General features: G+C 42.3%; 1 protein-coding gene across 2 annotated transcripts; it reads left to right on the plus strand.

Annotated features, from left to right (window-relative positions):
* The first annotated feature begins 20,189 nt into the window (after positions 1 to 20,189).
* Positions 20,190 to 114,520, plus strand: LOC127433643 (leucine-rich repeat transmembrane neuronal protein 4-like). 2 transcript variants are annotated; one of them, XM_051685708.1, is made up of 3 exons: positions 20,190 to 20,681; positions 77,316 to 78,955; positions 114,391 to 114,520. In XM_051685708.1, exons 1-3 carry the CDS (start codon positions 20,678 to 20,680, stop codon positions 114,454 to 114,456), a joined length of 1,710 nt encoding a protein of 569 aa, XP_051541668.1. In that variant the 5' UTR covers positions 20,190 to 20,677; the 3' UTR covers positions 114,457 to 114,520. The 2 variants fall into 2 exon arrangements, with proteins under 2 accessions (XP_051541668.1, XP_051541669.1); XM_051685709.1 differs by lacking the exon at positions 114,391 to 114,520 and having other exon boundaries at positions 77,316 to 78,961.
* Positions 114,521 to 144,179: the final 29,659 nt, after the last annotated feature.

The following is a 144,179-nucleotide window of genomic DNA, read 5'->3' on the forward strand; positions in this document are numbered from 1 at the left end:
CAGCAAAATGTCTTGGTTACTGTCGTAACCTCTGTTCCCTGATGGAGCATATTTGCATGCCACTCCCCCGGACATACGGGTATAAAAGGAGCTGGCTCGCAACCACTCATTCAAGTTTTGTGTTGAGGAGCCTAGACAGGGTCCCGGACATTCCAGCGGGTAGTACAGCGTTGTGACAAGAGGGACACAACATCTCATTCCCTCCATCAGGGAATGGAGGTTATGACAGTAACCAAGACATTCCCCTTCTGTCACTCACTCGACGTTGTGTCGATGTAGTGACACTAGGGGTCCATATACCAAAACGCAACAACAGCTGAACTGTGTTACATGAACTGCCGATGCAAGCAAGCTGCTGCGTGCGTAATAGCAGGTGCATCAGTCAGCACGTAGCCTCCCCCAACGCCCCAAAAGATGTCATGAAGTTCCCCACACCTGAGGGGGGGAAGTGATGCAACTAGCATGGAAGCAGACCGCGCCAGCCATGGCCTTTTCTCTCTATGTTTTCTCTCCACAGAGTATTAGATTCAGCTGGGGCCATCTAATGCCATTACTTGCACTGGGGAAGGTGTTCTTTTCCTTTCCTATTCTTTCAGGGGGAAAAGACCCTGTGGAGACCACATCCTGCCCGACGGGGAGGTAACGTGGCAATACGTCACGTGGGCTCACCAGCCGCACATGGAAGAGGCGTGGTGGTAGGCTCAGGGGAATCTGCCAGGGAGGTGCTGTTGCGAGAAGTGCGTGGTCCGAGAACCAAGTCTGGGTGGGCCAATATGGGGCCACGAGGGTGACTTGTTCCTCATCATCCCTGACCTTGCACAGGGTCTGTGCAAGTAGGCTCACTGGGGGGAACGTGTATTTGCGCAGCCCCCGGGGCCAGCTGCGTACCAGCACATCTGTCCCGAGGGGGGCTCCTGTCAGGGAATACCAGAGCGGGCAGTGGGAGCATTCCCAGGAAGCAAACAGGTCCACCTGTGCTTTGCCAAACCGACTCTAAATCAGCTGGACCACCTGGGGGTGGAGTCTCCACTCTCCGCTGAGCATCACCTGCCATGACAGTGCATCCGCTGTGGCGTTGAGGTTGACCGGGATGTGAGTGGCCCACAGCGATCTCAGTCTCCAGAGGAGGAGATGGTGGGCGAGTTGCGACATGTGACGAGAACGTAAGCTGCCTTGGTGATTTATATATGCAACCATCACTGTGTTGTCTATGCGGACCAACACGTGCTTGCCCCGGATCAACAGCAATAGCCTCTGCAGGGCAAGTAGTACAGCCAGCAACTCGAGGCAGTTGATGTGCCAACACAGCCGTGGTCCTGTCCAGGAGCCAGCGACTGCGTGCCCATTGCACACAGCACCCCAGCCTAACTTGGAGGCACCTGTCATGACCACAACATGCCTAGATACTTACTGTAGGGAAACTCCTGCCCGCAAGAACACAAGGTCTGTCCAAGGGCTGAACAAGTTGTGGCAGACCAGTGTGATAGCCATGCGATGTGTGCCGCGGAGCCATGCCCATCTTGGGACTCGAGTCTGAAGCCAGTGCTGAAGCGGTCTCATATGCATCAACCCGAGCAGCATGACCGTCGCCGAGGATGCCATATGCCCCAGGAGCCTCTGAAAGTGTTTCAGTGGGACCACTGTCCTCCGCCTGAATGACTTCAGGCAGTTCAGCACCGACTGCGTGCGCTCGCTTGTGAGGCGTCCTATCATCGAGACTGAGTCTAACTCCATGCCGAGAAAAGAGATGCTCTGAACTGGGGAGAGCTTGCTCTTTTCCCAGTTGACCTGAAGCCCTAGACGGCTGAGGTGTGTAAGCACCAGGTCCCTGTGTGCACACAGCAACTCTCCAGAGTGTGCTAGAATCAGCCAGTCGTCAAGGTAGTTGAGTATGCGGACACCCACTTCCCTTAACGGGGCAAGAGATGCCTCTGCGACCTTCGTGAAGATGTGAGGGGACAGAGACAGGCCGAAGGGGAGGACCTTGTACTGATATGCCCGGCCGTCGAAAGCAAACCATAGGAAGGGTCTGTGTCGAGGTAAAACCAAGATGTGAAAGTACGCATCCTTCAGGTCTACCACCGCAAACCAATCCTGATGCCGGATGCACACCAGAATGCGCTTCTGCGTCAGCATCTTGAACGGGAACATGTGTAAGACCCGGTTCAGAACTTGCAGGTCCAATATTGGCCGCAACCCACCACTTTTCTTCGGTACGATGAAGTAAGGGTTGTAGAACCCTTTCCTCATCTCGGCTGGAGGGACAGGCTCTATCGCGCCCTTGCGCAGAAGGGTCGCGATCTCCGTACGTAGGGTGGCAGCATTCTCGCCCTTCACCGAGGTGAAGTGGACGCCGCTGAACCGGGGCGGGCGCCTGCGAACTGAATTGCATAGCCGAGTCGGATGGTCCTGGCCAGCCACCATGATGGGTTGGAAAGCGCTAACCAAGCATCCAAGCTCTGGGTGAGGGGCACTAAGGGGACAATCGCATCTAACATACCTGTGGATGGGGCCTCGCGGTAGGGGGGAGCAGAGGATGTCACGTCGAGGAGCCTTGCTTCATCTCGAACTCGTGGCTGCGCTGAGGGGGCCCTCAAAGCACTTACCTTGCTCCATGTATCCGGCATCGGGGGGGTCAGCGACAGGGGAGGAGGGACTCTTTGACCGTCCTTGTAGCTCGTCACAACCGCCTGGCCGTGGGTGTGAGTGTAGTACAGTTGGGTGCACAAAGGCGGGGGGCCTGCGTTCGCAGCGTCCAAGTCGCAGGTGCTCAGTGTCCGGTCGCCATGATGACAGCGGTCGTAAACACCGGCTGTGTGACCCAAGGAGTGAGGAAACCACTTTTATTTTTAAATGTGGGTACCGCAGCCCGTTTGGGGTGCAGCGAACACAAAACAAAAGGGAACATAAGATTTTCCTCCCAGCCCTCCACTGGGGGATGGAGTGGTCTGGATACCAGCTCCACGGTTACAAAGGACGTCTCCCTCCTGGGTTGTCCACCTCAGGGGCGCTTAGGAGCCTTCCGGGTCCTCGTGCCAGGTTGTGAGCCGAGGGGGTCAGCTTCCTGCGGGGGGCTCTACACTGGGGCCGAAGACTGGGCTCGGGCTATGGTGGAGCCACCTGGGCTTTCACCACGGCAGGGGGACACCCTCGGGGAGCAGACGGGGTACAAGATCTTGAGCCGCGTTGGGGCAAGATATGCTGTATTGCTTCCGTCTGCTTCTTCACCGCCAAGAACTGCTGGGCAAAGTTCTTGATGGTGTCGCTGAATAGGCCGATCTGGGAGATGGGCGCGTTAAGAAAGCGATCCTTACCTTGGCCTGGTAGACTTGCAGGAGGGCCACGGCATGCAGGGCGGAGGCGGCCAGTCCAGCGGCACTGTAGGCTTTGGTTGCCAGAGATGACGTAGTCCTACAGGCCCTGGAGAGGAGCGCCAGGGCGATCCCGTCAGGTGGTGGCATTTTGCAGGCACAGATGCACTGCAACCACCTTATCCATCTGAGGGATTTCCGTGTACCCGTGGGCCACCCCACCATTGAGGGTAGTGAGAGCGGATGTACTGGGAAGTTTGGTTCAGGCAGAAAAAGGTGTCCTCCATGACTTTGTCAGCTCGCCGTGCACTTCCGGGAAGAAAGGGACCGGGGGGGTGCCCCGAACAAAGGAACCAATCATCTAGTCACGAGGGCTCATGGGAGGGTGGAGGGTTCCAGTCCAACCCAACACTCATGGCAGCCCGTGCAAGCAAGGCGGTCAGCTCTGCATCGGACTCAGACTGGGAGACCCGAAGGTGGCAGCCCAGTCGAGTCCTTGGCATCTGACATCACCAGCGCGCTCTCCGATGCAGCGATTGAGGACAGATCCTGCTCATGAGCCCCAAAAGAGATGTTAAGCTGGCCTCGAGGCGAGCTGGTCTCATCTTGGAGCTCGACGGGGGCAAATGAGCGTGCTGCAGAACAGGAGGTCCGCGGGGACTTACCCAGCGAGACCGCACCCATTGGAATCCCCAAATTGCCTCCAGCACCAGCCGGGCCGGCCTCGTACCTGTAGGTAGAAGGCCCAGCGCGGGGGGCGGCTAGAGTGGCTTTCCACCAGAGGAACGCTGCCATGGTCATGTTCTCGCAATGAGAAATGTATGTTAGTGTAATGCAGACTCTGAAGAACAGAAGTTTAGATCCATGTGCGGTTTATTAGTAAAGGTGCAAATCATAAACAAACAGGCAGGGTAAATCTCCAGCAATGGAACAGCGTAGACAGATGAGAGACGTGGTTATAAACAGGCAAGGTTCAGGGCAGGCAGCAAACAATCAAAGTTTAGATCCAGGTAAACAGTCATAATCAAGAATCAAACGGTGGGTTTACAAACGAAACACCACTAAAATGAGAACAGTGGAGAAAGCAAGTTTTTGCCTTGCTTTGGATTCTATTGGAACTATTTTTGCTTGTAGAGAAGAAATGCACTAATTAAATGGCCATTTAAACAAATATATATTTTATATATTTTTTTTTATGTATTTTTTTAAATCTAAAACATAAGTAATTCAATATTATTTACTTGTCCGATGAACAATTACAAAAAAGCAATATCAGACTCTCAGTCGACCTGTTTATTCAGTCATTGGGCTGAAGGCACAAGGCTGCAGGCAATCACAGAACAACAGCACTCTTGCTTGTGTGATATTGCTAAATTCATTATAAACTCATTTATGAGCATTTAACATTTAAGTGTGTTATGCCTGTAAAACTAGCTTCAACAAACTAAATATAAAGAAAAAAAAATATTTGAATGATGAATGGTTGGATGAATAGTATTTAAAAAGATTCCCAAACACTTCCTCCATCTTCCATTGGTTGGCCAAACAGAAGTCCTGCCCCAAACTCACGTAGGCCATTTGTTGAGCTAATGTGGCTATGAGGTGATGCTTAAGGCAAGCAATGTATTGATAGCACCACAAAGTCACCGTTTAAACTGAATATATCAACCTACAAATGGACTGCTGTTAGTTGTCTCTGTATAATAAGTTGAAATAGAAAGCATTTCGACATGTATACAAATTCACACTTCAGTTTTAAAATAAACATGATAACTAGATTTTTAATATTATTAGAGATAAGTGAAACAAACTCATATTGACCTAAAATCTCTCCCAACATCTGTTTTTGTAAACAAATATTGTACCCATTTCAAAAGATCAGAAATCAACAAGCCAAGCCTTCTCAAAACATTACATCAAACAACACCTTAAATAGCACTTATAAATGGCAGTTCCAAGAGCTCTCTTTTATTTAAAAGCCACATACTGTACAGTCGATCAGAAATCATGTGTCAAGCACATTGCCACAGAAAACTGTAAAGTGGCTTTCAGGGTTTGTTGCAGTCAGGTTTTCTCTGACATAAATTTAAGGTGATAAAAATCCACCGGCTTTGACTTCTGTCCTCTGGAAGGTCACATGTTGGTCTCTCTTCATTTCCATATCAGTGTCTTTACATTTAATCACATAGACCTCATAAGAACAGCTCACTCCAGGGAATAGCCCTGCAGGAAGACAGTATTAGTGATGAAGCCTTCAACAGGGCCATGTACTGAGTGCTGTCTCTTTGCTCTCTTCTGCTTTGTTTTTTATCCTTATATCCCTTCTCCTATTATTTGACTAGCATCAGAGTTATTGGCCTTACAGTGTGGTGTAGGGGTGTTATGTCGGCTTGATCGATACATACAAGACAGCTACAGTGCAATGCAATTAATATCTTCCCTGCTTTCTGAGCAAGCTGTTGAGGGCTGTAAATATCCTCCTTTTCCCTCTGCCAAGTTTATTTACCCCTCACCACCTGTGATAATTTTTCTGTGCACCTGCACTTGTATGGTTGTATGTACACTTTATATAGTGCTTTATGCAATCTATATGTCATGGTCAGTGGCGATTGATTTAAGACTACACAGGAAGCATGGCTTCCTCAAAAATTTTATAAGAAATGCTGAAATGATGCGTTCAATACTGTCAGAAGTGCAAAAATGCAATGTATACATGGGGCAGCATGTAAAGGGGGCGCTGGCGGCTCACTAAAGGGGGCGCAATCGCCCCAAACCCCCCCCACCCCTTTCAACGCTCATAAGAGGACGGCACTCACCCCCCAAGGGGCGCGACAGTTAGTGTCGGATACATACTCGAAAATGGGTAGTTGTGCCCTTTAATACTGTAAATGTACAAATAATCTATATATATTACATATTACTTTGTGCATTTCTAAATTTTTTGTAGCGAATAAAAGTGTTATATGCCACACATCGCACTGCTCATTTAAGTAACGCAGTCCGCTTTTCTTTCCCACATGAAAATGGCCATAGAAATCAGAGGACACAGCCTATGGAGCCCCATTGAAGCCCAGATCAGGCATTCAGCTTTCAATTAATGTATTTTTCTCCTGCCTGGAAGCCCAGCTTCTCTATATGATGATTTGTCGAGCTCTTAAATGACTTTGCAACAAACGGACAATAATCGGAACAGTGAGGTACATGATTGACAGTGTATGAAATGTAAAAGCACCACTGTCAAGCCTAGTGTTTGGTGGCTTGGAGATACACGTGCAGTTATATGCTATCTGACATAACACATTTATTTAATCTTTCATAATTTGACATTTTGCCTATTTTTTATAAAAAAATATATTGCCTATAAAAAAAATAAATAAATAAAATAAATAAAATAAAAACTTTTGAGTTTAGTTCATTATTTTATTTAAGAAATGTCACTGTTTGAGTAGTAGTTTGAGCAGCTTTTGGGAGCAACATTGCTGATACCAAAAATCTGTGCTTCCCCACTTTTGAGAAGCACCAGCCACCATTGGCCATGGTGTAGGATCTGTAGTCGTAAAATGTTAGTAAAATTTATTGTCCCAAAAACCCTCCATTTTACATCTTCTCTCTGACCCTTGCAGCTTAAAACTGGCCCTTTTATGCTGATATGCCTTCAAGACTCTATGAAAACACCCTTTTTGCATTTGAAATAAGAAACAACGCTCACTCCAGAGTGGCGAGTGTGCTATCTAAAAGGTTTTTCATGACCACATCCTTTAATAACAAACTCCTTGCAAAGCCTGCATTGCATTGTGACTGGTTTACCAAAGAATGTGCCAATCAAACTGTTAAGATCGGCCTTCATGAGTTCATGGCTCAATCTTGCCCTATATATATATACACACCTGGAAACCGTTTTTCTAGGTTGTTCCAAGCTTCTTGGAGAACTTGCCACAGTTCTTCTATCTATTCTATCTATCTATAGCCTCAATTGCTTCTGTCTCTTCATGTAATCCCAGACTGACTCAATGATGTCAAGATACAGACTCTGTGGGGGCCATACCATCTGTTGTAGGGATCCATGTTCTTCTTCTGTTGAATTCTATTTGCAAAGGGAATGTTGAAATCTAACATAAATTATATTTCCTACTCAATCAGTGTGATTCATGCCATTAAGAAAACACAGTTTCACAATAAGACAGTAAGACACTCTATGCCTTTGGGCATCATACATTTTGTCGCAGCTAACTTGTAATACCAATTGACATTTTAAAAACACACCAATGAAACAACACTTAATGCTCAAGCAAGCCTAATTTTAACTGCAGCGTGACTGTTTTGTGAAATGAACGTCTCCCGAACAGACATTCAAAAATCATAATTTTTCATATGAATCTACCAAGGAGGTCTATAATACCTAGAAAATCTATCTAAAACTATTTGCGATTTAAATGTTGCTTGCAATAAATTTCATTTTGTCTGGGTACACGGTTATGCTGCATTCCATTCAACTTGATATCTCCGACCATAAATGCATTCCATTCCCGATATTCGGAAGATGACATTTAAAGAAACAAAACTTCAATGCTCCCATTAGCTTAGCAGGGGTTTGACTCTCATTAGAGATGTCTCCTAGCAACCCAACTGATAAACAATGCTGCAGCGCTAGCATTTGTGCTTCAGGTGTACAATTATCAAAAGAGATTATAAATTACCATGCAGGCATTTGTTAAACAGGCTTTAATATCATGTAATGTGGAAATGAACTCATTTATCAATATTACTTAATAAAGTGAATGTTTATCACTTACTTTGTATATCTCCGAGTGTCGACATGTTTGTGTGACATCATGCACCTGCATCTCGGAATTCTGTTGAGAAGTTGTAATTCTGACTTAAAGATGCATTCCATTACACTTTTCCTAATAGGAAGTTGTAAAATCCGACTTTCCGAGTTGAATGGAATGCAGCAATACTTTTCAAAACTTGATCTGACACTGTATGCTCAAGCAGCCTAATTTACACTTAGAAAACTCCTGATGTTGCTATAACAATGCAAAAAGCACTTACCAATTTACTTGAAGTGAAAATCAGTCCTCCTTTCCTGTTTAATAAATTAAGCAATCACACGGTCATGCAGAACATCTCGTGTTTTTAAATCCATAAGGATCTCTTTCTCAATGGCAATACCAGCAGTGATGACAGCTGACTCGTCAGACAGCTTGATCTTACGCTTTTCACTCTTGAATTACGTACATCACTTAAGGCGTGATTGCGTCACTCAAGGCCAGCTAGAAGGCCTCGACCGGGACATATCCTAAAGATAACACCCACCAAGAACAAATAAATCAGTCTGATTGGCTGATGAATCTGACAATCTGACTTTAGTTGCTCATTCATTTGCACTGTTGAGGGATTCTGAAGAAATTCTGAAGGCCTGAGGGGGTGGAGCTCAAACTCACACACTGCTTCAGGCATGCGATTTGTGAAACAGTTGTCACACTTTGCTTGTAAACATCAAGGAATAAATTCTGACTTCTGGAAAAACTTTTCGTTTTTCTCTATTTTTAGATTAATTAAGAGGGTTAAGCGATTAAAAATACATAGGAAAAAAGGTGATTGAGGATGAAAGGATGAAAAATATTTATTTATTTGGCATGTTAGGCCAGCAGAGAAGGCTTCTCTGACCCTGAGAATTCGCCACTGTATGTATATATATATATATATACACATGGCCATGCTGTCTGTGTGTTTTATGTCATGTTTATGTTAGATGGGGGGGTGTACTGTAGGCCAGTCCGGATGGCGCCCCGGCCTGAATCGGGCGGGGGAGCAGTGTGACGAGGAGGAAGGCATGGCCGTGCCATGAGGGTGCGTCAAGTAATCAATGGAAGAGAGAGATAAAGGGAAGCTGGAGACATCATTTCAAGAGAGAGAGAGAGCCACATGCGGCCGCTGTGTGTGTGTATTTATGTGTTTATGTTGGTTTAAGTTAATTTATGATATCACAATTATGTTGACTGTTCTGCCAGTTCCTGCCTCCTTTCCCATCCCTCACCCGTTACACTGGTGCCGAAACCCGGAAAGGAGGAGGGATGCACTGTCGCGGAGTCCTCGCCACTGCCATCCACCAGGGGGGGCTCTGCCGGCCGCCGAGGGTCAGAGGAACTGCTGTCGTCCGCCGAGAAAGGGGAGGAGCCATTCCATCTGCCAAGGGAGGAGCAGCTGTCGTACGCCAGAAGGCGGAGGAGTGGCTGAGGACCAGGCGACGGCGTATCCGGGGACCGGCAAGCGAGTTTTTCTCTCTCTCTCCTCTCTCTCTCTTTCTCTGTGTCCCTCCCATTCACCCTTTCCCTCTACCTCCCCTCGTCTCTCCCCAGGTTCCCGGGAGGCGGGGTGGACCATCGGCTGGCGGAACAGCCGGAAGGGCAGCGTATCCCCTCCAGAGATCCCGGCCACCGAGAGTCAGAGGAACTGCTGTCATCTGCCGAGAAAGGGGAGGAGCCGTTCCATCTGCCAGAGTTCGGAGGACTAGCTGCCGTCCACCAGGGGAGGAGCGAGTTGTCGTCTGCCAGAGGTCGGAGGAGTGGCTGAACGAGTACTCGTTCAACCCGTAAATACCATCATTCTGACATGACTTGAACGCTCCATTACTTGTAAACTAAGCAAATTTAAATGTTAGGCAAAGAGAGAGAGTACGCAAGTTGATTGGCTACCCGATTACACATCAGTGGACATATCAGCTTACACCATGTGAGCCAATTGGCTTGACAAATCACATGTGAGTGAGCTGATTAGCAAACAGATAACAAGTTTAAAGAACCTATTCAGCCATTCAGAGTTACATGCCTGAACTTACGGTGCATCTCAGTCAGCTCCCTATGTTATGAATCAGTATATTATGAACACTTATTCGGGTACTGGCGATGGTGTTCATCTACTGAATATTAGGACACTTATGACTCAACCACTTGCAACACAATTCTGAGCTTGCACATTAAAACACAGCTAGAATTAATCAACAACATCACTGTATAAATGACACTGTCGATATTGTAGATATGCATTATAGATATTCAAATGTACAGTGTTATTATGAAAAATAAAAGACAAAGAAATAAAAAATATAAAGGAGTGTATTTTTAACCTTATTCTAACTACTCTAATATTTAAAAGATATTTTATATATCATATTTTATGTATGAAACACATTACAAACAACATTTCTTTTAAAGAGAATATAAGGCTTTGACTTCATAGTTTTGCACTTCTGCTCGTCTTCTAAAGACTTGAAAGACTTCAGAAGACATGACAACGTTTCCGGTAGGGGAACATTGTGAGCAACAATGCTTCCTGCTTCCAGAGTTCATGGCAAATTTGCTGCAAACTTGCCGCAAATTCGCCGTTGATCATTTTCTCATGCAAATGAGCTTTGCTGCAAACTTGTGGCAAATTGTCTATTGTTGTTAAAGGTTTGATGCAGGTTGATCACTACTGGTGAGCAGGGGTGTAAAGTAATTGAGTAATTATACTTACAGTTGCAATTGAAATTATTCAACCCCCACAAGACAGTAAGGATTTACAGGATTTTCTGATGACCCAGAATTTTTAAATTTTACACCTGTATCAGCTGAGTGACACATTCAAAGTCATAGTGTGAATATATAACCTAATATTTGTAAATAGCAGGATTTTTTAAATACAGCCATGTCATAATTATTCAACCCCTATTGCATGTAGCTGTTTCTTAAATATGTAAGGCTACACAAGTAATTGTTTTAAAACAAAATTAATTAATCAATCTGCAATGGCACTTATTTAAGTTTTAAAATTTAAGTTTAGCGTTGTAAGCAAAAATGTATTTCTATGCAAAAAAATGCAATTAAAAATAAGCTGTCTCAAAAGCTAATAGAGGAGATTATTTCATTACACAAGAAAGGTCATGGCTAAAAGTACATTTCCAAGGGCACTTCAATTTTCAATAGGAAAAGCTGGCAGCACCATTCATAAATTTTTTAAATATGATACAACAGCAACCTTCTTGGGGTGTGGAATAAAGCAAAACTTCACCAACGGAAATGTTGACTTGAATATTCAATAAGTAATAGGAAAGAAGTAGGAAAGACCTGTGGAGTCCTGGAAGAAGGTTTTATAGATGTATGACACTAAACTGAAAATGAGTTTTAGACCCATGGGTCAGCAGTACATCAGGAGTAAGATGACAAGGTGATGACAAGAACGACACCACCCCCACAGTCAAGCATGGAGGTGGGACAGTCCTGTTATGGGGGTGTTTTGTGGCTGCAGGAAACGGCTGTCCTGACTATGTGACTGACACCATGGATTCTTTCAGGAATCAGGCCATTTTGGCATGAAAAAATGTGATGTCTGCAGTGTGTAAATTGAAGCTCGGTGATCACTGGACTTCCCAGCAAGACAATAACACCAAGGATACATCCAAGTTGTCCAAAATCTGGTTCAGGGATAGGTCGTTGAATGTCCTTAAATGGCCCTTTCAGTCCATCATTAAAATCCCATTGCAAACCTTTGTTGGGATTTCAAGGAAGCAGTGGCAGCACAGAAACCAAAGAATGTCAATGAGCTGGAAGCTTTTGCTCATGAGAAATGTGTAAAAATTCTAAAAGAGAGGTGTCCGAAACCTGAGACCACTTACCTGAAACATTTATTTGCTGTTATTAAGGATAAAGGATGCTCCACAAATGATTGACTTTGGGGATTGAATATTTTTGTCATGATATTTGTGGAGAGAATTAGTTATATTTTATTTTAAAATTTGGGTAACTGAACTCTTTGTTCTCAAAATCACTCAAATGTGTATTAAAATCTTACTTTGTTTACTGAGGTTTTAGTTGATATGTTTTAATTCACATTGCTGGTCAGGGGGGTTGAATAATTTTGATTGCAACTGTAAGTATTATTTTGGGGGATTTGTACTTTACTCGAGTGCAATTTAAACAGAATACCTGTACTACTTAACTACATTTCCAAAGAAATTTTTTTACTTTTTACTCCTTACAATTTTATTTAGAATTGAAAATTATTCGTTGCATTTTTGCAGATCATTTTCTTTAGTTTTACTCTACTGAAGCCGCTTTTTCATGCATCCAACAAGAAAGACAACAGAAAAGTCAGCCATTTCTAATTGAGTGTCACATGGAGTTCCAGACATCTGCAGAAGCAGAATTTCAGATCTGATTTGAGCACTGGATGCCTTAAAATATTTGTGTGACTAGACCGTATTTGACTGCTCAACCGGATGTAATGATATTCATTCAAAATCAAGAGCACGAAGTGAGAAATACTGACGTTTTTTTCCTAAACTTTATTCTGTAGTAAAAACTACTTTTACAGATTGGACGGTTATAAATGTAAGTCAGAAATGATTATTCACATTGCAAATACTGTATACACTATATATATATATATATATATATATATACAGTATACTGTATACAAAAACAAAAGACTTTTGTAATTAAATGTGTACGTGTCATTTTTTTTCTACACAAGCAAAACTTTCACATTTAAATCATGTCTATGAATTTCTACTCCCTATTTGTTAAAATAGTATTTTTGTTCTTGTTAGGCGATAATAACTATAAAAATAGTAATAATAATAATAATAATAATAATAAATTAATTTTATTGAATTAATCCATCTGCTCAACAAAATTGTACACAGTAATTTAATTCTGAGTTTTGGTAGCAAACTTCAGACAACAATTTGTAAAATCAGCGACAATACTAACTTTCTTGAAAGCTTCATTTAATTTTTTTTTTATCTCTGTATATGTCTCAAGGAACTGGGTGCACTAACATCGCAATTCATGAGTGCCTTCTCCCATGCAATGAAGACAATACATTTTGACAGTTCACCACAAAAGCCCAGCCTGATCTTATGAACATAATGTGACTGTGGCAACATTTTTGCTGAATGAATTTTTGTGGTTCATGACACATATTGCGTCAGTGAAATGTCCACTGTGTGGCATTAAAAGTGGGTGAAATGTTCTCCCAAAATGTTTTTAGGGTTAATGCTCTATCGAGTTTTAAATCAACCAAAACTACCTCCCTACCCTAAACCTTAAACCTAACCAATAGTGTCATAAAAAGCTAACGTGAGATGAAAAACACAATTGCTGGAGCAACCACATAATTTTGTGATGTCTCTATGACTCTTTTGGTTCACCTGTCAACTTGTGTGCTCTTCATGACTCATACTCTGAGTCCGGTCCATTGTATCGCATCTGCAACACTTAACAAACCAATCCAATTTAATTTAAATGTCACTTTTTCCGCCACAACATTCTCTCTCTTACAATCACCTCTCTTCATTTACTTATACATTAAGTTTAATACTTAAGTCCAATTTAATGTGAATACTTTTTTACTTTCACTCAATTATATTTTTGGCTAGATACTTGGACTTTTAATTGAGTCAAATTTTCACTCAGTATCAATCATTTCACTTACACTGATGGCCAAAAGTTTGGAATAATGTACATATTTTGCTCTTATGGAAAGAAATTGGTACTTTTATTCACCAAAGTAACATTCAACTGATCACAATGTACAGGTGCATCTCAATAAATTAGAATGTTGTGGAAAAGTTCATTTATTTCAGTAATTCAACTCAAATTGTGAAACTCGTGTATTAAATAAATTCAATGCACACAGACTGAAGTAGTTTAAGTCTTTGGTTCTTTTAATTGTGATGATTTTGGCTCACATTTAACAAAAACCCACCAATTCACTATCTCAAAAAATTAGAATACGGTGACATGCCAATCAGCTAATCAACTCAAAACACCTGCAAAGGTTTCCTGAGCCTTCAAAATGGTCTCTCAGTTTGGTTCACTAGGCTACACAATCATGGGGAAGACTGCTGATCTGACAGTTGTCCAGAAGACAATCATTGACACCCTTCACAAGGAGGGTAAGCCACAAACATTCATTGCCAAAGAAGCTGGCTGTTCACAGAGTGCTGTATCCAAGTATGTTAACAGAAAGTTGAGTGGAAGGAAAAAGTGTGGAAGAAAAAGATGCACAACCAACCAAGAGAACCGCAGCCTTATGAGGATTTTCAAGCAAAATCGATTCAAGAATTTGGGTGAACTTCACAAGGAATGGACTGAGGCTGGGGTCAAGGCATCAAGAGCCACCACACACAGACGTGTCAAGGAATTTGGCTACAGTTGTCGTATTCCTCTTGTTAAGCCACTCCTGAACCACAGACAACGTCAGAGGCGTCTTACCTGGGCTAAGGAGAAGAACTGGACTGTTGCCCAGTGGTCCAAAGTCCTCTTTTCAGATGAGAGCAAGTTTTATATTTCATTTGGAAACCAAGGTCCTAGAGTCTGGAGGAAGGGTGGAGAAGCTCATAGCCCAAGTTGCTTGAAGTCCAGTGTTAAGTTTCCACAGTCTGTGATGATTTGGGGTGCAATGTCATCTGCTGGTGTTGGTCCATTGTGTTTTTTGAAAACTAAAGTCACTGCACCCGTTTACCAAGAAATTTTGGAGCACTTCATGCTTCCTTCTGCTGACCAGCTTTTTAAAGATGCTGATTTCATTTTCCAGCAAGATTTGGCACCTGCCCACACTGCCAAAAGCACCAAAAGTTGGTTAAATGACCATGGTGTTGGTGTGCTTGACTGGCCAGCAAACTCACCAGACCTGAACCCCATAGAGAATCTATGGGGTATTGTCAAGAGGAAAATGAGAAACAAGAGACCAAAAAATGCAGATGAGCTGAAGGCCACTGTCAAAGAAACCTGGGCTTCCATACCACCTCAGCAGTGTCACAAACCGATCACCTCCATGCCACGCCGAATTGAGGCAGTAATTAAAGCAAAAGGAGCCCCTACCAAGTATTGAGTACATATACAGTAAATTAACATACTTTCCAGAAGGCCAACAATTCACTAAAAATGTTTTTTTTTATTGGTCTTATGATGTATTCTAATTTTTTGAGATAGTGAATTGGTGGGTTTTTGTTAAATGTGAGCCAAAATCATCACAATTAAAAGAACCAAAGACTTAAACTACTTCAGTCTGTGTGCATTGAATTTATTTAATACACAAGTTTCACAATTTGAGTTGAATTACTGAAATAAATGAACTTTTCCACGACATTCTAATTTATTGAGATGCACCTGTATAGTCAGGACATTAATAGCATGACATATTACTATTACAATTTAAAAAAAAAAAAAAAAAATGTTCAGAACTTAAACTACTTCAATGAGTTCTCATCAAAAAATCCTCCATGTGCAGTGATGACAGCTTTGCAGATCCTTGGCATTCTAGCTGTCAGTTTGTCCAGATACTCAGGTGACATTTCACCCAACTTCCTGTAGCACTTGCCATAGATGTGGCTGTCTTGTCATGCACTTCTCACACACCTTACAGTCTAGCTGATCCCACAAAAGCTCAATGGGATTAAGATCTATAACACTCTGTCCACTCTAACCTTTTCTTTTTTCTGTTTCAAAAGTGGCTTTTTCTTTGCAATTCTTCCCATAGAGCCTGCACCCCTGAGTCTTCTCTTTCCCGTTGTACATGAAACTGGTGTTGAGCAGGTAGAATTCAATGAAGCTGTCAGCTGAGGACATGTGAGGCGTCTATTTCTCAAACTAGAGACTCTGATGTACTTATCCTCTTGTTTAGTTGTACATCTGGCCTTCCACATCTCTTTCTGTCCTTGTTAGAGCCAGTTGTCCTTTGTCTTTGAAGACTGTAGTGTACACCTTTGTATGAAATCTTCGGTTTTTTGGCAATTTCAAGCATTGTATAGCCTTCATTCCTCAAAACAATTATTGACTGATGGGTTTCTAGAGAAAGCTGTTTCTTTTTTGCAATTTTTGACCTAATATTGACCTTAAGACATGCCAGTCTATTGCATACTGTGGCAACTCAAAAACAAACACAAAGACAATGTTAAGCTTCATTTAATGAACCAAATAGCTTTCAGCTGTGTTTGATATAATGGCAAGTGATTTTCTAGTAGCAGATTAGCAATTTAGCATGATTACTCAAGGATAAGGTGTTGGAGTGATGGCTGCTGGAAATGGGGTCTGTCTAGATTTGATCAAAAGTTACTTTTTTTTAAATAGTGATGGTGCTGTTTTTTTACATCAGTAATGTCCTGACTATACTTTGTGATAAGTTGAATGCCACTTTGTTGAATTAAAGTACCAATTTCCTTCCAAAACAGCAAAATCTGTACATTATTCCAAACCTTTGGCCGCCAGTGTAAGTATAATTTCTGAGTACTTTTTACACCTCTGCCGGTGAAGATCTGCAAATTCTGGCAAACATTTGTGGCGAATCACAAGCTCATTTGCATGTGAAAATAATGAGTTTGCAACTAGTTTGACAGAACTCTACATTTTTTGTAAGGGTGTTTTTTACAGTGCATTCTGGCAATTTTTAGGTAGCGAACATTTCAGTGTACTGGAAAAATTTTATGACTGGGACAGCCCTAGAAATGGCTGACTCACTGATCAGTGCCCTGACTACTGAACTTGGGAGATGACTGAGATGCACCGTTAGCCACTGAAGCTAATAGCATCACTTGTAAGGTTTGTTGAGGCACGCTGATTGCCCCATGCTGACGTGGCTCATAAAAAAACAGTAACCGGTACAAGTAAACCAAGCTTAAATTGCTCCAATAGTAGGAAAATACTTTAAGAACGGAATTTACATATGGGTCAAGAGGCATGATTATTTGCATTAATTTTCTGAATGCATTAATTTTTTATATAAATTATCACACTAAATTTACACTGTAAATTGAAAGCCCTAATAGATATAGATGTTGAAGATTAGTTAATTTATTAAGTGATGGGTTGTTTCCTGACAAAAGTTTATTCAGCATCCTAAGGCATTTCCTACATTGACTTCCATTCAAACCGAATAACCACTGTTGGGTGTTACACATTTTTAAGCTAACCTTGAAGGCTTGAATGTGTTAAAAGAAACAGAAAAAGATTTTAGTCATATGAAAGTTCTGAATCACTCCTATTGAGCAGACAGAACTGACCAGTTATGAAAATTTTCTTTATTACATTTAAAATGTCACATCCTTATTGAAGATACCCCAAAGGGAATGCATGTTATTTTCTCTAAACAAAGAAAATCACAGGCTAGAACTTTTTGCGAAGGCGCAGCAGCATGCTATTTAATGTGTGAACTTCAAATCAGAAGGCCTTTTATGGCGTGTTGTATTCGTGAAATATTCATGATGCCCTGGGAGAATTACAGAGAGGCCTGCAATTGGCTTATATCAGCACACCAGAAGCTTTCTGCTCTGTTTCAAGACAAACGGTTGACAATTGGTTTCTTGTCGAGGCTCAGTTTTCTACCACTGATTATCACATCTATCATTCACTCTCTCAACAGGCATATAGACACCAAACGCTGACATTATGCCTTTCATAAATCAGCAACCAGTCACCAGAACCAGTAAATGGCACCAGTAAATGAAAAAAGTGTTTAATGTGTGTTTTGTTATTGTCACAGACTCCTAAGCAATTGGTCTTAAGTTATATATTCAATAGACTATATGCATTTTATATAGGCTATTAATCCTTAACCTGTATTACATGATTCAGAAATAGTGTCATATCTCAAGCAGCACTTAAATTACAAATCTTACTTTTCAAAATCTTTCATCTGCATGGTTTCTTAAACTACATGTCTACCCTTACAAAAAAATAGAAACTAGCTGCAAACTTGCCGCAAATTTGCAGCAAATTTGCCACTTGCTATTTTCACATGCAAATTAGCTTTTAATTCACTGCAAATGTTTGCCAGAAGTTTGCAGCTCTTTGCTCTTTGGCAACAATGGACCATTTGCCGCAAGTTTGCCACAAATCTCATTTGCATGTGAAAATTATCAGTGGCAAATTTGCCACAAATTTGAACTCTCGATTATCATAATGGGGTAGGTGTTTGGGAATTTTCATACCTTGTTAATGTTAGTGCATTACAAATTGTCAGTGTTTCATAATCAACATCTCTTTTCTACACAGCTGTCTACACAATGCGAATAAAATAAGATATGCTACTAGCATTTGTGACCTTGTTTTGCCATTGTCCAACGCTTTGTCTCCGGCAACTTACTGTTTGTGCCTAACTGTACTTGCAGTGCTTAAACTGGATAATCCCCTGCTTAAATGTATTCCATCCTTTTAAATTATCTGCATGTCTCCAATGCGTTAAGATATAAAATACAGTCATAGCATCCATTATCCACTCATACAGACTGCCAATGTGCAAAAGTTCCAAGAATTTGCTTTTTATTGTGAAAATCTTGTCTGAGACAGGCAAGTATTGAAAAAATAATAGGAGCAAAAAATCAAATTCTTTTCACTTGTAGATAAACACCCAAAGACCTTACTGAAAACATCAAAAACCTTAGTTACAACTTGTTAACAAAGCCCATGACAAAAATAACTGACTTACAGAGCATAAAATTAGATGGATTCACATGTAAAGCCTGAAAAAAAAAAAATAATCAAAATGCATTTTATGAACACACCGGCTTCATGTCATTATAGCCCTAAGGTTAAAAAAATAATTTAAAAAAAATCCTAGGCTTAAAAAATATATTTCAACCATTAAATTCCTGTTAATTAAAGTATTTAGAATAAATTCATGGCAAGAACAGGTATTACTTTATGTGGCTTTTGATCTCTTCAGCAGTGCTTTGAATCATAAACATACTTGAATCAGAAGATGATTCAGAATAATTGATTTCTATAGCTCGTTAAAGAGCATGAGTGTTTTCATAGTTTATTTACTGTCTCTCCTTTTCTATACATTCAGTGAATATCCTTAACAAGGCCTGCAGGGATTATGCACTTGTGTCAGTGTTGGTATTTGTAAGAAGTACCCTGAGCATAGAAAAATTTCGACATTACAAAATATTATGTAACAAACAATTGCTGTTTTAATACATGCCCTTAAGAGTGCAGTCTGGTTCCAGAAGTAAAAGTCACATTGATTTTCTCCATATACGAATTGATTTTCAAAAATAACTTACAAACCTTTAAAGGTGAGGTTGTTTATCAATGGTACATGCCTTTGTTGAAGCCATCAGTCCAAGTTATTTCCACTTATTTATTTATTTTAAATTGTGTTTAATAGTGTAATTCCTTGTGAACAACTACACTACCCATGAGCCAGTATAGACAGATCTATATGCGTTGCATACCTTGCGTATATGGTTTTTGCGCCTCTGCGTATAATTTAGTGTGTATGCCTTTTTGTATTGTTAATGGAGAATAACAATAAAACTTGCCAGAAACTAAGACACATTTAGCTGGTTAATGCAGCGACAAGCGTTTACAAAAAAAACTACATTTCTCATCATATGTGGTCGCACTAAATGACAGGCTTGTTTACGGATAGTAAACCAGAAAGATAAGAGGGTGCCAGTCCATTTAAAGATTTAAAAACAAAAAGTAATATTTTAAAATCAATTCTATAACGGACTGGCAACCAGTGGAGATATATTATTATAGGAGTAATATGCTTACGTTTATGTACACCAGTTGAAAGTCTCGCAGCAGCGTTCTGGAGCATTTGGAGCCGTGCAATGGAAGATTAGCTTAATCCTATATATAAAGAGTTACAGTAGTCAAAAAGCAATGTTATTGACATTTATCGACATTCTTGACTTGACCAGGGCATTCGGGCAGGGGTTTGTGTTGGCATTCTGCGTACTGTCGTTTACTGCAGCAGGTTTGCCTCCAGGTCACCTTTATTTTATGACTGTGAAAGACCTGAGGGCGGGAGTGCGCAAACTGTGATATTTCTCAGGGACGCGGTTTAGCGGAGCTGCTCTCAGAGATTATACTGCGGCGGCGGGCACAGATTTCCTCTCACACAAAGCCCACAGATGTACACTTCAGACTCAGTCTATTTTGGCTCTGCTTACCACTGGTAGGCTACTTGGATGGCCGATAAGCGAAGCATGAATTAAACATTTCTTCTCCAATTATACGAACCAGAACAACTTTTGCTCTTTTCTGTTGACAGTTTTTGAAACTTGGATGCTTGCAGCGAATCAAATCACATTCCGATTGAAGGACGGCTATCATGTTTTTAAGTGCTTGTGGATGTATACCGGTTTGCCATTTTGTTGGATTAAACTGGGGAGGGGGCAAATAACACGTTTTCTGGGGTTTTGCGACATGGAGTCGAATCTGAACCGAAAATGATTTTAGTCCGGCTGCAATCCTGCTCCGACCAAAGGTAAACGTCTCTGTCCATCCTGGTGCCGTTGAGTGAATCCTGAAGCTGTGCAGTAATCACCCGCAGGGATTAGACGAGAGCGGAATTAAAAGAGCGTGGAAGATATGGGTGAGTTACTCCGCATCTAGGAATAAAGTTTATCGATAACTATTGATGAGTATTCTTGAAAATAGTGATGCATAGCGGATTTCTTTTAAATAAAAAAATGAAACGGTAGTCCATTTGCGTGTAATGAAGCTGGTGAACAATTATTCCCCCCAGATCTTTAACATTTTTAAATGAGTTGTAGCCTATATATTTGTTAGCCATTTTTCATGAGATTATAAAAATCGCAAACGTGTTTAACGTTGCCAAATCCACTTTTCTCACGTTTTCTCAAGGGAATTTTGCCGTGACACTCTTATCAAAATAGCACAGAATGATTTGCTGGTTTACGTTTCTTTTCTTTGTATTATCGGTGCACTTCTTATAGCTACTGTTGCCACCAAATGTAATAAAGCCAAAGAAAATCAATAGTTTGAGCTCACCACCGTTCCTAACAAGACGAATGCCTTGAATTTGGATCGTCCGTCACTGAGGCAGATTTGAGGTTGCTGTATAATTCCGCAGAGGAAGATCTGTGTATTCGTGTCAGATTCTCGCTGTCGGGTTAGAAAGTGAGGACTAAACTTTAAGCAACCTTTATTATAAAGACCCCAACTACTATGTTAGGCTTATGTTTAATTTTTCAACCTGTTATGGTGTTAATATTTGTACCTGAATTGTTCTATTCTCTCATAGAACAAATTTCTTGCCTCACAATGTAAACAATGAAAACGTGCAGTTGTGAACTGAAGAAGCTATTTCTTCTCTTCCTGAAAGTATTTTTCACTTGAATAAAATAAGTTAATTTAGATGTTGCCACGAGGTTGGCTACGTTTTATGTTACCTGATAAAACATTTCTACAGCATAATTTGAGACACATAGCCAAGCCTACTGTATACCCTACAACTTGTAATTTGTGTATGTTTATATGATATACTTTATGTTTTAAACATGTATGTTGTAAATCCTCCTAAGTTTTCTTTTTGAAACCTTCCCGTGCTCCATGTATTATTCTGACTCTAATTCTGTCTTGGATTCCACAGTCCTAACTACCAACCTTTCTAACACGTTTTCATATTTATTCCTGCTGAATGAAGAGCAGAGATGGGCCATGACAAATCAGGATGATGGATTGTTCTTAGAAATTGCCAGCTGTCACAAAATAGTCATGAATCAAATTTGTTCTAGAGGATATGAACTTGTGCAGTTTATAAACTCTTGAATGCTTGAAGAGCCAACCAGGAGAGTTTCACATTACAACTGCTTCATCATTACAATCTCTACCAATCGTCAGTATTTGACACACTACCTTACATTCCAAGAAAAACATTCAGGTTTAATCCAGGATAAAAAATCCAGGAATAATAATAATAATAATAATAATAATAATTCAGGCCATAGATTAAAGGAATAGTTCACCAAAAAATGAAAATTCTCTCATTATTCACTTACCCTGATGCCATCCCAGATGTGTATGAATGTCTTCAAATGAAGATTTTTTAGAAGAAAATAGAGCTCTGTCAGGTCCTTATAATGGATGTACTTGGGTGCCAGCACTTTGACAGTTCAAAAGTCACATTTAGGCAGCATTAAAGTAATCCATGCGTCTCCAGTCGATCAATGAATGTCTTCTGAAGCAAATCAGTATGTTTGTGTAAAAAATAAATTGATAATTAAATCAAGTCATACACATCTGGGATGGCATCAGGGTAAGTGAATAATGGGAGAATTAAATTTTTTTGGTGAACTAACCCTTTAAAGTAAGAAGCTAATCCTTACTAGATTAGTTTGACTGGATAGAAAGTTTCTAGGCCTGTAAATTTCACTCTGTTCTGTCAGAATACAAGTTTACTGTTTCTACTCTCAATTTACTAAATTTGATGTAATTAAGAAACTGTTACAGTCAAATTGCTTGTTCAAAGACAGTTAGCCTTGCAACTTCGGAAATCCAAGCATACTGTACAATTGCACTGTATAGGCTTTGTAAAGTGCCTCTTTGTTAAGGGATAGCTCTCCCAAAAATGAAAATTCTGTAATTTCTGCACCTTCATGCCATCCCAGATGTATGTGACTTTCTTTCTTCTGCTGAACAAAAACAAAGATTTTTAGAAGAGTATTTAAGCTCTACAGAGCTTAAATACTCTTCTAAAAATCTTTGTTTTTAGAAGATATATAAAAACAATTTTATATTGCATATAAGGCAGCATAAAAGTAATCTATACAACTCCAGTGGTTAAATCCATGTCTTTAGAAGTGATATGATATGTGTGGGTGAGAAACATATAACTATTTAAGTCATTTTGTACTATAAATCTGCACTTTCACTTCCACATTCTTCTTCTTTTGTTTTTGGCTATTCACATTCTTCGTGCATATCGTCACCTACTGGAAAGGGAGGAAATTTATTGTAAAAAAGGACTTAAAAATGTATATGTTTTTCACCCACACCTATCATATCACTTCTGAAGATATAGATTTAACCACGAGTTGTATGAATTACTTTTAAGAGCTGAGATGCTGTTCTAAAATGTTTTGTTTGTGTTCTGCAGAAGAAAGAAAGTCATACACATTTGGGATGGCATGAGGTTGATTTTTGGGTGAACTATCCCTTTAATATTTAATGAGGAAATCTAATTGGGCTCTGCATGCTTGTGTTTACTGTACAAGCTTCTGTTTTTTAAACTTCTGTGCCTATTTCATTCTAAAGAGAGGGTTTTGAAGATATTTGACTTATTTTCAGAGCAATCGCCTCAAAACTTTTACCATTCTTAATCATAAGTATCACTGTACAGCTTCAAATATATTTGACTAGCACTGGCAGCACTTCTTGTTGAGAGATCTTACTGCAACGCATCTACTTAGTTAATTTTAATGGATTAAGCTAATTTTACCATCACAATTGTGCCATAAATAATGCTTTTAGTAAAAATCAATCTGTGTCCTGCACTACACATCTGAGACACGGTTATGGCACTCTTCAATCTCAGAATTAGTGTGTGTAGAATAATGTGCTTTATATGTGCAAGAGGTCCTTCATTTCTTTATCACATCTTCAGTTTAACCGAGTAAATTATGTTCTCTGTGGTCTGCACAGATAAAATCCTACAACCCCAATTCCGAAAAAGTTGGGACAGTATGAAAAACAAAAAGGAGTGATTTGTAAATTATATTCACCCTTTGCTATATTGAAAGAAGTACAACTACACATTATATGATGTTTTCCTTGTGAGTTTCAATGTTTTTTTGAAAATGTACAGTAATTTCAAATCAGATGATTGCAACACGCTCCAAAAAAGTTTGGACAGAGGCAATTTAAGACTAATAACAATTTGACAAGTTGAAATAACAAGGCAATGTGAAACAGGAGATGTTAAACAGGTGAAGCAATCGTGTCATAGTATATAAGGAGCCTCCAAAAACAGCCTATTCCTTCAAGAGCAAGGATCATTCGAGACTTGTCAATTGCCAACAGATGCTTCAGCAAATAATCCAGCACTTTGAGAACAATGCTCCCCATAGACAAATTGTAAGGATTTTGGTCATTTCACTCTCTACATTGCACAATATAGTTAAAAGATTCAAGGAATCTGGTCAAATCTCGGTGCGTAAAGGGTAAGACGAAAACCATTTCTGAATGCACGTGATCTCTGATCCCTTAGACATCACTGTCTTAAAAAACATCATTCATCTGTAATGGATATTATGAACATGGGCTTGGGATAACTTTAGTAACATTTGTTAGGCAACACCACTCGCCACTGCATCCACAGATGCATGTTAAGACACTGTCCAGAAGCACTGCCGTCTTCTCTCGGCTCGGTCTCATCTTAGATAGAAAGTAGAACAGAGGAACTGTGTTTTTCAAAAAGTTTTTGACAAACAAAGCCGTCGTGTTATCCGGGCCAAAGAGGAAAAGGGCCATCCAAGCTGTTATCAGTGTCCGGTCCAAAAGCCAGTGTCTGTATGGGCCAGGGGTGTGTCAGTACTCATGGCATGGGTAACTTGCACATCTGTGAGAACACCATGAATGCAGACAGATATAAGTACACATTTTGGAGCAACATATACTGCCATTCAGCACCATCTTTTCCAGGGACTTCCCTGCATTTTCCAGCAGGACAACTTCAAACCACATATTGCCTGGATTTCAAGTGCATGGCTGTGTAAGCAGAGAGTTTTAAGGTTCATGAAACATGAAAGTCACACTTTTGGAGCAGTTGGCTTTTGGTGTTTCACATGTGCAAGTGAAAATAGCAGCGCTTAATAAACAAGAGTGGGGCAAGCATCTAACCTTTGATTAGATCTTTTGATTTGATTTGGTCCGACAGGGGGGAGGAGTTGCAGACTACTCGGCCGACCGGCCAAATAGTCCCGGTGCTCCCGATGACCAGTCCATCCCTGTTTGACTTAGCCAGCAATGATAGCTATCTGATAACATCTGTAAATGTAACGTTACTTATCTAGTGTTGGTGTATTGTTGGGCAAATCAGCTGTTCCCAGGGGTGGGTTTACAATTTTTGAGGCCCCAAGCATCCGTCCAAGCCGGGGCCCCATTTAAAAAATGTTTGCTTAAAAAATGACATAAAATCTTGTTAAAGATAATTAATGCATGTTTTCCAGTTTTTCCACAATGCAGTGATAAAAAAAATCAATATTTACCTACATATATTTTTACAAAAATATCTATATTTTTTTTCTTTCTTTTATTTATTTGATTATTTTTTTGTGTGCAAAACCTACTGCTTCACCCAGTAACATTTTGGAATTCAGTTGTTATTTATTAATATTATAACTCAACAATTATTTATTAGTTTGTCATTATAATATGTGTAACACAGACTCAGGCTGAGTGGGATCCATGTGCGGTTTATTAGAACACAAGTTCAAAGTACAAACAGGCGTAGGTAGGATAACCAGGGCAACCAAAAATATCAGAGACAGGGCAGTAAACGTAGTCAAACAGGCAGAGGATCGGGGCAGGCAGCAAAACAGCAATAGTTATAGTCCAGGCAAAACACAGTGATAGGCTGGCAGCATAGAATCGTAAAGGGTAATCCAAAGCAGAATCAAACACGGACAGATCAACACAGTAAATAATAACGCTCAGAAATGTAGCTGGGGCAAACAAGACTTTGCAATGAACGAACACACACATCGGGCTTAAATGAGTGATTTGAGACAGGTGTGGAGTAATCAGTCCAGGCATGTGGGCACTTGGGAAATGTAGTTCAATGTTAATATTCAGGTGAGTGAGACCTCCGGTGGTCGATTGAGGAATCTTCACCGGTGTTCGTGACAGAGCCCCCCCCCTGCGAGCGGCTCCTGATGCGAGAGCACATCCGACGTTGGGGTCTTCCTCGAGGTCGAGGGGCCGGTTTCTCTGGGTGAGTCCTATGGAATTCTGCGATGAGATTAGGGTCCAGGATATCATCCGCCTTGACTCAGGACCTCTCCTCCGGACCGTACCCCTCCCAGTCTACCAGATATTGGATCTGGCTTTCCCGACATCTGGAATCTAGCAGATCTCGCACTAGGAATGCCTCCTCACCATCCACGATCCTCCTCCACCCTCGGACCACCGGCAGGTTTCAGCAGAGGGACATGAAAAGTGGGAGAAATATGATAATTAGCAGGTAATTGAAGGCGATATGACACAGGATTGGTTTGTCTTAGAATTTTGAATGGACCCACATTCCTGGGACTGAGCTTCTTGCAAGGTAGATGGAGACGAAGGTCCTGAGCTGAAAGCCACACCCACTGTCCTGGAATGTAGTTGGGACTGGGACGATGATGGAGGTCAGCTTGTTCTTTTCCCCTGTTTATGGCACGCTGTAGATGGACATGAGCTTGATCCCACACAGCCTCACTATGTTGAAACCAGTCATTAAAAGCAGGAACATCAGGTGGTTCACCAGACCATGGAAATTGAGGGTTTTTTTGTTTCACCGGCGTTCATGACAAATTGTCAACGTTTGTCAGAGTCAACAAATTGTCGGAGTCAAATTGACGGGATAGTGAGTCGGCTTTGATGTTCTTTGATCCTGGATGATAAGTGATTCAAAAGTTAAAACGAGTGAAAAATAGTGTCCATCTGGCTTGTCTGGGGTTTAATCTTTTGGCTGAGCACAAGAATTCAAGGTTGCGATGATCGGTTAATACCAGAAATTAATGTCTGGCCCCCTCCAGCCAGTGTTGCCATTCTTCAAATGCTGCTTTCATGGCTAACAGTTCACGATTGCCCACATCATAATTCTGTTCAGCAGAGGAGAGTTTACGTGAGTAGTACGCACAAGGGAAAAGCTTAGGAGGATTACTTTGGCGTTGAGAGAGGATAGCACCAATACCAGTGTTTGATGTGTCTACTTCCACCACAAAAGGTACGTTGGGATCAGGATGATGCAGAATAGGAGCAGAAGTGAAGCGACTTTTCAATTCATTAAAGGCTTGGATGACGTCAGAATACCAGCGAAGCTTGGTATTACCTCCCTTTGTCATGGCGGTAAGTGGAGCGGCGACAGTGCTGAAGTTTCGAATGAATCTTCTGTAAAGATTTGCAAATCCTAAGAATCGTTGTAGTCCCTTTACAGTAGTGGGTTAAGGCCAGTTTAGAACCATTCGTACCTTGCCCTCATCCATAGACACCCCTTCTGGACTGATGATATAACTGAGGAAGGAAATTGAAGTTTGGTGGAATTCACATTTCTCTGATTGACATACAATTGGTGTTCCATGAGATGCTTCAGAACTGCCCGGACCTGCTTGATGTGTTCCTCCAGTGTGTCTGAATAAATCAGGATATCATCTATATATACAATTAATCCCTGGTTAATCATGTCTCTGAATACGTCATTTATGAAAGATTGGAACACAGATGGACTATTGGACGGTCCGAATGGCATAACGAGATATTCATAGTGCCCGCTGCTGGTAGAAAAGGCAGTTTTCCACTCATCCCCCTCTCAAATGCGAATGAGGTTGTACGCGCAGCGTAGATCAAGCTTAGTGTAAAACTTAGCAGTTCTTAGTTGTTCCAAAGCTACGGGAACCAGAGGTAAGGGATATCTGAATTTAACCGTTATATCATTTAGACCACGATAATCAATTCAAGGACGAAGGTCCCCATCCTTCTTTCCCACGAAGAAGAGTCCTGCTGCTGCCGGTGAAGTGGATGGATGAATGAAACCCTTGGCCAGTTCTTCTTCAATGTATGATTTCATGCCTTTAGCCTCAGGTTCTGACAGGGGAAAGATTCTGCCTCTAGGTGGTGAGGCACCAGGTAACAGATCAATGGCGCAGTCGCTAGATCGATGCGCTGGTAGCTGCGAGGCTTTGGTTTTACTGAAGGCTTCAAATAGATCAGCATACTCAGAAGGTATATGTGATGCTATGTTGAACTCGTTAGTCACCATAGTGGTATTCACAGACATAGGGATGATTAATTTTAGACACTTGGATGAGCAGCTGGAATCCCATCGCATAATCTGCTTTTCTCGCCATGAAATTTGTGGGTTATGGTCCTGCAGCCAGGGTAAACCAAGGATAACTGGGTTGTGTGGAGAGTGGATGACGTGTTGTTTCAGTGTGTAAAATACCAACTTGCAGAATGAGGTCAGTGGTGGTGTACAATACCTGGCCGGTCCCCAGGGGGCGCCCATGCAGCGCTGCCACTGCCAAAGGAGAGTCGCAAGGAATTAATGGTATCTTATGCTGTCAGGCTAAATTTTCATCAATAAAGTTGCCTGCTGCCCCCAAATCTAACAAGGCCTTAGTGATGATGGTGTCTGACAGGAACGTTAGTTTTACTGGCACTTCAATACAAGCAGCGGTTTGAATAGAGGAAACCGACACACTTACCCTGCAATTGTGTGTTTGAGGGGGTCGTGTCGAACAGTCAGCTCTCAAATGTCCTGCTTGACCGCAGTATAAACAGAGATGGTTCCTGATGCAGTGTTCACGCTCCTCTGTGGAGGGATGAGTTTGACCGACCTGCATAGGTTCAGCATCTTCACTGGGTTGAGTGAAAGTGCTGATAAATCGATTAGGTCTCCTGGAGCGAATGAGATTGTCAATACGAATAGCGAGGTCGATGAATTGGTCCAGGGTTCTGCCTTCATCACTGCAGGCCAGCTCAGATTGCATGTCAGTGTTTAATCCTTGACAAAACAGCAGTTTTAATGTGTCTTCCACCCACAGAGTTTGCGCAGCGAGAGTGCGAAAAGAAAGAGCGAATTCAGCTGCAGTATTTCTTCCTTGATGAAACACAAGCACACCTTCCTCCCTCGGAATGTTTGAATACCTCTCTCAGACGTTGAATAAATTCATTGAAATTGGTGCGGTTTAGTCCTTGATTGGCCCAGACAGCTGTTGCCAATTCCAACACCTTACCCATGAGCAGTGAACACACAAGAGAGATCTTGCTTTCATCGGTCGGGTATAACGAGGGTTGTTGAGCCAGGAACATAGAGCATTGCATGAGGAAGCCTTTACACCTGGGTGGGGTGCCGTCAAATTTTTCTGGAAAGGCTAAAGGTGAATTAGCAGTTACTGTACTGTGAGGTATTGAGACTGGTACCTGACTCGCTTGAGGCACTGGGGAAACTAATTCAGGTACGGGCTGATGGAGGCTCTGTACAGATTTCACTAACTCTTCTGTTAGTGTGGTGAGTCGGCATAGTTGTTGTTGGTGAGATGCCAGTAGGTTAGCTTGGGCAGAGAGTTTGCTGGACAGATGCATGAAGTTGTTGGATAGTTGGCGAAGTCTTCTGTAACACAGACTCAGGCTTAGTGGGATCCATGTGCGGTTTATTAGAACACATGTTCAAAGTACAAACAGGCATGGGTAGGATAACTAGGGCAACCAACAATATCAGAGACAGGGCAGTAAACATCGTCAAACAGGCAGAGGATCGGTGCAGGCAGCAAAACACATTGATAGGCAGGCAGCAGAGAATCGTGAAGGGTAATCCAAAGCAGAGTCAAACACGGGCAGATCAACACAGTAAAATAATAATGCTCAGAAATGTAGCCGGGGCAAACAAGACTTCGCATTGAACGAACACACACTTAAATAGTCTGAGTGATATGAGGCAGGTATGGAGTAATCAGTCCAGGCATGGGGGCACTTGGGAAATGTAGTTCCCTATCTGTCACTCACTCGACGTTGTGTCGATGTAGTGACACTAGGGGTCACTCTTGGGAGCCCGAAACACCTCTGGTCTTTGATAAAAAGCCAATGAAAATTGGCGAGTGGTATTTGTATGCCACTCCCCCGGACATACGGGTATAAAAGGAGCTGGTTTGCAACCACTCATTCAGGTTTTATGCTGAGGAGCTGAATTCTCATGGCTGTTCATTCACCTCTGCTGGATCTGATGGCGCATTTCAGTGACTTCTCCCTCCTCTGCACTGGTGGACTGCAGAGAATGCCCCTGGGCGCTTCGGCAGAAAAAAGAGAGTATATTTTCCTGAAAGAGTATATTTCTCTAAAAGAGACGCGTCTTTTTAAAGATGCCTTTCCGATTGTGTGTTATTCCTGGTTGCGGTCGTTACCTCTCAACTTCAGATAGTCACGATCGCTGTCTTTCGTGTCTGGGCGCGACCCACACGGAGGCAGTGTTTGTGGATGGTTCATGTTCTCACTGTGAAAACATGACCATGGTAACATTGCGGTCACGGCTTGCTTCATGGAGCTCCTCACCTCGGTCCTTCTACCTACGGGTTTGAGGCCAGTGCGGCTAGCACTGGGGATGATTTGGGGACCCTGATGGGACCGCCTCTGCTGGGTATCCCCCCGTGGACCTCCCATTCCCCAGCATGCTCGTCTGCCCCAATCGGGCTTCCGGATGAGTCCGCCGGCTCATCTCAAGGCAAGTTTGACCTCTTGTTCGGAGCCCGCGAAGCTGATGAGCTCTCGAGCACAGCATCGGAGAGCGGGCATGTCCAGTCGGACGCAGAAGCCTCAGCTGGGCTCCCCCCTTCAGGGACGATTGCCCAGTCACAGGCTGATGCAGAGATGATGGACATGCTTTCCCGGGCGGCCGCGAGCGTCGGGCTAGAGTGGAACCCTCCGCTCTCCCCTGAACCCTCGCGGCTCGATGATTGGTTCCAGCCGTGCCATTTGCTTTTCATTTGATTTCACCGCATGCCCAAGTGGCTGCGGTACCCAACAGTTCAGCAAAAGAGCAGTTTCCTCCTTCCCTGGGTCACATACCCTGTGTGCACGGTTGTCATCACGACCACCATCCACCTTTTTTCCCTTGCAGGATTGGCGCTCCAGCTGCGGTCTCCCTGCCCCTGCACGCCCAGCTGTGGCACACATCTGCCCCCGATGAGACTGCTCCCAGGCTGTTCCGGGGGTGGTCACAAGGAGCCAGGTAAGTGCTTCGATGTCCCTCGACTCAGCACGGCCACGACATGCTCCACGCCGCCGGGAGGCCCCACCTGCCGGTACGTCTGACGACGTTGTCCCTTTGGTCTCCCTCGCGCGGAACTTGAATGCGTGGCTTGCGCTTTCCAATCCGTCGCGATGGCTGGTCCGGACCGTCCAACTCGGTTATGCGATTCAGTTCGCCAGGTGTCCACCCAGGTTCAGCGTTATCCACTTCACCATGGTGGAGGATGAAAACGCTGCTACCTTGCACGTGGAGATCGCCACCCTCCTACGGAAGGGTGCGATAGAACCTGTCCCTCCGGCCGAGATGAAGAAGGGTTTTTTCAGCCCCTACTTCATTGTACCGAAAAAAGGCGGTGGGTTGCGGCCAATCTTGGACCTGCGAGTACTGAATCGGGCTTTACACAGACTCTCGTTCAAGATGCTGAGGCAAAAATGCATTCTGGCGAGCATCCGGCATCAAGATTGGTTCGCGGCGGTAGACCTGAAGGACGCGTACTTTCACGTCTCGATTCTACCTCGACACAGACCCTTCCTGCAGTTTGCATTCGAGGGTCAGGCGTATCAGTACAAGGTCCTCCCTTTCGGCCTGTCCTTGTCCCCTCGCGTCTTCATGAAGGTCGCAGAGGCAGCTCTTGCCCCGTTAAGGGAAGTGGGCATTCGCATTCTCAACTATCTCGACAATTGGCTAATCCTAGCTCACTCTTGGGACCTGTTGTGTGCACACAGAGACTTGGTGCTCTCGCACCTCAGCCGATTAGGGCTTCGGGTTAACTGGGAAAAGAGCAAGCTCCTCCCGGTTCAGAGCATCTCTTTTCTTGGTTTGGAGTTGGACTCAGTCTCATTGACAGCGCACCTCACGAATGAGCACGCACAGTCGGTACTGGCCTGTTTGAAGGCGTTCAAACAGAAAACAGCAGTTCCACTGAAACTCTTTCAGAGGCTCCTGGGGCATATGGCATCCTCAGTGGTGGCCACCCTGCTCGGGTTGATGTATATGAGACCGCTTCAGCACTGGCTTCAGACTCGAGTCCTGAGATGGGCATGGCGCCGCGGGACACATCGCGTGGCCATCACGCTGGTCTGTCACTGTCTCTTCAGCGCTTGGACCGACCTCTTATTTCTACGGGCAGGTGTTCCCCTAGAGCAGGTCTCCAGGTGCGTCGTGGTCACGACAGATGCCTCCAAAACGGGCTGGGGCGCTGTTTGCAATGGGCATGCAGCCGCCGGCTTACGGACAGGCCCGCGGCTGCGTTGGCACATCAACTGCCTCAAGTTGTTGCCAATTCTGCTCGCCCTGTGGAGGTTCCGGCCATTGATCCAGGGCAAGCACTTGTTAGTTCGGACAGACAACACAGCAACAGTAGCATATGTCAACCGCCACGGTGGTCTGTGCTCTCGTTGTATGTCACAACTCGCCCGCCGTCTCCTCCTCTGGAGTCAGCAGCACTTCAAGTTGCTGTGAGCCACTCACATCCCAGGCGACCTCAACACTGCAGCGGATGCGCTGTCATGGCAGGTTACCCTCAGGGGAGAGTGGAGACTCCACCCTCAGGTGGTCCAGATGATTTGGAGTCGATTCGGACAGGCACAGGTAGACCAGTTTGCCTCCCAAGAATCCTCCCACTGCCCGCTCTGGTACGCCCTGACCGAGGCACCTCTCGGCATAGACGCACTGGCACACAGCTGGCCTCCTGGCCTATGCAAATATGCGTTTCCCCCAGTGAGCCTACTTGCACAGACCCTGTGCAAGGTCAGGAAGGACGAGGAGCAGGTCGTCCTGGTAGCACCCTACTGGCCCACCCAGATGTGGTTCTCGGACCTCACGCTCCTCACGACAGACCCCCCCTCCGGCGAATTCTCCTGAGGAAATATCTTCTTTCTCAGGGATAGGGCACCATCTGGCATGATCACTCTGGCAAGGGCCCCCTCTACGAGGTGCCTGTATGCCTTTAAGTTGCGTCTGTTCGCTAAGTGGTTTTCTTCCCGATGGGAAGACCCCAAGAGATGTGCAGTCGGATCAGTGCTTTCCTTCCTGCAGGAGAAGTTGGAAGGGCGGCTGTCCCCTTCCACCTTGAAGGTGTACGTTGCTGCTATAGTAGCAAACCATGACACAGTGGACGGTAAGTCCTTAGGGAAGCACAACCTGATCATCAGGTTCCTGAGAGGTGCCAGGAGGCTGAAATCCTCCAGACCGCACCTCGTTCCCTCATGGGACCTCTCTGTAGTTCTTCAGGGTCTACAGAGAGCCCCCTTTGAGCCTTTGCAGTCAACTGAGCTTAAGGCACTCTCCTTGAAGACTGCCCTCCTGATTGCACTTACTTCCATCAAGAGGGTAGGAGACCTGCAAGCGTTCTCTGTCAGCGAAACATGCCTGGAGTTCGGTCCAGGCTACTCTCACATGATCTTGAGACCCCGACCGGGCTATGTGCCCAAGGTTCCCACGACCCCTTTTAGGGACCAGGGGATGAACCTGCGAGCACTGCCCCAGGAGGAGGCAGACCCAGACCTGTTGTTGCTGTGTCCGGTGCGCACTTTACCCATCTATTTGGATCGTACACAGAGCTTTAGAATCTCTGAGCAGCTCTTTGTCTGCTTTGGTGCACAGCGAAAAGGAAGCGCTGTCTCCAAGCAGAGGAGTGCCCACTGGCTCACTGATGCCATAGCTATGGCATATCTCACCCAGGACGTGCCGCTCCCGGTAGGGCTACGAGCCCATTCTACCAGGGGTGTAGCGGCCTCCTGGGCCCTGGCAAAGGGTGCCTCTCTAACAGACATTTGCAGAGCAGCGGGCTGGGCAACACCCAAAACCTTTGCAAGGTTCTACAACCTCCAGGTGTAACCGGTTTCGCCCCAGGTAGTGGCACGCAATACAAGCGGATAAGCCCGGGATAGCCGGCCAGGTGTATCGCTTGCAAATAGCGCCTTTCACCTCCTCTGAGCTGAAGACGTGTGGCATTAATTCCCAGTAGTGTTCACAAACTTTGTTCCCTGGTTGACTTCCACCAAGCCCTGTGGCAGTCGAGTTTTTGGACAGACTTGCTGCCGGCCCAGTTCACGTGCTAACTAAGAGCCCTGTTCTGTGGTAGGTGCTCTGCATGTGGTGGTTCCCTGTAAGGTAATACCATGCGATCTTCCGCTAATTCATTTCCCTGTTGGCATACTGCGTGTTCCTTGGGCAGAGCTCCCTCTGCCACAGTCTCCATGTTTGTAGTAACTCCTCCCCCATTGGGTAGGATCTACCATGAGACTTCTCCACATGGTCGGCAAGACCATGTGACGTATTTTCCACTTAATTATCCCCCCCCCCCTTTGGGCGAGGTGTGGTCTCTGCGGTGTCCTCCCCTTGGGAGGGACACCCCCCGACTAGACCTGGCTGCCCAGTCAGATAATCCCCCTTGTTTTTTAAGGAGTGGAAAAAAATAAGGGGAAAAGAGGCCATGACTGGGTTAGCCTGTCTCTATCTTTTGGGTAGTCGACTTGTCCCCAAAGGGCCGTTCGACACTCATAACTATGTTGGGGGAGGTTACATGTCAGTCTGGTGCACTGGCTACGAGGCACACAGTTGTCTGCCCATCACACACCGCCAGACCCTCCTGTGTGCCTCCTGCCACAACGTTGAACTACCCGCTGAAATGGCCGGACCTTGTCTCGGCTCCTCAACATAAAACCTGAATGAGTGGTTGCATACCAGCTCCTTTTATACCCGTATGTCTGGGGGAGTGGCATGCAAATACCACTCACCAATTTTCATTGGCCTTTTATCAAAGATCTGAGGTGTTTCGGGCTCCCAAGAGTGACCCCTAGTGTCACTACATTGACACAACGTCTCGTTCCCTCCATCAGGGAATGGAGGTTACGCAAGTAACCAGGACATTCAGTGTTAATATTCAGGTGAATGAGACCTCAGGTGGTCGATTGAGGAATCTTCACCGGCGTTCGTGACAATATGATACAGTATTATTATTACTTTGAGGATTTGTTGTATACAATAGTAATATATTCCTGTCTTATTTACTTTACTTTCACCTGGAGTTTATATTCTGATGCTGAGGCTGTATTTTATGTAAGCATCTTAGGCAATGTTCGTATTATAACAATAAACATACAAGGCATGACAGCCTCTCAGCACACTAGAGTAGAAGGAGAAAAAACCATTGCCGTTTATCAAGCCCTGAAACTTTGCTTGTTGCAGAACAATCTGAAATAATGTTAAACATTGTAACAGTCCCCTCTTTGCAACCTGAACTTGTTCAGAACGTTAACTCTTTGTGACACCTGTGCTAAAAAAAACAAAAAACAATCTAGACACAGTGCAATGACTGAAACAGAACGCAGGTGTCTCGGCATGCATTTTTGAAACCTGAAGCTCTTATTAACTTGAAACAGTGTCTAAAAATGTGCCAGTCCTCCGTGAGACACTGAAGAAACAGCGAGATGCGGTACAGCATATATGGACGTTCATCCAGCTTGTTTACACAGGAAAACAATGGAAAAACAGAGCAGACGCAGGCAAAAACACATTTGGTGTGAACGGCCCCTTATTCATCCGTTCGCGCGTATCTGTGAGTGAGAGCCCTTGCACGAAACGAGTTCGGATGACCTATATATATATATATATATATATATATATATATGAAAAAAAAAAATCCATAAATTACAAACCCGAACCCTACTTAAAAAAACTCACCTGTCCTGACCCCCACGAATTATAACATGAACCACTCTAAGAGCGCTGACAACAGCGGATTTGCAAATGTACCCAGAACATCATGTCACCTCTCAAGCATTTTTCTGCGGAGCTTTCCTACTGGGGCGTGGGCCCCCCCCCGACGTCCGGGGCCCCATGCCATTGGTGGTTAAAACCGCTACTGGCTGTTCCAACTTGAGCAAGCTAGCTATTCATTCATGAAGCCATAGTTAAATCAGAGATAAGTTGGCTAGTTTGCTGTACCTCAGTTAATTAACCACTTTGCTCTAATTAATTTGCTCTTGTAGTACATTGCTTTGAGTATGCAACATGTAGGCTGACATCTTAAACTATATTATAAATCATATTTTCAGATGTGAAGACATGCAGAAAATAACTATATTTTTCAGAAAACAGACAGACACTGCCAGTCAGTGGAGATAAGGAGCCTGAGAGGTATGACATGACCCAAGACAGATCAGTAGATTGATTTATGCAGATAGTTATTTTTTAAAGGGCCAGACTTCTTATAAATTTCAGGATGTGAATCGTCATCCATACAATGTAATACATTAGAGTTGGTAATTTACCTCCATGATATGTAAACAAATAAACAATAATTTCTTCCTTTCATTTTTTGTTCTTTATTTTAGTCAGATCAAGCATGAATGATGTGGTCAGCGAGGGTCAGCATCTAGAAGGTTCTCTGGCTCTCCAGCACTAATTCAGTAAATGAAAAAATGTCATTTACCAAAATAGACTTATTTTAAATTATGCAAGTGTTCCTGTTCAAATGATTATTAAGCCCGTATCTCTTCCAACTCTAGCAGTGCCCCTGAAGGTGCAAATCTGCCTAAAATTTAATTTTGACAACATTTAGGAGTTCACTAGCATATAGATGACCTCAAAGTAAACACACATGGACTTAAAGCAACAAAACTTTGATTTTGATTTCATGGGGTCTTATAATAGCTTTATTTTTATTGGAATTGTGACCAAATCATGGCCAACAGGGGTATAGTTTGGAGAGGCAAACAACTTCAGAAGGACTTAAAATACATAAAGTGCTGTGAGTCAAGTGTATCACTGTCATGCTTATAACGCAAGGGGAAGTTTTGGGTTTGTAGAGAAAATTACCATTATTTTAAATTTAGGCGTGAAATATGCATTAGCACATTTCCATTTCCTGTGGCTTTTGCTCATCAGCCATATTGGTCCCAGGTAAGTTGCATTTCATACAAAAATTACGCTCAATGTTTCATTTAAGTATAGTTCAGAGAGATTGGAAGTTTGAATATGTTAAGAGCAGTTCTTTCATAATTTACTCAGTCTGTTATATGGCTGACAGCATTATAATTTGTGTTGACTTGTTATGCATATGGATGTCAGTTATGCATTTATTTATGTTTTTAGATTTAAGTTAAAAGCTAAATTTATATAAATATATGTGCATGTGGGTAAAACCATTTCATTTCATTTCAAGCATTTCAGCTACAACTGCTCATGTTTTTTCCAGGTTATGCCATTATCCTGGTACTTTGGGTAATAGCTTTAGCTTCAGCACACCATAACACTAGCATTTAAATGAAATATTAGCTTGTCACTGTGCCAAGGAATACGGCAGCTGAATCTGCTTTAAGTGCCAGCATCTTCCTAGCAGTTTGAAAGGGGCTGTCATATTCGTACAATGTTTTAAACGAGTGGCTTTTAAATGAACTAACCTTCGATGAGCTATGGCACATGGGCCTTCAATGTATTTTAGTTAGCGGAGTAAAAAATGGTGTCTGGATCGATTTTTATCTGCAGTATTACTCACAGGTGGCAGACTTGCCACCATGGCCTGCCACAGATATCTGATTCATTCTACACAGAATGAAATTTGCAGTCAAATACTATGCTGCTTATTCTCTTGGTTTGAGTCATTAGAAAGACATGCAGAATCAAATGGGGAATTCACTAAAAATCAATTGCGCCCGCTGATATTGGGGTTTATTTGCACACTGTCTGCATTGTTTTAGTGCCCAATTCACTAAAGAAATCATGCAAATCAGGTAACAGTGCAAAAATGGACAGACATTTTTTGAATTGCACAATATGCATGCCACAGATCGGTTCTGAATGCTGGTTGTGAAGGGTGCAACAGACTACCATGATCTTGCATTTTTACTGGAACTGTACAGCATCATTGCACCACTGTGATCCAGAGACTTGAATCACTCTCTGACCCACCTGGTATTAAGATGCATTTGGGGTGATCCGATCACATGTGGTCAGTCCTAAATACAGGTCTAAACGAGGTCTAAAAGGTTTTGTGATCGGATCACAGAAACCACATACGAATGCGCATGTGTCCACATAGCATTTGAGGTGTAAACACTATTCCATCCTGTATGCGTCCTGACAGCAGTGAAGCGCCACCCCTCACCTGTCAATCAACTGCTGCCCTAAAATAAGATTTTGCTGTTTACCAGCGGCTTTAAAAGGAAATAACCGTCCGATTGGAAAATTAAAAAAAGCGTATACATACACAATCACGAGAGCTTCACAGATCTTCTATAGTGTGTCTGATATCAACACAGATGACAAGCACGAACACCTGAAGCTCCTTTAATACAGGCAATCCACTAAAATAATGGATAATTCTGCTTGACATGTTGCGTTTGTGCTTAGATTAAATTTCAACCGCATCTGGGAGAAACAGTGCACCTTTTTTACATGCTTTCTTTGTCTTTTCTGACTTTGTTATGCTTTAATATCATGCAGTAACACACTGACACAGTGACTGATGTCGTCATGAAACAGAGACCCTTCCCTCCAAATCCGAACACAAGTGGTCACAGGATACGCACTTAAACGACCATGTGTAAACAGCCATATGTCTCACCTAACCACATGTGATCGGATCACCCAAAACACATCTTAATACCAGGTGGAAACGGAGCCTTTAAAACGCTGAAATTGTGATAGTTTCCACCCTGGTCTGGATGTATGACTAGCTGTAATGCTCTTCTCCATCATTTGATATAGAAAAAGTACACAAAAATATTTTTTAAATAACATTTTAAGCACAATGTTAATTGCTGCAAGCAAATAGCGCTGAGCTTTGTAAAAAAAAGTGTGACTTATAAAAAGATCTGTTTGTGTTGAAAAGAGCAACAATGACTTAATTTAAATACAGTGCTGCACTAAGAATTTAAAGTGCCGGTTATTTGCATGTGCTGGATAAGCGCACGATCCACTAAAGAAACTGTGCAGATCAGGCAACAGTGTAAACACACCCACAAAATCTGTGCTGGAAATTGACTCCACTCAGGGTGTGATATGTTCGGACTGTGTTTATTTCCTTGACCACTACACTACTACACATTTCAGAAGCCTTAACAGCACTAATTCAAAAGATTATAAAATGACTGCCGCTAAAAGATCATAATTTCTCGACTGATCAACCCAAAGCTTTTGTAGTCCATCTGGCATCAGTAAAACACTCCTTTTTATCATCTGTATGAATCGCACAAGCCCTTCAACACATCAGACAGCTCTATTCCAGACCACTATAGTGTACCAAAGGTAGTGGACAATTACACACTTATATAAACCTATTTCTAAGCAAGAACAACTGATGAGTGGTAACAGGCATTTTTTTTTTTTTTTTTACATTATTTGCGGTAGTTCTTCAAACCACAGGCGAATCTGCTTAGCCAACCTTCCTCAAATTCATCCTGTGGGATTGAAGCATTGCATTCATTGGCCTATATTTTAAGACATAATCTACAATCACATTTTCATCAAACTGCACAATGATGACTCTAAGACATTACAGGCATTACAGCTTCAATTTCCGTAATAGCTAATTTTCTGTAAAGCTACTTTGAAACTATCGTGTGGTGAAAAGTGCTATACAAATACAAATTGCTTGACATTTATTTTTAGGAGAGACCTATTAATAGAAATTGTCAAGATTGCCATTCATGCTGTCATAAATAGTGAAAAGAGTGCTTTATATTGTGCTGTTTATTATGAGATTTAACTTTACCTCCTGTTTTTTTTTTGTTGTTGTTTTTTTTGGTAATCAAAAAATAATTGAGAAAAGGAGTCTGGAATCAACTCTTGGAATCGAAACCAGGAATCTAAGTTGATTCTAAAATTTCTGGAATCGAACAGCCCTAACTGGTACAGGTACACTAGAGGTCTACAACCCGTTTTTCACGTTTTCAAGTAGGACTTCGGGTTCAGGTCAGTTTTGGGTTTCTAATTAATGCAAAAATGGTAACACTTTACAGTAAGGTTCCATTTGTTAACATTAGTTAAAATCAGTTAACATGAACTAACAATAATTTATTAATCTTAGTTAATTTCAACATATACTAATACATTTTTCAAATCAAAAGTTGTATTAGTTAACATTAGTTAATGCACAATAAACTAACATGAGCAATTGTATTTTATTAACTAACATTAACAAAGATTAATAAATTATGTAACAAATATATAGTTAATTATTCATGATACCTAATGCATTTACTAATGTTAACAAATGGTACCTTATTGTAAAGTGTTACCAAAACAATAAACAGGCCTACCGAACTTGTTTTGCACAAGTGCTATCATTCATGAACGGATGTGTTTTTTGCGTGCATCTGTTCTGTTTTCCCCTTGTTCCCTATCTGTCACTCACTCGACGTTGTGTCGATGTAGTGAAACTAGGGGTCACTCTTGGGAGCCCAAGACACCTCTGGTCTTTGATAAAAGGCCAATAAAAATCGGCGAGTGGTATTTGCATGCCACTCACCCGGACATATGGGTATAAAAGGAGCTGGTATGCAACCACTCATTCAGATTTTCTCTTCAGAGACAAATGGTCATGCTCATTGAGCTGAATTCCCATGACTGTTCATTCACCTCTGCTGGATCTGACGGCGCATTTCAGCGGCTTCTCCCCCCTCTGCACTGGTGCACTGCAGAGAATGGGAATGGGCGCTTCGGCAGAAATAAAAGAGTATATTTCTCTAAAAGAGCGGCACACACGGAACGTCTTTTTAAAGATGCCTTTCCGATTGTGTGTTATTCCTGGTTGTGCTCGTTATCGCTCGCCTTCTGATGGTCACGATCACTGTCTTTCGTGTCTGGGCACTGCTCACGCGGAGACAGCGTTCGTGGATGGTCATGTACTCATTGCGAGGACATGTCCATGGCAACGATGCAGTCGCGGCTCGCCTTCGTAAGAAAGCAAGCCACCCCAGAGGCTCCCCGCCTCGGTCCTTTTACCCACGGGTATGAGGCCAGCGCAGCTAGCACTGGGGGCGATTTGGGGACCCCAATGGGACCGCCTCCGCCGGGTATCCCCCCGCAGACCTCCCATTCCCCAGCACACTCTCCTGCAAATCTGCCAAGGTGCTAAAGGAACTGCACAAGGGTAGTTCCGCCCCGGGATTGATGCAGGAGCTGCGCTCGGTGACCGACCTTGCTCTCCGAGCGACGGTCTCTCGGGCGGACGATGTCCACATTAGTGGTCCAGGAGCGCCCCCTTTGGCTCAACCTGGTTGAGATGGGTGAGGCCGACAGGACACGATTCCTTGCTGCCCCCATCTCCCAGGCTAGCCTATTCGGCGACACCGTCAAGGACTTTGCCCAGCAGTTCTCAACGGTGGAACAGTAGACGGAGGCTATCCGGCATATCCTGCCCCGGCGCGGCTCAAGATCCCGCACTCCGTCTGCTCGTCGCCAAGGGCGTCCCCCTGCGGTGACTGCACTGGTTCCGCCGCAGCCCGCCCCTTCGGCCCAGCCCCGGCGTGGAGCCCACCACAGGAAGCAGACGCCACCTGTCTCGCGGCCGCCCAGATCCCGTGAAAGGCTTTAAAGCGCCCTTGAGATGGGCAACCCAGGGACGACGAAACACGCTGCTCTGGAGCTGGTAAGCAGACCTCTCCATCTTTTTGTTACCTTTGCATTTAATTGTGCTGCATGCCCAAGTGGCTGCAGTACTCAAGAGTTCAGCAAGAGCAGTTTCGTTGTTCCCTGGGTCATGTATTTGGGTAGGATCTACCTTGAAGACTCTCCATATGGTTGGAAAGACCATGTGACATATTCTTCCACTTAAATATCCTCCCTCTCTTTGGGCGAGGTGTGGTCTCCGCAGTGTCTTCCCCTTGGGAGGGACACCCCCCGACTAGACCTGGCGGCCCAGTCGGATATTCCCCCTTCTTTTTTAGAGAATGGAAAAAGAGAAGGTGAAAAGAGGCCACGACTGGGTTAAGCCTATCTCTATCTCTTGAGTAGTTGACTTGTCCCCAAAGGGCCGTTCGACACTCATAACTATGTTGGGGGAGGTTACGTGTCAACCTGGTGTGCTGGCTATGAGGAACACAGTAGTCTGCCCACCACACACCGCCAGTTCAAGTAACACAGTTCAGCCAATTGTGGCGTTTCGTGTAGGGACCCCTAGTGTCACTACATCGACACAACGCTGAACTACCCGCTGAAATGGCCGGACCTTATATTGGCTCCTCAGCATAAAACCTGAATGAGTGGTTGCATACCAGCTCCTTTTATTCCCGTATTTCCGGGGGAGTGGCATGCAAATACCACTCGCCAATTTTCATTGGCCTTTTATCAAAGAGCAGAGGTGTCTCGGGCTCCCAAGTGTGACCCCTAGTGTCACTACATCGACACAACGTCTCATTCCCTCCATCAGGGAACAGAGGTTGCACAAGTAACCATGGTGTTTTCCTATGTAAACACATGATGGACGAATGTCTTTGATGGATGCAGTGGCACTTTTTAAATACCGTGTCAAGTTAAAAATAACTTCAAATTGTCAAAAACGTTTGTCGAGACACCTGCTCTCTGTTTCATTCTTTGTGCTGCATCAAGATTGTTTTTAGCACAGGTGTCACAAAGATTCAACGTTCTGAACAAGTTCATGCTGCATAGAGGGGACTGTTTCATTGTTTCATTTTATCCCAGATTGTTCTGCACCAAGCAAAGTTTCAGCACATAAATGGTAAGGCAATGCTTTTTTCCCCCTGCTACTCTAGTGTACTGAGGGGCTGCCGTGCCTTGTTAAAAACTGTATATATTTACTTTTTCAATATTGTTATGAATGTTGCCTATATGCTTACATAAAAAACAGCCTATTGCAACAGTACTTGCTAGGAGAAGAAATTCTAAAGATAGTGAGCGATTTCGGTTCGGGTTCGGGCTTATAATCTGACGGTATCATTCAGGCCGAGTAGGGTTGGGCCACACGGTCTGGGGTACAGGTCGGGTTCGGGTTTCATTTTAAGGCCCGTGCAGACCTCTATGGTACACTCTGCCGAGACTGTACAGCATCACTACTATGATCCAGACAACTGCATATTATCACTCTTCTCTATCATTTAATCCTTGTGCTGTGTTCCCAGGTCAAAATGGTGACCCATTTAAATAGTTTATGAATCTCACATAGCCTAATCCTTATATTATCACTAAATATTGCATTAGATGTTTTTTTTTGTTTGTTTTTTTCTCAACTTGATTTCTACCAGCTAGAACAGGTTTTGTACCTCTTTTTGGAACTGATTGAAAATAGGACTAAATTTCTTAACTAATACAAAAATGTTTTTGCTTTAGAGTTTTTTATATATATTCTTATTATATTACATACCATACATACAATTTCCTGTTCTTTTTATCACACTGCTTTGTTTTAACCTTTATTTAGTAAAATAATGGCAGAAAGTCACACGTGTGGTGTTCCCGGTATATATACATCTCTCATTATGAATATATTTTCATATTTAACAAAGTAGTTTGCTTTGTCACACTTTTATTTTCTCAAAAATGGCACATACATTCTTGCTCTTTGTAAGCATGTGAAAGTTCCAAAAACACATTGTTAATGTAAGCGCAGTGCAGTTCTAGCGGGAAGACTAGCAGCTGTACATCATCGCACCATTAGCTAGGTAACTCCTAGCCAATCACATGTAAGCCATTGCTTTATATGTCTGCTCACAATCTATCACATTGCTGTTTCAGTGTGCTAACACGGCAACCATCAAATAAATGTAATCTTTAATTTCACTCAAGTCTGCAAGTCTTCCTGATAGAATAATATTTATAATTTGTTCCTGTGGGGTCAAGAATAGTTCAGAAATTGTCTGGGATATCAAAGGGTGTGTGTGTTTGTATGTGTGTGTGTGTGTGTGTGTGTGTGTGTGTGTGTGTGTGTGTGTGTGTGTGTGTGTGTGTGAATAAGGGAATGTGAAAGTTCACAAAAAACATTGTCATAATATTTTTTCTAAAGTTCTTTTGTTCCTATGGAGTCAAGAAAGGTTCAGAAGTTGCCTGAGATGTCAAAGAATCAAAGGGTGTATGTGTGTGTTTATGTTTAAAGCACACATGCACATATGTGCTCATCTAATGGTTGGAAAGGCTCCTGAACACTTTTTTGTAATGTCATCCATTCATTCCTAATGGCTGGTAATTTCTGACTGGGAACACCACAGGTGTGTGTGAGTGTGTGTGTACATGTCCGAGCACACACAAACTCACCCACAAACCCCACGCAACCCCACATGCCCTTTGGATTCCCAGACAACCTCTGAACCTTTGCTGCATTGGTAAAAATCATACAAAATTTCAGAGCTTGCCTAGGAAACCAAAGGGTGTGTGTGTGTGGGTGTGTATGGGCATGTGTATGAGTGTGTGTTGACATGTCCGAGGACTTCATGTGTGTAAATACACATGCACATATGTGCTCATCAGATGTTTGGACAGGCTCCTGAAAACGTATTTGTTTCTATTTTTTGTAGCCCCAGCCATTCATTTCCAATGGCTGGTCATTTTTGACTGGGAACACTACAAGCATAACAAAGTGAAATAAAACTATAATAAAAGTAAATAAAATAGTCAATTTTTTTAAATTCTGTTTTGTGTGTGTGTGTGTGTGTGTGTGTGTGTGTGTGTGTGTGTGTGTGTGTGTGTGTGTGTGTGTGTGTTTTACCATAAGTAAACAAAGTCAAGGAATTTTATTCCAACTGGATTAAGTTAAGAAAATAAATAAATAAATAAAGGCCTCGGGGTCAAAATGACCGGAACACAACATACGTTTTAATCATTATTTGATGGATTACTACTGCCATGATCGATAGAAAATGCTTTCATCGAGTGGTAATAGCATGATGTAAATTACATTGGGCATTTTTGTGAATGAAGCGCAATCTTTAATGTGCCTAATTTACATAGAAAGGAGGTGTGTTTGCAAAGTAAGGAATGATAATGACTGAATTTAAATACTCAAGCCGTAGCACTATTCTAGAGCTGATTGCGCCTGTTTAAACTAACTGCGGGTGGTTATTGTATAAGACACAGATTTATGCACTAAAATACCATGCGCAAAATGGTGTAACTGTTTAGTGAATCTGCCCCTTAGTGTGTGGTTAAACTGGATTTTGAATGGTTAGTATATAATATGCAGGTTTTTGGGCTGAAAAGCTGCACACAAAGAAGCGCAACTGTTTAGGAAGTACGCCCTTGAAAGTTTTGGTTTATGAAGTGTGTTCCAGATTTTTCAAAATATTTCAACTCGATTGCCATTGATTGGCAGTGTCTCAGTAGATAAGGATTCCACATTAGAGTTATTGCTATCAGCTGTCAGTTACTGGCAGTTCGTTGGTCTGAATATCAAATGTTGCACCTGGATTATGAAATTCTGTGGCTGCAAAATCAAATGTCTCTACGTTTTCTCTGAAAAGACCAGGAAGCTGAACTCTCACCGGTGCTGCACTGAACTCTGGCTAATACATTTAATAACCTGGCATAACGGGTATACCATGCCTATTACCTGAGTGATGAAAAAGCAGGTGATTCTTGTACTTCTTTGTTTGTGCTTACAGCATTTTTCCAGGAGCTTGGGGCTGGAGGTTGTAAAATTATATTTTTTTGTGCTGTTGCCTTATGGACAGTGCAGTGTTTGTTTGTAGGGGTTAATTATGCGGGTCAGTCTGCTCCAATTCATTACACATTTCCTGTTTGTTGCAGCTATTTAGCGTTCATGGACTGTGGGGGGCACCTTAAGCTACATGACCCTAAAATAATGACGCTTTACAGACAAATGTGTGTTCTTGTAGATAGGCAAATAATACTTGTAATTTACTGGCAGAGAAGCATAACTATGAAGGTATAATAGTGCCTAAATGGTTTGCATGCGCAGAGTGAGATTTGTGAAAACGTAAATCAAACTGCAAGCGAAATTTGTTTTGCATGCGCACAGAATGTTTTTTAAAGGTGTAAATCAAGTTGCAAGCGTAAGAAAAAAATATTATCAATACTTTAATGCTTTGCATAAATGTAATTCATGTGTTGTGAATTTGCAATTTCATATTAACACAAAGTAAATCTGTATTGTTCTAACCTTTTTTTTTTTCGCACTTACACTTTTGGCACAGTTTTTGCGCCTAAACATGGCCAAAAACATTGCAAACCTGCAATCAGCAATATGCAAGCAAAGAAAGGGTGTCTTGAACAACATTCATGTCATTGTTCATGACACCCTTTCTTTGCTTGCATATCGCTGATTGCAGGTTTGCAATGTTTGCAATACTTGCCAAAGATGTAAGCGAGAGAAAAAAAAGGACGTCAAAAGAATACAGACCACATTTGCTTTGAGTTAATACGAAATTACAGATTAACAACACATTAATTAAACATAACAAAGCATTAAAGTATTGCTAGTATTTTTTCTTACACTTGCAACTTGATTTACACCTTTACAAAACGTTCTGTGCGCATGCAGTTTCTTTACGCTTGCGATTTGATTTACGCTTTCACAAATCTCACTCTGCACATGCAAATTTTTCCATCACGCTTGTAACTTCATTTACGCTTTTACAGATCTTACTCTGCGCATGCAAATAATTTAGTCACTATTTTACCTTTATAATAACCACCTATAATAATCAACAAGTCAGTTGTGAACACAGTGAGATGTGTCTGGGCCATTTTTGTTCTTCAAATAGCCTCAGGGGACTGCTAATTGTTTTCATTGCCATATGTTTACTCTGAAATCTATACTGAGTTTTTTCATACTAACTGCAATGGATAACAATGATATGCAATTATAAGATTCATTGCTGAGGTTCTGAATTGCCAGTCACAATTTAACCCTTAAAAGAGAGTATTAGGTGGGACAGTTGGGAGATGTAATAACAGGGATCTCTTTATCTAGCCTTTCTCTAAAATGTTCTTAACAGCACCAATGGAAGTACAGTTTTGGTAAAATTGATGACTCTGTAATTTGCTGTGTATGCTTGGATGGCCTCCGTCTTGCTTTTTTAGCATTAGTAGGTAATGAGTGCAGGGTACACGCAGTATGAGTCTTAAAACTGTATAGGGCTATGCATTTAGACTCCAATCAATTTCTTCTTTGTTGTGTATATTGCTGTATTCCTTTTCCTGGCAAAGAAAACTCCTGTTGCACTTAAAACGTATGAGCAGATTGTAATGAAATTGCCCATTTTGCATCATCTTTTCTGGCATAGGTAACATAAAATGAAACATATTTTAGGAGTAATAGCTCTTGAGTAATTACGTGTGATACAATGATTCAGCTCTAAATTGACTAATCAATTTCTGTGGAACAGTATAAATATATAGTTGTAAGATATTGCTGGTCATTAGTCACAGCTTAAAGTTGATGTGTGTGTGTGTGTGTGTGTGTGTGTGTGTGTGTGTGTCCTGGTATTCCTTACTTTATGGGGACCAACTGTCCCCACAAAAATAGTAAAACCTGACATTTTTGACATTGTGGGGACAATCAGTTGGACCCTATGAGGAAAATAGCTTATAAATCATACTAAATTATGTTTTTTGAAAATTTAAAAATACAGAAAATGTTCTGTGAGGGTTAGGTTTAGGGTTAGGGGATAGAATATAAAGTTTGTACAGTATAAAAACCAATATGTCTATGGAGAGTCCTCATAAAACATGAAAACCCCAAATTCACAATACACATGCACATATTTGCTCCTCATCTCCCTAACTATCAGACTGACTTGTGATCTCCAAGCTATCTAGCATTCTGAGTGATTGTCGGAGGCCTGCCTGCCTGCCTGCCCGCCCGCCTGCCTGCCTGCCTTCCTTGACCTGCTCCCAGACTGTTCTTCTCTGATTACCCCATTCCTCTCCCGGTTACCATCATTTTCACCTGTCATCCCTTCAGGATTCCATGCTCCTCGCCCTCACCGTGAAGTCTCCCTTCGCTCTCCAGGGAATAGTTAACTTCTCAGCCCTCGGCCTCTGGAGCCTTCGCCGGATGTTCTGCTCATGCTACTGCCTACCTGTTCCTAGCTCTGCTTTGCCTGCTTGTCTTGCTACTTGTAAATAAACATTGACTTTAGTGCACTTACCTGTTTTGGGGTCCTTGCTCCTTTGTCCAGAACCTGACAGGGTAATTAGTCATCTTTAAAAAATAATCTTTTTAATCCAAATAACATTGTTGAGAATTAATTTTAATGTAGGTATAGCCTAATTCAGCAGAGAGTGCCTGAAACGGCTCTCTTCATTAAGTGTGCATTCATTGTTGAGAACTTTTTTTTTAATATTGTACCATTAATGGAGGAATAGAATTTATGATAGCAAAGAGCCTTTTAGAGCTACAGAATAAGGAGTGATAAGAGCCCAAATATGAATATATTCATACATATTTTAGAGAATTAATTTTTATAGTATACTGAATGACCACTTTATTAGGTTCACTTGTACACCTACTTATTCATGCGATTATCTAATCAGCCAATCATTTGGCAGCAGTGCAATGCATAAAATCATACAGAGATGGGTCAGGAGCTTCAGTTAATGTTCACATCAACCAACAGAATGGGGAAAAAAATGTGATCTCAGTGATTTCGTCTGTGGCAAGATTGTTGGTGCCAGGTGGGCTGGTTTGAGTATTTCTGTAACTGCCGATCACCTAAGATTTTCACTCACAACGCCGACGGGCTAGATGCCGGGCCGCCTTCCCCTCACACTTGCTGCGGGCCTGGGAAGACAGGCCGCCAGTGACGCCGCCACCCCACACACCGTGGACTTTGGAGGGGAGTGTGAGCGGCCGACTGACCCAGCCCGTGCCTGGGCTTTCCTATGGACACTACCCCGCCCCTTTCACGGAGCCCCGTTCACCGCGAGGATGCCAGATTCCCCTTTATTATGAACACTATTCCCCCTTGGACACTTTATTACCCCTTTTGGACATTTTTACATTTATTATTGTTTCTAATAAATGCCTCTCCGAGGCTTGATGCCACACCCACTGTGTCTGTCTCTTGCTCACTCTGCCACACACCATATAGTATGTTTTGCCAAAGCTTTAGAATTGGAGGGGATTTTATCTTGGGTCACAACTGGCATTGAGGTATATGGCCCAGATGACAACACAGCTGAGAGCCATGTGTGGCTTGGCTATGGCAAGCCATGGAAAACATTAACTTGTGGTTAACATTTGGTTTATACTTGGAAAAACACATGTAGGTAGGTGTGGGAGTCCACACCTCAGCCTGTTCAACAATGTAATTGGTTGGTCTTGTTGTTGTAGCATCTTCTTTCAATTCTTATTGGTGGAGGAGTAAAACTGTCACTGCAGCAGCAACTTAAACACTGGACAGTGGCCATTTTTTCCCACTCTTTTCTCTCCTCACAACTGCCGTATCCTGACACACCCTTAAGTAGCTTCAAGTAAGTGAAGTTTTGGAATTTTAAAATCCTATTACTGATGTATTCAGAAAATAAAAAAAAAAAAAAAAAATTATCATTTATTTTATTTATTTATTTTGTATTTTATTTTTTTATCTTTTATTTTTTTAGATTAGGACCAAAAGTGTTAGGTGTAGATGACGTGTCTAGTATTTTTCAGGTTATAAAAAGTGTCTGATATGTGACTAATTCTATTAATTCTATCTAATTCTATTTTCTTCCTAACAGGTTGTGTGAAAAAAGATATTGCCCATGGGTGAGATTTTTCTAATATGACTACCAACTTTAATAAACTTTTCACGTGTTATGTTTAACATTATCTTAAATGAAAAATAAAAATGATTGTGAGTATGCTCACATCATGTAATAGACAATTCTAACCACTTCCAATATTGCTACCAACATCAATACACTTCTGTAATATTTAACATGTTATTTTCACTTCAAATAAAAAAGATTGTGATTTAATTTTGTGGTTTATGTTAGATTTATTGTGCAGTAAATTAAAGTATTGAGTAGGCTTGATGTTCTTCTGGTTAAATTCTGGGAGAATACTGGCATTTAGACTATCAGCCACATATGGGCCACATAAGGGCCGTTAGGCCTTAACTGAACTCAGCCAAACAAGAATTACATATAAGGCCCATGTATGGGCCACACAAGCTTTACTAATTTGGCTCTCTACTGGTGGAGTTATGGCTCTGTTTAAATATCTGTACCAGGTTTGGGCCATCTTTCACTTTATGAGCTGGGCAACATTTCAGCTGTTTATTTGGGCCAAAGCTGTGTCAAAGGAAATTTGCTGACTGGGTAGTCTTTAACTGTCCAGTTTTGGAGTGCCTGTGCCCACTGTAGTCTCAGTTTTCTGTTCTTGGCTGACAGAAGTGGAAAACGACGTGGTTATTGTTGTAGCCCATTCACCCATTATGTACAGGTGTACCTAATAAAGTGGTCGGTGAGAGTAAATACTACATGTACTGTATATTGCCTTGAGCTGTGTAAAACAGTTTGAAAGCTCCCTGAAAGTTGAGTGTTATGTTTCTTAAAATATATAAAGATATTATGACATCTGGATCTAAATAGCATCTAATTTGTATAGCATCTACTGAACTGCTTTTTTTGAATACTCTCCTCTTGGTCTCTGTGGCAGCAAAAGAGAGAGTATGTGAAAGAGAGATGACAAAAGTAAACCAATCAGAGCTAGTAGAACTGTAGGTCCTAATCTTTACAGGGAGTGGAAAGGTTTTATCTCATGAATTGATCTCTCAGTAAATTCAAGTTAAAATCAGTGTTAAATTATAAAATTTCCATAGCTTTATGATTAATGTTTTCATTCTTACTATTTTACTCTTTTGTATTTTTAATTCTTCGATGCTGTAGGGATGCACAGTATATTGTAACCATTTCTGTACTGACTGATATTAGTGACTTTTGTTTTCATTTTGAATTAGCGGTTGATATTGTGTAGTCAGTTGCCTGCTATTGGAAATTGTTTACTTTCATTTCCGCCTATACTGTATGTAGATTTAGATTACTTTGTCATTATGTTAGATTACGACAAAAATTTAATGTTTCTTGATGAGTGCTTCCTTCTAAGAGTGCTGTCCCTCTATGAACACATCTCAGAGTGTGGCTGTGTGCACGTTGTGATAGCAGAGCTCTGTGCGACTGAGGAGAGGAAGAAAACACAGCTAACAGTCCAGATGCACTCTAAACTTTCCAAACAGCTTCAGATGATGTAGATCGCAAAGTATGAGGGAATTATACAAAAATACCAAATAAATAAATACAGAAGCACTCTCGTTGTGGAATAAGCAGAGCCGGAGCTGCCGTTCCGCTTAAGCAGAACTTGCGTGTTGAGCGTCTTTAAAGGAAACACCCCAGTGTTACATCTTTAATGCAGTTATATTTAATGCGTCATAGCTTTATTAAAGTTCAAATAATAAGGAAGCAGGTCATGTAAATAACTCCAAACTCCAAAACTGCCATTTCTCTGTGCAGTCAGTGCCTTTTCTATGAGTTGCGCAAAGTGTCCCGATCTAAGGGGGAGAGATTGAAACTGCACCTGGCTGATGCACACTTTGGCGTAGGGACGTTCATCCCTCGAGCGCATGCACTTGCCACAGCTAGCTTATAACATGATGGCTCGCAATGTATTGAATCATAATATATGTCACTATGCATTTCTTATCATGAAGAAAATTGGCAATACACAGCTTTATTAATAAGAGAGAGTTTGTTTTTTTGTGAGTTAAAGATGGATTGAAGTGAACAAAAAGGTGAGAGAGGGTAGTCTTTGCCCCATTATACGCTACAACAAAATACTTTTTTGATTTGCTTTTGTTTTAGCTTGTTTTCCAATATAAATATCTAAAACTCCTTTAAAACAACTGTAACAAATCCCATGGTTCCAGGGAATGAGGAAGCAGGAGACAGCGTGCTTTGTTCAAATAATATATATTTATTGTTCCTTTTAATCGCTTTTCAGCGAAACACCTCTTTAAACACACACACATCTCAGGATGGCCCTCAGATGCTGGATATGCCACTGCCAATCATTGCTATAAATAATAATATCGTCCAGGTAGGCAGCGGCATATGTAGCGTGCGGGCAGAGAATTTTGTCCATGAGTCGCTGAAACGTAGCCGGGGCCCCAAACAAACCGAACAGAAGTGTAATGAATTGGTGTAACACAAACAGAGTGGAAAAAGTTTTTTTTTTCTCGGGACATGAGAATCAAGGGGATCTGCCAATATCCCTTTATTAAATCCAGTGTCAAATAAAAATGAACCGCACCTAACCGATCGAGCAGTTCATCAATGCGAGGCACGGGGTACACGTTGAATTTAGACACTGCATTCACTTTTCTATAGTCCACACAAAACCGGCCTTAGGTACTAAAACCATGGGGCTGGTCCAATCACTGCAGGACTCCTTGATTACCCCCATATTGAGCATGGCCGTGAGTTCTTCCTGGACCACTTTTTTGTTGTGTTTCGGAACCGATAGGGGTGGGAACATTCCATCACTCCCGGAGTCATTCAATGTGGTGTTCTATGAGGGTCGTACGACTGCATAGAGGCAAAAACACATCAGAAAACTCCTTTTGCAACCTGGCAACCTCATTGACTTGACGGTGAGAGGTGGTCTCCACAGGGCACGGGGATGGTTTGATGAGAGGTTTTTGATTCCACCTCCGATCCTAACTCTACCCTCTCTGGGACGACCGTCACCAAAGCCACAGGTACCAACTCTCTCCACAGTTTTAAGAGATTCATATGGTAAATTTGCTGTGCTCCTCCTCTATCCATTCGTCTTACCTCATAGTCAACTTCCCCAACTTGTCGTGTGACCTTAAATGGCCCTTGCCACTTGGCTAATAATTTAGAGCTTGTCATGGAAATTCTGAAATAATAGACTCAGAAGCAAAGGACTGCCTTTCTGTAAATTTTATTTCTTGCAAGGAATTGTTTCAGTTACCATTTGGAATACCAAAGTTTCCTCTTGGAGAGTGAACCCAGAACCTTCTCTTAATTGGTTATTTATTAGTATCTGTGGAGTGCAACCCCCACCTTCACAAACTCCACTAAACAGCTGCTCCTGCTTTCATCACTGAGAGTTTCGGCTGTTAATTGTCTCAAGTTGTTAACCTTGCTGTTACCTCAAGTAGAAAAAAAAACATCTTCTTCAACACACACACACACACACACACACATACACACACACACACAGAGAGAGAGAACAACATAGTTCAACAGAGGACAGCATTAAAAGCAAGTAACACAGAAGAATACACTGTAAAATTATAAGCCATATGTGAATGAGCATAATTCCCATAACACTCCCTCATCTGAGCATGGAACACTCACTAAACAAAACAAATCAATAGAAATCATGAGGCATTACAACTGATTTTATATATATATATATATATATATATCATTCAGAGTAATACAAATATGATAATAAAACAAGGGCTGTTTTGTACTAACATAGGTTGAGCAAGCTTTTTAAGGAAGAGAGAAAATTAAATCACATTACTACACAAGTTCATCATTACAGTATATTCATGATAGGGTGGGATCCATTCTGGAACTGGGTTCATGTCAGGTTGTGCAGGATCATAATCAAGTATACTGGCAAGTAAGTTGTACGTATTGACCCATTGATGAACTAATCATTTTACTGATACATCCTCTAGCCAGAGGAATTAAACAACATGTAAACAATGCCAGCAGTGTCAATACTGTTAATACAGGTAACAAAATTCTCATTAATGTTTGTTGCCATCCTGCAAAAATATTAAACCAGTTAACTTTTTGCCAGTTCATCTCTAATTCTTGTCATATTTTCAATCCCTTGTTGAATCTCATGTCCATCTGCATCATTTTCAGGTATGTAAGTACAGCAAGCTTCTCCCACCATAACACATACTCCTCCTATATATAGTGCTCACTGTAAGAACACTCCCCCCGCTCCCCGGACTTCCACCACAGAGAAGTGATTCAAGCCCTCTAGGTTTCCACCAGGGATAAGTGCACGCTTTTTTGTTGTCCTTATGCTAATGCTGTTGCTCTCTTACAATGGCTTGCATTTATCCAGGTGGCCCTCTCTGTGACCTTCCCTGCTGTTACTGTTGTCAGAAGCACCTGATAGGGTCCTTGCCAACGAGGAGATTTACAGCTCTTTCTCCTGTAGTCTTTCACCACCACCCAGTCACCGGGTTTCAGGTCATGTAGATGTCCTTCAGCTCCTTCAGTAACCCCTCCTTTACCTGTCTATGAATATCGCAAAGCACAGCGGACAGGTTTTCACAATAACATAATATTTCATCCTCACACTGGTCTGTACCTGGCATTTACCTGGGTTTTGGCCTAATTCCAGTATTTAGGGGTCTTCCAAATAGAATTTCAAAAGGGCTGAGGTTGCTTCTTTTGCACACTCGTGCCCTCATGTGCATCAAAACCAGAGGCAGATCTTTTGTCCAACTAAGCCCTGTCTCAGCACAGCATTTTGCCAGTTTGTTTTTGAGTGTTCCATTCTCTCTCTCTACTGCCCCTCCGCTGGAGGGGTGATATGCACAATGTTTTCACATAACGATTCCCAGGTATACAACCAATAGTTTTCAAGGCACTGTTCACAAAATGGGTTCCATTATCACTGCTGATTTTTTCCCGGAATACCCCAGCATGATATCATTTCCCTCATGAGTGCTTTTGCAACTGCTCCTGCGTCCACTTTTGCAGTTGGAAAAACCTCAACCCACTTTGAAAACATATCCTCCATTACCAAGCAATACTTCTTCCCCTCACTAGGGGTTACTTCAAATAGGTCAATCTGTAAGTGGTCAAATGGTTTGCTGGCGGTGGGTGTGCACTTTGTGGCATTTTTTGGTCCCTCCCAACACTGTTTTGGGTGCAAATTATACATTTCTGACAAAATGTTTGAGCGTAGTTGGAAAACCCTTTCGTGAACCAGTGCCTTTTTATCTCAATTAGCATTCCTCCTTTTGACACGTGGTCTCTACCATGTGTCAATTTTGCATAGTGTGGAAATAAATATCATGGTAAGCATGGGTTCCCATTTGGCCCAAACCATACATCCCCCATACACACACACTGGGCCCATTTCCGAACTGCCTTCTCTTTAGATGTAGCTTTGCCCTGTAAATAAATTAGGTCAGATTGTTTTGTGTGTGTGTCAGTGTGAAGGAGTGAAACACAGGAGTGGTTAGTAAATTCCTGTTGAGCAGCTCTCTTGGCAGCTGCCTCTGCTTTGGAATTCCCCTGTGAAATTAGGTCAGATGATTTGTTGTGATCCTCACATTTACAAACTACACTTTTGCTGGTCCTCAACTCTGGCATAGGGGAACAAACAGCAGTTATTGCAGCTACACAGTCATGTTGTTCTCCGTCATCAGCTGTGGGAAGAAGGTTAGCTGGGTTTAAGACAGTACAGCAAATCATCAAATCATCTACATATTGCAGAAGTGCACTTCCTCCCTTTAATTTGATGCCGTCAAGGGTTATTTCAATGCTGCATTATATATTGCTGTACTGTCACAGTACCCTTGAGCCAATCAGGTCCATGTGTATGTTTTTCCCTCAAATGAGAAAGCAAACCAGTATTGCGAGCCTTTGTCAACTGGAATGCTGAAAAAAAAAAATCCACAACAGAAAACCATTTGCTATTTGCTGGCACTTGTGATAATATGGATTTGGAAAATTTGGAGCTTAAGCATGTACAGCTGCGTTCACAACTTTTAGATCTTGAACAAATCTCCATTCGACTGGCTGGCTAATATTACGAATCTTTTTAACTGGAAAAATTGGTGTATGCACTGGAGATGTTGGGCAGGGCACAATAATGCCTGTGCACAACAACGATTCAAAAACTGTGGTAATACCCTCCTTTGCTTTCAATTTCAGAGGATATTGCTCTTTACACAGTCTTGTATGAAGATTTTGGAGTGATCACAACTGGTTCAACATTCTTTATCAGACCTACATCATATTTGCTTTGGGCCCATAAATCATTTGGCACTTCAGTCAGTTCAGAAGGCAGTTCCCCCAGTGCGACGAATGCTGGGGAACACTGTCCACAATTTTCCTGAACTATCTGAACGCCCCTCAAGGTCTCGATGATATGTCGACACTCTATTCTAAAACTCTATTCTAAAAGCACTATGCCACACTTCACAATTTTTGCATCATTACCCAATCGTCTGCGAATGTGCACTGATTTACCCAAGGACCTAAATTTTCCTATTCTACTTTTCCCCATATTGCCAATTAAATGTGTGGTCTGGCACTGAGTACCCGATATTGTGTCTCTTCTGTGATACTGGGCAGCTGCACTCCAATTGCACATTTATCTTTATTCCAAAACAGCCAGTCTGTTTTCAGCCAATGCTTTTATACAGGTTTTTTAAACCAACCCTTCTCATACTGTTCATCTGGTCCAGAATGCAGTACAGTGTAATGAATCACCTTCTATAAAATCAGTTCCTTCCTGCCTCATATATGTGTGTGCCAATTCCAAAACCTCACTGCCAACTGTGCATTTTTCACTTTCAGTCAATTGCCATTCATAAACATATAACAGTACATTTAAGTTACATTTTATCATCTTGTTTTCCAGTGGGCCCTCTGTTCCCTTCCTCGCCACAACTATCCCTGAAGCTCCTGCTATTAAACTGATGCCCAAAGAACACATTAAATCGTGGCCCAGAAAAGAAAGCAAGAAAGAGTGTTTGATATTTCCATTGAAATTGACAGTCACAGACAAAGGTGTGGTATAATATTCCTTTGCTTCGTTCCCTGTGACCCCAATAGTTTTCACAAACTTGCCACTTAATTTAGGCTTAGTTTGAAATTCCTTTGTCATTATTACTGACTCTGTGGCACCAGAATCTACCAAAAATGTTCTTGGGGTGTTTCTTACTGTCAGTGTTAACTTTGGCATAGCCCTATAGGCCCCATCAGAAAACATGATGTAGTTTGTTCCCAGTGTATCATGCGTATGTGTGTGTGTGTTTTGATTTTGCTCATGTGCTTATATATGTTGCTGTTGTCCTTCAGATGTCACCTGATCCGTTCCCAATCCCCCAGCTAGTCAATCAGAATCCTCTTTGTGCTCTGCTTAAATGCTGGTTTTGAATGTTCTTTGTTCTTAGGACATTATTTTGCCCAATGTTCAAGTGCACCACAAATGAAACAACCTCCCTCTTTATTCTTCTTAGGGCATTCTCTCGTCCAGTGCTCCACATGTGAAACATTTCCCATTGTTTGGAGTTCCGTGCCCTCTGGATCAGCCCCTCATTCGTGCTCCTCTTCCCCTACCTTTCTCTCTGCCCCTCCATGCATCGGATAACTGTGCTTCAAAAGGCATTCAGCTGAGCCATTTGCAGTCGTGCTGCCATATTCTTTTCTTTTATCGTTGTTTTCTCATTCAGAGATTTCTCAGGTTGTACAGCATATTTTTCAACATCAGCCAGTCTGCCAGTATCACAGTCAACACAGTGTTCACATACATGTGCTCTGATATCAGTTCTCAGTCCTTCAGCAATACAGTCGTGCAAATGCGCTTCCCAAGGTGACATAACGTTAGTGTCCGGTGGCTTTTCAATACCGCTTTGAACAGTGTGTGTTTCAGTGAGGCAAGCTAGATAATCGTACACGTTTTCATTTGGGCCTTGTTTGAATGCTGACATTTTACGGAGATCCATGCACCTCTGGAACGTAGTTCTGATGCTGTTCATCAGGTCGTTCACTGAATGTGTGTACCCTGAGCCATGTTCTTCATCATATGGGAGATACAGGTTGGGGAATCATGACGATACCTGTCCCCATTTGAGCTTCATTTGCGTACCCAGTAATCTCCGTATTTCTCCAGTGGAGGTTCGAAACTGTGAGATTAACTCTTTCAACTGCAACACATACTCTTCCCCCCCAACTTCCTCTACATCAGGCAGTGATTGGGCCACTTCTTTGATATCAGCAAAAGTCCATGTTCGATATACATACTGAACCTCACCATTTCCAGCTGCCACCTGAATCTGCAGCATCTGGACTGTTGCTGAGCGGGGAGAGAGTTCAACTGTCAATTTGGACACCCCTTGTTTGCCACGTAGGCGTGTCATTACAGGCGATCCGGGGTCCCATTATAGGGAGGGGGTTGCTTTTCGTGTTCTGCTGGAAGTACTGGGGCAGATGGTGATACTGATTCACTGTGCTGCCCTTTCTATAACCCTTATTCCTCTGGGCAACGTCATGGGGCAACTGAGTTCAAATCAGGATCTTCTGAATATTTCAAACACTGAGACAATTTGTTAGTTTTTCCTGTCCCTGTCTGCATTTTCCTTTCCCTCAAATTTGCTTCTGTCAGCCAGTCTGTATATGCTTTCCAGTCTGTTTGTGCTGGCCCAACTTCTTTTTTCCTATTCTTCTAGCTAAGTTGTTTGAGCTGCCTCATACTGAAACTCCCTATTTTAGGAAACCCACACCCCAATATTCAGACTCACAGTTGATCACAACATCCATTGCCATAATTAGTTATCATGTACTTACAATTTGGAGACCAAATCAGGTTAATCTACAATTGAATTATCCCCATTTTTGCTTTTGTTCAAACCCATACCGTCCAACAGCCCTAGTTATAAAATGTACAACTTGCGGAGCATCCCGGCCCAAGTGACTGGAGTACTCGAGTGATTCTCTTGTGGTCTCCCTTGACCTGCCCTAGTGACCCGTCAGCCAAAATAATTCCCTGAATTATTTAGATCACTGCCTTTTACCCAAAATGTCTTATAAGACATTTCCTCTTACCAGAAAGAAAAGTCCTGCTTGAGTCGATCTTAGTAAACCATCTCGGTTCTTTGTGCCATGCAGTGATCTAACCCCATTCTCAGCTGCTTGGGAGCCGCGTCTCACCCACTTTTTCTGGGGAGGTTCGGCCAAAGGAGACTCCAACACCTGCATGTGCAAGGTTTTTTTCCTTCAGCACTGAGTTCGTTGCTCGGATCAGCCAACGGCCCACCCAGAGGATGCCAAAATTGTCATGGAAATTCTAAAATAATAGACTTAGAAGCAAAGGACTGTCTTTCTGTAAGTTTAATTTCTTGCAAGAAATTGTTTCATTCACCATTTGGAATGCCAAAGCTTCCTCTTGGAGAGTGAACCCAGAACCTTCTGTTAATTGGTTATTTATCAGTATCTGTGGAGTGCAACCCCCACCTTCGCAAACTCCACCACACTGCTGCTCCTGCTTTCATCTCTGAGAGTTTCAGCTGTTAATTGTCTCAAGATGTTAACCTTGCTGTTATCTCAACATTCACACTAGAGTAAAAAAAAGCATCTTCTTCAACACACACACAGAATATTAGTTCAAACAGAGGACAGCAATAAAAGCAACGAGTAACACAGAAGAATAAACTGTAAAAATATAAGACTTATGTGGAATGAGCATAAATTCCCATAACAAGCTCGATGTGGATAATAACATGAGGACCTTATCTCCCTGTGAGAATTCTCGTAGCTGAGTGCCCCTGTCATACAACCATGCCCATGGTCTACCTGACCTTGGCTTAGTATCAAGAGATCCCCGAATTTTCCACTTCTTAATAAGTAATTGAACAGTACTGACTGGCATTTTCAAGGCTTTGGATATCTTTTTATATCATTTTCCATCTTTATAAAGTTCCATTACCTTGTTACGCATGTCTTTTGACAGTTCTTTTCTGCTCTCCATGGCTCAGTATCTGGCCTGCTCAGTGCATCCACGTGAGAGCTAACAAACTCATTGACTATTTATACACAGACACTAATTGCAATTTAAAAAGCCACAGGTGTGGGAAATTAACCTTTAATTGCCATTTAAACCTGTGTGTGTCACCTTGTGTGTCTGTAACAAGGCCAAACATTCAAGGGTATGTAAACTTTTGATCAGGGCCATTTGGGTGATTTCTGTTATCATTATGATTTAAAAAGGAGCCAAACAATTATGTGATAATAAATGGCTTCTTATGATCACTATCCTTAAATAAAAGATGTGATCAGTCATATTTTCAAAATCAATGCCAAAATTTCACAATTTCTGCCAGGGTATGCAAACGTTTGCGCACAACTGTATCCCAATTTTGTGCATCTTCATGTATGAACTTTCGAACCATATTTTTAAGGGTCCGATTAAATCATTCAACCAGACCATCTGTCTGAGGATGGTAAACATTGGTGCTGATTGACTTAATCCCCAATAGTTCATAAAGTTTGCGGATTGTTTGTGACATAAACGAGGTGCCCTGATCAGTTAGGATCTCTTTCGGAATCCCAACTCATGAGATAATTTTAAAGAGTGCCTCCGCAACACTGCATGCTGAAATGTTGCACAGTGGTACTGCTTCAGGGAATCACGTTGCATAATTCACCAAGACTAATACAAAGTGATGCCCCTGTGCGTCCATTCTAATGGCCCGACGAGGTCCATAACAATTCTTTCGAAGGGGGCTTCAATCAATGGAAGAGGGTGAAATTGCGCTTTTGGTGTGGCTGGTGGATTCACCAACTGACATTTGCGACACGTAGCACACCACCTGCGTACATCCCCGCGAATTCCCGGCCAATAAAAACGGGATGTGAGATTGTTCAGTGTCTTATCTTACCCTAAATGTCCCGCCATCGGATTATAATGAGCTGCCTGGAAAACCATTTCCTGGCGGCTTTTTGCTGGGTTGTATCTCTTTTTGATTGAGCATCCTTTGTCACCCGATACATCCTATCTTTAATTGAAAAGTAGGGATAGGAGAGCGCAACACCGGGCTAAAGCTTTTGACCATCAATTACTTTTACTTGGTCAAAGGCATGCCTGAGAGACTTGTCTCATCAGACGGGAGGGGCAGAGCCCTCACTTCCCTCCGAGTTTCCCTGACTTGGAGCTGACGTCAACGGCTCAGGCAACGCATCTCCAGCCAGTGCTGCACAAATCCCACAACAGACTACCCTATTACAGGACCCATTTGCACACATTCCCCTTAATAATGTTTGAAATGCTGGCCAATTCATACCCAAAATCAGCGGATGGTTGAGGCAGGGACTAACCACCACCTCTATTCTATGTTTTTGTCCTTGGAATTTAACAATAACATGCACTAAATGGTATTCGTGTATATCCCCATGCACACAGCTCACCTTCATCCGGCGTGCTATACCCAAAGCCTCACCTTGAACCAAGCTTTGGTGAATTAAAGTCTGATTGCAACCCGAATCCACCATGTCTTGGTAGGTACCCCCCTTGAATACTCACTGGTATCCGGTACGTCCCTCGATCAGGGCCGGCTGATGACGTGGGAACCTGGACCCACAGCCCCACATCCATCACCGGGCATTGATCCTTGATGTGTCCCGGTTCCCCGCAGCACCAGCACACCAGCCCAGCCCTTATGGAGAGGGGGAACAGAAACAGAGGGATTCAGAGCAATAGAAACCCCCCCGGTACAGGGAGCCAGTTTCGGGAAAAGGACCCCCCGTCGCCGGGGTGTAGGGATAGGATCAGTATGGTATGGGGAAAGGGAATAGAGAAAAGGAGAGAGCTGAACAGCCTCTTCAAGTGATGCGGACAGTGGCACTGGACCCACTCCACCATTCACTTTGGCAGACGGTCAACAAACTGCACCAGCATAACCAGGTCGACAATTTCACCGGTGCCACAATCCTCAACCAGAGAAGGAAAACGAGCAGCCAAATTCACCGAATGTCAGTGTCTGGAAGCACTGACGGTGCTGTTCGGGGTTACGGCTGACCTGTTGCAGGATGGCTCTTTTCAGGTCTGAGTACTCCAGCAGACTCGCAACACGTAGCTGTTGTGCTGCAAGCTAAGCCTCCCCCAAAAACAACAGCAACAGACGGACTGCCCACTACACTCAGGACCACCCCGACCCTTTCACGACATGCCCAAGAAGCTATATGAAGGCTTCATCCTGTGGTCCTATCTTCGCCAGCATGATCTGAGGCACAGCAGGCAGGGTCGGGGTCGCTGCTGGAGTACCCCCCTGTGGCAGCAAGCTCCGGATCACCTGTCCTCTGCCTGGGATTACATCATGGCCTGTAACCATTGTTCCTGCTCCGACCTCAGCTCCAGGAGGGCCTGATGTTACATCTGGTGGATGCCGGTAAGGGTTCTGACAATCTCGGCCAGCAGCGAGGATTCCATGACAGCGATCTTCCTCCTCCTGGGTTTTGGCACCACTATAACAAATCCCTGGGTTCCAGGGAATGAGGAAGCGGGAGACAGCGTACTATTAATAATATTTCTTTATTGTTCCTTTTACTTGCTTTTCAACGGAACACCTCTTTAAACACACGCACACACACACTCAGCTCTGAAGCTCGGCTCTCTCTCCCATCTGCCATCTCCTCTCCTTTTATCTCCGACTCACAGCTCAGTGGGAAAATACAGGTGTTAGCACAGGTGTAAGCCATTAACTACTCAGCTTTACCAGACCTCACTCTCCACAGATCAGCACTCGATCACACCCCCGCCTCCACAACAACGTACGTTTACTTTAGCAGCTATACTGCAGAAGAAAAATGTGTTAATTGAGAATGTTGAATATAATATTTAAAATACAAATATTTAAAAATATCTAAAAATCCTTTTAAAAAAGATGCATTCACCTGAGAAGCAGCATATAAGATATTTAGACTTGCTTTTAGAGAATAGATCATGAATATAAGTATAATTTGTCTTTACTGCACTCGCAGTAGTATAACCAAGTCAAAAAAATACACTTATATTTAAGATACATTCTCTTAAAGCAAGTCTAAATATCTTATATGTTGCTTCTCAAGTAAATGTATCTTGTTTTAAGGATTTTTAAACCATTTTAAATGGAAAACAAGACAAAAACACTTGATAACAATAGGATTTTTTGCAGTGAATTTCTTACTGAATTAAACTTAATAAAAAATATTTTTTCCTTTAATTCAGTGAATGACATTTAGAGGTATTTTTAAAAGATGATTTTGCCCTCTTTATCATTAGCAAGCAAGTTTAATACAACCTTTTAAGTCGGGGCACAAGCTCGATAGTCGGTTAAGAGCTAATGCGTAATCGTTGCAATAACTGCCCAAATAGTCGAATAATCATTCTAATAATCAGTAGATTAGTTGATTATTAAATTAATCGCTAGTTGCAGGCCTATTTATATAATACTTTGAAATGTGTAATTAACTCTGAATTAAGCTTGTTCATTCAGCCATCTCAGGTGTTAGCCAAAGCATTAATTTTCATATCGAGTTATCATGTCTTTGAGTTTAGATTAGTGCTGTCAGTCGATTAAAATATTTAATCATGACTAATCGCTTGCATTTTCATAGTTAATTGCGATTAATCGCTGATTTTGAAGGTGCTTAAATTTTACTCCTATATACTAATTTTCCTTTCAAAATTAATTTAGTTCCTTCTTACAAAAGAAGACAATATGTAACAATAATGTTTTATCAACAGCAATACTCAAGTAACATTAAACGTTTCCCATAGTCTAATTTTGAGGTTGTCTAATTGAAAGAACTAGTCCCCATAGGCTCAGATTTCATTGCAATGGCCATTAAATCTCTTAAAGGTGCTGTAAGTGATTTTTTTCATGGAAAGGTATGCAAAATATAATCATACTCCCTGAAAGATATTACTGAAACAACTGCCCTGAGATATCACTACTGATCACCATGACAGTTATAATCTCTGTAAAAAGTTTAAAAAAAAAGTGTCTGTGGACCATGGACATATTCGTTCTGTAGCCAATCAGACCAGTCTGAGGCTCTTCCTGCCTGTCAATCATTTTGGGCATTCTCATAGTGTTGTCGTTGCAGCGAATTATACTCAGCCTACTTATTTTCATGTCTGTAATTGGCGTAACATGGCATAATTGCTAAGGTCATAAGGCCCATTACACCTATTTTACACTTATTTCCCATATCAAAAATATAGCTTATTGAAATAAATAAACAGATTAACATTGTACATAAACATAAGATTGAAGTGGGTCCTGACAACCTTATTCTTGGTATACTACCTTCATAATTAAGAAATAAAATATATCAATAGACTTCCAGCCTTAAAACAAATTACAAGGACAAATCAGAGTACACACGAATGCAAGGATGGAGAGGAGAGAAATAATGTCAAAGAAGAAAAAGAGAATGGAGTGGAAGGAAATACAGTATAATAGATAGGGAGATTAATATTATATAAGATTAAGAACCTAAAATTTGAACAAAGATGGGAACTGACAGACGAGTTTGTCTCATATGCTAAGATCAAGTGAAAACTTGATTTTGGGGAGCTGAGGTGGAGGGAGAGGAAGATATTTGGTGAGCGGGAAGAGGGTACTGGTGGTACATTAACAGAAGCCACAGATAGTCACTGATAGAGACACCACCAGGCTTCTTTATGGACACTTAAAGGTGGAGTAAGCGATTCCTGAGAAAGACTGTTGATATTTGAACTCAGCAGCCAAACAAACACACCCCTCCCTTCAGTGCTCCTTCAGAAGTGCATTTACAGAGCCAGGGCTGTGTACAAACACCTGATTTTTTTCAGCGCACACACAGAATGGACAGCTAGTGGACTGTGAAGAGATATTTGCAGAATTGTATTGGATTAAAATGACTTACTCCACGTTTAAACCTATGCATTGCACAAAAATATCTCTTATTACCGTTCTCACTCGCATGACGTCCCTGACTCTCCGGTTTGCAGTAGTCGCTTCTTGAGTGAGTTGTTGCTTTCGGCCAGTGACAAAAATAAAAAATACTACACATTTCTTAAGCTACTTTGTGATTGGTTGGGGCGGTCTACAGCCCACCCTCAATGTTTGCAACACACAGCCAGCTCCAAATTACTTTTAACCAATGCACAAATCATAACAAAAAAAAATATTTTATTTAATGCTGTGTTTGCGAATCATTTGATTGGGAAGACTCACATTTGGGTGGGCTCAGCCCACCCCTGCCCATGCTTACATCCAGCCCTGTGTGTTTGACAAGCGTGGGAACATGCTTTGTGTCGGTTTAACGGTATCGGTGCGGTGTTTTGGAAAGAGGGGGCATGGATAAATCAATGGCTCAGTCTCATGGAAGTTAGAATCGCTTACAGCACCTTTAAATCCTCATCCTCTACAATATTAATCATGGCCGTTTGCTTTGCTACAGCAATTGTGAAGCCGCATTTACATGATACTCGCCATTTTGTAGTCCACATAAAAAGCACTTGCAGAGAATGTCTTGTTTTGCTCTGAGTGCTGGCACTGCACACGTAATGATACTTCATCCGAATTGACCGGTAAGATGGAAGCACAACACGGAGTCTGGGAAACGCTGATGCTTTAGTCCGTCGAGTCATGTGAATGCAGCTTTTCACAGATCCTTTCAGGGTGTAATGTTCTGTAACAATGTTGCTGGCACTGGCAATGACATAGATGATGACCATGAAGTAAAGAACCCAAGTGCAAATTTATTCCAACAATGTAATCCATAAACCCTAACTACAAACGTAAATAAAACAAACATGAACTTGGCTTGACATAAACTTGACTTGACATAAACTTGAACTAACAACCAAAGTTACAACAAACAATACCTGACAATGGACCATGGAAAACATGAGGGTTAAATACATGACATGGGAGAAAACATGACAAAGATAACCAATAAACACTAAGAACTCTAAACAAGATAACAAGACAATAAACCAATGAAAATAAGACACATGAACATGGAGGGAAACATGAAAACACATACAAGGGAACCACATGACATGAAACAGGAACTAGATTTTCAAAATAAAATACATGAAAAACATGAACCAACAAAATACACATGACATACCCCCCCCACTAAGGGGCGGCTCCCGACACCCCAACACATGAACAAAACATTAGCATAAACCCAAAGTTCTGTAGAGAGCTGGGGGGGGGGGGTCTTGAAACATGGCTAAGCAAAACATGGTGTGAGGCGTGGCCTGGCAGAGTCAATGGAATGTGGGGCCCTGAGAGGCTTGAGGGGCGGAGCCGTGGAAGGTGGGGCCGTGAGAGACGGGCAACACCAGGGAACTTGGTGCCCGGAGAGTAGCCGACGACTCAAAGGACCATGGTGGAGTCGGAGGTTCGGAGAACCGAGGTAGCGCCCAAGGCTCGGAGGACTGAGGTGGAGCTGGGGGAATCGGAGGACAGAGGCGGAGCCTGGTGACTGACTGACCAAGACGGAGCTGGAGGGACGAGGGACCCCGGAGAAGCTGATTGGCCCGAAGGACCATCGTGGAGACGAAGGGACATAGAGCCAAGGTGTAACTGAGGGATTTGAGAACCAAGGCGGATTCCAGGGCTTGGAGGGTCTAGGTGAATTCGGAGGGTCGGAAGTTCCCCTTGTCTGATCCTGAAGAAGCGTCCATAGGGTGGGTACAAGGGTGGGAACCATCTCCAGGTCCAATAGCTCAGATGTGGCTATGACATGGCGTGGAACAGACTCAGGCATGGCTGTGACATGGCATGGAGCAGGCTCAGGCGTGGTTGTGACATGACATGGAGCAGGCTCAGGCTTGGCTGTGACATGGCATGGAGCAGGCTCAGGCGTGTCTGTGACATGGCATGGAGCAGGCTCAGGCGTGTCTGTGACATGGCATGGAGCAGGCTCATGCGTGTCTGTGACATGGCATGGAGCAGGCTCAGGCGTGGCTGTGACATGGCATGGAGCAGGCTCAGGTGTGGCTGTGACATGGCATGGAGCAGGCTGAGGCGTTGCTGTGACATGGCATGGAGCAGGCTCATGCGTGTCTGTGACATGGCATGGAGCAGGCTCAGGCGTGGCTGTGACATGGCATGGAGCAGGCTCATGCGTGTCTGTGACATGGCATGGAGCAGGCTCAGGCGTGGCTGTGACATGGCATGGAGCAGGCTCAGGTGTGGCTGTGACATGGCATGGAGCAGGCTGAGGCGTTGCTGTGACATGGCATGGAGCAGGCTCATGCGTGTCTGTGACATGGCATGGAGCAGGCTCAGGCGTGGCTGTGACATGGCATGGAGCAGGCTCAGGCGTGGCTGTGACATAGCATGGAGCAGGCTCATCAAAAGATGGCGCTAGCTCAGCGACCATGATGTGGAACTCTGGCTCAGCGGCCATGACGTGGAACTCTGGCTCGGTGGCCATGACGTGGAACTCTGGCTTGGCGGCCATGACGTGGAACTCTGGCTTGGCGGCCCTGATGTGAATCTCTGGCTTGGCGCCCATGACGTGGATCTCTGGCTTGGCGGCCATGACGTGGATCTCTGGCTTGGCGGCCATGATGTGGAACTCTGGCTTGGTGGCCCTGATGTGAATCTCTGGCTTGGCGGCCATGACGTAGAACACTGGCTTGACATCTGCCTCCCCCACAGTGAATGTAGAACCAATAATCTTTAGGGCAAGGTCAATATACTGAGCCAGGCTGTGGGTACTCTGACCAATTGGCATCAGCAAAGAGATAGACTCAGATAATCCAAAACGGAAAATGTCTTTGAGGGCAACCTCATTAAAGTCCACCTGGCATGCCGGAGTGCAAAAGTCCTCCACGTAATCCTCCAGGGGACAATTCCCCTGACGTAGACATTGGTGTTGGATTGCTGGGTTCATATTTGTAGGTCAGTTATTCTGTAATGTTCTGTAACATCTGTAACGATGTTGCTGGCACTGGCAATGACAAAGATGATGACGATGGAGTAAAGAACCCAAGTGCAAATTTATTCCAACATGTAATCCAAAAACCCTAACTACAAACATGAATGAAACATAAACATGAACTTGGCTTGACATAAACTTGACTTGACATAAACTTGAACTAACAACCAAAGTTACAACATCAAACAATACCTGACAATGGACCATGGAAAACATGAGGGTTAAATACATGACATGGGAGAACACATGACAAAGATAACCAATTAACACTAAGAACTCTAAACAAGATAACAAGACAATAAACCAGTGAAAACAAGAAACATGAACATGGAGGGAAACATGAAATCACATGACAAGGGAACCACATGACATGAAACAGGAACTAGATTTTCAAAAGAAAAGTCATGAAAAACATGAACCAACAAAATATACATGACACAGGGTTTGATTCTGTACAAAAACATACAGTCAAAAGGTCCTTTCTCCATGATTTGATCATTGACACCAAATCGCTGTTGGGTGTGAGTGCGTTTGTGGTGTGTGTCAGTGTAATGACCCCGGACACATCACAAAGGTTTTTTTTTTTTTCTATTTCAACGTGTTCAGAACTCACATGGAGCTGAATGAAATGTCAGAATCTAATGTGAAAATTGGTAAATGTGTAAATCGTATTAAATAAAAATTAATGCATTTAACATTTTAAATTATTTGTATTAACGTGTTGTTTTCGACAGCTCTAGTTTTAGACAGACATACATGTGAAGTGTTATGAAGTGTGAAATTGTTTATAATTTTCTATGTTTATCTCAGGACTACAAATGTTCATAGCTTTTGTATGTGCATTATGATAGTTATTTATATCTAATGCTGCATGATTAACCAGTTCTGTGTCATGCCACATACACAAACTTTTATATAATAACTATTAATTAATTAAATCCACTGGTCATAACACTCTAAGAGTCACCTGATTATCAAGGACTTTCTAAATAGTATTCCAGAAATAAAAACTATTTTTATAATTGAAGCCACCTTTTTTACTGCATAAGACAGACGATAGACTGGAAGTCATTCATTTCCAATGGAGAGTCGCACGGGGGCTGCATGGACTTCTGATACTCTGCGGAAGAGTTGAGCTTCAGAATTGGATGCATTGAAATATTTCAACTTGTGTGGCTAGACCATATGTGACCGTATGAAGAGAGAAATATCAATGGTTTTTATCGTAACCTTTGTTCTAAACTCATGCTACTTTGGCAGATTGGACTGTGATATGGTAACTCTAACTGAAAATTAATCATACATTTAATTGAATTCATCCACCTGTTCAACAAAATCACACACAGTAATGTCAATGTAGCGAACCTCAGAAAACAAACTCACAAAACCAACAACCTTACTAACTTTCTTCAAAGCTTCATTTTCATTTTTCTATCTTTCTGTATGTATATCTCGAGGGCTCTGATCGTGATCTGTGAGTGCCTTCACACTTGCAATGAATACAATCTATTGTGAGCAAATTGTAAGTTCATCACGGCTGCCACTAAGGGGTGAAATGCGGAAACACTGAAAAGGCGGCTTAAAAACATATAGGTAGCCCCTAGGGCTGTCAGTTGGGCAGAAAAACAAGAGGTCACATGATGCCATGCGAGAAGCAGACGAGTGAGCGGCTAGCTCTGCACACTTTGCTGGGTTTTTTATTATTTTCATGTTATAACCGGTGAGATTCGATACACCCAGTTACATATTTTCTCTGAGTTAAACATGGCAAAGAAGTCAAAATCCTCAGACTCTGGAGACATTAAAAGACACTTACGTGCTCAAGCTGAAACCTCTGGCGGCCCAGCAAGCCAGGGACTCGATTTGGACGGCATATAATATTAATAATTGTATTTATTTATCACACATTATACATTTGCACATATACAGTGAAATTCTTTTTTTCACATATCCCAGCTAAGCTGGGGTCAGAGTGCAGGGTCAGCCATGATACAGTGCCCCTGGAGCAGATAGGGTCAAGGGCCTTGCTCAAGGGCCCAACAGTGGCATCTTGGCAGTACTGGGGCTTGAACCCCTGACCTTCTGATCAGTAACCCAGAGCCTTAACTGCTGAGCCACCACTGCCCCACTGCATGTCGGGAGAGAAGAAATCCAGCGTTAACTGTCCAACATCTCGGTGATGCTGATGAAAGTTGTTGCTGACTTGGAGGATCTCGCTGGAATACGTCGATCGATTACGGTGATGGAAACAAAATTCTCTGAGTTGGTCACAAGAGTGACAGATGTTGAGAAATGAATTGATTATCTGGAGTCATCGTAAAGGGAATTATCCGCTAATCCGCCCACGTCCAAAACAGACTTGGAATATATTTTGGAAAAACTGGAAGATCTCAAAAATAGGAATTGAAGGAACAATATACAAATTGTTGGAATTCCTGAGCATGAAGAGGGCAGAGATATGGTGAAAATCGAGCGAGCTCACAGTCCCGGCACACAGATCTGCTGAGGGAGACAGGCCCCGATCAATTCTGGCCAAATTTCTGAGATCATCTGCTAAAGATCTTGTGTTCCACGAGACAAGGAGCAAAGGAAAGCTTTCTTGGAAGAATCACAATATTTTCTTGTTCCCAGTTTTTGCGAATTCGACAAGAGAGAAACTCGATCGGTTCAAGGAATGTAAGAAACTCTTACATCAACAGAAGATTGCTTTTGCACTGATGTTTCCGACCAAACTGAGAATAGACACCAAGGATGGCAGCAAAGTATTTTTATGCCCCAAAAAGGCACATACAATCTAAGGGTGAGTAAACCATTGGGCGTTTCTTATGTGAGTGGACTCACTGTTCAGTGTCTCGACTGTCTAAGGAAGCTGGGCGCCATTTTTTGTTTCTTTCTGTGTTGGCTCCGCCTAGTGGCTGGAGTTTGTTTTGTGGCATGACACTCCAAGAAACTTTTGCATTGACGGAAGATCGCTTTTATACCAGATAGAGAATGGACACTATGGATGACCGCAAAATATCTACATGCTCACATAAAGGACATCTTTTATGAAGTTGACGGACTGAGTAAGTCATGGTGTATTTTTTTTCCGCGGCCTCCGAGTGAATTTGACTCTTGATCATCCGAGGAACCGGGTTGCCTGTTTTGTTTCTTTATGTGCTGGCTCTGCTCAGCGGCTGGAGTTTGTTTTTTGAATAATACTGCTTTGGGTCAGCTGTGGATGAATCTGATCGTTCTTTGTGCTTACTCCTCCTGTTGGCTGGAGTTTGTTTTGTGGAGTATTTTTAAGGGACATTAGAATGATTACGTCATCTGCTGCACTCATAACAGCCGGCTCACTGAACAATTGTCTGTCTGTCTGAGGAAACTGAATGGCTTTATATCAGCTGGAGTTTGTTTTGTGGAGGAACACACCTTCAAGACAGTTCTGTGAATGAATCTACATGTTCTTTGTGTTTATTCTGTCTGTTGGCTGGGGTCTGTTTTACAAAGTATTTTCTGTTATGTAATTTTGCCTCACAAAAGTTGTGCAGAAGCACCGGACTTGAGCAATCTGATGGCAAAGTTGTCGCGGGGGCTCTCGTAGGCGTACATGGACCTTTTGAGTTTAGAGGGATTGACGCCGGTTGGCGCTGTCGTGCGTGGGGTTAATGCGCACGTTTTTCTTTTTTCAATTTGTTTTGTTCGGGGGTGAGTTCGGGGTTTGATTGTTGCATTAATGGGGAATGTGGTCTGTATAATCTTGCTTTTGACACACAATTTTTTATTTTTTATTATATCAATATGTCTGTTGTTAATATGAGTGGATTATCTCTCTCCACATGGAATGTCAATGGATTGGGGCACCCCATAAAAAGAAGGAAGGTTATTTCTTTTCTTAAGCGTAAGAAATATGATATATATTGGATGAGGCACACAACAGAACGTCCCTCAAACATGACATCATCAGGAGTTGAAATAATTCTGAAATGCTTCCAGAATTCACTTCCAGCGACTTTGTTCAACGCATCTTTCCCCACAGGAAGCTGAAACATTTGGGAAGATATGGGGTGGACATGTTTTCTTTAGTGTTGGTTCAAGTAAGAGTAGGGGAGTCATTATACTGATAAATAAACATCTACAATTCAAATTTCTCAAACAGATTAAAGATAAAATAGGAAGAGTCATTATTGTTTTAGCAGACATTCAGGGGCAAAGGTTGATTTTGGCTAATATTTATGCACCTAACGCTGATGATCAGGGCTTTTTTATAGATCTTGATGGGATGTTGCAAACCGCTGGCACCCCTCATGATATAATATTGGGAGGAGACTTTAATTTATTGATGGACTCAATCCTTGATCATAGTGAAGCAAAAGTGTGTAAGCCCCCTAGAACAACATTGACGCTTCACAGGATGTGAAAAAATCTTGGTCTTGCAGATATCTGGTGACTTTTGAACCCATCTGGTAGGGACTATAAATTTATATAAATTATCTGTTCATAAGATTTATTCTAGAATATATATATATATATATATATATATATATATATATATATATATATATATATATATATCTAAATCCCTCATTTCATCTGTTGTTGACTGCTCAATTGGAAACATCTTAGTCTCAGATCACGCCCTGGTGAGTTTAGAGATGTTGCCACATACAGATGTTGGGCCTCATGTATTCAGATAGAAGACAAAGGCAGGCCTAACAGTCGTAAAACCTAACTCAGCCCCCACACATTCCATGTTGTAAATCTTACTGATAAAATTCACGCCAAAATCAAACAAAGGGAGTCCACAACAGACTACAAATCCATGAAGCCTTGCTCACTAAAGGATCGAACTCTCAACTCCTATTGGATGAGGCACACAACAGAACGTCCCTCAAACATGACATCATCAGGAGTTGAAATAATTCTGAAATGCTTCCAGAATTCACTTCCAGCGACTTTGTTCACCGAATATAGACGTAGCTTTTTTTGCTGCTCTCCGGTGCAACCTCGTGGCACAAGGAAGTAATGTCCAACTTGAAACTGTAGCCATACAATCTCCATCTCGCTGGACAAGTTGAGATTACTCTGTGTTCAACCGAACACTCTAACGGATCCGAAGGAGACCGCTGAGCAATCTGCATCTTCATCCATTTGCCTACAGAAGTGAAGAGATTAAAGATTTCTCTTCCATCTTCAATCAAGTCGACATTTCTGAGTTCTCCGCCAGCCCACCGAGAATCAACAGCCGTACCGCCCACCGACAGAGTGAGGAAACGGCCTCCTGTCATCACCCGAGCCTCAAGGAACCGGGTCAAAGTTAAAGGATGGAGGAAAACACATTCTACTTGTGTCCTCATGCGATTCAAGTAAGAGGTTTACGTCTGGGCAGAGATAGAATATTATAGCGTGTTATTCTTGTGTTTCAAGGTTTTTGCTTGTACAGTTTACGGACCACCATGTCCGCTCATTATTAATACTCAGGGTATTAATTATCACAAATTTGTTTTGCTGTATTGTGGTCCAACCAAATTGGATTGTGCAATTTCGCCATCGCGGGTGAGACAGAAACTGAGTTCATCCATTAAAGAGTCAAATAACGCAGGACTTTTACGAGCCCCGCTCGTAAAACCGCGTCTCTGAGTGATGAACGCAGCTGCTTTCTCTCCCGCTATCGCGAAATCAGCTTTAGGGCTGTCACTTAATCATCTCTCTCTCTCTCTCTCTGTCTTACTAATCACACACACACACACACACTGTCACACACACACACCTTATGTGTTATAGGATTATTTTGATTTCCATATCTATTCATATCACTGTTTAGTTTGTAGTTGTAAGTCGGAAGTTTATTGACTGCATTGTATTAATTATTAATTGATATTACTGCATAAATAAACTTTGTTTATGTTACAAAGAGAAGTGTTTTGGTTTGTTTTGCATACGCCTGTGTCATGCTGACGGGATGTCAGTGCTCGGATTCAAACCTTCATTCATTGTTTTTTTCCTGAAAATCGATATTCTTCGGATGTCGATTTTCCTAAGAAAACAATCTAATATTGAGACTGTTTTACTATTCGGTTATTAGTCCCTGATTTCAGGGTGGTGCCCCATCAATGTTAATCCTTATTAATATTCTATTGATTTTTGATAATTGATAATTATCTTTGATGATTGAATTTGAATGATCAATAAGCTAGTATTAATTTTAATTAATGTTTCATCGATGTTAACAATTAACGATTATCTTTGATAACTGTTGATTTAAAGGATTTAAAAAGCTAACATTGATTCTCATCAATGTTCTATTGATTTTAATGATTAATATCTATCTTTGATAATTATTAATTATTGCTAATAACCAAACTTGCTCCTAAACGTAGCGCAATACATTTACTGGAGCCCCATATGAGGTTTTAATGAGTTAGATTCAATTGATTAATTTAAATATTAATTAATAACTACAGAAAGAATTATTAATTCTTTCTGATAGTAACACTGATCTAAACAACCAGTAAAGCCCTACACAGAGAAAAAGAAATCATATAGTTTGCGCTTTAATGTATCCCTTTTGCAAAATCCTGTTTTCCAACAAATCTTAAAGACTGAAATCAATGTTTATATGGAGACCAACTGGTCCTCAGTATCCTCTGTGGGCGTGGCTAGGGAGGCACTTCAGGCAGTTCTTAGGGGTCGGATCATACAATATGCCTCATTCACCAAAAAATCCAAAGCACGTGAACTCGTGGAGTTGGAAGGGAATATTAAAAGTGCCGAGGCAGAGCTGAAGTGCCGAATGTCATCTGATGGCCTCAGAGAATTGACCCGATTGAAATACAGATATAATACTATTTTGTCGTGGAAAGTGGAGTTTTGGTTGTTCAGGGCAAGACAGTCATACTTTGAGTCGGGGGACAAAGCAGGGAAGCTTCTGGCAAGATATATAAAACAGAGAGAGACTTTTTCTTCCATTCCCTCAGTGAAATCTGCTGGTGGTGAAATATTTACCTCAGCCATTGATATTAATAATGCTTTTAAAGAATTATATCTTGATCTCTATAGTTCCATGTTTTCGTCTACTGATGAAGATATTAGAAAATTTGTGGAAACATTTGAACTTTCTAAATTGAAGACTGAGCAAAAAAATGCTCTTGATTCTGAAATAACCTTGGAGGAGCTTGACGAGTTAATTAAGGCCATGCCTTCAGGCAAAGCTCCGGGGTCACATGGTTTTGCCGCTGAATTTTTTAGATCTTATGCTACAGAATTGTCTCCACTTTTGTTAGAAATGTATATGGAATTATTAAAGAATGGAAAGCTTCCGCCAACCATGACGCAAGCCCGGATCAGTCTGATTCTTAAAAAGGACAAAGATCCAAGCAAGTGTAAGAGTTACCGTCCAATTTCCCTGATCCAGCTAGATGTAAAAATATTGTCCAAAATTTTGGCTAATCGATTAAGTTATGACATCTCTTATACATATAGATCAGGTGGGGTTTATTCAGGGTTGTAGCTCTTCTGACAACATTAGGCGTTTCATCAATATCATGTGCTCAGTGGCGAATGATCAGACTCCGGTTGCTGCCATCTCACTTGACACCGAAAAGGCATTTGATATGGTAGAATGGGATTATCTTTTTAAGATTTTGGAAATATACGGGTTCGGGAGTTCATTTATTGGTTGGATTAAGTTACTTTATAGACACCCTGTAGCGGCGGTACAATCAAATTGATTAATTTCAGATTATTTTACTTTGAATAGGGGCACTCGGCAGGGTTGCCCTCTTTCCTCATTATTGTTCTGTCTTGCCCTGGAACCATTAGCAGCTGCGATAAGAAAGGAGGAGGATTTTCCAGGGGTGGTGGCAGGAGGTATGGCACATAAACTTTTGCTTTACGCAGATGATATGTTATTATTCGTCTCTGACCCTACTAGATCTATGCCTTGCTGCCACAGAATTATTAATTCCTTTTCTAAATTTTCAGCCAATTGGTCTAAATCTGAAGTTTTGGCTTTGACAGCGTACTGCCCAGTAATGGCTTTCCAGCCGGGTGCTTTCCAGGGCATTATGTATTTGGGCATTTTATTCCCAGCTAAATTGTGTGAGTTAATTGAGTTAATTTCGACCCCTTAATAAAACGGTTTTTGAGCGATGTGGACAGGTGGGCTTCATTGCATTTATCTATGATCGGGAAAGTTAATGTTTTTAAAATGAATTGCAGTCTTTCCCTATAGATGTCCCCCTCTCTTATTTCAAGCAATTTGATAGCATAGCGAAGTCCTTCATTTGGAATGGTAAGTGTCCCAAATTACATTTCAATAAGTTACATTGGCCGATTGACAAAGGTGGGCTAGGCCTACCCAAGATTTTATTTTATTATTATGCATTTGGTCTCAGTTAGGGTTAAATATTGATTCTGTATATATATATATATATATATATATATATATATATATATATATATATATATATATATATATACAGAGTAATATTCAAATTTTAAGGTCAGCTGATTTTTAATTGATGTTGTTTCCTTAGTCCACAAGAGGGTGCATTAAATACATAAACCATATAGCACCGTGTTATATTATTGTAAAGAAAATTTCTGGCTGTTAAACGCATTCCATTTTCAACTAATGTGCATAAAATAAATAAATAAATAAAAAGTTTTAGTCGGTCTATATTCTCAAATGTTAAGTCAGAAGTAAAATGAGGGGAATGCTTCAATAGGCAGTCCACATGGTGTTACACTTGCACTGATGCCACAGTATACTACTCCAGACACAAGCTTCATAATAACAGCGAAATACCACGTTGTTTTTTATTCATTACAGTTGTATGTAGGGTAGAAATATTCCCAGATAGCAGTGGTATTCGGCTGAACTCGGTGGTGAAGCGACTCAGACTATGAGCCCAGGTCAGGGGCTGTTCAATCAGACAGAACACAACAGAATGGAACAGAGCGTGAGAATCTCGAGATACACATTTCCAAGTTCAACTGCTTTCCTGATAAAGCGTTTAAAAAACTCATTGCTTAATCTGAGAAACATTTATGAGAAAGCAAGACACAACAGCCAAGTACCTCCACCAACTGTAAGGTGCTGTTCACACCGAATGCTTTTGCAACCATCCATTTGCTTTTCTATGTAAACTGCTCTAGATGAACGTCTTAGTTTTGCTTTGTTTTTGTTTATTCAGCATCTCCTGCAGGAGCTTTTTTTTTTAGATGCTGTTTCTAATTAAAAAGAACTTTAAAAAGCATCTTGAGACCTGCTTTCTGTTAAACTGTATTTGTTTTTGTAATGGTGTCTAGCCTTTTTTAGCGCAAGAATGTGATTGATCTGAAGTCATCGTCAGTGCTTGGCACAAATCCAAAATTCGAATGCACAGTTTTAGCATTCGAATGTGCATTTTTTTCTTAAATTCAACGAATATTCGAATTTTGAATTTTATTTTGACAGCCCTAGTAGCCCCTCAATTACTTATTCTGTTTAAACTATGATTACAGATAACTTGGAATAAAAACAAAGGATTAATATAGGAAAATATGTGTGGATGGTAGAAGTATCTTCTCATATGAGCCTAGACAGCCTTGAACATTTTCCAAAATAAGATTTGACTTGTTGATATGTGTAATAATCTGATATTATGCTGTTTATCTCTGCAGGTCCTGTTATGTGTGACAAGAGATTAGTGGGCCTCATCCTCCTGCAAGCCTCCTCCCTCCTGCTGTTCAGTTCTGGGGAAAGGATGTGCCCCAATATCTGCCACTGCGAGGGCAAGATTGTCCATTGTGAGTCAGCTGGCTTCCAGGACATCCCAGAAAATATTTCAATTAGTTGTCAAGGCCTGTCCCTGCGCTACAATGATTTGCACACAATGTTCCCCTACCAGTTTGCCCATCTTAACCAGCTACTCTGGCTGTATTTGGACCATAATCAAATTACATTTGTAGATAGTCGTGCTTTTCAGGGGGTACGACGATTGAAGGAGCTGATCTTGAGCTCTAATAGGATTTCACAGCTCCATAATGTCACTTTTCACGGAGTACCTAACCTCCGCAGTCTCGACCTCTCCTATAACAAATTGCAGGAGCTACAGCCAGGCCAGTTCTATGGTCTTCGGAAAATGCAGAATCTGCACTTGCGCTCCAATGGGCTCACTACAATCCCTGTCCGGGTCTTTTTGGAATGCAGGAGCTTGGAGTTCCTTGACTTGGGCTATAATCGGCTTCGCTTTCTCACTCGCACCGCATTTCTGGGGTTATCTCGACTCATGGAACTCCATCTGGAGCACAATCAGTTTTCACGAATCAATTTCTTTCTGTTTCCTCGCCTTGCTAACCTTCGTACCCTGTATCTACAGTGGAACCGTATTCGAGCTGTTAACCAAGGCCTTCCGTGGAGCTGGTATACCTTGCAGAAGCTTGATATTTCTGGCAATGAGATACAGACACTAGATCCTATAGTATTTCAATGCCTTCCCAATCTTCAGGTTCTCAACTTGGAGTCCAACAAACTGGCAAATGTTTCTCAGGAAGTTGTGGCTGCCTGGATCTCCCTAACAACCATTAGCCTTGCAGGTAATATGTGGGACTGTGGGCCAGGCATTTGTCCTCTTGTTGTCTGGCTCAAGAATTTCAGAGGCACCAAGGACACTAGTATAATCTGCAGCAGTCCCAAACACCTTCAAGGGGAAAAAGTTATGGAGACCACCAAGAACTACATTGACTGTGATGATTATGAGATCACTACTCAATCACCTTTGTATCTGCAGACCTTTGATCCAAGTTTTGATCTTACCCCTGAACCAACAATGGCTCCAAAAACACCTCCTCCACCCTTGCCTTCACCTGCGTCTGAGGCACCCATTCCTCCTCCCCAGCCTCAACCACCTCAACATCCCACCTTGCCCAGCCATAAAAATACAGACCCCAGAGACTCACGTCAATGGATACCCTCATCTTCAAATAGCTTTTTAATGACACCAGCTCCTGAACAGGACAACGTGTCTTTTCACAAAGTGGTGATGGGCGGTGTGGCACTGTTCCTCTCTGTGTCTCTAGTCTTATCAGTGATTTATGTCTCCTGGAAGCGATACCCTGGTGCTACCCGACTGTTGCAACAGAGTTCAGTTGTGGGTCGAAAGCGCAGGAAAAAGAGTCAGGAACCAGAGCAGAACATGAGCTCCCAGCTCCAGGAATATTATATGAGCTACAACCCTGCATCCACACCAGAGGCCTTGGAGGTGCTGGGCAATGGGACAGGTACCTGCACCTGCACCATATCCAGCTCCAGGGAATGTGAGGTATGACATGTGCAAGGCATCCTAAAATCAGATCAGATCAAAACAAATGAACGGCTCAGGATATAGAGGTAAATTTTTCATTGTGCATGCTGCAAATATTTATCAGAGCAGGGATATGCACCCTTGACTCCTTAGGTCCTTCATAATGGCTCATATAAGGAATGTCCCATTTAGTCCACTTTCCATGGCTCCAACTTTTCCAATTCATAGTACTATTTTTGTGCAAAGTAAACTCAAACCAGGAGTCAATGGTTTCAAAAGCACTGCACTGCCCCATGCATTTGCACATTCTTGGTTTTGGTCTTATTAATTATTGCACTTATTTAAGGCTTATTATTTATTTTGTCATAATGGTTGATTAGAATGCTTTGTGTTTGGAATACTTGAAACGATCTCACTTGACACTTGATTTTACTAACAATCAGAACATTGCCCATTGCATTTAGGAGTTTGCATTATTAAGCTTGTACTAGTTCAGCAGAAATAACTTTAAAAAAATATAAAACTGCCAATAATTAAACTGCTGAGCGATCTAATGATATATTGATTTTTACAACCCATTGGAGCATGCAAAATGGCTCCTTCTTTATGGGATGAAATTACACTCAAAATGATTAACAAATCCAAACATATCCATCAGTTTGATAAATGTTGCAAATGCATCTTACAATCCATAGACAAATGCCTTTCAACTTGTGTCTGTGAAATTCAAAATTAAATAAATGTGCTGGGATTTGTACAAATAGAGACATATTTGTGAACACAAATGTTCCCTTTTGTATAAATATATCACAATTTGTGTATGCAACCAAAGGAAGATGTTCCAAATCAAACACAAAATGGTCTTGTGAAGTGTTGAATGTACATTTGTGGATCAAGTGATGCATGCATTCATTGATGTCTATTTGTGTTGATTATGTTTGATTCATTATAATTTTGAGACATTTGCTTCGCTGTTTTCACCATGGTCGATTCACACACAAACAACTACCAATGGATAAGTCCTAAATTTATTCATAAATGTGTGCATATCTACCCATTAATAAAAAATAATAAAAACTGAACAAATGTGTATTTCAACCTTCAAAAAAATGCATTTCAACTTGTATCTGTGAAATATATCATTTAATAAATGTGTTGGAATTTGTACAAATAGAGACAGATTTGTGAATACAAGTGTTCCTTTTTGTACAAATACATCACAATTTGTGTGTGAAACCAAAGGGAGATGTTCCAAATCAAACACAAATTGTTCTTGTGAAGCATTGAATTTGCATTTGTGGAACAAGAGCTACACACACATTCATTGACATCTGTTCGTTTCGATTCCCTTTGATTCACTTGAAATTTGAGACTTCCTTTCCGCTGGTTTTGCCTTGCACGATCCACACGTAACTGTGTGAATAAAGCAGCTACCTCTTGATGGCGGTCTCATTTTACAGATGTACCATCAGGCGGGGCGTGGCTTATTCACAGCCTGGCTGCTAGGGAGGGTAGTCACATGGGGTAACCTCCTTGTGGTTGCAATTAGTGGTTCTCGCTCTAAATGGGGCTGCACATGCGGAGTCTCTGCGGTGTCATGCACAACGAGCCACGTGATAAGATGCGCAGATTGGCGGTCTCAGAAGCGGAGGCAACTTAGACTTGTCCTCCACCATCCAGATTGAGGTGAGTAACTGCACTACCACGAGGACCTACTAAGTAGTGGGAATTGGGCATTCCAAATTGGGAGAATAAAATAAAAAATAAAAAGGTTTGTCTCAATTTCTCCCATATATAACCAAGGATAATATCATATTTTAAAAGGCGAAAAAAGCCCATTTTAGAGTGCAGGGCCTGGTGAAAATGTATTTGTTACACATCAGTAGCTTCTAGTTAATAGGGTTCCAACACCTGACCAACTGTGTCATTGTTTCTGGCACCTGTCAGCGTTAAAGTCTGCTGTTTTAATCTTAAAGGAATAGTTCACCCAAAAATTTACATTTGCCGATAATTTCTCACCCTCAGGCCATCCAAGATGTATATGAGTTTCTTTCTTCATCAAAACAGAATTTAAAACTTTTAGGATTTCATTTCAGGCCTCCTCCTCAAAACAATGCAAGTGAATGTACTACATTTTTTGATGGTCCAAAATGCATATTTAGGGTGCATCAAAATAATCCACATGACTCCAGTTGACAAATAAAGTTCTTCTAAACCCAAACGATGGATTATTTTTAGATCAGATTCCTAGCTGGCGCAACCCACTGTCAGTCTGTTAAGATTAAAACAGCAGACTTTAACGTTGATTGGTGCAGAAACAATGACTTATATTAACTAGAATCTACTGACATGTAACACAAATGCATTGTCACCAGGACTTGCACTTAAAAAGTTTTTTTTTTCACCTTTTAAAATATGATATTATCCTTGGTTATATATATATATATATATATATATATATATATATATATATATATATATATATATATATGAGAGAAATTGAGACAAACCTTTGATCCTTTCTGCTGATGTCAGCCTCTGTTTGCTTGAAGTGTGGAGGCTTGCTCATTGACCTTGTGAATAAACCACGCCCTGCCTGATGGTACATCTGTAAAATGAGACTGCCATCTAGTGGTAGCTGCTTTGCTCACACAAAGTTACATGTGGATCATGCAAGGCAACCCCAGTGGAAAGGAAGTCTCTAAATTTAAATTAACCAAAGGGAATTGACAAATAGATGTCAATGAATGTGTATGTATTTCTTATTCCACAAATGCAAATTCAATGCTTCACAAGAACAACAGTTTGATTTGGAACATTTCCCTTTGGTTGCACACACAAATTGTGATGTATTTGTACAAAAAGGAACACTTGTATTCACAAATCTGTCTCTATTTGTACAAATTCCGACACATTTATTAAATGATAAATTTCACAGATACAAGTTGAAATGCATTTTTTGAGGGTTGCAATACACATTTGTTAAGTTTTTATTATTTTTTATTAATGGGTAGATGTGCACACATTTATGAATAAATTTATGACTTATCCATTGGTAGTTGTGTGTGAGTCAGCCATGGTCAAAACAGCTAAACAAAAGCCTCAGAATTCAAATGAATCAAAAAGAATCAACACAAATAGAAATCAATGAATGCAAGCATGTCACCTGATCTACAAATGCAGATTCAATATTTCACAAGACCATTTTGTGTTTGATTTGGAACATCTTCCTTTGGTTGCATACAAAACTTTTGATACATTTATACAAAAGGGAACATTTGTGTTCACATATATGTCTCTATTTGTACAAATCCCAGCATATCCATTTAATTTTGAATTTCACAGACACAAGTTGAAAGGCATATGTCTGTGGATTGTAAAATACATTTGAAACATTTATTGACCTCATTTAATGAAACATTTAATGAAGCACACATTTATTAATCATTTTGAAACTAATTTCATCCCATACTTCTTCACTCTCTAATGTCATATATTTAAAAGAATATATCTTTCTATCTGTCCAAACCCATTACTGGTTTATTCAGATTTTGGAAGATTTTAAAAGATGCATGTGCCACTTTTGGGAACCATGACCATCTAGATGAGAGTGTTTTTACCTGTTGATTATAGTTGGGGTCACTGGTTACGACAGCCAGGCAATGTTTTTTATTTATTATTCTTTAGCCAATATTAATATAATTCTTAGCAGAGGCGCAACTAAACAATTGTTGAGGAGTATGCAACATCAATGTTGGACAGATAAACAGATAAAACACTACAACACAGATAAAAATCCTAAAACCCATAGGCAAATTACATGGCCTTTGGAGCCTTTTTAACTTCATATGAAAAAGTCATGTTAATGTGACAAACAATTTGACATCTAGAACGGAACCATTAATAACTAACCACTTTACAAACTGCTTCAAAATGTTACAAATAATACAGTTCGGAACACAATAATAAAAAATAAAAAAAAACAATATATATATATATATATATATATATATATATATATATATATATATATATATATATATATATATATTTTTTTTTTTTTTTTTTTTTTTTTAATTAAAATTATATATAAAAAAACGTACAACTTAATGTGATGCCAATTATTGAATTCAAACGTTTATATTTAGAATTTAATTTAGAATTTGTATATGAACAGTCATGTACATAGCAATGAAACCATTTAGTTATAAAAAACTAATTATTAATTTAATCTTATCTGCATCGTTATTTTCCATCCAATCAGAAAAAAAGAAAATAAAGAAGAGGCTTTATTGTTCAACATGATTGATTCTGAAGCAAGCATCTCCATCGCACATTTCTTTGCCCAATTTTTTGGATTTAGCTAATAATTGATCCAGGTGTTGTTTAATAATTCCTGAGGTAATTTACTCACACCACATCTAATGGTTTCTCAGCGAGACAACAACAGGCGAAAGTAGAAAAGTGCAGTAAGGTTAGTTCCCTATCTGTCACTCACTCGACGTTGGTGTCGATGTAGTGACACTAGGGGTCACTCTTGGGAGCCCGAGACACCTCTGGTCTTTGATAAAAGGCCAGTGAAAATTGGCGAGTGGTATTTGTACGCCACTCCCCCGGACATACGGGTATAAAAGGAGCTGGTATGCAACCACTCATTCAGATTTTCTCTTCAGAGCCGAACGGTCATGCTCATTGAGCTGAATACTACTGTTCATTCACCTCTGCCGGATCTGACGGCACATTTCAGCGGCTTCAACCCCCTCTGCACTGGTGCACTGCAGAGAACGCCCCTGGGTGCTTCGGCAGAAAAACTAGAGAGTATATTTTCTGAAAGAGCATTTTTCCCCTCTAAAAGAGTATATATTTCTCTAAAAGAGCGCACACACGGAATGTCTTTTTAAAGATGCTTTTCCAATTGTGTGTTATTCCTGGTTGTGCTCGTTATCTCTCGCCTTCTAACGGTCACAATCACTGTCTTTCGTGTCTGGGCACTGCTCACGCGGAGACAGCGTTCGTGGATGGTCATGTTCTCATTGCGAGAATATGTCCATGGCAACGTTGCGGTCGCGGCTCGCCTTCGTAAGAAAGCGAGCCACCCCAGAGGCTCCCGCCTCGGTCCTTTTACCCACGGGTATGAGGCCAGCACAGCTAGTACTGGGGGCGATTTGGGGACTCCAATGGGACCGCCTCCACCAGGTATCCCCCCGCGGACCTCCCATTCCCCAGCACGCTCGTCTGCCCGATCAGGCTTCTGGGTGAGTCCGCCAGCTCGTCTCACGGCAAGTTCGACCTCTTATTCGGAGCCAGTGAAATGATGATGAGCTCTCGAGCGCAGCATCGGAGAGCGGACTCGTCCAGTCGGAAGCCTCAGCTGGGCTCCTCCCTTCAGGGTCGAATGCCCAGTCACAGGCTGACGCGGAGATGACGACATGCTTTCCCGGGCAGCCGCAAGCGTTGGTTAGAGTGGATTTCACCGTTCTTCCTTGAACCCTCGCGGCTCGGTGATTGGTTCCTGGGCTCGCGGCACCGCTCAAAGCCACGACCCGCCCCCTTTCCTTTCTTCCCGGAAGTGCATGAAGAGCTGACAAGGTCACGGGAGGCACTTTTTACTGCCCGGTCCCGATCTTTTCAGCTTCCCCACCCTAACTACCCTCGATGGTGGGACGGCCAAGGGCTATTCGGCAATCCCCCGGTGGATAAAGGCGCTCACGGTGCACCTGTGCCCGCAGAGCGCCACAACCTGGCATGGGTGCCCAAAGCCCCCATCCAAGGCCTGTAGGTTTACGTCGTCTCTGACGGCCAAGGTGCCGCTGGACAAGCCGCCTCCGCCCTGCACACCATGGTTCTCCTGCAAGTCCGCCAAGGCGCTAAAGGAACAGCACGAGGGTAGTTCCACCCCGGGATTGATGCAGGAACTGCGCTCGGCGACCGACCTCGCTCTCCGAGCAACGGAGGTCACGGCGCAGTCTCTCGGGTAGACGATGGCCACACTAGTGGTCCAGGAGCGCCACCTTTGGCTCAACCTGGTCGAGATGGGTGAGGCCGACAAGACACGATTCCTTGCTGCCCCCATTTCCCAGGCGGGCCTATTCGGCGACACCGTCAAGGACTTTGCCCAGCAGTTCTCGATGGTAGAACAGTAGATGGATGCTAGCTGGCATATCCTGCCCCGGCGCGGCTCAAGATCCCGCACCCCGTCTACTCATCGCCAAGGGCGTCCCCCTGCGGTGACTGCACCGGCTCCGCCAGACGCCACCCGTCTCGCGGCCGTTCAGAACCCGTGAAAGGCTTCAAAGCGCCCTTGAGACGGGCGACCCAGGGACAATGAAACCCACTGCTCTGGAGCTGGTAAGCAGATCTTCATCTTTTTGTTACCTTTTGCATTTTGCGCTGCATGCCCAAGTGGCTGCAGTACTCAAGAGTTCAGCAAGAGTGGTTTCCTTGTTCCCTGGGTCACGTATCCGGTGTGTACGGCTGTCATCACGACCACCGTCCACCACTCCATTTGGCAGGTTTGGCGCTCCAGTGGCGGTCTCCCGCCCTTGAGCGCCCAGCTGTGGCACAAATCCACCCCCGATGTGACAGTCTCCACGGGTCACAAGGACAGGCCTCTTCCTGCCCCGTCCCAGGCTGTTCCGGGGGTGGTCACAAGGAGCCAGGTAAGTGCTTCGATGTCCTTAGACTCAGCACGGCCATGACGTGGTGTGGCACCTCGAGCTCCGCCCCGCCGCGAGGCCCCACCTGCCGGTACATCCGATGACATTGTCCCTTTGGTCCCCCTTGCACGGAACTTGGACGCATGGCTTGCGCTTTCCAATCCGTCACGAGGGCTGGTCCGGACCATCCGACTCGGCTGCGTGATTCACTTCGCCGGGCATCCGCCCAGGTTCAGCGGTGTCCACTTCACCTTGGTGAAAGACGAAAACGCTGCTACCTTGCATGGAGATCGCTACCCTCTTATGGAAGGGCGCGATAGAACCTGTCTCTCTAGCCGAGATGAAGAAGGGGTTTTCTCAGCCCCTACTTCATCGTACCGAAAAAAGGCGGTCGGTTGAGGCCAATCTTGGAACTGTGAGTTCTGAACTAGGCTTTACACAGACTCCCATTCAAGATGCTGACGCGAAAACGCATTCTGGCGAGCGTCCGGCATCAAGATTGGTTCGCAGCGGTAGACCTGAAGGATGCATACTTCCATGCCTCGATCCTTCCTCGACACAGACCCTTCCTGCAGTTCGCGTTCGAGGGTCAGGTTTATCAGTACAAAGTCCTCCCTTTCGGCCTGTCTCTGTCTCCTCGCGTCTTTACGAAGGTCGCTGAGGCTGCCCTTGCCCCGTTAAGGGAGGTGGGCATTCGTGTTCTCAACTATCTCGATGACTGGCTAATCCTAGCTCACTCTCGAGACGTGTTGTGCGCACACAGGGACCTGGTGCTCTCACACCTCAGCAGACTAGGGCTTCGGGTCAACTGGGAAAAGAACAAGCTCCTCCCAGTTCAGAGCATCTCTTTCTCGGTTTGGAGTTGGACTCAGTCTCCTTGACGGCGTGCCTTACGAACGAGCGTGCCCAGTTGGTGCTGACCTGTTTGAAGGTGTTCAAACAGGGAACAGCGGTTCCACTGAAACTTCTTCAGAGGCTCCTGGGGCATATGGCATCCTTGGCGGTGGCCACCCCGCTCGGGTTGATGCATATGAGGCCGCTTCAGCACTGGCTCCAGACTCGAGTCCCAAGACGGCCATGGTGCCACAGGACACACCACATGGCCATCACGTTGGTCTGTCACTGTCTTTTCAGCCCTTGGACCGACCTCTCGTTCCTACAGTTAGGTGTTCCTCTAGAACTGGTCCCCAGGCACGTCGTGGTCATGACAGATGCCTCCAAAACGGGCTGGGGCTCCGTTTGCAATGGGCACGCAGCTGCCAGCCTCTGGACGGGTCCGCGACTGCATTGGCACATCAACTGCCTCGAGTTGTTGACAGTTCTGCTTGCCCTGTGGAGGTTTCAGCCGTTGATCCAGGGCAAGCACGTGTTAGTTCAGACAGACAACATGACAACGGTAGCATATGTCAACCGCCAAGGTGGTTTGTGCTCTCGTTGTATGTCACAACTCGTCCGCCTTCTCCTCCTCTGGAGTCAGCAGCACCTCAAGTCGCTGCAAGACACTCACATCCTGGGCAACCTCAACACTACGGCGGACGCGCCATCACGACAGGTTACCCTCAGAGGAGAGTGGAGACTCCACCTTCAGGTGGTCCAGCTGGTTTGGAGTCGATTCGACAGGCACAGGTGCACCTGTTCGCCTCCCAAGAATCCTCCCCACTGCCCGCTCTGGTACACCCTGACCGAGGCCTCCCTCGGCATAGAAGCGCTGGCACACAGCTGACCCCCTGGCATTTGCAAATATGCGTTCCCCCAGTGAGCCTGCTTGCACAGACCCTGTGCAAGGTCAGGGAGAACGAGGAGCAGGTCATCCTGGTAGCACCCTACTGGCCCACCCAGACGTGGTGCTCGGACCTCACGCTCCTCACGACAGCTCCCCCCTGGCAAATTCCCCTGAGGAAAGACCTTCTTTCTCAGGGAAGGGGCACCATCCGGCACCTGCGCCCAGACCTCTGAAATCTCCATGTCTGGCCCCTGGACAGGATGCGGAAGACCTAAGCTGTCTCCCACATGCGATGATAGACACAATCACTCAGGCTAGGGCTCCCTCTACAAGGCGCCTGTATGCCTTTAAGTGGCGTCTGTTTGCTAAGTGGTGTTCTTCCCGTCAGGAAGACCCCCAGAGATGCACAGTCAGATCAGTGCTTTCCTTCCTGCAAGAGAGGTTGGAAGGGAGGCTGTCCCCTTCCACCTTGAAGGTGTACGTTGCTGCCATAGCAGCACACCACGATGCAGTTGACGGTAAGTCCTTATGGAAGCACGACCTGATCATCAGGTTCCTAAGAGGCGCCAGGAGGCTGAATCCCTCCAGGCCGTGCCTCATCCCTCATCGGACCTCTGTAGTTCTTCAGGGTCTACAGAGAGCCCCCTCTGAGCCTTTGCAGTCAGCCGAGCTTAAGGCACTCTCCTTGAAGACTGCCCTCCTGACTGCGCTCACTTCCATCAAGAAGGTAGGTGACCTGCAAGCATTCTCTGTCAACGAAACGTGCCTGGAGTTTGGTCCAGGTTACTCTCAAGTGATCCTGAGACCCTGACCGGGCTATGTGCCCAAGGTTCCCACCACCCCTTTAGGGACTAGGTGGTGAACCTGCAAGTGCTGCCCCAGGAGGAGGCAGACCCAGTCCTGTCGTCGCTGTGTCCTGTGCGCGCTTTATGCATCTATTTGGATCGCACGCAGAGCTTTAGAATCTCTGAGCAGCTCTTTGTCTGCTTTTGGTGGACAGCGGAAAAGAAGCGCTGTCTCCAAGCAGAGGATCGCCCACTGGCTCATTGATGCCATAACTATGTCATGGTTACTGGTGTAACCTCCGTTCCCTGATGGAGGGAACGAGACGTTGGTCCCTCCTGCCACAACGCTGAACTACCCGCTGAAATGGCCGGACCTTATATCGGCTCCTCAGCGTAAAACCTGAATGAGTGGTTGCATACCAGCTCCTTTTATACCCGTATGTCCTGGGGAGTGGCATGCAAATACCACTCTGCAATTTTCATTGGCCTTTTATCAAAGACCAGAGGTGTCTCGGGCTCCCAAGAGTGACCCCTAGTGTCACTACATCGACACCAACGTCTCGTTCCCTCCATCAGGGAACGGAGGTTACACCAGTAACCATGACGTTATGGTTAGTAAGAGGAGCCCAAGTATAGGTTGGACATGGCAGAGGGTCAATTAACAACTGTTTTAACAAGCTTTTCTCTCTAAATGTAAAGCGATCGGACACCCATTCCAAAAAATACGGCAACTTTTTACAAAACCATGACAGAATATATACTCCGAAATTAACTGGTATTTATATTAACTGGCCATCTGTACCTCTCGGCAATGTGAAATGTCGGTTAACTTCAAGCCTTTCTTCAAGATTTTCAGTGATATAGTGATAAGTTAAGCCTTTCAAATCTCTTTTTATTCACTTGGGTATTGTTTTCTTAATTTTAATGCACTGTTTTTCATCTGTTCTGCGCCCCAGGCCAGAACGCATTCCCCCTCTGACCGTTTTGGTCATGTGACAGTTAGAGCAACGTCAGTAGACAAAGAGTGAACGGTACTCCTTGATAAAAAAAATAAATAAATAAAAAAAATGCATATTTGAATCCATTTAAAATGCTAAGAATATTTTAAGTTAAATAAAATTAAGTCAAATAAAAGTTAAATAAAATACATCCTTTCATTATTGTTTAAAATTGTTCTTTTAGTTGTTTGTAAAGTATTATAGGAGATTTAAAAAATATGATTCTACATATGTGTTGCATATGTTGCTTACCCCATTTTACCACCCCTGATTCTTAGGCTTGTGAAGATGCTGGTTTAAACAGCCATGCAAAATCCCATGATTTCAATCCAATTTGGAATAGGAGCCAAATTAATGGAGTAATTACCTTAACATTCCTCTGTAAAATCTTGAGTTCTGTGTTCCATGCTTTGATGTTGTGAAGTGCATTTAACTGCAAAAAGATATCTTATCAGTGGTTGTGCATTGGGCATGTTTAAATAAAAGAGATTACTTACACTTACAAGAGGAGCTGTGTATTGAAAGAAAACTAAAATACTGAACTGGAAGTAATCTGCTTATTCAAATTGGCTTATGGAAGTAACCAAACATGAGAGAATAAGAAAAGCTATCAAAGTAAATGTTTAGAATGAGGAATGAAATCACTGATTTGAATTAATGAGACAATTAATATATGAAATAGGACAAACAATGACACACGTTAATACAATACAATAAAATAAGAGTTTTTTCCTCTTGGATAGTTTATTCAAAAATGAAAATTATTTCATCATTTACTCACTTCCATGTTGTTCCAAACCTGTATGACTTTCTTTCTTCTGTGGAATACAAAAGGAGATGTTAGGCAGAATGACAGCCTTAGTCACCATTCACTTTCAAAGTAATGTGGGTTTGGAACAATATTAGGGTAAGTAAATGAAGACAGAATTTTCGTTTTGGGGTGAATTATCCCTTTAACTGGGGCTTCAGTATTTCGGTCAATTTTAGTTTATTATTGTAAGAATAGTTCCAAAAACACCACCACAGAATATATCTATGACAAGTGGAGTGGTAGCATGACAGACTAATCTGTACCTTGTCAATTCTCGGTGGTTTTAGGGATTCTAAGAAAGTAATATAACATTTTACTGATCCCAGGAAGGAAATTCAGGTGCTACAGCAGCTAGACTTACTTATAAAAAGATTTTATGGCAGTAGATTCAGCTAAGAAAAAAGGTTACACACCATGATGGCAACAGGGAGAAAGGAACCCCATGGAGTCCCATGAATTGGATGCTTGTAATGATGACTGAGGGCCTAGACAGCAATACCTGCAGATACCAACTTTAAGGGATTATCGAATTTAAATGCTGGTGCGTCAGTTTGAATACAAGAATTAGATTGACATTTGAGAGCTTCGATGGCAAGAAAGATTTTCATTAAATACCAGCTTAAATTTCATTCTCAAATTAAGCTGGTATTTAAGCCTTAGAAGACTTGGAATACAGCACACTAGTCATATGGACAACTTTAATGGTCTTTTAATTATTTATTCATTTATTTATTTATTGGATATGTGGTCTTGGAGGAGGGATGCGCCGTAGTGGAATCCTTGCCACTACCATCCACCCCAATGGAGCAGCTGCGGCCATCCGCCGGAGGACGGAGGAGCCAGGCCGCCTGAGAGCAGAGGAATGGCCGCCGACTGCGAGGAGAGGAGGGGCTCCTAACCGACCGCCTGGAGCGGTCAGGGCCATTGCCAGGGGCGGAGGAGACCCCTACCAGCCTCTGAAATGCGGCAGGGTCTGAGACTGCCGACCGCAAGCGGGGAGGGGCTCCTGGCTGACCGCCTGGAGCGGGAGAACCGCTGCCAGGGGTGGGGGAGATCCCTTTCGTCCACCAAAAATGCGGCGGGGCGTTCCTTCCACCAGGGGCCGGAGGACTGCTTCCGATCCGCCCGGGGAGGCGCGGCTGTCGTCCACGAGAGGGTGGAGGAGTGGCCGAGGACCAAGCTATGGTGTATCAGAGAACCTCAAATCTCTCCCGCTGCCGCTTCGCGTTGGCCTTTCCCTCTCTTTTTAAATATTATTTATATTATCTTAAGTTGGTACCGGCACCGTTATGGTGCGTATGTACCAGTTTTTTTTGTTATTGTTTCCCTCCCCTTGTCCCCTCCCTCATCCAGGTAGGCGGGGATGACCTGCCAGCAGACGGGGCGTGCCAGGGAAAGAGGTGGGGGGATGTACGTCATGCCGGGAGCTCCCCGGCCTGAGAGAATGAGGGAGGAATGTACCAGGGTGGAGGGCGGGGCCAGGTCGTGATTCTGCACACCCTGCCCCTAATAAGGCTGATTAAACCCGAGAGGGATAAAGCCGACCGGAGATGGCAATGTGTCAGAGAGCGAGAGTTACGGACAGCTGTCCAACACCTGTGTGTTTGTACTTTTGTTTTAGTTAATCATTAAATATTATTTATATTGTCAAGCCGGTTCTCGCCTCCTCCTTTCCATTGATGTGTTACACTAACCTTTTTCATTTTTTCTTTGTTTTTGTTCTTCTTATGCTTATGAGAGCACAGTGCTGCTGTGCTGGGTGCAGAGCTTTTTCTTTAAACTGTGCACAGTGAAGGCTATCTCTGTGGATCCTGGTTAGACAAGCTGATCATGAGCAGGGCCCATGTATCACAATATGTGCAAGCTTTTGCTCTGTAATGGAATCTGCAGTGGCACGGAGGAAAGGGAGAGCGGATGAAAACCCTAGCAGCTCTTTGGACTTGAATGACCTTATTCATCTGATCCTTTCCCACAAAGTGCATTAGTAGGATTCATAAATGTTGGGTCTGAATTAGCAATACACAGTTTGGAGTTCACAGCATTGCGGTTGGGGAATGCTGTTTAAACATGCTCAACCCTAACAGGGTGATACAGACATGGAATATTGATTAAACTAATTATTCATAAATATCTGACCACTGAATGTTGTGAATGAATAATCAGAATTGAGTATTCCAGAGAGCCAATACATTTTGTTTTATTAAGTGGACAAAAAGCTCTTGCTTAACATTTACATAATTGTTACCATCAAATGTGCATAAAATGCTTAGTGGTTTAATGAGTAGGAGAGAGTTTTATTACAACCTATTTATTTTATGTCACAAATACTCAAGCTTTCTCATCGCTACTTAAAGGAATATTCCAGGTTCAATACAAGTTAAGCTCAATCAACAGCATTTGTGGCATAATATTGATTACCACAAAAAAAATATTTTGACTCTTACCTCCTTTCCTTTAAAAAAAAAACAGCAAAAATTTAAGTTACAGTGAGGCACATACAATAGGGGTAAATGGGGCCAATTTTTAGAGGGTGTAAAGTAGGGCTGCACAATTAATCGAAAAACTAATTGCAATTATGATTCGTGAAAACTGATGATTACAGTATTCAATTTAAGTCTGCTCCTGTTGCGTCAATGGTTTCTATTTACAGCGTGTTTTCAATCAAGGCATAGATGCGGTGTAAATAATTGATTTATTATGCTGATTAGACAGCTTTGTTTTTAATGAGAGCATTCACGAGAGTGCAGAACTTTGTGTGGAGCGTCATTGAGCTTGTGACAAAATGCAGGTCTGAAACCTTCAGTGAGTGACAGCAGTCATTGTAATGGGAGATTTTATCGCATTGCTCAATTTCTGTGTACAATATGTAAAATGTAATAACAGTTTTGTTTTGTCTTAATAAGTAGACCAATGTGAATTTGATTTGTATAAAATTGCAATAAAGTAATTCAGCCTAACTGTTCCAAGTTTGTTTTGGAGGTGTAGCCAACATAAGAATATGGCATGAATAGCATATTTCAGGAATCACCGTCATTGTTATCGCATCTGCTCTAATAAGACACATTTCCCACGCAGCTGGTATTAGTAGATTTCATATTTTCATGAATCGCACAAACTCCGATTGCAAATGACTGTTTTTAATTTCCAAAGTGCAACTACTGAGGCCAAAAATTATCTAATGATGATCTTACATGAACAAGATCACCATTGAAGATCTAACGGGATGAATGGTCCCACCAAAGGGCTTTCTGAAGTAATTTGGTCAATTTGAATTGGCTGTTAATAAGTTTGAATATTGAATATGTCATATTATTTACTGTACGCGAAATAATAATTTAGCAATAATTTAATTTATTCTATACCATAGATATCCATTTAAAATAATTTTTATTTGGCCTAACATTAACAAATATTATTACAATATGTAATGCTTAAAAGATGCTTAAAAGAAACTGGAGCGCAGCTCAGATCCACCATTGAAATCTGCAACTCTGAAGAACCGCACGGTTGCTTACTTTGTGACGTCACAGTAATTTAATATTTTAATTAACATTAATAACTGTGATTACAATATCAAGGGCAATAATGGATAATTATGCTTTTTGCTATAATCATGCAGCCCTAGTGTAAAGGCATAAATATGAATCTTATAAATGTATAACAGCACTTACATTATTTCTTCTGTTAAAACTTATGTATTATTTGAGCTGTAAAATTGTTTGTATCATCATTTTTACAGTGTTTTAGAGTTTGTTGACATTACATCTTCATGGCAACGAAGTTGTAAATAACTTATAACTTTACACAGAAAAGGTTAGTGAGTGATTTTATCACAATAAAATCATGTTTACACCCATATTTTGTATGTCTTGTGACTACTTCTGAAAAAGTGAGTATTTTAATGTTTACGGATTGGCCCCATTCATTTCAATTGTAAGTGTCTCACTGTAACCTTAATTTTTGTCTTTTTAAAGAAAATTTGCTTTTAACTTTTAAAAATGTGCTTATTTGATTATTGACCTAGAAATTGTGTAGAATTTTATTTACTCTGTTTAATATTTTAAAATCCTGAAACTTTACTACGGTTAATTTTAGATTTTGAATCAGACGGAGTCTTCTGAACCCCAACATGTGTTTTATGTGTTATTTTTTTCCCTTAATTATGTAGCCTATGAGAGTCACTGAAATGTTGGTTTAAGTAGCATGCATGAAGGGTTGAAAATCTCAAACATTGACAGCGGTATCTTGTTACATGAAAAATGTAACAAGAATAATGTAAGCATAATCTGCTTTACTGCACAGCTCAACCAACGCAAAAAGGAGATGTTTACTTGCATGATTTAACAAAAGTAAAGCACTGCCTGAATAAATCTGCACGCCGCAATATCTGCGGCTGTGATGCGCGAATGGCTCGCAAGCACTGCACTCATCTGTTGTCTAGCACACTTTTGTCACACTTTAATAGTGTTTAGCTTCCCATTCAGCGCATAACTAAATAAAACACACTGTGTTGTCATGAGGAAGGATTAAAGGATAAAGTTGGAATGCAGGTGTGAGGGACTGTATATAAAATAAAATACTCCTCTCTCTCCTGTTGCTTGAGATTATTGGAATTAATACAAAGAAAAGATACTTATATAATTTGGTGTAAACCATGTGCTATGGTTCAGTGCTCAGATGCTGCTTGAACCACCAGATCCTGCCGGAGGCGATGACGGCAAGGGAGTGGAGCTTAATCCCACCCAGGCCGGGACCTAAACTGGTGGAGATGGGGTGGGATGGGGGGTAAAAACACGGAAGTATGCAAACAATGAGAGACAGCAGGCAAGCTTTTAAAGCGGAGGCTTATTGTGATAGGATGAGATGCCTGATAGATTAATCCCAAGAACTTCCTGCTAGAATTACGCTTACGCTTACATTTCCTGTAGCACTACTGATGTAAACAATAGTGAGTGCGATTTTGGAGATTGCTTTTTCACTTTAAAATTACATTTTCACTCCACTCACGCTTAAGTTTAGGGTTAAGTATTCCTGTTGATGTATTCAATTATTTACATCTAAAACACAACTCACTTTTGGCGCCACTCTGTGGACATTTCACCCAGAAACTAAAGCTCACACGTTGATATGTTCAGACCGATTTCAGCAGCAGATATTTCGACGTACTCAAATCCGATTACTATAAATCAATAGTTTTATATTGTATGTTATACTTTTTGATTTGATTGATTTTCATATAAATTTTTGCTTCAAATCTTTTTTAATGTTGTGATTCATTTTGGAGCTGGTTGGTTTGGCTTAAGGCTTAGAACTCATTATTGAAGAAGTTTTTGAAATGCCTATGGAAAAAATTAATGGTGGCCATTCATCTCAGTCATTCTGCTTGTAAGCCACTTTCACCCTGTTTTATGATACCATATAAACCAGTTACAACCCATGCCCATTGATTCCCATTGCCTCATCAGATTAAAGTGGCCATTAAATACTTAATGCCTCTTGATGTCAAAAGGGCCTCATTATGAATGTAATGAAATGTATGATTCACATTCATTTGCTGTTTTAATTTAAAAGCTGATCTTTTAAGAGCCATCCACACCTCCCCAAATTTCCCATTAATTAATATAGAAATTCACACCTTGTGGAGATTAATAGTACATTGGCCTTTTAAGGCACTGTGGATAAGTAAAAAGAGCACAAGTTACACAGTTAGGCTCAAATGTAACGAAGTAGAATACGGCTTTAAAATTTCTGTATGTTTCTTTGTTTACCCTTAAATGGGCCTTATAAAAAGAATAGTTCTGACTCTCAATTCTGATTAGAGTTGCGTTTGAAGCCATTGTAAAATGACTACAAAAAGTTGCTATTTTGCTTGGCAACTGCAAACAGCTTTGATAAAATAACTCAATTATTTGGCAGAAGAATTGTTTATCCCGAACATTATTATTAATACATTTTAACATTGGTGTCTTTACTATATAGGTTTGCCACCATTTAATAAAAGCAATATGCCATTTGAGTCTGCATGTGCACTACAGTGATTTTACCACAGGTAAGGGGGTTTTTGACACTCCGCTATACGTCTGTAAGGGGGTTTAGTGGAAAGGAGGAGGCGAGAACCGGCTTGACAACTTAAATAACAATTTATTAACCAAAAAAACACAACCAAAACACACAACTGAAAACACACAGTACAGCTGCCTGCAATTCTCTCTCTCGAACTGTCGTCCCTGGCCGCCTTTATCCCTCACGTGCCCCATCAGGCTGATTGGGGACCGGGTGTGTCTCATTCCAGCCCGGCCCCGCCCTCCTCGGCTCTACACTCCTCCCGGTGTTGCCTCAGGCCGGGGAGCCCCCGGCATGACGTACATCCCCCCCACCCTTCCTCTCCGGGGGGGGGCGTGCCTTATGCCCCGACTGCCGGCAGGTCCTCCCCGCCATCCTCGACCTGGGAGGAGACAGGAGGGGAAAAAAACAACAACACAAAATGGCGAGGGAAAGGCCAACACGGAGCGACAGCGAGAGAGAGGAGAGAGAGAAAAAGAAACTCACCAGTTCTCTGATGCACCGTCGCGTGGTCCTCGATCACTACTCCACCCTCTCAGGCGGACTGCAACCGCTCCTCCCCGGGCGGACCGGAGTCAGACCTCCAACCCCCAGCGGACAGAACGCCCCTCCGCGTTCCCGGCGTCCCGTGGGGACTCTCCTCCACCCCTGGCAGCGGCCCTACCACTCCAGGTGGTCGGGGAGTCGCTTCCCTCCTCCCCCCCGCGGACGGCGGTCTTCTCTCGACCCCTCCGTGTTCCCGGGGGACGGCAGGGCACTCCTCCGCCCCCGGCAGCGGCTCCCTCGCTCCAGGCGGTCGGGGAGTCCCGTCCCCACTCGCCTCGCGGACGGCGGCTGTTCCCCGTGTCCGGGTGGTCGGGCTACTCCGTCCCCCGTCGGACGGCAGCGGCGCTCCCCTGGGTGGACGGCAGTGTCGAGGATCCTGCGATGGGAATCCCTCCTCCTTCCCGGGTTTCGGCACCAGTGTAAGGGGGTTTAGTGGAAAGGAGGAGGCGAGAACCGGCTTGACAACTTAAATAACAATTTATTAACCAAAAAAACACAACCAAAACACACAACTGAAAACACACAGTACAGCTGCCTGCAATTCTCTCTCTCTCGAACTGTCGTCCCCGGCCGCCTTTATCCCTCGCGCGCCCCATCAGGCTGATTGGGGTCCGGGTGTGTCTCATTCCAGCCCGGCCCCGCCCTCCTCGGCTCTACAACGTCGTGCCAAAGAACACTTACTTTGTTGCTTTAACAGAGCATGACAGTGTTATCTCTTCAAAAGTAAAGAAAAAAATTGGCAGGAGTTTGGTCAGATTAAATAAATAATTACTTCTATGATAAATTTAAAAAGTAAAGTATATTTCCCTATCTAGTGAACCAAGCATGAATGTCTTAAATTATCATAAACATTCTTTTGTTTTAGGTTTGAAACAATTCTAGGCATTTTGTTGTACGAAATGTCTTGATTTCGTTTTATTAATAGCTCCAGCTGGAACCATGTCTAGTCCTCAGGCAAAGACAACTAAGGGAAGCCTGATTTTTTTGTAGAGCTTTAAAATAAATTTGTGACAGCAGAAGACAGGATAAAAAAAACCAAGAAACTGACACACTGCTTTCACATTGGGAATGCTGCTATATTTAAACTCTTCTAACTGCATTAAAGTTTTCTTTTGATGAGCGCACACATATAGGATATACACACTTTAATCCAATAGCGCCCATCAGGCCAAGCTGTCATGTTTAGCAGCTGAGATGATATAGTGTTGATATGACTGTTCCATATTTCTTTCTTATTAAATAAACAAAGTGTATTGAATAAGATAGTCTTTTATATGTCTTCTGTTTATGTAGAGTACAACCCTCCTAGAGGTCAGTGAAATCTGATGATGGCTTTAAAGAATATGGGGTTAAAGGGATAGTTCACACAAAAATTTTAATTCTGACAATATTTACTTACCCTCATGTTGTTCCAAACCTGTATGTTGTTATTTTTAATGTCTATATATTCTCAGTAACACTATACTTGTCTGGTGGTACAAAAACATACAATATTTAATATGCTAGTGTATTGTTATAAGCTAATAGCAAGCTGCAAGGTTCAATTGAGTTATTTGGACAGCTCAAATTTAAGTGAGGTTAACTCAATTAATTTAGGTTTTGGCTACACAAAGTATTTAAGTAAAGACTACAGTTTAATTTCAAATTAAGGAAACTCATTTTCAATGTGTGGAACCAATGTCCACAATTAAATCATGTTGAGCCAACAAGATTTTTTTTTTTCAGTTAACTTTATGATAGCGGGCTAGACCTTAAATTGTTACTCTAAAACAGCCTTGTAAGAGCTTCAATAAATGTGCAAGGATGAGATACAGAGAAGTGAAAAAAGTTTCATCTCAATAGGCCAGGTTTGACAAGATTTCAGTGCAAAGACATCTGATGTAATTGTGTGGAATGGCTATTCTACTATTTAAGCGCCTTAGCAAGATCTCATAGATCAAAGACTTTTTATACCTCAGCTTCTTTATGACTCGTGTGCAAAGCAAGTATCAGATGGAGCTTACAACATACCCATGGCAAAGATGATTTTTATCTGTGAAACAACTGATGCATTGTAGAATATATAATACAAGTGCATGTTGACTTACAGCAACATGCTAATGACAAAGAATCCTGCACAGACCACAGACCAAGCGCCGTTTACAAATCAAAACAGTCCAAAACAATTTCAAACACGATGTCCGAGGATTTTGATTTTAGAAGAAAAGAGGAGATGGAGTTTTTCGCCCAACCCTTCCTATTTGAGCCCGAATACACCGATGAGGAACTGAGGGAGATGGAGGAGGCTGTTAGTTAAAAAGTATATAAGTATTGTTTTGTTTCTTTATTTCTTTATTTGTTTCTTTATTTGTCGACTGAGTCATGTGGATTATTTTGATGCACCCTAAATATGCATTTTGGACCGTCAAAAAAATGGAGTACATTCACTTGCATTATTTAAAGGAGGAGGCCTGAAATGAAATCCTAAAAATCTTAAATTCTGTTTTGATGAAGAAAGAAACTCAGATACATCTTGGATGGCCTGAGGGTGAGTAAATTATCAGCAAATTTTCATTTTTGGTTGAACTATTCCTTTAAGTATCTTTGAATACGTCCCATCAGACAATGTTAGACTGAAGATTGATTTTCTCACAATCCACACTTTCATATTGTGCCAGAAAGGACAGAAGTACTTTTAAAAAATAGCATTTGTGCAGCTTTTCTCATATTGACTATGATTCAACAACCGTTGAAATCTCTAATGGGAAATAATCCACAGACTTTTCATGGCTCTATAACATTCGTCTTCTGGGGTTCATTATACAGATATGTGTATTTGTGCGAGACGCCTTTCAACCATGTTCTATCGTGTGGTAGTTTAATTGGATTTTTTGGTGGTTTTCAGCATTTGTCTGACTGGCTTGCTTTTGAAAAGTAATTTTATGATCTTAAAAGTGACTTTTCCAACTGTTATGTGCTTTTTATAACACATCTAGTGTATTGCTCTTGATTAGGACTCCGGTCATTTTACAATCATGATGACAGAGCATGCTTGAAACACTTAAAAAGAACCAATTTCCTGGAAACTAATAACCACCAGTGAATATTATATTTTTATTTATAATTTCCAAGAATTAGCTCAAATAAGAGGTTTATTTTTCATACAGTTATTATTTCTCAGGGATATAAAATGGAACAACTGGCATACGGTACATAAAGGGGTAACAAACCAGACGCAGAAGGTAGATACATACAGCATGAATACAAGCATACTGTTGCAGTCTTTTGGCTCCCAGCTATGACTTTGGGAGCCACTCTCAGTTATTCTGCGCCACTGAACGCCACTGACATACTGTAGCTTTCCATTAAATTCGACCCAAAATGACTTTAAGATAGACACATAACCATGGTTAATGATCCCAATCAGGCGAGTTAACTAATGTTATTTATTTACATACTGTAGATAGTTACTATGTAACTTGTTCTTCAAATGCTACATAGCTACTTACTGCAGAAAACGTCATGGTTACTTTCGTAACCTCCGTTCCCTGATGGAGGGAACGAGACACTGTGTCGATGTAGTGACACTAGGGGTCACTCTTGGGAGCCCCAAACACCTCTGCTTTTTTCAAAAAAGGCCAATGAGAACCTTGAGTCTGAAGCCAGTGCTGAAGTGGTATCATATGCATCAACCCGAGCGGTGTGGCCGCTGCTGAGGATGCCATATGCCCCAGGAGCCTCTGAAAAAGTTTCAGTGGGACCGCTGTCCTCCATCTGAACGCCTTCAGACAGTTCAGCACTGACTGCGCACGCTCGTTTGCGAGGCGCGCTGTCATTGAGACTGAGTCCAACTCCAAACCGAGAAAAGAGAACCGGGGAGAGCTTGCTCTTTTCCCAGATGACCCGAAGCCCCAGTTGGCTGAGGTGCCGGAGCACGAGGTCCCTGTGTGCGCACAGCAACTCTCGAGAGTGAGCTAGGATTAGCCAGTCATCGAGATAGTTGAGGATGCGGACACCCACTTCCCTTAGCGGGGCAAGGGCTGCCTCTGCGACCTTCATGAAGACGCGAGGGGACAAGGATAGGCCGAAGGGGAGGACCTTGTACTGGTACGCCTGGCCTTCGAAGGCAAACCGCAGGAAGTGTCTGTGTCGAGGTAAGACCAAGACGTGGAAGTACGCATCCTTCAGGTCTACCGCCGCAAACCAATCTTGATGCCGGACGTTCGTTAGAATGCGTTTTTGCGTCAGCATCTTGGACAGGAGTCTTTGCAAAGTCCGGTTCAGTACTCGCAGGTCCAGGATTGGTCGCAACCCACCGCCTTTCTTTGGTACGATGAAGTAAGGGCTGTAGAACCCTTTCTTCATCTCGGCTGGAGGGACAGGCTCTGTCGCGCCCTTGCGCAGAAGGGCATCAATCCCGGGTCAGAACTACCCTCGTACAGTTCTTTTAGCGCCTTGGCTTGGTGTACTTGCAGGAGAGCCATAGAGTGCAGGGCGGAGGCGGCTTGTCCAGCGGCACTGCAGGCCACAGTCGTCAGGGACGACGTAAACCTATAGGCCCTGGACGGGAGCTTCGGGTGCCCATGCCAGGTGGCTGCACTCTGCGGACACAAGAGCACCGCGAGCGCCTTATCCACCTGGGGGATCACCGAATACCCCCTGGCCGCTCCACCATCGAGGGTAAAAACATGTTTTTATTTACTGAGAGCCAATGTGGATCAGTGCAGCCATTTCTGAATGTGTTGCACCTTTCAGGTTTAATGTACAGCTTATGAAAATATTTGTATTAAATTATAAATTGGTATAAAATGGAAGCTTTTTCACTAGTGGTCTCAGACTTTTGCATTCCACTGTTTGAAATTTCAAAGTCAAAGTAAATTAGGCTGCCTACTATTGTGTAGGTCACCCACATGCCGCCAAAACAGCACCAACCCGCATCTCAGAATAATGCAATTCTTCTCACCACAATTGTACGGATCGGTTATCTGAGTTACCGTAGACTTTGTCAGTTCGAACAAGTCTGGCCATTCTCTGTTGACTTCTTTCATCAACAAGACATTTCCGATCCACAGAACTGCCACTCACTGGATGTTTTTTGTTTTTGGCACCATTCGGAGTAAATTCTAAAGACTATTGTGCATGAAAATACCAGGAGATCAGCAGTTACAGAAATACTCAAACCAGCCTATCTGACACCAACAATCATGCCACGGTCCAAATCACTGAGATCAATTTTTTTCCCCCATTCTGACAGTTGATGTGAACATTAACTGAAGCTCCTGACCTGTATCTGCTTGATTTTATGCACTGCATTGCTGCCAAATGATTGGCTGATTAGATAATCGCATGGATGATTGTTGGCGCCAGACGGGCTAGTTTGAGTATTTCTGTAACTTGAGTATCTCCTGGAATTTTCACACACAAAAATCTGTAGAATTTACTCCGAATGGTGCCAAAATAAAAAAACATCCAGTGAGCGGAAGCTCTGTGGATGGAAACGCCTTGTTGATGAGAGAGGTCAACAGAGAATGGCCAGACTGGTTTGAACTGACAAAGTAAACGGTAACTCAGATAACTGCTCTGTATAATTGTGGTGAGAAGAATATCATCTCAGAATACTATTCTGAGATGCAGGTTGCAGAGGTGGACTGAGAAGAGAAATCGGCCTGGGATTTTACATAGAAACTGGGCCAAAAGTTGTTGAGCATATCGCGGCGCCGATTTGTGGCCCGTTCTGCATAACGCAGCAGCTCATTTCAGCTTAGTCACGGTTCTCCCGATGACCAGTCCACCCCTGATCGGCCCCAAAGTGCATCGGCCCACCGGGAAAATTCCTGGTATGCCAGATTACCAATCCAGCCCTGGCAGGTTGGTGCTGATTTGGTGGCATGAGGGAGACCTACATAATATTAGGCAGGTGGTTTTAATGTTGTGGCTGATCGGTGTATATTTCAATAGTGTAACTGAAAAGGCATTCATCAGGAATCAAATAGCATCCATTAGGATAGAATCACTATTGAGAACTAATCAATTACTCAATTGTTTCACCTAGATAGCAATGGGATTAAATTGCAAGCACATTGCTTCTCAGGTTTTTCTTTAGGGAGAAAAAGACCCTAGAAATCGCCAAGTGTCTCCTTTTCAGTTTCATAAAAGAACCAGAAATGTCACAAACTTTACTTAGGCTTGCCATGATACCAAAGTCTGCAATCAAAAATCAGAGCTTTCAGTATGATCCCATACATTTCTATCAAATCATTCCAAGACCAAATTATCTTGCTATTGACATTACTTTTCTAGCTCTATACTCTTACAAAAGCTCCTAAGCTATGAAAGAGAAATCTCTGAGCAATATTTTTTTTCCTCTGGGATACTCTATACCACTAAGCATCATCATTATTAGCAGATGAAAATATGTTTGCAGTTATTCAAATAATAAGTCTCTCATGTGAATTTCAATATTGCATTTCTGAAGATTAGGAACAAAGATTAGCAATATCTGTCTAGCTGTGAATAATGTGTCCAGGCACTCAGATGTGGCTCTGCAATAATGAGCTCAATAATGCAAAAGTAAACAAACACAGCCCCAGGGCTTCAAACAGACCTCTGCGGTCCTCAGCTCATGAGAGTCAAGGGTGGTAAAGCCACAGTTAATGCAATTTGTCATAGTGAATGAGTCAGAGGGAACCAGCGCAAAATGCACACTTTACTGTAACACTAAACTTTTTCCTATAATACACATTATTGGGGAAATTCAGTTAGAATGAATTGAACCCACTTATAGCCTTTATTTGCATGTGCTGTCTGCGTTATTTAGCACCAGATTCACTAAAGGAATTATGCAAAAACCAAAAAACATTTGTGCTGAACGCAACTTGCACAGCGTCATTCCCCATCTTGCAGGCCAGTTCTGAGTGCTAGGTTGTGGAGGATGCAGCAGACTACCGCAGTCTGTACAGCATAACTCCACTAATGCGATCTAGACACCTGAATTGGCTAACCTGGTCTCATAGAATCGCGTTACTATACCTAGATTTTAGCAAAATTATTTTTACATGGCTTGTTGTACGTATCGCAGCGCATGACTTGTAATGCGACACACTTTAACATTTGCAGTTCTTAACCAAATACATTTACACACCTGTTTAGGGGTGATCTAATTGCACAATAGCTGCAGTATAGAGTGTTGCACTTGCGGGAACCTGGGTACAAGTCCCACAGAGCACGCAAGCTGACACGTGAGCCAAAAGTGTCATAAGATGGTTTAACCTCACTTGAGGTGTCACAAGACGGGTTACCCTCGCTTGATGTGTATACATTTTTTATTCGATAAAAAGAAATGCGCATACACTATGATGGAAACACATTTACAGAATAAACTCTTATTGAATTTATTAGGAATACAAGATTCGCATCAAAAGAAGTAATGTGACTGAATAACTTGTTCATAACTGGACTAACCAGAGGATCAATCACTGCATCTGAAATGTTGTTTTAGTCATCCTGAAATAACAGTGTCCTAAAAATCCAAATGCCTGCATAGAGTTTGCAGAGCAAATACATCAAATATAAACTTGAATTGTGCCAAAGAACAGGATTACTTTAAAAAATAGATTATATATCCGCATGGCAAAGACATAGGGAAGGAGGAACGCTCACACATAGTGCTCCCAGAATAGTGTGACGCGCTGTTGATTCCAGACATGAAACAGTGTTTTGTCTGCGTGCTCTAAACTGCAAGTAAAAGAGTCACAATGGCTACAATTTCTCCGGAAGTGTCCAGTTTGTTCCTTTGAACACATGGGATAGAAATGCATCTTTATTCGCACATTGTTTTTGCGATATTATGGTTTTTCACATAAATTAAATTCGCAACTTGGATGGAAGCATAGCCAGTGAAGAACCACAAAGTGACATGGTTACTTCAGAAATTCCTTTTCACATGTTACATTTGCTTTTTATGGCACTATCACTTAGGTTTAGGTTTAAGGTTTAGGGTAGGGAGGTACATTTTAATAATTTTAAACTCAGTAGAGCATTACCTTAAAAACCTTATCTGTTTTTCATCTAACATTTGCTTTTTATTACACTATCGGTTAGGTTTAGATCTAAGGTTTAGGTTAGGGAAGTACAGTAGGTTTTGATTCTACATGAGACATGTAAGAAACCACTTAATATCATACCTGGATATTATAATGTCTTGTCCATCATTTGATCAATTACTGCTGCTATGATCAATAGAAAATGTACACAAACATCTATTTTAAACAACACTAATTTTACCAACTGGTTTCTGTAGATGTCAATTGCGCCGGCAAATAGCACTGAGCACAATTTTTCATGAGCCGAAAGTGCCCGTGTTTGCACTGAAAATAATGACTTTGAATGAATTTAAACACTCATTGCAGAATGCTATACCAGCATAGAAAGCACCTTGATAAACTGGATTGCGAATGGTTAGTGAATAAGATGCAGTTTTTGTGCTGAAATACCATGCACAAATGTGGAGCAACTGTTTAGTGAATTCAACGCAAACAACATAAATCCAGTTATCAAAGAGACTCAAAAGAGCCTGGATCTCAACAAGAGCAAAACTGAGTGCGAGGCTGGAACGATTTTCAAAAGCAACCTCTTTCTTGCATTTTGAAACTTTTTTCAATTGCTTACTCTTTTATTCTTGTGAAATGTGAAAAAGAATGTGAGAGACACAGTGCACAGCAGCTGACCTCCCGTTGTTTGCAAGACATAATGGGGTAATTGGAGCCTTGGGCAGGAAACGAAAAGAGAAACAGTGTGGTTTTACTGACAAGTTGAACCTGACATATGTCTCACTTAGCGCTTCATACTCCTGAAAAAAAGAAAAATAATTACTACATATTTTTGCTCCTAATTAAACCTCACTAATAGGAGCTAATTACAGTTCTACCCACAATGAAGTGAGGTTAATTTTACTTCCCTTGATGAAGAAAGAGGGAAATCCAGACTAGGTAATCACCATGGCCTATGTACAGATTGGAAGTACCTATGCCCATCCATTATTTATTTAGCTTGGCTCTAAACCATGTGTGTTGTGTCATTGCTCTGAGAGTTCAGCCAGGCAAGACTAATTAGCACACTAATTAGTTAAGTCAGCTGCCGGGGGTTTCCGTGTACCTCTTTGTTGGAATTTACAGTCACGTTCGTCTCCTGTGCTCTAACGGTGTTCAGTGTCTTTTACCTTGTTGGTTTCATGAACATCTTGGATGCTTTGATATTTTGGTGGCTGGTCTCTTGTCGGTAATCATAGGATTGTTGGGTCTGCCCCGTCATTGTGCCTTTCACTGCTGCATTCATAAAAAATATAAATGTGTTGTTATGTTGTATTGTATGCTTCACATTCTGAAGTACAAGGTCAAACCCTAATGTATTGGAAAATTTGGAAAAATCTTTATGTTCTTGGCTTCATGGGTTAAAGGATTATTCTGGGTTCAATACAAGTTAAGCTCAATCGACAGCATTTGTGGCATAATGTTAATTTCCACAAAATTCATTTTGAATTCTGCCTCCTTTTCTTTAAAAAAGCAAAAATCTGGGTTACAGTGATGCACTTACAATGGAAGTAAATGGAGCCAATTCAAAAATCTTAAAATATTCTCTGTTTCAAAAGTATAGCCACAAGACATAAACAACATGAGTGTAAACATGATTTTAGTGTGTTAAAATGGCTTACTAACCTTTTCTGTGTAAATTTATATCCAATTTTACAACTTCGTTGCAACGACACATAACGTCGTAAATTCTGGTAAACAGCGATTTAATCAACTTTACAGCTCAAATAATACAGAACTTTTAACAGAAGAATTAACATAAGTGCTTTTGTAAAATTATAAGCTTTACATTTCTGCCTTTAAACATTCCAAAATGGTCCCATTAACTAGTGCCTCAATGTAACCTCAATGGGGTTTTTTTGGGGGGGGGTCATTACGTGACTCTACCCACCCTAGCAACCGGGCCAATTGGTTGCTTAGAAAGCCTGACTGGAGTCACTCAGCAACCTCCATTTATTTATTTATTTTTAAGAAAAGGAGGGCGAACTTTTAGGGAAACTTCTAACCGGCTGCTAAACACTTTCTTGATGCCATTGGTCCATGACATCGGTAGGTGTGACCAAAAGCTCAGTCAATATTCATTATGAACACACCGGCACAAGACCATGCCATCCGATTTTTTGTTTGTTTGTTTGTTTAATTAGTCTACAAAAGGAATCAAATCTACTCAAATACTCTCAAGTGCCCATTCACTCATGTGCCATCTGCAGCGAAAGTCATTCACACATCTGCCCAAATTAAGATATGCCTCTCTTATCATCATTTTGTCTGTATTCTGAATATTAACACTCTTTTATGAACCTAGTAGTATCAGTGTCATCATAAATTACAATACAAGAGTGTAACAGGCGCATATTATAGCCACATATAGCATGTTAGCGTATTAGCGTCATGAATTCAGAATCTAAACAAGACAATTTGCGCTTTTTCTACTGCATTTATATTACTTTAAATTATAATCGAGTGGTCTTTTACTAATCTGGAGTTAATTCTACTCATAGAATGAGGCATAAAGTCATTCATAACACATTTTAATGTCACATTAGTTAAGGTTTTACATGTAGCATCCTCATATTTAAATGTACTTCTAAATGCCTCCCACAGCGGTGTGGCGGGTTTCTGAATGTTCGCAAACAGTATGCCATTGCTCGGCTGTTTAAAACTTATTTTTACCCCTGAACAAAGAAGAAATTCTCCAGAAGTAAATTGGGGCCTGTACACTAGGCTTGGGATAACTGCACACATCACTTCACACATCAATAATCAGATGATTTTCCCGATGATTATCGATATATATATCAGGATTTCTTTCAGATATAAATTAGGCTGCTCGCTGCACAATAGTTTTTGTCTTTTCAAAAATATTTCTCAACACAACTTTGGTAAAGTGTGAGCGGCAGGGTAAATTAAAGAGGTTGCACACCGGACGCGTCTGGCTGATGACATAGTGCATTTTAAAATTCAAAACAATTATTTTCTACAAATGTATGCACACACTGGCAACGCTTCTGAAGTGCCACAGAGCGCAACTCGCATAGTTTTCCATTAAATTCGACCCAAATAATTATCAGAGGATAAATATCTAATAAAGATTATTTACTCTAGCCATCGCTGGATGATATATTATTTATATGTATCTTTCATAGGGCCTACACAGTGTATTTTCAGTTACAAGTATGTGGTTTTGTAATTTGGTAGCTTGAATGAAAAACCTTTTCAAAGATGCATAAAGAGAAATTGCATAATAAACGTCACCATTTCTAATCGTTCAGTTTGCGCAGTTACACCAGTTTCATACACTAACCTACAAACTCATCAACTCGTCACTTTGTCCATTCTTGAAGAAGTACAAAAACCGTCGTAGCTTTGGATCGCCGCATCAGCTCGTCCTGTGTGTGTGTGTGTGATACCTCGACCTGCTTCAGTAAATGGTATATCTTCCTGTTGTGGTCTCCCAACAATATTATGCCAAATTGTTAAACAGAAGACCAACTGAGTAAATTTTAAGCACGCAAATTAGGCTTCTAATTTAAATGTCGGCAAATTTTAATGTATCGATGCCTCAAAAATATATAGATAAAATAATCTGCTGATCAATAATCAATATCTCTATATTTTATCTTTTGGCCATATAGTTTACATGTCAGGAATTTGTGTTTTTACTCTGACTTTCATTCTATCTCTTGATGTACTTGGCTGCAGAGCTAAGGGTTTATATTTTACTGTATGTATTATGATGGTCTGTTTTTAGAGTGTTGTGCATCTGCTTCAAGCATTTGTTGTGTGTCTTGAAGTGTTTGTGCACTCTCTTTTTAATGATTCTACATTGCATACACAGGCTGTTCTGTCTTCGTGAGAAAACTCTGTGTCTTAGCCTCTCTATGAAGTTCAATTCAATTCTAAGTTACAGGTATACCTTGTGTCAGCCAGTTCGACTAAGAAAATCAAAGCTCACCCTCAGGCAGCTTAAACGTAGTCTCCAAATGTTGGAAATGCTGTCATTCTTTCTTAGTAATCGTAGTTGTTAAAAACAAAACATAGCTTTAGTACTACACAGATTCACTTACTTTCGCAATTGCAGAGACTTTCTGAAAGCTTTCCCCCGAAGAATCTGCTATTTGCGCATTATGTCTGCCAGAACTTGGATTTACTCGGAGCAGCACCTCCCAACTCCCATCTCCTTACTCAAGACAAAGAAGCCATCATTCACACAAACAATTGCTGTTTTTCTTTCCTCTTAAGCATTTTATTCATTCACTGTTTGGGGGCGTCAGATCTGCACTAAAATGTTGCTGCTAACCCCAAATGTTAGAAAGGCACTTTAGAAGATAACAAACATTGAATTCAATGTGTGTCTCACCAATTTACTGGAAACAAGCAAGAATTCATCCAACAGCTGACGGTGAAGGTTCTCATTTCCCTGCATAGAAAGGCCAGCCTCTATTTTGTCCTCATTTCATCAAGTAATTACCACAATTTTGGTAAGAAAAGATGTCTTAAAGTTGACTCATCGGAGGGTATAGCTGCTATTCCCATGGTTGCCACATTTGAAGAACCTTTGTTAAACTTGAGGATAATTGAGATAATGATGATTGTGCTCAATGTATATTACTAATTAGTATTCGGGGTGTTTTTTTTTTAATCCATTTAAGACAAAATACTCATGACAGCAAGGTCACTTGAGCTCAGGGCCACATTAAGGTACTGTGGGGCCCTGGGGCTCAGTGTTACGTGTTACTGTAATGATGGCTGGCAAGGCAATCACAGGCAGATGAAGACGAGATGATGTGAAGAACCCAAGTGCAGTTTATTACAAATGTGGAATCCAAAAACCGTGAATCAAATGTGAAACAAAACAGATTTGACCATAGAACCAACATTACAAAAACACAATACCTCACCAAGGACCATGGCAAACATGAGGGTATAAATACATGGACAAGGGTAACAAGACAACCAATAAACAGACAGAACTATAAACAAGATAACAAGACTAATAAACTTAAACCAATGACAAACTAGAACTGATAATGAGTTAACAAGACAATAATCAATAAAAACAAGACACATGAAAATGGAGGGAAACAGGATGATCACATGACTTGACATGGAAAGAGGAGCAGAGGCGGGCCTGGATCATGGAGCAAAGGCTTGCTTGTGACATGGCATGGAGCAGTCTGGGGCTTGACTGAGGCATGGCATGGAGCAGATTGAAGCTTGGCTGTGACATGGCATGGAGCAGACTGAGGTTCGGCTGTGACATGGCGTGAAGGAGACTGAGGCGTTATTGTGACAGGCTCAGGCATTGCTGTGACATGGCATGGAGCAGACTCAGGCATGGCTGTGACATGGCATGGAGTAGGCTGATGCATGGCTGTGACATGGCATGGAGCAGGCTGAGGCTTGGCTGTGACATGGCATGGAGCAGGCTGAGGCATGGCTGTGACATGGCATGGAGCAGATTCAGGATCCCTGGCAGAAGGTGGCACAAGCTCGTCGACCATGACGTGGGATCCCGGCTCAGCGACCATGACGTGAGACGCTGGCTCGTCGACCATGACGTGTGACGCTGGCTCGTTGGCCATGATGTGGGATGCTGGCTCGGCCGCCATGACGTGGGACGCTGGCTCGGCCGCCATGACGTGGGACGCTGGCTCATTGGCCATGACGTGGGATGCTGGCTCGGTGGCCATGACGTGGGATGCTGGCTCGTTATCCACCTCCCCCACAGTGAACGGTGAACCACTTATCAGTAGGGCAAGGTCGATATACTGAGTTAGGCTGTAGGTACTCCAACCGTCAGGCATCAGGGAGGAAACCGGCAATTTCAGCCCAAAACAGAAACAGTCCTTGAGGGCACCTGCAGGCCAGAGCGCAGAAGTCCTCTATATATTCCTCCAGGGGACGATTCCCCTGATGTAGGCGTAGGAGTTGAACTGTTGGGTTCATGGTTAGGTGAGGTATTCTGTAACGATGGCTGGCAAGGCAATGACAGGTAGACGAAGACGAGATGATGTGAAGAACCCAAATGCAGATTATTACAAACGTGGAAACGTAAATCAAACGTGAAACAAAACAGACTTGACTTGACTTGACTTGACTTGACTTGACCATAGAACCAACATTACAAAAACACAATACCTCACCAAGGACCATGGCAAACATGAGGTTATAAATACTTGGACAAGGGTAACAAGACAACCAATGAACAGACAGAAATATAAACAAGATAACAAGACCAATATACTTAAACCAATGACAAACTAGAACTGATAACGAGTTAACAAGACAATAAACCAATGAAAACAAGACACATGAACATGGAGGGAAACAGGATGATCACATGACTTGACATGGAAACAGGGAATCACATGACATGGCAGGGAAACAGGAAATAACATGACATGGAACCACATGACCTGAACAGGTACAAGACACATAAAAGTGACACCCCCCCTTGCAGTCTGACAGGTGTGTGTGTGTGGGGGGGATGGGGTGGACAGTTGCCAGACCGTTATTATTTAAACTTGTGTTAGACCAGGGAATGACAACCTTTTGGATTTTGATTTTATTACAATTTAGAATTTTACCATTTTGACAGTTCTAGTTTGTTTTTAATGGTCCTTTCCCTGTTAATGCCATTTTTCATTTTCCTTGTTAATCACTGTGCCGACCCTCTCCTCTAAATCCACATGTTTGAGTCCTCTCATGAATAATGCTTTTTTTTTTTTATTTAATTCAGTTTATTTTTCATTCCAAATGACATTATAAGCATATCAGTTTGAGAAAAGTTTGTGAAAAACCCAATTAGTCATGTTATAAAAGCATGATGTATGAATGTTCCACAGAGGATCTTGTGTGTTTCTTCAAAGCAAGAAAACCTGACCTTTTGTACAAAAGTAAAGACTGTTAATGTCACAAATTTTCTTGATTTTAGTGATCTACAAATTGTGGAATCCTAAATATTTCTAATTCATGTTATGTCATAAATTTTTCAATATCCTGAAAATGTATTTCCATGTTTGATTTGGATTTTGAATCAGACTTTTGAACCCCACTTTGTGCATTTGTGTTTGCTTGTTTCCCTTAATAGGCTAATGCATTTTTGAGAGTCCCCATCACTGTGGTTTAAAAAGCATGAATGTGAATTTAAAATCTCAAACATTGATTGTGTTTGTTCTTATTTGCATTTAGTGTTTTTTTAAAGCCAAAATCTCAACAAAGGCTGAAATGCGCTCAAACACGCTGCGTGACTGACGCAAAGTGGATGCGTTTACAGTAGCCCATCACCGGTTCCTGATGCGCACATCTGTTGTTTAGTGCGTCTTTTGATTAGTCTCGTTACACTTTTATAGTTTAGCTTTTCATTCAGCACATAACTACATAAACATGCTGCGTGATCACGAGGAAGGATTACATCAAGAGGTGGACGGGCATGCAGGTGCGTGTGGGACTTTATCTAAATAAAATCCATACTCCTCTCTCTCACTATTGCTTGCGTGCCAGTGATTACCCCTCCGCTTACCAGCTGTTGTTGCACAACGTCTCTGCATCCTTATCAGAGTCTCGGCTGAAAGCCATTACATTTGCCTTTATATGCGTTCCTCCCGCGATGTTCGAAGGTGTAGAATATGATGGCAGTGGACGTCGTGAATGGGGGCCCCCTGTGAGTTGGGGGCCCTGGTCTAAGCCCAGGTTAGCCCGTGCATTAATGCGGCCCTGCTTGAGCTGAGTAAATCCAGTCATCTCAACTCTAATTAATATCCAATTAATACACAATGTGAAGCCATATTTCGATTTCTCACTGCTCATTTTCATAGCATCATTATCTTTATCGATCACATTCACACTGCAACTAATTTCATATGTCTTTTCACCTTTTAGTGCTTAATCCTGTTATGTACACACACAGTTCAGTAAAATATGGGAGTGATATCTGTATTCTACAACTGAATTAACTCCCGTACTGTGCAACAGTATGCCTACAAGGTGTTTAATACTACTAATAATGTTTTATTTGTCAAGTACTAAATAGGGTTTACAAAGTGCTTTAGGCATACAGGAAATGGACAGTGATACTGTAGCAGAAAATAGACAGTGCTGGAAAAAACACCAATAAATAAACTGTAAATGAATAATGATATGTATATGTTTCAGTAGATATTGTTTAAAATCAAACTAATTTACAAAAGCATCCAAATGCTGAAACTGTTAACCTGGGCATTTATCATTATAAAATATTATTTATTTACTTATTTATTTGCATATAGATATTTGCTGCTGTGCACTCTGTTAACCTCAATCACGACATTCCCAGAGAACACAGCACAAAAAAATAAAAATAAATAAATAAAAAAAATTCAGATTTGTGAAATACCCCAAATTAATTGAAGTGCATAATGTGTTAAAAGGGATATTACAGCCAAAAATTATAATTCTGTCATGTGTCATTCCAACAACAACAACAAAAAAAAACTTAAAATAATAATTAAAAAATTATGTTTGACCATATGGCATACAATTCAATTACAGTACAGAACATATCTTTTTTAGTCTAAATTTAGCTATATCTAATTATTAAATAACTATTAATATTAGTAATGCACCTTAATACCATGATACCATAAAACTGTATTTTTTGTGTCAGTTATAATACAATGAAAAACTCATACTGTTACACCCCTAGTCGACACGAGCTGAAAGTGTCATATAAGTACCAAAAAATGAAATGCTTGCTTAGCAATTACTTTTTTCAATCTCACATTTGCTTTTTCTGACAGAATTGGTTAGGTTTACAGTTTGTTTAAGGTTTAGGTTAGGGAGGTCTATTCTGTTAATTTTAAACTCGATAAAGCATTCAACTTAAAAATCTCATCTGTTTTTCATCTCACACTTGCCTTTTATGACTATCAAACTCAATAGAGCATTAAAGGAATAGTTCACCCAAAAATGAAAATTCTTTCATAATTTACTCACCCTCATGCTATCCCAGATGTGTATGACTTTCTTTCTTCTGCAGAACACAAAAAAACGATTTTTAAAAGAATATCTCAGCACTGTAGGTCCATACAATGCAAGTGAATGATGGCCAGAAATTTGAAGCTCCAAAAATCACATAAAGGCAGCATAAAAGTAATCCTTAAGACCCCAGTGGTTAAATCCATGTCATCAGAACATGATAGGTGTGGGTAAGAAACAGATTAATATTTAAGACCTTTTTTTACTATAAATCTCCTCTTTCACTTTCACATTCCCCTTCTTTTGTTTTTGGCTATTATTCGTGCATATCGCCACCTACTGGGCAGAGAGGAGAATTTATAGTAAAAAGGAATTAAATATTGATCTGTTTCTAACCCACACTTATCATATCGCTTTAGAAGATATGGATTTAACCACTGGAGTCTTCTGGATAATTTTTATGCTGCCTTTATTTGCACCTCTGCATATTCAAACTTACCAGGTTGTGATCAGTCATGTGACATGCGAAAAACAAACCTGTTGCAACACATTAATGCTTGGCATATTTAAATGTTTGTGAAGGAGAATGAGACTTGAAAGCGATTCTGGAACTGCATTTTTGGGTGAACTATTTCTTTAACACTCATGCATGGGTGTTTCATTTCATGCAAAATTGCTTGTAACAGACCAAATATGCCTGTATCATTATCCTCGCATTATCATAGAATTAGATTGGTTCTCTCTTTAATTAACATTTTGAGCTGTTCACTGTATCAGTATCAAGGTGAACCACCTGCTGTTGTATTATGCTAATCCTCTTGTCTCTTGTATGTTAATGTACTTGCAGAATGAATATACCTGTCCCAGACCGTTACCTGGAGGTTGGATTGGAGACTTACCCACCATACACTGAAGGGAATGTTTTGTTCAACACAAAAAATCCACAGGTGGAGGATTTGTGCCTATCTGCATTTCATCAGTCGTATAAACCTTCGTTCCCATGATACCACTCACACTGTCAGTGCTTTTTTTAATGGATTGCTCTGGATATCTCTGAAAATGGACATCTGAGAGACTCCCTATTTTACTAGAACACTTGTTCATTCATGTGGATGCCTCACTTAGTTTTTTAATGCACCTGGTGGGTATCCAAACAAGTGGATGTAGTTCATTTAAAATTTGAAAAAGCCTCTGGGTGGGCCATGCAGAGTAGGACCAGAGTGTTCAATTAAAGAGCCATGGAAAAGCCAGGAACATGATACCAATGAAAGCTGTCCAGACTTTGATAAAATGGCAAGCATCAAAATGATTTGAACTATATTTGAATCCACTCGAACTGTATGTAAGACCTATACATAAACTATAAATGTGATGGAACCTCAGTCTTTGTTAATATACCCTCAAATTTAAAGACCTTATTGTTTGTTATTTAACGTAAATCCTCAGAAAATATGTGTATCGGAATAACTAAATAATAGAAATGACTTTGAGTTAAGACCTGTCTTTGCTGCCTAATACTAGATTGGTCTGTACAGTTTTTTTTAAGGAGAGCCCCAAGTTTACATGCCCTTCATAACAGATGCTGTTATGCAGACAAATTTAGACATGGCTTATGAATTCCTATGAATGACTATGCCAACATTGACTCTGTTTGAACACTGTTTGAGTGTACATATCCATTGCTATTTTATTGGAGAGTGTGTCAACATTTGGATGTATGTAAGCAAATGTATGTAAATGTCAAGATTTAAAATAATGAGTGCATCAATGTCAGTGGCGCGTGGATACAAAAGTGGAGGGGAGTGGATACAGTGACACCCGGGAGAGGTGCGGCTGTGAGTGTGGTGTCCAATGGGATGGCCAGGCTTGTGTGTTTGTATGTTGGGGATGGGACAAAGTGTGTGTTTGTGTGTGTGTTTGTGAGTGTGTTTGTGTGTCAGCTATTGACCTGTTCAAAATCTATTCAGGTTCCATCTGCCCCTCAAGCCTGCAATTTTGTCTCTTGAAAGTACAAATGTTCTATAATTTATATCTATGCTCCCCCCTTTAATTTAATAATTACATTTTGTAACAAACTGTGTAAATTGTACCCCACCAAGTTATGTTTTATAACAAGAACGTTGTCAAAATCAATGGTGAGAAATACACATTTGTCAAATGGAAATTAGTATCGATCAACTTGTTCAATTTTTTATGAATATATTATTACACTTTACTCAACACAATGGATTTTCCAGCTAAAAAGAACATTAACAATTTCTTGAAAATTGAGTAGGATGGGCAATTCACTTTTCATTGCACTTGCAGGAAATTAATATTGTAATTAAGTGCAATTGAGCTGTAATCAATCAAATCAAAATGTATATTTAAAGTTTATATCATTTGGTTGCTAAGTCTTACAGCAACTCAGTAATTTTTTTCCTCATTAAAAAGATTTACCTCTGACCATATGAAATGAATGGTACTTTTTGGGGGGGGGGGGGAGGGTAGTACACTCACATGAGATGAAGACTCCAGTCATATCAGTATCAGCCTAATTAAAGCCACAATTATTCCACATAAAGCTGGATTGCATCATGGAGCTGCCATGTTGAAATCACATGACCAACCGAATATTACTCGCCTTTTCTCGGCAACCGTAATCTATTGCTTTTGCTTTAAACAATTTACAAAAACACTCAGTTTTGTACATTATGTATTTGTTATGTATTTACACTGTAGCTACTGTATATTTGACTGCTTTACATTGGATCAAAATTATATTGACTAAGTATATTTAATTTGAAAGGCTTTTAAAAAAAAAAAAAAACTATGTTAAAAAAGTTACATTACTTTCTCATATTTAAGATGAATAAGCTGAGACAAAGATATGTAATCCATTGGTAGGATGATTATGATATTATGTTGATGTTTAAGCGGCCTGACTAGCCTAGCACAGCAACATTGACTGACCAATGGCATAAGTTTGGGGCGGAACTATCTATCTGTTTGACCGACTAAAGATGGGGGGATTGTTCTGGAAACCTGTTTGAAAACAATTGTTATTTTTGAAGAGACTAGTTGCACAAAAAATACACACATCAGCTTTAAGTTTCTATTTGGCTTCCAGCGCTTCTCAACTTAGTCAAGTGAAAACCTTGGTGATACTGTCAGATCAATATTAGTCTCATAACCCTGAAGGGAGCCTCCATGATTTGAACAAGCCCTGGCCCTGCAAAACAAAGAAAGCACTGCAAGTTCAAATCTCATCCCAACATGTTGTAATTAGCACTAACATGAAGAGTTTGCCCCACATCGAGTCCTCCGGGATCAAGTCAAGCTGTCCGATATGAGGTCCAGATGGCAAATCAACTCCTGTGTTTTCCTACAGTGTTCTCTCTCTCTCTCCTCGCTCTCTTGCCCACCGAAGCGACAGCTAAACAGATGCAGCACTGTGTTCAACTTAACTCTCCCCATTCATTATTCATCAGCTCCATCCCTTCACATTCAGCAAAGAGTCTTGACATTTCGCCCTGTCAACGGCCTCCTACTGGAAGAGTGTTCGGAAGGCCTGGCTGCATCCAGATATTGGCTGCTGTGTGCTCTATTAACCTCAATCACAACATCCCCAGAGAACACTGCACAAAAGACAAAAAAATCTGATTTGTGAAATAACACAAATGAATTAGTGCACAATGTATTAAAAGGGGTAATTCAGACAAAATTGATAATTCTGTCATCATGTGTCATTCCAAACCTGTAGGATGTTCTTTCTTCTGTGGAATGCAAAATGAGAAATTTTTAAGATGGTGCTGGTTGTTTTTTTGTTTTTTGTTTTTTTATGCAATTTCACCGAATTGGGACTGGCGCTTTCAAGATACAATAGAAGTATCATAAAAGTTAAAAAAAAAAAAAAAAATCACATTTATGCTTTGGCAAGCTGCTTTAAAAAAAATAAAAAAAAAAATGTCCAAAGTGATTTCATTGTATACAATAAATTATACCAGTATGTGTGTTCCCTGGGAACTAAACCCATGACCTTGGCATTGGTAGTGTTATGAATCAGCCAAATGTAGTTGTTTAAGATTTAAAAAAATGACCTGTATGGTATATTCCAAGTCTTCTGAAGCCATGTGATAGCTTTGGGTGAGAAGCAGACCGAAATTTTCATTGCTAATCCCATATTGAACAGGATCATCCGATTCATTGAAAAGATCAAATCCGAAAGAATGATTCGTTCATCGCTACAATAATTCTCTTATGAATGCTCCAAGAAGAGGAGGATATCAAGATTTTCAGTGAATAACAACTAAAATTTTGGTCTTTCCACACAAACTTTTTCCTTTTTCAGAGGACTTGGACTATTGTGCACAAGTCATATGGATTTTCATATACTTTTTATGGTGCTTTTGCATCTTTTTATCCATCATTCACTGTAATTGCATTGAAAAGAAAGTAATATTGGTTTTGAACAACATGAGTAAATGAGTAAATGATGACAGAATTTTAATGTTTGGGTGATCTATAACTTTAAATGACAAACAAAACTTGGACTAATGTATATACTTTTTCTCTCTTTGTTAAATTTGTACACTAGTAAGTTTTCGTTTTGTTTAACGATAAATCAAAAGGCTTGGGCTTCAAGTATCTTGAGCCATTAGATTTTTTTTACTATAACCTTTAGACCTTTAAACACAGACCTACTGTGAGCCTCCAGATTGTTCAACAGTGGGATATGCCTCCGTTGAAGCCATCAATCTGCGTCATTTCAACTATTTTATTTAGTTTAAACATCTTCTTTAATAGTGTAATTCCTGGTGAACAATGTAGGAATTTTGGTAGTATAAATGCACAAGGTATGGATTAAAGTGCCTGCGTACCTTCACCATAATAGGTAAAGAATTTTATAATGGAATTAGCCGCGCTCGACCACTATTATAAGAAGTAAAATTACAAAATAAAATTCTCCACCATTAACATGTAATACAATGTCTCATTGTATCTGCTCACAATTTCTATTGTAAGGAATTAGCTTTAATAAGGGAATTATGATTAATTCAATTATTAGAGTAATACTATTCTCATGGCTTATTGAAAATAAAATCACAAATATGTTTAGACATAGTTCGAGCATCAGAGCACAGATCTTTTAAAAATCAAGTGACAAGATTATTTATCAAAATATACCACAGTCAATTCAGCTTTGAATATAAAAAAGACTTTATTGCTAATCTACAATATAAAACTAACTAACACAGATAGATTAACATGAACAGGTTGGTAAGTGAGTTGCACAGAAAGTAAATGATTGGTACAGAGAAAATTTAACTTCATGGAGTCTATAGACAATGCCTTGAGAACCATTGATACTTAATTTAGTCTAAATCGATTTCAAATCAAATCAAATCAAATCACTTTTATTGTCACACAGCCATATACACAAGTGCAATGGTGTGTGAAATTCTTGGGTGCAGTTCCGATCAATATAGCAGTCCTGACAGTGATGAGACAGTACCAATTTACAATAACACCAAATTAACACAGCACAATTTAAAGTCTAATATACACATAATTACACACAACAATATACAAATAATAATATACGGATAGATCCGTGTTGTTCTGGTCGGAACTACGTCCTCCACACACTTTTTGATGAAACACATTACGCTATCAGCGTAAAGCTCGATGTCGTCATCAGAGGCGGACCGGAACATCTCCCAGTCCGTGTGATCAAAACAGTCCTGTAGCGTAGAGTCTGATTGGTCCGACCAGCACTGGATCGTTCTGAGGGTGGGTGCTTCCTGTTTCAGTTTCTGCCTGTAAGCAGGCAGAAGCAGAATGGAAGAATGGTCCGATTTGCCAAATGGTGGGCGGGGGAGGGATTTGTAACCATCCCGGAAGGGAGAGTAGCAATGGTCCAAAACCTGGTCCCCTCATGTGTTGAAACTAATGTGCTGGTGGTATTTTGGTGCGACTGATTTGAAGCTGGCTTTATTAAAGTCCCCAGTCACAATGAACAAGGCCTCAGGGTGCGCAGTTTCCTGCTCACTTATACTCCCATACAGTTCCTTGATTGCCCGGTCTGTGTCGGCTTGTGGGGGGATGTACACAGCTGTGATAATGACCGCTGTGAATTCCCTTGGTAGCCAGAATGGTCGACACAGAAGCATGAGTAATTCCAGATCAGGAGAGCAGAAAGACTTGATAGAATGTACATTCCTCTGATCACACCAGGATTTGTTGATCACAAAACATACACCACCACCTCTGCTTTTACCTGAGAGGTCTTTCGCTCTGTCCGCTCCGTGCACGGAGAACCTGCGGGTTCAATGGCTGAGTCTGGAATCTCCGCAGACATCCAAGTTTCTGTTAGGCAGATAATGCAGCAGTCCCTCATCTCTCGTTGGAAAGAGATCCGTGCTTTCAGCTCGCAGAGCTTGTTATCCAGAGACTGAACATTTGCCATTAGAATACTGGGTAGCGGGGATCGATTTGCGCGGCGTCTTACTCTGATGAGAACGCCGGCTCTGTTTCCCCTTTTCCTCCTGCATTTCCACGTCCAGACTGCCCAGACAAAGGGCTCCGCTTGCGTGTTTGTAAACAGCGGGTCGGCATTGAGGAATTTGAAGTCCGGTTTACGGTGTAAAATTGCTGAACCAATGTCCAAAAGTGTTTGTCTGTCGTAGACAATAAGGCAGACAACATCCAAGACAAAAAACATAAGAATTGTGAACAAAACAAACAAAACATTACCATGTTGTGTCGAAGCTCACAACGCAGCAGCCATACTCGGCGCCATCTTAAGTTTACTTTGCAATTGAGTAACTCAAATTAGAGAGACACCAGTACTTTCTGCAAAGTCTGGAGATGTACTTGCGTTTCCTTGCATTGCTTGGTTCTTTGGCTCTTTGTAGAAAGCTCTGGTTGTTCTGTCGATGTTTTGGACCTCTGTTAAGATCATGGATGTCGGGTTGTTGTTGGAATGATGAAGCGGGTTTTGAAGCGAGGCCTTCTGCCAGGAAGACTCGCGACTCCCATCACATGTGTGAGTCATAGAGCAGAGAGTGAGAAGAGTGTCCTCGGAACTTTGCGTTCTGTGATTTCTTGGACTGTACATTGTACAGGACTTGAGGGATGCCGGAGGAGGCTACAAACCACGAGGGCAAGAGCGCGTGGATGAAGAGAGCTGAAGAGGAAGAGAGCTGAAGAACAAGAAGAGAACGTTTGTCTGAGACGGGGAGGCTTTTGTACTGTTGAGATCGGCCACACCCCAAAGGTGTCTTGAGCCAATCAGAAATGTCGGGGACACATGGTCATTTCTGTCAAGGTGATTGATTAGACTTTGTCTGTGAAGACTCCCATTTCCCGCTCAAAAATTATGTTTTAATTATACATTTTACATATCTCGGATACAACTGAATATATAAAAAATTTATTAACATAAATATTTCTGAAATGCAGAATTATGTGCTTTATCATGAATGGTTACCATTCTAAGTAAAATTACATGAATAAAACAAGATTAAAGATTACAATCATCAATTTGTCAGTTATAACTGATTACAAATCACTACACATATTTTAAAGGTTACTTCAAGCTACAATCATTTGTGTAAGATCAAATTTTACTATCAAAAATAGACTGCATTGTGCAGTGTAGAAACAATACAATGAAGTATTCTGATAGCATTATAGCCCATGATACATGTATTTGCATTGTTAAAACCAAAGAAAAGTTAGTTTTGCCTGGATTTGAGAAGAGTTCAAAGGGATCCTTTCAAAGACAGGAAGACAGTTTTCAAGCTATCTCTTGTCTTGTATAGAGTTTTAGCATGTGACACATGAAATGTCCTAATTTAAGTGTAGCAAATTGTTTATATCGAAGGACAAAAGGAGAGTGTCTTAGATTTCATGGCATGGGGGGTTTCTTCAGAAGAGTAGTCTTCAAGTCATGTGAATAATTATTAACATGAGTGTTTTCGGGTATGTGCTATCTGGACAAGTCTCCTTTGTTCATTTTAATGGCCAGATATGGGTCATCTCAGACTACTTGGCACCAGCAGAGCACAGTCTTTAATTTATGACATTGAGGAATTTTGGGTTAAAAGTTTGGGTTTTCTTGGACCCCCTCCCTTGTTTTGTGACAGTTACATTTTAGGCAGATGTAACAAACTTCTCATTTAGCTGGGCCATGCCAGATTTTAAAGTGCCATTTTGGCAGTCTCTTGGCTTTGAGGAATGGCTTTGAGGAATTTTCAGTGTGGACTGCAAGGCCTCTGTATTATTCTCCTAATAATTTTTCTGCCTTCAGTCACTACAAAACTACAATACCCATGATCCAGCAGAGACAGATGCACCAATTAGAGAACTGTGACCATAAAAGCCTGCCAAACAGGTCCAACAGCCAACTTCATTGACATAATATGAATGACGCAATAAAGTTGGTCCATTTTACACCCTCAAACAACATATATATTTGTATATACTGGAATATTTGACAGTACACCTACAATATGTTGTTTCTATACTTATAATAAACAACCTAAAATTAAATGTTTCATTTATTTATATAGTTTTTGATTCAATTACATCATTCACAATGCTTCATAGGATTGTAGTTTGTGCCCTTGTGAAACGGTAAATACCTTGATCTTTTTGTCCAATTTTCAAATAATTTTTGCTTCAAATAAAGTTTGTAATGTTGTTATTCACCTTGGAGCCTGTTGGTTTAGTTCATGGCTTAGAACTCTTTAAAGGAGAATTTTATGAAGAGTCTTTGGAAAAAATGAATGGGAATAATACTTCCCATTCACTTCCCAGACACACAGGGGAAAAAACACAGCAGACCCACCAGAACCACGATGGTCCAATGAATTTAGGTCCCAGCTAATGTGAGGGTAGCCTGAGAGACAGGTCTTGAGATGGCAACCAGACCTTTTGACCACACATAAACTGGGGGCTCAGAACTGTGACAGTCCGCTGACGCTTTGTTCAGATCGCCAGTCCGCAAAAGGGCTTCTCTGGCGACCCTAGGTGCGACGGAACAATAGCTTCAGGTTCTTGGGAGGGGAACAGAGGGGGCTAGTAGCCTAAACCTCACTGGAAGGGCATCATACCCATAGATGACACTGGCATTATGTGCATACTTGACCCAGACAAGTTTGGAACTCCAAGTCAACTGCTCCCGAGAAGCCACGCAGCGTAGGACCCTCTCCAAATCCAGGTTAGCTAGCTCGACTTGCCCATTGGTCTGGGGATGGAACTCAGAGAATAAACTTACAGTCACACCCAGCTGTTGACAGAATTCTGTTAAAAACTTAGAGACAAACTGGGGTCCCCTGTCAGAAACCACATCTGTTGGGAGGCCATGACTGTGAAAGACATGATCTATGACAGTAGCCACTGTCTCCCTCACTGAAGGCAATTTGGGGAGGGGAATAAAATGGACCACCTTCAAGAACCAGTCCACCACGGTCAAAATGACGTGTTGCCATTGGACGGGGGTAAACCGGTGAAGGTACCAGTCTCGAAGGGATCAGAAGACTTCCCGCAAGTGGACCAACTGGAAGAATTCCAGCGAATGCACACCAGACAGGCCGAAGCAAACTGACAAACATCCTGCACCAGCGTAGGCCACCAGAACCGCTGCTTTACTAACATCGAGTGCGAGCAGCTCCTGGGCGACAAGCAAAGTTAGATGAATGGCCTCACTGGAGGACATTGGTCCGGACTGATTCAGGAATGAATAACAGGTTAGTTGGGCACCCTGCGGGCATAGGAACATCACGCAAGGCTGAGCGGACATTGGACTCCACTTCCCAAGACACCGCAGCTACCACCATACTGGGTGGAAGAACGTATTTGGAGAAGTTGAGGTGCTCTCGGTTTCAAAAGAGCAAGACAATGTGTCAGACTTGCCGTTCTAAGAGTCGGGGCAATGCAAGATAGAAAAATCTAAAAAAGAGTCCCCAACGAGCCTGCCGAGAATTTAGACGTCTGGCAGAACGGTATACTCTAGGTTCTTGTGATCAGTCCAGACCACAAAAGGAACCCCCGATCCCTCCAACCAGTGACACCACTCACCCAAAGCCCACCTGACAGCCAGAAGCTCTCGATTGCCGATGTCATAATTCCGTTAACCAATGAGGAGAAAAGGCGCAGGGATGCAACATCTCATCCGACGGGGACTTCTGAGATAAAAAAGCTCCAACCCCGACCTCTGATACGTTAATTTCCACCACAAACTGGCGAGATGGGTTGGGATTTATCAGAATAGGAGCTGAAACAAAGAAGCTATTGAGTTTGGAAAATGCAGCCTGTGGGGACCAACTGAAACGCAACTGAAACTGAGGCGCAGCGATTTGGCTGAAGTTCTGAATGAACCGGCAATAAAAATCGGTAAATCCCAGAAACCGCTGGACCGCTTTGTGAGAATCCGAGGTTGTCCAGTCGACAACAGCTTTGACTTTATCAGGGTCCATTCGGATTCCATCAGGTGAGAGGATGACACCCAGGAACGGAACTGACCATGCGTGAAACTCACACTTGTCCACCTTGATGAAAAGGCGTTTCTCCAGCAGTCGCTGAAGCACTCGCTTTATGTGCTGAACACAGTCGCTAAGACTACGGGAAAAAATCTAAATGTCGTTGAGTTATACAAAGACAAACTGGTTGAGCTTGTCCCGGAGCACATCAAGGCCAAATGGCATGACTAAATACTCAAAATTCCCAGAAGGAGTATTAAAGACAGTCTTCCATTCATCCCCCTTCCTTATCCAGACCAGGTGGTAAACGTTGTGTAGGTCCAAATTTGTGAAGACTTTGGCCCCCTGCAAGAGTTCGAAGGCCGACGACATCAACGGCAAAGTGTATCAGTTTTTCACCGTGATGTTGTTCAGCCCTCAATAGTCTATCTGGGGTCTTAAGGAGCCATCTTTCTTACCAACAAAGAAGAACCCCACCCCATCCGGAGAAGAAGAGGGACGGATAATACCTGCTGCCAGGGAATCGCTGATGTACTTCTCCATGGCCTCCCTCTCTGAAGCCAAGAGCGAACAGAGATGACCTCGAGGTGGAGAAGTGCCTGGCAACAGATCAATCACACAGTCATACGGGCAGTGTGGAGGTAGAGAAGCAGCCCGGGACCTGCTGAACACGGTCAGGTCACGGTAAACCTCGGTTACCCCAGTGATATCTGCCAGCTCCTCCTGTGACATAGAACAAGACAATACTGTGGAGAGAGCAGAGACAAGACAATGAGACAAGCAGAAAGAACTCCAAGACAAAACAGAACTATCTGCCCAGTTAACATGGGGATTACGGGTTACCAACCACAGGTGTCCCAAGACCACTGGAGCTGAGGGTGACTGTATGACATAAAATTATATTTCCTCAACATGGTTTCCTGAGATGATAAGCGTGAGAGGTGTCGTGACGTGAGTAACCATGGTGAGGGGTGTTCCGCAGAGGGTACTGGGTGGGATGGGTTTCTTGAGAGAAGACAGAGGTATTGACCATTTAGTGACCAAATCATTGTCCAGAAAAATACCCTCAGCTCCAGAGTCGACCAGCACAGTGATGGTATAGACAGAGTTAGTGTGCTGCAACTTGTCTGGTAGAAGGGTCTTGTTACTGGGGGATTTCTGCAATGGAGTGATGCTCACCAGAAACCCCTGCCCTTCTGGTGAGCTTGGTCACTTAATGGGCATGATGTGGCTGTGTGTCTCGGTCTTCCGCAGTACAATCACAGACCATTGATGAGGTGACTGCAGCATTCCTTGGAGGACAGCTGAGCTCTCCCAACCTGCATGGGTTCATCCTCTGACATGGGTCAGATGGGCTGGTCGATGGTGGAGACAGCAGAAGTGACAGGAACCTCCCTAGGTGAGACAGCTCTTCGATACCTGTGTCAAATGGTAAGGCGATTATCCACTCTGGATAATCCACTAGGTCATCGAGGTTTTTAGGAAGGTACATAATGTAGATTTCATCTTTGATCCGGTCGGACAACCCATTTAGAAACCGATCCCACAGTGCCTGCTTGTTCCATCCACACAAGGTAGCATGAGTGTGAAACTCAATAGAATAGTCCAAGACAGATCTTTCACCTTGACAGAGTTCAGATAGCACCATCACTGCATCAATTCCCATGGCAGAATGATCAAACACCTTGCAGAGTTCTTTGGAGAAGATGCAGCAGGATGAGCAGCATGGATGTTGACGGTCCCACACCAGCGTTCCCCACTCCCGAGCCCAGCCAGAGAGGAAGGTGATGATGTAAGCCACTTTGGAATTCTCAGTAGGAAACAATGACGGCTGGAGAGTGAAAATCAAGGAGCATTGTGACAGGAGTGATCTGAATGGCTTGGGCTCACCAGAGTAGGCAGCTGGTGGGTTCAATCGGGGCTCAGAATGTCTGATGGACAAGACAACTGCAGGGGAGACGGCAAACTGAGGACAGCGAAGATAACAGCAATGAAAACAGCGATGATCAGCGTGGGAACATCCGGGCGATATGAAGCTGATAAAACCAGCAGGGTAGTACATCCAGGTAAGTAGTCCAATAATAAGGCCCACAGAGTGGTAATCCAACAGACAGATGTGTGTGTGTTTACACTGTATAATTACTATATCATTACAGTTTCTCTTGGCAAAAATAATGGTTTGATATTTTTGTGTTGCCTTTTACACTTTTGCAGTTTCATGAATTTGTTTACTGTTTAAAATGTGCAGAAAAGCCTATAATAGGCTGGTTCCCAATGTGACAACTAATGTTTAACTTATATAACTCCTATTAAATGCACTTTATCTTTTTTCCTGGGCAATAACAGTGGAAATGTTCAACAGCTTTTTAGCAGCCAAGACTTTAAGGTACAGTGCATCCGGAAAGTATTCACAGCGCTCCACTCTTTCCACATTTTGTTATGTTACAGCCTTATTCCAAAATGGATTAAATTCATTATTTTCCTCAAAATTCTACAAACAATACCCCATAATGACAATGTGAAAGTAGTTTGTTTGAAATCTTTGCAAATTTATTAAAAATAAAAAATGAAAAAAAATCACATGTACATAAGTATTCACAGCCTTTGCTCAATACTTTGTTGAAGCACCTTTGGCACCAATTACAGCCTCAAGTCTTTTAGAGTATGATGCTACAAGCTTGGCACACCTATTTTTGAGCAGTTTCTCCCATTCTTCTTTGCAGGACCTCTCAAGCTCCATCAGGTTGGATGGGGAGTGTTGGTGCACAGCCATTTTCAGATCTCTCCAGAGATGTTCAATCGGGTTCAAGTCTGGGCTCTGGCTGGGCCACTCAAGGACATTCACAGAGTTGTCCCATAGCCACTCCTTTGTTATCTTGGCTGTGTGCTTTGGGTCGTTGTCCTGTTGGAAGATGAACCTTCACCCCAGTCTGAGGTCCAGAGCGCTCTGGAGCAGGTTTTCATCAAGGATGTCTCTGTACATTACTGCATTCATCTTTCCCTCGATCCTGACTAGTCTCTCAGTTCCTGCCGCTGAAAAACATCCCCACAGCATGATGCTGCCACCACCATGCTTCACTGTAGGGATGGTATTGGCCAGGTGATGAGCGGTGCCTGGTTTCCTCCAGACATGACGCTTGCCATTCAGGCCAAAGAGTTCAATCTTTGTTTCTCATGGTCTGAGAGTCCTTCAGGTGCCTATTGGCAAACTCCAGGCGGGCTGTCATATGCCTTTTACTGAGGAGTGGCTTCCGTCTGGCCACTCCAGCATACAGACCTAATTGGTGGAGTGCTGCAGAGATGGTTGTTCTTCTGGAATGTTCTCCTCTCTCCAGAGAGAAACGCTGGAGCTCTGTCAGAGTGACCATCGGGTTCTTGCTCACCTCCCTGACTAAGGCCCTTCTCCCCCGATCGCTCAGTTTGGCCGGGCGACCACTTCTAGGAAGAGTCCTGGTGGTTTCAAACTTCTTCCATTTATGGATGATGGAGGCCACTGTGATCATTGGGACCTTCAATGCTACAGAAAGTTTTCTGTACCCTTCCCTAGATCTGTGCATCGATACAATCCTGTCTCGGAGGTCTACAGACAATTCCTTGGACTTCATGGCTTGGTTTGTCCTCTGACATGCACTGTTAACTGTGGGACTTTATATAGACAGGTGTGTGCCTTTCAAAATCATGTCCAATCAACTGAATTTACCACAGGTGGACTCCAATCAAGCTGTAGAAACATCTCAAGGATGATCATTGGAAATGTCATGGTTACTGGTGTAACCTCCGTTCCCTGATGGAGGGAACGAGACATTGGTGTCGATGTAGTGACACTAGGGGTCACTCTTGGGAGCACGAGACACCTCTGGTCTTTGATAAAAGGCCAATAAAAATTGGCGAGTGGTATTTGCATACCACTCCCCCGAACATACGGGTATAAAAGGAGCTGGTATGCAACCACTCATTCAGGTTTTATGCTGAGGACCCGATATAGGGTCCGGCCATTTCAGCGGGTAGTTCAGCGTTGTGGCAGGAGGGACCAACATCTCGTTCCCTCCATCAGGGAACGGAGGTTACACCAGTAACCATGACATTCCCTATCTGTCACTCACTCGACGTTGGTGTTGATGTAGTGACACTAGGGGTCCCTATACAAAACGCCACAAGGCTGAACTGTGTTACGTGAACTGGCGGAGTGTGGTGGGCAGACTTGCTGTGTGCCTCATAGCCAGCACACCAGGTCAACACGTAACCTCCCCCAACACAGTTATGAGTGTCGAATGGCCCTTTTTGAGGAAAAGTCGACTACCCAAAGACAGAGACAGGCTTAACCCAGTCGTGGCCTCTTTTCCCCTTCTCTTTTTCCACTCCCTAAAAAAGAAGGGGGATTATCCGACTGGGCTGCCAGGTCTAGTCGGGGGGTGTCCCTCCCAAGGGGAGCACACCGCAGAGACCACACCTCGCCCCAAGAGAGGGGGGGATATTTAAGTGGAAGAATATGTCACATAGTCTTTCCAACCATGTTGAGAGCCTTCAAGGTAGATCCTGCCCAATGGGGGAGGAGTTACTACAAACATGGAGACTGGGGCAGAGGGGCTCTGCCCAAGGAAGACACAGTTTGCCAGCAAGGAAACGAATTAGTGGAAGATATAGATCGCATGGGGTTAGCCTTACAGGGAACCGCCACATGCGGAGCACCTACCCCAGAACCAGGCTATTAGTTAGCGCGTGTACTGGGCCGGCAGCAAGTCTCTCCGAAAACTTGTCTGCCACAGGGCTCGGAGGAAGTCAACCAGGGAACAAATTTTGTGAACACTACTGGGAATTAACAGCGCACGTCTTCAGCTCAAAAGGAGGTGGAAGGCGCTATGTGCAAGCGATACACCCGGCCAGCTATCCCGGGCTTATCCTCTTGTTGCGTGCCACTACCTGGGACGAAACCGGTTCCACCCGGAGGTTGTAGAACCTTGCAAAGGTGTTGGGTGTTGCCCAGCCCACTGCTCTGCAAATGTCTGTTAGAGAGGCACCCGCTACACCACGGGTAGAATGGGCTCATAGCCCTACCGGGGGCGGCATGTTTTGGGCAAGATATGCCATAGTTATGGCGTCAACGAGCCAGTGGGCGATCCTCTGCTTGGAGACAGCGCTTCCTTTCCGCTGTGCACCAAAAGCAGAAAAAGAGCTGCTCAGAGATTCTAAAGCTCTGTGTGCGATCCAAATAGATGCGTAAAGCACGCACCGGACACAGCGACGACAGGGCTGGGTCTGCCTCCTCCTGGGGCAGCACTTGCAGGTTCACCACCTAGTCCCTAAAGGGGTGGTGGGAACCTTGGGCACATAGCCCGGTCAGGGTCTCAAGATCACGTGAGAGTAACCTAGACCAAACTCCAGGCACGTTTCACTGACAGAGAATGCTTGCAGGTCACCTATCCTCTTGATGGAAGTGAGCGCAGTCAGGAGGGCAGTCTTCAAGGAGAGTGCCTTAAGCTCGGCTGACTGCAAAGGCTCAAAGGGGGCTCTCTGTAGACCCTGAAGAACTACAAAGGTCTGCTGAGGGAACGAGGCGCGGCCTGGAGGGATTCAGCCTCCTGGCGCCTCTTAGGAACCTGATGATCAGATCATGCTTCCCTAAGGACTTACCGTCGACTGCGTCGTGGTGTGCTGTTATGGCAGCAATGCACACCTTCAAGGTGGAAGGGGACAGCCTCCCTTCCAACCTCTCCTGCAGGAAGGAAAGCACTGATCTGACTGCGCATCTCTGGGGGTCTTCCCGACGGGAAGAACACCACTTAGCGAACAGATGCCACTAAAAGGCATACAGGCTCCTTGTAGAGGGAGCCATAGCCTGAGTGATCGTGTCTACCATCGCAGGTGGGAGACAGCTTAGGTCTTCCGCGCCCCGTCCAGGGGCCAGACATGGAGATTCCAGAGGTCTGGGCACGGGTGCCGGATGGTGCCCCTTCCCTGAGAAAGAAGGTCCTTCCTCAGGGGAATTTTGCCAGGGGGGAGCTGTCGCGAGGAGCGTGAGGTCTGAGCACCACGTCTGGGCGGGCAGGTAGGGTGCTTACCAGGACGACCTTCTCCTCGTCCTCCCTGACCTTGCACAGGGTCTGTGCAAGCAGGCTCACTGGGGGAATACGCATATTTGCGAATGCCAGGGGGCCAGCTGTGTGCCAGCACGTCTATGCCGAGGGAGGCCTCGGTCAGGGCGTACCGGAGCGGGCAGTGGGGAGGATTCTTGGGAGGCGAACAGGTGCACCTGTGCCTGTCGAATCGACTCCAAATCAGCTGGACCACCTGAAGGTGGAGTCTCCACTCTCCCCTGAGGGTAACCTGTTGTGACGGTGCGTCCGCCGTAGTGTTGAGGTTGCCCGGGATTTGAGTGGCTTGCAGCGACTTGAGGTGCTGCTGACTCCAGAGGAGGAGACGGCGGGCGAGTTGTGACATACAACGAGAGCACAAACCACCTTGGCGGTTGACATATGCTACCATTGTCGTGTTGTCTGTCTGAACTAACACGTGCTTGCCCTGGATCAACAACCGAAACCTCCACAGGGCAAGCAGAATTGCCAACAACTCGAGGCAGTTGATGTGCCAACACAGCCGCGGACCCATCCAGAGGCCAGTGGCTGCGTGCCCATTGCAAACGGCGCCCCAGCCCATTTTGGAGGCGTCTGTCATGACCACGACGCGCCTAGGGACCAGTTCTAGAGGAACACCTGCTCGTAGAAATGAGAGGTCGGTCCAAGGGCTGAAAAGACGGTGACAGACTGACGTAATGGCTACGCGGTGTCCCGTGGTGCCATGCCCATCTCGGGACTCGAGTCTGGAGCCAGTGCTGAAGCGGCCTCATATGCATCAACCTGAGAGTGGGGGCCACCGCCGAGGATGCCATATGCCCCAGGAGCCTCTGAAAAAGTTTCAGTGGAACCGCTGTTTTCTGTTTGAACGCCTTCAAACAGGCCAGCACCGACTGGACGCGATTGTTCGTAAGGCGTGCCATCAAGGAGACTTAGTCCAACTCCAAACCGAGAAAAGAGATGCTCTGAACCGTGAGGAGCTTGCTCTTTTCCCAGTTGACCCGAAGCCCTAGTCAGCTGAGGTGTGAGAGCACCATGTCCCTGAGTGCGCACAACACGTCTCGAGAGTGAGCTAAGATTAGCCAGTCGTCGAGATAGTTGAGAATGCGAATGCCCACCTCCCTTAACGGGGCAAGGGCAGCCTCTGCGATCTTTGTAAAGACGCGAGGAGACAGGGACAGGCCGGAAGGGAAGACTTTGTACTGATACGCCTGACCCTCGAACGCGAACCGCAGGAAGGGTCTGTGTTGAGGAAGGATCGAGACGTACGCATCCTTCAGGTCTACCACCGCGAACCAATTTTGATGCCGGACGCTCGCTAGAATGCGTCTTTGCATCAGCATCTTGAACGGGAGTCTGTGTAAAGCCCGGTTCAGTACTCGCAGGTCCAAGATTGGCCGCAACCCACTGCCTTTTTTCGGTACGATAAAGTAGGGGCTGTAAAACCCTTTCTTCAACTCGGCTGGAGGGACAGGTTCTATCGCGTCCTTCCGTAGGAGGGTAGCGATCTTTGCGCAAGGTAGCAGCGTTTTCGTCTTTCACCAAGGTGAAGTGGACACCGCTGAACCTGGGCGGATGCCCGGCGAAGTGAATTGCGCAGCCGAGTCGGACGGTCCGGACCAGCCCTCGTGACGGATTGGTAGGCGCAAACCATGCGTCCAAGTTCCGTGCAAGGGGGACCAAAGGGACAACATCATCGGATGTACCGGCAGGTGGGGCCTCGTGGCGGGGCGGAGCTAAAGGTGCCACACCACGTCGTGGCCGTGCTGAGTCCGAGGACATCGAAGCACTTACCTTGCTCCTTGTGACCACCCCCGGAACAGCCTGGGACGGGGGAGGAAGAGGCCTGTCCTCATGACCCGTGGAGACTGTCACATCGGGCGCGGATTTGTGCCACAGCTGGGCGCTCAGGGCGGGAGACTGTCGCTGGAGCACCAACCTGCCAAATGGAGTGGTGGACGGTGGTCGTGATGCCAGCCGTACACACCGGATACGTGACCCAGGGAACAAGGAAACCACTCTTGCTGAGCTCTTGAGTACTGCAGCCACTTGGGCATGCAGCGCAATTAAATGCAAAAGGTAACAAAAAGATGAAGATCTGCTTACCAGCTCCAGAGCAGCGGGTTTCGTTGTCCCTGGGTCGCCCGTCTCAAGGGCGCTTTGAAGCCTTTCACGGGTTCTGGGCGGCCGCGAGACGGGTGGCGTCTGCTTCCTGCGGTGGGCTCCACTCCGGGGCCGGGCCGAAGGGGCGGGCTGCGGCGGAGCCGGTGCAGTCACCGCAGGGGGACGCCCTTGGCGATGAGTAGATGGGGTGTGGGATCTTGAGCCATGCCGGGGCAGGAGATATGCCGGGGCAGGAACTGCTGGGCAAAGTCCTCGACGGTGTCGCCGAATAGGCCCACCTGGGAAACAGGGGCAACAAGGAATCGTGTCTTGTCGGCCTCACCCATCTCGACCAGGTTGAGCCAAAGGTGGCGCTCCTGGACCACTAGTGTGGCCATCGTCCACCCGAGAGACCGCGCCGTGACCTCCGTCGCTCGGAGAGCGAGGTCGGTCACCGAGCACAGTTCCTGCATCAATCCCGGGGCGGAACTACCCTCGTGCAGTTCCTTTAGCACCTTGGCGGACTTGCAAGAGAGCCATGGCGTGCAGGGCGGAGGCGGCTTGTCCAGCGGCACCGTAGGCCTCGGCCGTCAGAGACGACGTAAACCTACAGGCCTTGGACGGGCGCACCAGGTGGCGGCGCTCTGCAGGCATAGGTGCACCGCGAGCGCCTTTATCCACCGGGGATTGCTGAATAACCCTTGGCCGCCCCACCATCGAGGGTAGTGAGAGCGGGGAAGCTGAAAAGATCGGGACCGGGCAGTAAAAAGTGCCTCCCGCGACCTTGTCAGCTCTTCATGCACTTCCGGGAAGAAAGGAACGGGGGCAGGGCGTGGCTTTGAGCGGCGCCGCGAGCCCAGAAACCAATCACCGAGCCACGAGCGTTCAGGGAAGAGCGGTGAAATCCACTCTAACCGACGCTCGCGGCTGCCCGGGAAAGCATGTCGTCATCTCCGCGTCAGCCTGTGACTGGGCGATTGACCCAGAAGGGAGGAGCCCAGCTGAGGCTTCCAACTAGACGAGCCCGCTCTCCGATGCTGCACTTGAGAGCTCATCACTTTCGCGTGCTCCGAATTAGAGGTCGAACTCGCCGTGAGACGAGCCGGCGGACTCACCCAGAAGCCCGATTGGGGCAGACGAGCGTGCTGGGGAATGGGAGGTCCGCGAGGGGATACCCGGCGGAGGCGGTCCCATTGGGGTCCCCAAATCGCCCCCAGTGCTAGCCGCACTGGCCTTAAACCCGTGGGTAAAAGGACCGAGGCGGGAGCCTCTGGGGTGGCTCACTTTCTTACGAAGGCGAGCCGCGACCGCAACGTTGCCATGGACATATTCTCGCAATGAGAACATGACCATCCACGAATGCTGTCTCCGCGTGAGCAGTGCCCAGACACGAAAGACAGTGATCGTGACCGTTAGAAGGCGAGAGATAACGAGCACAACCAGGAATAACACACAATCGTAAAAGTATCTTTAAAAAGACGTTCCATGTGTGTGCTCTTTTAGAGAAATATATACACTTTTAGAGGGGAAAAATGCTTTTTCAGAAAATACACTCTCTAGTTTTTCTGCCGAAGCTCCCAGGGGCATTCTCTGCAGTGCACCAGTGCAGAGGAGGGAGAAGCCGCTGAAATGCGCCGTCAGATCCAGCAGAGGTGAATGAACAGTAGTATTCAGCTCAGTGAGCATGATCGTTCGGCTCCGAAGAGAAAATCTGAATGAGTGGTTGCATACCATCTCCTTTTATACCCGTATGTTCGGGGGAGTGGCATGCAAATACCACTCGCCAATTTTCATTGGCCTTTTATCAAAGACCAGAGGTGTCTCGGGCTCCCAAGAGTGACCCCTAGTGTCACTATATCGACACCAACGTCGAGTGAGTGACAGGTAGGGAACAGGATGCACCTGAGCTCAATTTTGAGTGTCATGGCAAAGGCTGTGAATACTTATGTACATTTAAATTTTTTTATAAATTTGCAAAGATTTCAAACAAACTTCTTTCACGTTGTCATTATGGGGTATTGTTTGTAGAATTTTGAGGAAAATAATGAATTTAATCCATTTTGGAATAAGGCTGTAACATAACAAAATGCTGAAAAAGTGAAGCGCTGTGAATACTTTCCGGATGCACTGTATGTGCCTGTACAGAAACTGAATTTCTGTTATGCACATACCCTGAAAAATATTTCCTGGAGTAAAAAATGTGACATGTGTCTGCCCTAAATATAAGAATTACTGTATATCTTTGAGTCCGCCAATGAATGTCGCAAAACTTTGTGTAATATAAATATACGTCTCATTCCACATGCTGTACATATACAGTACAGGCTTAGACATGATCATGCCATGGTTTAAAATACTCCATATGGGAAGATGAAATTTCAGGGAATCTGTAATTATAAAAAGCATGATTGCATCACAGATGATTGACAGATGACAATTACAGAGTGTTGTGGGTGTCAAGTGACAGTGCTGCATGGAGAGATTAGGTCTCATGGGAGACATCTAATAAGGAGGAAGACACTGTCCCAATCTTGATCTTTAGTATGCCAACACATGTGTATACATCCTCAAGAGACCATTGGGTTGGATGCACACCCAGACAGAACAGCTATTTCCAGAAGACACCTTGCAGCTAATTAAAAGTTCAGAGATGATACAGACTGCTCAGCTCACCATGTCCTCAAATTCACCTACAGTACAAGGTTTGGAAAAGACCAGGAACTTTTTAATTAACATGAAAGCAGCTGTTTTCAGAGGTTCCTGTAGGAAAGAGTATTCACAAATGAGATTTCTTTAACCCTCATAAGGTCTTCGATCATTTTTGACCAGAATCACTTTTGCTGATTTAATAAAAATGGTTTTCTTTATCTGAGTGGTACAAGACTTAATGACTATTCCTCCACTTTGGGCATGATTCGAAAACAAAAAACCTTTTGTCTTTGTGGTCAAAACTGACTGACTATTGTCAAGTCAAGTCATTTTTATTTGTATAGTGCGATTCAAAGCAGCTTTATAGAAAATAATGCGTTAACAGAAAATGAAACTGTAATATCTATAAAGTCTTACAGCTTCATTGTGTAGTTTGATTAAACATGATTGTAAATTGTGTATAAAAATAAATAATTAAATAATAATTGTGTTTAGAACCCCAGTGAGCAAGCCGAAGGCGACTGTGGCAAGGAATACAAAACTCCATAAGATGTTGGTTAATGGAGAAAAATAACTGTGGTGAGCAGGGCGGAGTCGAGCGGCATCTGGGCAGAGCGAGGCCAGGAAGAGAAGTGGCGAATGACTTCCACCTGCGCTCCACACAGGCCTCGCATTCCAACGAGGGGAGGCGGGAGTATTTAATGAGAAGAGACAGTGGCAGACGGGAGAGAGATGTACAAAGCTTGTCCACGCAGCTGGCTGAAAAACAGTGTGTGTTTTTGTGTCTTTATACACTGAAAAGTGTCATTAAATGTTTATGTGTTTGTCAAGCCAGTCCCAGCTTCCACCTTACCTTCTAAAGTGTTAGAATAACCTTGGGAGAAACCAGGCTCACTGTGGGAGTCAGTTCCCCTCTGGCTAAAAAGCATGAATATAATGCCAGTATTAGTTATTTGTGTGCAGTGCAAGTCATGGTTTAAAATTAGTAAACTAATTAAGTGTTAAGGGCCAGTTTTTAAACAAAGATTTTGTACGAACTGTAATATTAATGACTAATGTCTTTGAAGTTCATCCTGGATTAACTGCAGAATTTCACATATATGCATTGTCCTTTGTTAGTTGGCTGATGAAGGCTTTTGTTGGCAATTAATTGATAGTCTATGTACTCCATTTTAAGAGTATAGTCCATCATTAGACCAAGGTGATCAGGCAGAGATCAGTGAGGTGCATTTCAGTTCAACCAGCAGGTCATTTCGGTGATGTTTGGTGGGGTCCATCCTAAGTCCAAGGTTCAGGCAGTGGCATATGAAGTATCCTATGTATTATGATTGGAGTTGGCATCAGTTAATTCCCTGAAGTCCATCGTAATAGACTGAAGTGATATCTGGCTGGCACCGGCTGCATTTAGTTGTCATCACTCAGAGACACGTAGCAGTGGAGTCTAACATCAAGCAGGAATGGAGCTGGATCTGGTCGGCTCTGGTAACTTGTTAAATTTCATATTTATTTTAAAATATTATTCTATTTGTCTAACAAATAGAATAATATTTTAAAATTAATTTATTTTTTTTTTGGCATCAGCAACAGAGAGCATGTGTCGTAACTTAGCAGTATTTCTGAGGTAAAAGAATGATGTTCTAAAAACATTTGAAATTTTAATTTCAAAGGACAGATTGGTATCAAATATAACACCTAATTTCTTTGCTGTAGAAGTTGATGTAACAATACATCCATCGAGAGTCAAATAATATTTTAGCTGCTTATTTTTAAGAGGTTTTTTGGCCCAATAATTAGTACCTCTGTTTTGTCAGAATTGAGTAGAAGAAATTTCTGGCCATCCAATCTTTGATTTCATTGATACACTCTGCTAATTTGGAGAATTGTGAAATTTCGTCAGGTTTCGAACAAATATAAAGTTGGGTATCTTTGGCATAACAGTGGAAACTTATTCCACGATTCCTGATAATATCTCCCAGGGGAAGCATATATAAGGAGAAAAACAGAGGCCATAAAACTGATTCCTGTGACACTCCATATTTAACTTTTGTTTGATTTGACAATTCCTCATTTTCACAGTGGTAGTAGGACCTAAACCATGCTAATGCAAGTCCACAAATGCCAACATAATTCTCAAGCCTATTCAAGAGAATGTCGTGATCTATGGTGTCGAAGGCAGCACTAAGATCTAAAAGCACTAGAAGAGAAATGCGGTAGCGATCAAATAAGAGCAAGTCACTTGTTACTCTGATAAGTGCAGTCTCTGTACTGTGATGGGGCCTAAATCCTGACGGAAATTGTTCATATATACTATTTCTCTGTAGAAATCAACATAGTTGGGAGGACACTACCTTTTCTAGTATTTTCGACATAAATGGGAGATTTGAAATCGGTCTATAATTAACCAATTCTCTAGGAACAAGTTGTGGCTTCTTAATAAGCGGTTTGATAACAGACATTTTCAAGTTTCTTGGGTCATGTCCTAAGGATAGTGAGGAGTTAATAATATTAAGAAGAGGTTCTGAGATTACAGGGAGTTTTTCTCTTTTAAGAACTTAGTTGGTATTGGATCTAACATACATGTTGTGGCTTTTGATGTTTCAATAAGTTTTGTAAGCTTTTCATGACCTGTGACAGTGAAGGATTGAAGTTGCTCTTGAGGAAAATTATGAGACACTGTTTTCTGAGGTACTGTGACAGATGACTACATAATTAAAATTTTATTTCTGATTATTTCAATTTTATCAGTAAAGAAATTCATGAAGTCATTACTATTGTGCTACGACGGAATATCTGGTTCAGTTGAGGCTTTATTCCTAACCAATTTAGCCACAGTACTAAATAAATAGCTAGGATTGTTGTTGTTATTTTCTATGAGTTTGCTAAAATATGCTGACCTGGCAGCTTTTAGTGCCTGTCTGAAGCTACAGACACTATCCTTCCATGCACCGCAAAACACCTCTTATTTTGTATTCTTCCACTTGCGCTCCATTTTTCAAGTTGCTCTCTTGAGAGCATGAGTGTGCTCCTTGTACCATGGTGTGGGTCTTTTTTCTTTAATCGAAGGGGGGAGACACTACCAAGAGTAGTAGTAGAGCTAGAGAAGACTATTTATATTTTCTGTTATTGCTTCAAGATCTTCTAGACTTTTTGGCTTACTGAGTATATGAGATATATCTGGAAGATTATTAGTAAAGCTATCTTTAGTGGTCGAAAGAATACTTCTACCTGAACGATAGCATCGTGTAGATTGAGTAACATTAGCTGATCACAGCATACAAGAGATGAGGTAATGATCTGAGATGTCATCGCTCTGCGGCAGAATTTCTATAGTATCAACATCAACTCCATATTACAGAATTAAATTTAGCATATAATTATGGCAATAATGGAGTTGGTCCCATCACATTTAGTCTGACTCCAAGAGAGTTGAGAATATCGATAAATGTTAATCCCAATATGTAATTTTCATTATCTATGTGAATGTTGAAGTCACCAACAATTAAAGCTCTATCCACAGTAACTACTAGATCTGATAGAAAATTTGCGAATTCACCAAGGAAATCAGAAAATGGCCCGGGTGATCTATGTAGCAAGGGCAAAAAACGACAGAGATTTTTTATTTGTATCTGACGGTGTCACATGAAGCATTATTAGTTCAAAAGATTTAAACTTATATCCTGTCCTCTGAGTAACACCAAAAACTTCACTGTAAATTGTATCAACACCTCCTTCTCGACCCTTCAGATGAGGCTCATGTTTATAACAAAAACCTGGGGGAGTAGATTCATTTAAACTAATATATTCATCCGGTTTAAGCCAGGTTTCAGTCAAACAGAGCGCATCCAAACTATGATCTGTAATAATTTCATTTACAATTAGTACTTTAGTTGAAAGAGATCTAATGTTTAGTAGCCCTACTTATATATGATGTTTATCTTATTTTTATTTATTTATTTATTTTTGTTATTTTATATATATATTTATTTATTTTATTTTAAAGTTTTACCTTAATAAAAAAATTTCTAAATGATTTAGTGAGGGGTTTGTGTTTGGTAGTTCAGGGGAACAGACACAGTCTCTATTTGATATCTAGGTGATACAGTCACTATGTGTTGTAGTTTATGTGACCTGTGTGAAGTCTCAAGGCAGCTAGCAGATGTTTGGATTAACCAATTTGTCTGCTTCCTGACCTGGGCCGCAGTTAGTCAAATACTATCACTATTAAGACAATGAGACAATTTACTAGAGAGGAACGCAGCACCTTCCCTGGAGGGATGGAGTCCATCTCTGTTTAGCAGGTTAGGTCTACCCCAAAAACTCTTCCAATTGTCTATAAATCCTATGCTATTCTCCGTGACACCACTCAGACATCCAGCCAATCAGTGACACTAATCTACTATAAACCTCATCACCACGATGAGCAGGGAGGGTGCCAGAGCACATTACAGTGTCTGACATTGTTTTTGCAAGTTTACACACCTCTTTAACATTATCTCTAGTGATCTCCGACTGGTGAAGCCGGACATCATTACTGCCGACATGAATACAAATTTTAGAAAATCTATGTTTAGCATTTGCCAGCACTTGTAAATTTGATCTGATGTCAGACGCCAGAGCCACATAAATGCATTTAACAATAGTGGCTGGAGTCTCTATTTCCACATTCCTTAAAATTGAATCTCCTATAACAAGGGCACTTTCAACATAATACTCAGTGGGTGCATCACTGAGTGGGGAGAATCGATTGGAAACCCTAACAGGTAAGGGAGAGTGGTATTGCTTTGCTGAGCGAGTATGCTGCCAAGACGTCAACCAAACGCCCTGCTGCGGGGGCTCAACAGCTGGAACAAAAGTGTGTGTACCCCCATCCGAAACAGTATCTACCGGCTTCTCTTTCTCACTGACCTCCACTAGCATTCGGATACGTGCCTCTAACTCATTAACCTTCTCCGTCAGCCTGAATAAGCTATAGTAAACATGTCGAATGCAATGCAGGAGGCAATAACATGAGCGGATGCCATGACTTACCGCAATTGTTTGTTGTTGTTATTGTGGTTGTTTTTGAGTGGCGAGGGTTTGAGATCGATGTGAATCCCTCATGCAATTGTTTGCCGTTGTTGTTTTGGTTCCTGATCATCATGTTTGAGATTGATGCAATAATCTGTGTAAAACACAGAGGAGAAAATGAATGCATGCAGTTGACGTGAGATATAGACTAGCAGTAAAAAAAGAAAAGAAAATGGTGCACATGATAATATACATGCAGTTGAAAAGCAAAAAAAAAAAAAAAAAAGAAGAAGCATGTAGTAAAAAAGCAAAGGATAAAAAGATGAGTGTAGAAGAATAGGTAACGCTAAGCAGGCTAGCAAGCTACAGACAAACAGACTCATGCAGCGTGCCAGCAACAACCGGAACAGGAAAAACCATTGATCCCAACCATTGGAACCAAAATCATTGAAAATTAATGGGAAAGGCCATAACACAGAGCATTTTTTTTAAATCTGTCAGTTACAATAAAGAAAATCAGCCACAATGCAGAAAAAACACACCGAGAAAATAAAGGATGAGACTATAAAACATCCAGAGTGCAAAATATAAACACCCACTTACACACACAAATGAACTGGTGAGACTATAGCACAGAGCAAGGAGGCAAAAAACACAACATAACACCCACACGCACACAGAAATAAATGGGTGAGACTAAACACAGCCAGAAGGGAGAATGCAGAACACACACTCATGCACAGGGAACAAAGGTCAAAGAACAAATTCTGAGTGACCCCAATGTATGAAAGTAAAAACATTTCACTGTGGGAAAGTTTACACTTAGATGCAGGTGCCTCACCTTCCAGACAAAACACTGCATCTATCTGTTATGGAAACAAAGACATTTCCCACAACTCTAGGTTATAAATGCGGCCTCATCGAGCCTGACACTATTGTCACAACATGATTTTCAAGTAAAATTATTTATATTTTGTTTACTAGATGGCAGCCACCTGCCTCCAATATATGTCACATTTCTTGTTGCTTTGTACTCTATATCCTTAGTATGGTAAAAACATGTTCAAAACACTTTGCTGTAAATTTGGACCTGTCATTGCAAAGACAGAATTTTGTGTATATGCAAATATTATAAAGGTCAGCGGCAACGGGGTCAAAGTTAAAATTAATTTTAATTTGAGTGCCGTGTTACAACACTTGAAAGAATTTGGGGGTAACGCAATTCCTCTGTATTAAATACATCATTAGTAGATACACTGTAGATACAAACTCCATTTAAATTTTCCTAATGTAACTGATCCTGTTCGACCCATTTGATTCGATCTGGCGTCAGCCGGCATGGGAAGTGGGAAGCTAACGAGGGGTCTAAAGGCTACAGCCTCCAGTGTCAGTCGCTAATGAACCTCGAGGCCAGGGGAGTGAGGTTCACACATACTGCACAGCTATCACGTACCAGCTGGCTCCCGTTACACTAACGTCATCATTTTCCAAGGTATGCGCTAATAGAGAGCATTTTTTAAATTTTTTGACATTTTGTTGTCGATGGAGGAAAATGCTATTCCAGTGTGGATGAGAGGCACAAACAGAGCATAATCAATGCGTTTTCAAAATGAAATTGTATTAGTGTAGATGTTGAATTTGAAGTGTGGACGGTTCAGCTCAACTCCCTTGGCATGTGTAAGTCTGTCATTCTCTATATTACAGACTGTAGTATACTGCCATACATCATATTCAGAATAGGACACAGATCACACTAGATTGTCCATTCTAGTTTCAGCTTTTTATGCTCTATCCTTTAGGGCTGCCTTCCATCTGGGTATGGATAGGCCCAATACCTAATCTGAAGTTGGTGCATTACTCTGAATTAGTTATCTTTAAACCGCAAACTGAAACAGGCAACTGGCCAAAGCCTGGGACAAGTTGTTATATTATGCAATCTTTAGGCAGTGAATCAGTGACGTTTCCTGCGAGACTCATAAAGCTGCTTGTGGGAAGGCCAAAATAATAGCCAATCCACACTGCGAAGTGGCTCTAAACGATGACATGTGGCTATCCAACAGGACGTGGAGGTAATCTAGCAAATGGAATGGAAAATCAGATTCACAATCACAAGAGACTCATCTTTCCCGTGGCGTGTGGCCAGAGTCAGAGGAGGAAGTGCTAGCTATGTCATCTCATGACCCATCAAGCCCATAAATTAGACACATACAAAAGCATGTTGGTCAGGGCAAAGTTTGATCTTGATGGGGTGGGTGAGCAGCAGGGAAAATGAAGAGTTGATCCCCTGCGGGTAGCTGATTACGAAGACATACTGTGTAAGGCATCACAAATTAGGGTTATTATAGTTTTTGAAAATTTCAATTTAGTTTTTATTTCATTATTTTATTTTTTTATTTAGTTTTTGTTTGATTTCACTTTATGATTGTTAGTTTTATGATGCGTTCATACAGTGTTGGAATTCCTTTAGTTAAGATGATGAGATGAGAAATCGGTATCTCGTTATTAAGGTAATTCCAACATGACCTGAACACACTGTTAGTTTAGTTTACATTTTTTATGTTTCAGTTTATTTTTATATTTAGTTTTTCTTTTAATTTATTTGTAGTATTTTAGGGCTGCCAAAGTTAATATTGAATTTAAATGTTTAACTGCATTAGATTTCTCAGTGCTGTCTAGTGTTATCGCTATCTAGTGGCATTTTCATGTTTAAAATGTAATACTATACTGTGTATCAAAAACTAAAACTAATTAATTTGTCCGTTTTTATTTTATTGTAGTTAGTCTTGGAGTCATGGAAATTTATTTTAGTTTAGTTTTTCCAATAATGTGACACTGAAAATAAATAAAAAATAAAATAATACAGATATTTATTGTAAAGGGTTTAAACAATGTTTTCCATGCTTGTTCAATGAACCATAAACAATTAATGAATATGCACCTGTGGAACGGTCGTAAAGACACTAATAGCTTACGGTAGGCAATTAAGGTCACAGTTATAAAAACTTAGGACACTAAAGAGACCTTTCTACTTTCTACTTAAATCACTTTCACGGGGATGGTAGTACGGTATGAATGGCTCATCCATCTCGTCCTCCCCGAGCTGTGCATGGTGTGCATGTGTGGGCGGCCACACGTTTGTCAGCTTCTGTACAGTATGGATAGCTTCTTTTAAGACTCGCAGTGACATGTTTCGTATAAAGTTTATTCCATAAACAGTACTGCAGGTCTTGCCTCATCTATATTTGACCACTTCCATTTTCCTTCTTTCTTTCAGTCTGCACAACTGCACTGTTCCAATAGAGGCATAATTTTAAGGCATTGCAGGTGTGCGGATCCAAAAGGTGAGCCTCTTATTTAAGCTGCCTTCTAAGATTCCTTGATTTGGCCAAATTCTAAGGCAGCTTTGATCTTTGCTTTAATCTCTTGTACTCCCAAATACACATGCCATATAATAATTGCACATATATGTATATACACTGCGTGCCCAATTATTAGGCAAATTGTATTCTTCAGGATTAATTTTATTGTTGAACAAACACAATGCTCTCAGTCAATCCAAAATTTTATTGAACCTCAAACCTGAATGTTTAACAAAGAAAAAGTGAGTTTTGTCTTTCTCAGGGGAATATATAAGTGTGTACAATTATTAGGCAACTATTAGTGTGCACAATTATTAGGCAACTAAATTACAAAAATAATTTCTCCCAACTCAATTGTTTATTCTCAATTTTTAGAGTAGGTGCAACAAATAAGTAACACAAAATGACAATTAAATAACATTTTTGACCTTAAAATATTCAGTGACCAGTATAGCCACACTTCTTTTCAATAACTGCCATGAGCCTTCCATCCATGGAGTCTGTCAGTTTCTTGATCTGTTCACGTTCAACTTTCGCTGAAGCAGCAACCACAGCCTCCCAAATGCTGTTCAAAGAGGTGTATTGTCTTCCCTCACTGTAAATCTCACATTTGAGAGGGGCCCACAAGTTCTCAGTAGGATTTAAGTCAGGTGAGGAAGGGGGCCAAGTCATTATTTGGGCATCTTTGAGGCCATTGCTGGCTAGCCAAGCAGTGGAGTACTTGGATGCATGTGATGGAGCTCGCATGCATCCAATGACCTTCTTGAATGCTGAGGACTTCTTCCTGTACCACTGCTTGAAGAAAGTACTTTCCAGAAACTGGCAGTAGATTTGAGAGTTGAGTTTCAGTCCATTTTCAACTTGAAAAGGTCCAACTACCTCATCCTTAATGATAGCAGCCCATACCAGTACCCCTCCTCCACCTTGCTGGCACCTGACTCGAAGTGGTGTCCTGTGTCCATTAGTTATCCAGCCAGGGGC

Source organism: Myxocyprinus asiaticus, chromosome 43, assembly GCF_019703515.2.
Source record: "Myxocyprinus asiaticus isolate MX2 ecotype Aquarium Trade chromosome 43, UBuf_Myxa_2, whole genome shotgun sequence".
Taxonomy (NCBI): domain Eukaryota; kingdom Metazoa; phylum Chordata; class Actinopteri; order Cypriniformes; family Catostomidae; genus Myxocyprinus; species Myxocyprinus asiaticus.

Excerpts from the sequence above, each read along its gene's own strand:
- LOC127433643 (XM_051685708.1), top strand. Across the intron at positions 78,956-114,390 it reads CCAGCTCCAGGGAATGTGAG|AATGAATATACCTGTCCCAG; the intron begins GTATGACATGTG and ends ATGTACTTGCAG.